This window comes from Stenella coeruleoalba (assembly GCF_951394435.1).
Source record: "Stenella coeruleoalba genome assembly, chromosome: 13".
NCBI classification, from domain to species: Eukaryota; Metazoa; Chordata; class Mammalia; order Artiodactyla; family Delphinidae; genus Stenella; species Stenella coeruleoalba.
The window spans coordinates 50,623,052-50,767,230 of NC_137159.1; the positions used below are offsets into that span (position 1 = coordinate 50,623,052).

A 144,179-nucleotide genomic window follows, 5' to 3' on the forward strand; every position below is an offset into this window, starting at 1 on the left:
TCAGGTGTACAGCATAGTGATTCAGTATTTTTACAGATTATACCCCATTAAAAGTTATTACAAGGGCTTCCGTGGTGGCGCAGTGGTTGAGAGTCGGCCTGCCAATGCAGGGGACACGGGTTCGTGCCCGGTCTGGGAAGATCCCACGTGCCGCGGAGCGGCTGGACCCGTGAGCCATGGCCGCTGAGCCTGCACATCCGGAGCCTGTGCTCCGCAACGGGAGAGGCCACAACAGTGAGAGGCCCGCGTGCCGGGAAAAAAAAAAAAAGTTATTACAAGATAATGGCTATAAGTCCCTGTGCCATACAGTATAACCTTGTTGCTTATCTATTTTTTACATAGTAGTTTGTATCTCTTAATCCCACACCTTTAATTTTCCCCTCCCCTCTGGTAACCGCTAGTTTGTTTTCATGAATCTGTTTCTGTTTTGCTACATACATTCATTTGCATTATTTTTTAGATTCCACATATAAGTGATATCATACAGTATTTGTCTTTCTCTCTGCCTTATTTCACTAAACATAATATTCTGTAGGTCCATCCACGTTGCTGCAAATGGCAGAATTTCATTCTATTTTATGGATGAGTAATATTCCATTGTGTGTATATAGACACACACACACCCCATATCTCCTTTATCCATTCGTCTGTTGACGGACACTTGGGTTGCTTCTATATCTTGGCTAAGAATTATTTTTGAAGCCTCTGTTGAGTGCCTCCTCTTTTCCTCTAAGGTGAGACCAGCCCTGGTCACAGGGTAAGACGAAAGGTAAAGATGGAACCCCACCTTCCAGGGCCCATCAGTACGCAAGAGGAGGAGGACAGGGATAGCCTAGTGAAGGGCCAGGCTGTGTGGATGGGGCAGGAGGCCGCCTGCAGAATGTAGAAGAGAAGGGGAGCTGTCATCTGAGGAGAGGTTAGAGGGTGACATCTAGTCCCTAATCCATCACTTGCTAGCAGGTAACTCTGGGCAAGTCGCTTGACATCTGAGCCTCTTCCGCAAGCACGGCTGCCTCACTGGGAGTCAGAATGAAAGGAGAAGATTCACTGGAGGGATATCCAACCCCAGGATGGGAGGCTTGAGTAGAGTCTGAACAGACTCAGAGGAGAGAAAAGAGGGTATTCCAGGCCCTGGCACACAGAGCTTTGGAGGCTGGCAAGGCTGGAAGGCTTAGGAAAGGTGGGAAATGTTTGGATGAGAAGGTGGAACTAGACATAAAGCAGGAAATGGGAAATCCATGAAAGTTTTTAAGCAAAATAATATTTTGATGCAAGTGGTATCCTATTCACTTTTGTATTCCCAGAGCCTGGCATACAGTTGGCTCTCAGTAAATCTCTGTGGACAGCCTGGCCTCAATAGCTATGCCACCACATCTGTTCATGGCCAGCTGTGACCTCATTTTACTCCAGTTCCTGTCCTTTTCCTTGCTCTACAGTAAGGAGACGCTCAGACTATATCATTCTCCTTTTCATTAACAAGTTTCCCTTTTCGGACAGCCTTTTCACAGACACCATTTAGAATTTCCACACTGTTTAACAAGGGGTCCCCAAGTTGTCTGTAAATATGATCTAGTAGATTAACCTGGAACCTCAAAGTCAGCTGAAGCTGTCAGGATCAATTAATATAAATTCAAACCGGCTTTCAAAAACGCCCAATTTGAAAGGGGACTTGGTTGGAAAGTGAGGATTTCAGATCTAGGATAAGCTTAGCCCTAAACGCTTGATAAGAACATTCCTCTCTAAAAACTTTACAACAGTAAGTCTCTATTTATATTGCAACATTCATTCAAAATAAAGACTTGTGGAAAACCATATTCAAAACAACATTAATCAGTGATAGCTTCAACTACAGTGAAAATGAAACAGGAAAAAAAAAAAATCACCATTTTAAGTACATGATGCATTCTGGCCTGATTTTTTTTTTCTCCTTTTTCGGCCTTACCACACGGCATGTGGGATCTTAGTTCCAGGGATCGAACCCGCATTCCCTGAATTGGAAAGGCGGAATCTTAACCACTGGACCGCAAGGGAAGTCCTTGGCCTGATGTTTTTAAACAACTTTATCCATGAGGAAACCTGAATATTCTTTCAAAGGAAATTTCCAGAGATAAATAAAACACCTACGTCTTCACTGAGAATGCCAGCTGAAATCAATGATACTTAGGAGGATGACCACTTATTTCAGAATGGCCCGAGATTCCAAAAAGCACATAAAAAGATGCTCAACATCACTAATTATTAGAGAAATGAAAATCAAAACTACAATGAGGTATCACCTCACACCAGTTAGAATGGCCATCATCAAAAAATCTACAAACAATAAATGCTGGAGAAGGTGTGGAGAAAAGGAACCCTCCTACACTGTTGGTGGGAATGTAAACTGGTACAGCGACTATGGAGAACAGTATGGAGGTTCCTTAAAAAACTAAAAATAGAATTACCATATGACCCAGCAATCCCACTCCTAGGCATATACCCGAAGAAAACCATAATTCAAAAAGATAAATGCACCCCAGTGTTCATTGCAGCACTATTTACAATAGCCAGGACATGGAAGCAAACTAAATGTCCATCAACAGAGGAATGGATAAAGATGTTGTACATATGCACAATGGAATATTACAGACATAAAAAGAACAAAATAATGCCATTTGCAGCAACATGGTTGGACCTAGAGATTGTCATACTGAGTGAAGAAAGACACAGAAAGACAAATATGATATTGCTTATATGTGGAATCTTAAAAAAAAGGGGTGGTACATAATGAACTTATTTACAAAACATAAGTAGAGTCATGGATGTAGAAAACAAACTTCTGGTCACCAGGTGATAAGCAGGGGGAGAGATAAATTGGGAGATTGGGACTGACATATACACACTACTATATAGATATAAAATAGATAACTAATAAGAACCTGCTGTATAGCACAGGGCACTTTACTCAGTACTCTATGATGGCCTATATGGGAAAAGAATCTTAAAAAAAAAAAGAGTGGGGCTTCTCTGGTGGAGCAGTGGTTGAGAGTCCGCCTGCCGATGCAGGGGACACGGGTTCGTGCCCCGGTCTGGGAAGATCCCACGTGCCGCGGAGTGGTTAGGCCCATGAGCCACGGCCGCTGAGCCTGCGCGTCCGGAGCCTGTGCTCCGCAACGGGAGAGGCCACAACAGTGAGAGGCCCGCATACGGAAAAAAAAAAAAAAAAAAACAAACCAGTGGATATATGTATAACTGATTTACTTTGCTGTACACCTGAAACTAACACAACATTGTAAATCAACTATACTCCAATTAAAAAGGAAAAAAAAAGCAATGGCCGGAGATTGGCTATCCTTTGTCCTAGAGATGGGACACTCTTAGGTGTGGCTTAAGCTACAGTTGTAGTCCCTTGGCCTGCTTCCTAGAGTGTATCCAATTAGCAGTAAGTGAACACCTACTATGTACAAGACATTCTGCTAGGCACTGTGGGGGAGTAAATACAAGGCCATGGTTCCTGCCACACAGCACCTGGAAGTTGTTCAGGGAGACGGCATATGTGAAAATGACTGTGAGGTGTGTTGACAATTTAACGTAACAGAAGAGATGCCCTAAGGAAATACGGGAAAGCTGGAGAAAGGGAGAATATTCTTCAGCATCTAAGCGAGATAGTAAGTGACATTTTTTTTTCTTAGTTAACTGAACTGTGTTGTTTCTATTCTTGGACCTATGGGGTGTCACCATTGAGCTATCCCACTGGTGTTTAGGGAGCAGTGGGGCTATTTAGGGAGCAGAGATCATTAAAAATAACACAAAGGTTCTAAGTGGGTAGGTGCCTTTTGAGGCTCCTACACCCACAAGCCAGACAATAGCCTCTAGCATAGCATGTTTCCACCCAGGAGTCAATTCTTCTGATCCTCCCTTTCCCAAACCAGTTATTCTAATCCTGCTCTATAACCTTTTCTTTCAAAGAGGTAGAACTGTAATGGGTTTTCCTGCTCTAATTCTCTGATTGCCAGTTAATTTCCCAATTTGGAGCTAATTTACCAAACAGCTTAAAAATGTAAGGCACAGGCAAAGCTTACTGACAAGCTTTCCATTTATCATCATGGTATCTGAGGACTGGCCCTTAGCCAAGAACAGAGCTTCCTCTTCTTTCCAAGAACAGACCACTCCTTGTCAGTGTGGCTCTGCCAGATGGTTTCTTAGCCATCATCAACCAAGGTGCTATCTTCATATGTGAGAGTTATAGAGGAGTTTGAAGCCTTTTAAGAGCTGGGAACAACTGCCAAGGTCAATGCTGCATAGAACAAAACTGCACATTTTTCTGTCTGAGGATTTTTATTACGAAGAAAGCTTTAATTCATGGTCATTTGGAGAGAGCTTTTTGCTCCAAATTTTTGGTGGCTTTCTTAGCTAATTGGTTCCTTACTTTACTTATTTTTTTCTCACATTTTTGTTTGGAAATAGCGCAGCCAAGTTTTTGTTTTGTTTTTAGTGGACAATGAACTTGGAAAGTTGTCATGTTGTTAAAAAGTATCTGTTAGTATAACTGATACAGTTTCTTACCAAAAGCAGTGGAGAATCCAGTTTTATCAATTTGGAAGTGAGCAGTTCTGCTTATAACAGCATAATGGGGGGTGGTGTTTAAAAATGACATAACAAGACACGTGCTATTTATCATAGTTTCTCAAGCTGTGCCTGGAGCATCTTATCCCTTGACCCAGGCCTGCTGCAGAACAGAACATGAACAGTGCCCCCTGGAGTTGTCCAGCCAGCAAACCTACCTCCCCACCCCATCGCATCTCATTAAAGAGCCCTTTTTCTTTATTTGGAATTTCTTATAACATAATCCTAATTTTGATTAAAAACATATATATGCATGAAAAAGAACAGGAATAAACAAAAATATTAATAGCTGAATCTCTACAAAAAGAGATGTGTGCTCTTCACTCTTTTCCTCATTTTCCAATTTTCAACAAGAAGCATGCAGTATGTAATGAAGAAAAAGTTGGAAATGTCGTTTCAGTAAGTTCTGAGAATGCTGTCTTCTCCAGGAAGCAATGAATGACTAATTAAAAGCCCTTTTCTTTTTTTTTTTTTCTTTTGCTTCTACGTGGACTTCAGCCAATTGAGTTCCCACTCTGTGCCTAGACTGAGAATTATCTCTCATTTTTCACTTTCCATGCTTTAAGAGGCCTAGACAGAATAGATGATTCTTTGAGAGGGCACTGCAATGGCACGTAGAGGCAAAGGACACCCACTGGAAAGGCTCGTGGAATGAGACAGAGTTATTTTAAGAGCAGGACACACTTGATGCCTGGGATGGTGAGGCAGGGAGATCCCAAGACAGCAGCAGTGCTGCTGGCCTAGAGACCAAGCAGGATAGCCTGGAGCAGATAGAAGGACTCTAGGAGAGACTTCTTTTTTTTTTTTCTTTGGCCATACCACACGGCTTGTGGGATCTTAGTTCCCCGACCAGGGATTGAACCCAGGGCCCCGGCATTGAGAGCACTGAGTCCTAACCACTGGACCACCAGGGAATTCCCTAGGAGAGACTTCTTGAAGAAGATAAATTTAGCTAAACACCCAATTGAATCTGACCACACTGAGACAAGAGTTATACACCTGGGAGAGAATTTAGGAATAAATTAGTGATAAGCACCATGGAAGACATAGATAGATAGATGATAGATAGAGAGACAGACAGACAGGCAATTATTTACTCCAGGGAAAACAAAGAGTTGTACAAGAAAGGAAAAATCATCATAGTACATTACATGACCCAGCTAACCAACAGCATTTAAATAATTATACTAAAGTATACATGCAATATCGGCCTAATCAAAATGTTGATGTTAACTAGTTTGAAGAGAAGACAGGAAAACAGAAAGCATGTACATGTATGTGAGTAGCAGGGAGAGGGAGGAAGATGAAACAGAGACAAATCCTCATCTTCCAACTGCGAAGTCAATTCATAATGCCTAACTGGAAAAGCAAAAGTAGCATGCAATTTGGAAATATGGAGACAGATACCAAAACAGTGAGTGAAAGTGCTTTTCTCTGGGGAGCGTGAAATGAGGGGGAGGAGCAGCAGACTTTGTTTTTCCTCATTTTTTCTTTGTAATAAGTTTTTTTTTTGTTTTTTGTGGTACACGGGCCTCTCACTGTTGTGGCCTCTCCCGTTGCGGAGCACAGGTTCTGGACGCGCAGGCTCAGTGGCCATGGCTCACAGGTGCAGCCGCTCTGCGGCATGTGGGATCTTCCCGGACGGGGGCACGAACCCGTGTCCCCCGCATCGGCAGGCGGACTCCCAACCACTGCGCCACCAGGGAACCCCTGTAATAGGTATTTTTAGAACAGCCTGACTCAAACTGAGTTTGTAACTTTGGTAAAAATACAGACATTTAATAAAAGATGTTACAGCCTCTATGTATTATTTCTCACTTGCTGCCTTGTCTGAGATAAGCCCAGGGCAGGATGGATGACACATGTCAGTTTGTAATTATGCATTTTCACGATCACTTTGTTGCCTCACTAGCAGACTATAAGCTCCCAAGGGCAGCCAGCATGTCTGTTTTGCCTATTGCAGTCTCATCAGCACTGAGCACTCAGCGGGCGCTCAACACATACTTGTTGAGTGAATGATGAAATGGGTAAGGCAGATTTAGAAGTCAGCGCTCACCATCTTTACAAATGTATACATAACTGAAGTGTTTACAGGGGAAACGATCCAATGTCTGGGACCTGCTTTAAAATACTCCAGGAAAAGAAGAACTGTGGGGAAAAAAAGTGAAACAAGATTAACAAAATGTTCATAAGAAGTGATGGGGACATACGGGTTCATACTAGTCTCTAGTTTTGTGTAGGCTATAGAAAATTCCCTTAAGAAAAGAGAAATAACAATGAAGGTTGTACAGAAAGAGGATTATAAGGAAGGGGCAGCATCATGGCATAAATTTATTAAATTCAGAATTTGGTAGTTGGGAAGGTTTGTGTAACAGGGAACACATAAATAAAAATAAGGGTCAGACAGAGAAAACCATAATTCAAAAAGACGCATGCACCCCAATGTTCATTGCAGCACTATTTACAATAGCCAGGTCATGGAAGCAACCTAAATGCCCATCGTCAGAAGAATGGATAAAGAAGATGTGGTACATATATACAATGGAATATTACTCAGCCATAAAAAGGAATGAAATTGGGTCATTTGTCAAGACATGGATGGATCTAGAGACTGTCATACAGAGTAAGTCAGAAAAACAAATATTGTATATTAATGCATATATGTGGAACCTAGAAAAATGGTACAGATGAACCGGTTTGCAGGGCAGAAATAGAGACACAGATGTAGAGAACAAATGTATGGACACCAAGGGGGGAAAAGTTGCGGGGGGCGGGTGGTGGTGGGATGAACTGGGAGATTGGGATTGACACGTATATACTGATGTGTATAAAATGGATGACTAATAAGAACCTGCTGTATAAAAAAATAACTAAAATAAAATTCAAGAAAATAAAAAGTAAGTGTCAGAGAAGAAAAAAATCATGTCAAAAGCAAACCTTGTACCCGGGCCATTAGCCCAAGAAGCTAAATAAATGCTGAAAGAAGGGGTAGGGATACTTAATGAAGACATGGGAAGGGAAAGTTGAATGAAGTATAGGAGTTACTGAGAACTTTAATATTTTATCCTCCAAATATATACCAACAGTGCCTCTAGGAATAGAACTGAATGCCCCTGATGTAAAAGGCTCACACCACAGCAGTGAATAACCCATGCTCTGGAATCAGACTAGCCTGGATCTGAGTCCCGGCCCTACACGTACCAGCTGTGTGACTGTGGACACACTGCTGAGCCTCTCTAAGCCGTAGTTTTCTGTCTATACAATGGGGACAGTAATAGCACCAATGAGATACAATTATTGGAGGTTCCAATGAAGTAAGTTCTGTCAAGTCTTACCCATGCCTGACTTAAGTAAATGGCTAACAAATGGTGGTCACTATATGCCTTGGCAACAGATTCTGCCAAGAGAGTGAAGATCTTAGCAGTTAAGTTAAAAGGGGACAATTTTGTCAGGAAACGAACTGCACCCTCTACAGTCCTGCCCTGTCCCTCAGGGAACCCTAGGAAATCTCCCAGAGGCACTGACCCTTACAGAGTGGCCGAGCAGTCCACAAGTACAGCCTGCAGGTCTGTGGGACCAGCCACCAAGCAGGGTGATAAGGGTGCCTGGTCTGGGAGCTCTGGCAGCTCACGGCTGGTAGGAGATACAAGTCCCAGCCACCAAAGGCAAGAGGGACGCAACCCAAGATTCACATTTTCTCTGTAAATGTGAAAACAGGACAGGTCCACGTCTCAGGAGAAGTGAACTTAGAGAAACAGGCCCATGTCTCAGGAGAAGTGAAACTCTTCCTGACCCAGAGGTCTGAGGAGTTTCAGAAAGGCAGAGGGAGAGTACACTGGGTGCTTGGAGGAGAACGAGGAGAAAGCGAGCGATGGTCAGCGTACATGTCTCATTTGTACACGCTACAGCCAAATCGCGCCCAGTGGGCAATGACGGGCCACTGTGAAGGCCTTCTTTCCAACAGGGAAACAGCTCTGCAGAGATATGTTTCAGAAAGAGTCTGGTAAAAGGGGCGGGAGGTCTGGAGAACAGGTCCAGACAGTAGGGAGCCAGGACTTGATTTAAGGTATCCAATAAGGAGAGGTTAGAATGGAGAGATATGCAAAGGCAGGAAGATTCAGTAGGACAAGATAAGCAAATGAGACGTGCCAGGCGAGGAGCAATCCAAGGTGATTCCCAGGTGTTCAGCTAAGTCACAACCAGGTGGAAGCTAGCTCGACCCTCCCTCTCAGTCAGGTTTGTTCAGGTCAAAATCCTTGGCTTCACCTTTGACTCCTCTTTCTCTCACTCCACATTCCGCCCAGTCAACGTTCATTCAACAAATAAATGCTCACTGAATGCCAGGCAGTGTTCCAGGTACAGAGGAAGACGGCAGTGAACAAACTAGACCAAAACCCTGCCTTCGTGGAGCTGTATCTTCTAGAAGAAACAGGCAATAAATTGCCTGGAAACAGGCAATAAACAAGATAAATAAGAAAAGCATATGGTATGTTAGATTCTGATAAGTATTGGGTTGGCCAAAAAGTTCGTTCGGGCCTTTCCATAAAATGTTATGGAAAGACCCAAATGAACTTTTTGGCCAAACCAATATTAGGAGTAAAACAAGGCAGAGAAGGGTAATAGAAGTGTACAGGGGAAAGAGTTGCAATTTCAGCAATTCCTATCCACTCTCTTCAAAATAAATCCAGAAATAGACTTCACACAACTTCCACTACCACCAGCACGGTCCAGGTTACCATCATCTCTCAACAGCCTCCTGCTACTGCAGTAGCTTCCCAACTTGTCTGTCTGCTTCCGCCGTTGCTCCCCTACAATCTATTCTCAGCATAGCAGCTCACAATTCCACTAAAACATAAGCCAGATGAGGACACTCCTTCATCCCAAACTCTCCAAAGAAGGAAGAGAAATGGACCAGAAATTCCAAATGCAGCATCACAGAACACTGAAGGTCTAGCAGGCGCGGGAAACTCTAGGTTTACGGTGGAGCTAATCAGCACGGTGCTTGGGGGCTTAGGTGCAGCTGCAGTGAAAACAGCTGGTTCAGTTGATGGAGAATTAAAATGAGCAGGTCACAGAAAACGGAAAGGGCAAAGGGGCTAGGGACTCAAAGGGCCGGGAGGATGGGACTGAGCTGACTGACCCAGAGATCCCCGAGACAGGATTCAAACACTTTCATACTATGGGGACTGGGCACAACCACCAGAGTCTGCCTCTACAGTGGCCCAGAGGCCAAGGAGTTGGCCTTTATGTTGAGCACGGAGGGAAGCTGGTGATGAGCTCTCAGGTGAAACAGAATAAAGCATTTTTGGAGGGTGACTAGCAACTGCCTAGAGAAGAGGCTCAAAGGAGATGAAGCTACAGGCAGGGAGGTGAGGAAGAAGGGGTTTCAGGTCTGCGGACCTAGTCTGGGGACTTGGACCTGGAGTGAAATGGGCATGTGCAGGAAACTCAGAAGAAAGGAGCAATATATTTAGAGACTTGGGGATGGAGGTGCTGGGAAAAATTTCACCCATGAAATACACACTGAAATGACACAATGTTTATGAAAGAAACCAAGAGGAGCCTGAAAGGGCTCAGGGTCCTTGCTTGAAGCATGGTTACAAGTACCTTGGGAGGTACTCAAAGCCTTATTAAAGGATTAACTGTACAATTATTCCAATTTGGGGGATTAGAAAGATTATATCAAAATCAATTGGGATTTGGTAATTTTGTGAAGCTTACTTTAATAAGTTTTAGTTTCCTTCATCAGATTTTCATAGAGAGACTGAAAGTTTGATATAAGTACGAATTTATTGACATCAATTTCCTTAAGCTATTATTCCAACACAGAGAGGGTACTGAAGAGCTGAAGACAATGATAATAAACCCACAAGATCTGAAGTTTTCAAGGCCCACTCCCTCCAGAACAGACAGAGAGAGCAGGAGAGAGGGAGGGAGAGAGAGAGAGAATGAACAAGTCATCAAAAAGAATTGGAAACTGCTTTCAATTACAGTAAGAATTAATGACAGTTTGACAATTTAAGCATTTTATCCAGAAACACATACCTATTCCACAGATACCAAATTGATTACCATATCACTGAGTTTGAAAATATACAAAATATTTGTTGTTCTTACATACTGAAATTAAAGCCTAATTTTAAAAAGTGCACAGTAAAAACAGCATAAGGAAACCTACAATATCCATGGTATGTGTACTGTTTTCCGTTTCACTGTCAACATCAAATTCTGGATTTACCTTACTGGTTACAAATATATTTTAAATACTTCAAGGCCATTTACAACACTGACTACTTTACTAGGTCCAACAACACTCCAGCTTCCTGAAGGCGGCCAGCCCTGGACGTGGAGTCTCGGCCCCGCAGCTCCGCGCAGCAGTAGCAGCTCTGCAAAGAAGTCACCAACCAGCTCTCTGTAAACTATCGACTCTTGTTCTTTTTAGAATTCCCCTGTGCAAAGAAAAATGTCAACAATAAGAACGCCAACCTCTAGAAAAATCATTCACACAGTTTAGACACCAAGCTGTCTGGAAGCCATATTTCACTGTGGAAAACTTTAGTTTCCAAGAGGGAGAACAGCTGATAACCTTGCATCGCTAACTTTTGAACAGGAATCACAGAGCAGTTTGTTACTTTTAACTCTCCCCACTTTCTCCGTCCGTGAACCTTATTCCCCTGGGGTCTGAGGACAGGCAATAAAGAAAGAAAAGAAAGCTATCTTGGATTTATCAAACCTCAAATACTCATTTTGTTCCAAAGACAATGTAGTTTATGATTTCATAAAGCTGATAAAAACTTTTAGCCTGAACATGTTCCTTTACTGTTGAAATAAACACCTTTTAAAGGGTCTTAATAGGTACTAATTTTGAACATGTGCCAACTAGCACCCCAATGGGAATGATTACTGTCAAGGGGAAGATCAGATACCAGTTGAGAACAAGTTAGAGAGAAGATGTCTTAACTTATTCCCAATTCCCTCACATATGGAGATTTGGACTTTCCAGTTTTATGTAACTTTTCTTCTTTCTGGAGAGGTTCAAATTCCTACATTTAACTATTACATATAAATACTTTTTTTTCATTAAGTAGGAAATGATTGCAGAACACAAACATTAAGAGCAAGATCATAGCAAACAAATGGTTTCAGGACGTTTACTTGGCATCCAATGGAGGCCATGTCAACTCAGCCATAAGATGATGCCATAGCAATTTAAATGACTAATAGCTGGGGGAGGTGTGCAAAATACAGGAACCACAGAATGATCAAAGAAAGGTTAACAACAGAAACTACAAAGTGAAGAAGGATCTCTAACTCAGTGTTTTATTAATGACAGATATTCTAAGGACTAGATTAAAAAGTTCTAAGAGGGCTTAAAACTTCCCTCACTTCTAAAGTGGCTGCAATACAATTACCTTTGGGACAATGAGCTTTGTTTGCTATACCCCACAATAACCCTTCTCAATTCAGAACCGAATGCCTTCTGCAGCTCTGAGGCCTGAAAACTTTCCCTATAATCACTGCTACTTTTTTTCAAATGTTAGGTGCTAAAGCAGGCTTTCTCCTACTACTCCCACTAACACATGTGCTTTCCACATGAGTCGGCTATTGCCCTGATGGAATATCAAGAGGCCAAAAGGGTTAAAGGAGGCCCAACACTCCACCCTCTACCTCCAAGCTAAAGTTCCTGAAGCACAAGTAACTGGAGAACCCGAATCAGAACCACACTGGTGGTTACAATCATCACAAGATGTCCCAGAAAAGCATGACAGACATTCTCTGAAGAAGCCAGAGGCCAAACAATAACACAAAACTCCACTGAGAAGCAAAATTACGTAACGCAGATTCTAGTGCATTAACATGATACATTTTCCAAGGAGATACCAACTGAGTGGGATGCTGCTCTGTACCACCACTGGCAGATGCTAAAATGAAGCTATAGTTTGTTCATCTCTATGTCTTCCCCAGAGCCAGCACACGGCAGGAACTCAATACATGCCTGCTAGATCGGTAAGGGGCAGCAGTGGATTTCAAAGAGCACAGGCTGGAGACAGTAAATCCAAGCTGCTGGTGGCAGAGTATTGTCTGAGTTATCAAAATATGCCAAGCATCTGAGATGATGCATGAAACCAACTCTCTGGCCTCTTGAAGCTTACCTTTCATGATAAGAGTATATACATTATGATACAACAAAGAGACATGATACGTGGATATGCCCTTCAACACAAAAACATTACCAATATCTACTGACCCGAGCCTGGACAAGCAGAGGCCTTATGGGAAATGAAATCTATGAAGTTTTTGGAATTTAAAGGACAAGACAGTCCTAGGTTATATGAATATGTATGAGAATAAATTTGCTAAAGAAGGTTACTCTTCAACAGCACCATTTTAGATTCACATAGATAGAGTAATCCCCATCATAAACCCCCCAAGAATCCTCCTAACTAACAGAACAGTAGCAGAAATGCCCAAAATGCCAAAAATGCCAAAAAGCAACCGTCACAGTGTTAGGGCCTCAGAGGTTAGACCTCCTCTCAACTTACAACTCAATCAAACAATCTTCATTCTACTTTCAGATAAGAAGACAAGTGAAATGATTTATAAACACTTCAGATCTCTTAACCTTTTGTTTCTGAAACACACAGCAATGAAATACCTTGTATTAAATACATTAAATATTAAATATTACACTGCAGAGAGACCCCTTCCTCCCCTACCTTACTAGACATCTTTAGTGTGTCAATCTCTTCTCTCTGTTTAGATAGTGTCTCGTTCATGCTGCACAGGTGGTCGCTCATCATACTTAACTGATCCTCATAACTCCTCTTGGTAGTCGTCAGCTCATCCTAAATGGCCAGGGAAAAAAGAAAAGAGAAAGCAAAACCCCACTAGTCATACCACTCTAAAGCTTTTTTAATTTAGGAAAAAAATGTTTGAAAAGTAACCTATCAAGATGACCTATCTGATCAATTAATATGAAGGTTAAGCCACAGGCCTAACAAGAGAGCAAAGTTAAAAGAAACAGGGCAGAGGTTTTTCTCAGCCTTCAAAATATGTTCGGAATTTCTTTGCAAAAATAAAAAAGTTTCCTTCTGTGCCAGGTATAAAGATGTCACAAAAAAAACAAGAGTGCTATATGATCTTTCTCAATTCTCTTAGGTTTTCCTGAACCTTCGGTGAGGTGGGGAAGGTGATCTCTGGCATGTTCCCACTACCCCACACCTTGACGGCCCACCATCCTCTAGGCAGGGCCCTCCCTGGAAGAAGCACCTTCCTCTCTCTTTCCAGCTCTCGGGCTCTCTTTGACCTTTTAAAATCTAATCCTGTGCTCCTAGCTAATCTGATAAACGAATTTGAAACCAGGAGGAAGTGCATGAATTATTTCTTTGCCTGTATCACTTCTATATTTAATAGGGGCTTTCTGGAAGCTAGGCTTTAAAACAAAGCAGTGAGTAAGGAGGAAAATTTTGCAGCCCTACCTTTCAGTTTACATCAGTTTTATGAAACAGTAAAGGGAAGAAACAGAGTCACATGAACAGAACAAGCCTCCCGCCCACCATGACAAGGACTAACTGGAAGGAGGAGAAAAAAGAAGGGCTTTGGGTAAATAAGTACTATTCAAAGAAATGCTGACTACAAAACTACTTACAATTAAAATAAAGTCAGAGCAATAAATAATACAACTACTTCTTGCCTGACATAAATGAGATGTTACTTTAAAATGAGTTAGAAATAAAATGGTTAGAAAAATGTTATGTCTAGAGGTTAAATGCCACCATTTGAGAAAGGAAATGCTGATTCTTTTGGCCCAAGAACTTTCAATGAAAAAAACATACCAACACTGCTTAGGTAGCATGAACTCACCTGAAGTCTGCTGTTGTTCTGACTGGCTGCTTTCATCTCTTCTGCCAGTGCCTCTTTAGACTTTTCAGCCAAGGCCAGTCTTTTAGAGAGTGCTCGGCACTGTTAAATCAGAAAACATTCAATTATCCCAGGGACCATTTCCCCAAACCAAATTTACCTCAGGGAAGGTTACTAGAAAACAATCCCCCAAACCGAAAGTACTTCCTCCCTTCCTTCCACAAATATCTACTGAATATCTACAGGCCTTGTACCACACACTGGAGCACACAAAAGAAAGATGTGGTCCTCACTCTCATCATTTTAATAAGGGAAAAAAAGTCTACTAACCCAAGCTCATCGCTGTTTTTTCCTAGCTCTAGCCTGATGACCAGTGGCTACAAAACCACCAGAAGTTTCTACATTTACCCAGGATTCATTCACACCCACACTGGATGAGAAGGGAAGTGGCATCATGCAATATGAATCCTAAGATACTTTTCTTGTGTTTTAAGTCCTTTATTGGAGACCGTATCACAGAAACAATAAAAGCTTTGCAGCCCCACTCAACAGATGGGAAAAAAAAGTGAGTGCAGGACTTCAAAGATCCCGCTTGCTTTCTTTGGGGATTCTAACCAAGGCTATCCAGAGACAGAGTACATCAAGAAGCAAAAAGAAAAATTCTATTTCATACTACTGTTCAAAGAGGGCGTGCCATTAAAAGGATCACTAAATTTTCTGATAAACCATGAGATTGACAAGGAGGATCTGTTCAGACATGTTCGAATGTTATGTCAACATCAGACGCTCAGACCGACCATTCCAGTAAAGTAGTACAGAGGGTTGCCGCTTCCTGTTTACAGACAAGGAAAAACTAGAACAATTTAAAAATTCTTGTGTCACAATTGTGCTGAAAGAATTTACTAAGATAAGCAAATCTCTTGGAAATAAGGCAGCCTCAGAAATTCCCCGGTTACTCATTTCACTCCTCACAAGAGAATTTCAGGAAAGTTCAGCCAACCGAATCAACCACCCTCCTTTAACCGCACATCTATCGGTGTGCTTAGCACTGAACCTGAAAAAGAGGGAAAGAGTTTTGCAAAGCACGGGTCCTCATGAGGATGACAATCAAGTCTAAGAGAGTAATTCAGAAGGCAGTTAGGGATCCAAACCAGGCCACCATGATGTGCTGCGTGCACTGAGTGGCTGGGATGGTAAGCACTGCAGCAGTTCTATGGTGAGTCGTCCAGCTTGCCGTCCTCCCCGTTTTCTACAGCTCAACAGCCATCACTACTGATCATCTTATCAAACAGGTATGCATCACTAAGCTAGGCACATCATTTATTTCAGCAGGAGGAAAGAAGCAAAGCCCCCCTCCACTCCTAGCAACTGGATTCCTATCAACTCTTCTCTGTCTCTGTAAAACAGGAGAAAATCACAAAGTCGCATCCCAATGAAGGGTGTTGTCTTTCCTTTGTCAATTTCCTTAACAGTTTAAAGCATTATAATTCTCCGTCTAACATCTATAACTAACCTTTTAATAAAAAGTTTCCCATCAAAGACCTTACAGGTATTCTTATATATTGAGCGACATCCATTCTATCTTATCATTTGTTTCTCACTCTTTGATATTTGTAATTTCTTCCTTCATTTTCTCCCCTTCTTATCAATGAATTTGTATAATTTTATTATCTTGCATAGTGTTTTTCTAATCCTCTTAAGGAAATGAATTATTTGGTGAGGGAAGAAGAAAATGTAACAAAAAGAAAGATTCTGTATTTTTTAAAGGTTGAAAGAGGTTACATTTTGCATTTTATCATTTACAAAAACTGATTTCCACAAGTTGTCATTAGAAACTAGAGAGTATTTAAAAAAAAAAAAAAAAAGAACCAGGCATACTTTGCTTTGAATTTCCCTAAACGAAAATTCCTTGACCTATGAATGTTACCTGCCTATAACTCTCTAAAACAAGATTATAATTATAATCTATAATTATAATGCTCCAAAACATGCTACATAACCATAAGAAAGGCTACCTGTTATATTCACTGCAATAAAGATTTTTGGTTGGTATGTGGACCAATCTCAACGAACTCTAACCAAATCCATATTGCAGACACACAGACTCTGACCTCTCTCTTCTAGTGAACAGCAGGAGGCCAGGACAGTGACCTAATTCCTGAAGGGGTTAGAAAAATCCACCTGATCCAATTAACTCTCCACTCACCTCAGCATAAAAATGCACTGACTTGCTATCAGCCAGCTGCAGCTGAGACGTCAGTTCCACTATCCTTGCCATGTAGTGATTTCTAATTAATTCTTCCCGAGATTCCACATCTGGAGCCTAAACAGAGCACACATAACTCAATAAATAAATGCCAGTGGAATGAAGCAGTTCTGAGAGAGAGAGGGAAAAAAAAAAATTAATATCACTTTAGCAAAAAAAAAAAAAAAAAAAAAGACATTTCCTACATTTTCCTTTGAAATTTGATGGGAAATCCTAGTTTTCCCACCCCTCGGAGAAACTTCAGACAGCGCAGGTAAATATATATGGCAAATTTCTTTTATTCAGCACCCTGCCTACCTCACAATGAAGCTGAGGCTTCAAGAGAACAAAGCAGCAGTGAAGTCTTGGGAGGCCCACCACCCATGGGGCCATGTCTCTCCACTCAGTTTTTACTTGCCACACACCTAACTTTCAAAATCTCAATCTGTCTGACTCCTATGTCCTCCTCTAACTGGAAGAGAACAGGTGAAAGGGGACCATTTATTGGAACTCCTAAAAATCTGAACATTCTTCTTTCCCCCAAATTATCTTAAAAAAGCTCTTATACTCTTAAACATACTAACAAATTAAACTATTTCTATAATGAACAATTTATGGCCCTTGTCCCAGACTAGATTTCTACTAGTTACTCTAGCAATGACACACCACTCAGTTTAGTTTAAAAATATATGCAGAAGTTCAAGGTTACCTAAAGTATAAGGCTAATAAGGAAATCAAAGAATTTACTTGAACTATATTTACCAGTTTACCATACTGACTGGAAAGCTGAGTGACTTCAGTGTTCTTTTAATGGTTATTTGTGAGCTTGTAATATCTGTAATATTTCAAAATCTTGTAGTATTTCAAAACTAAAATGTGCAAACCTATCTGACAAGCCAAATCTGACCTGGGTTCAGTCACTTGAGGGCTGAAAAGAACTACCAAGCCCACTGATGGTCAAGGCCCTGAAAAGCCCCGCTTTGCCAGCTGGCCCACTGGGAGGGTAATGGCTCGCAGCCTCCTGCCACATGCCAGCGAGCTTGTCAAACTGCCAAGTCAAGTCATTCAAGGAGGCAATTACAGACAGGCTGTAATTTATTGGTGACAGTTAAAACTGACCCAGAGAGAAAAGCAACATGGATCCACATTTGCTAGAATTGTCAGAAACGCAATTAGATGAAGCTGACTTTTGCCGGATTTTGTCAACAAACATGTGGCAAGATGTTTACTAACAAACAACATGATGTTAAGCACACATTACCTCACTGTCAGACGTCCTGGTTAAAATCCCAATCTAGAACATAAGGGAAAAAAGCTTTAGAACAGACTGCTTACACTTCAAACGCAATAGCTTAAACACTTGTAATGTTTTTCTCTTCTCAGTTCACACTGTTTCAAAGCACACTTGTGGGAATTCCCTGGCAGTCCAGTGGTTAGGACTCAGCTTTCACTGCTGTGTGCCTGGGGTTCGATCCCTGGTTGGGGAACTAAGATCCCACAGGCTACATGGCATGGCCAAAAAAGTAAAATAAAAAAATAAAAATAAAATAAGCAACATTTAAAAAAAATAAAACAAAATGAACAAACAAAACAACAACAGCAACAAAAAACCAAGCACACTAGCAGTGGAGTTCTAGACGATTACCCTCAAATCAATCATCTTTCAACACAGAGAAGCTGGACCTACAGATAAGTAACCACAGTCATGATTTCTGTCATGAGGCAGTAGTGGATAGTGACCATCACTATTTCCTCTGTCAGAATGCTGTTAGCCGTTTTCACTGAAACCCAACAAACTGTCTGGGAAGAGAGAGAGGAAGAACAGTTTTTAACTCCTCTTGTCATTGCTACGCTTATTTCCAAAGCAGTGGCCAAGGAGACCTAAAGACAGTTTCATGGCGACCATAATAACGAAACATTCCAAACGCAAAACACAAATAGCAAACTCTCCGGTGGAAAGGTCAAAAGGATAAAGAAGAAATATCATTATGACATTAATAAGTATTAACTTCAGATTTAAACTAATGAAAAAGTATATGTATTATAGACATACTGAAGTGCTGCCAGGTTTTTTAAAGCTTGCTTTTGTGGATTCAGAGTTCAAAACCAGATAGTAGTCATGGTTCTTGAATTCATTTTATTGTTCAAAGTGGAAGGGCATGTGCTTGGGCTCAGTAAGTTAAGGAAACTATTGGAAACTCAGTTTTGATGGATTCTGTTAATCAGAGATGATACCCAACAAACAGTTTTCATGGATTCTAAATAATATTCTCAAGAGTACTACTCTGAACTGTGAGCAGTATATGAATGTTATGCCCACCTAGCTGTAAAAGGATCTTTTTTATAAGATCTTTTTTTATAGAGGAGCCATAATTTTCTACACACTAAAGCAGGAATAGCAATTAGTCTTTCTGTGAAAAACCGTTTACAGTAACACACTCATCATTTTAATTTTATACATTCAAATATGAGTACATTTGGCAAAATAAATCACAAGCATGGGATCTACCCCTTATCCCCTTTACTCCTGGGTTATGGTTTGAGAATGTGGTACAGCAAACAGTCCTGAAAAGGAATGGAATCATATAACTTCAAGAAAAAGTTGCGAAATTCATAATTTCAACATTTTCTCATATGCCACTGATGAGAGTTTAAACTAATACAGTCCTTTGAGAAAATAATTTGGCAGTAGAGATCAAGGAACTTAAAAACATTCATGCCTTTTGACCCAATAACTCTAACCCTGAGAATATACCCCAAAGAAATCATCTGGATGCAGACAGAATCTTATGCATAAAAATGAGATGTTATTTAAAATAATAAAAATTATAACCAATGTCATAGGTAAACTAAGGTATATTCTATATAGAATACTATGGAATCAATAAGTTTACATAGAGTTTCTAATAACAGGATAAATGTTTGTTTATTAATGTTATGCTAAAAGATTTTAAATTTTATATAGTATAATGTCAACCAAGTATGAAATTATGTAAAAAAAATGTTAACAGTGGTTGTTGGGTATTCAGGAAAATGTCAACATTTTTTTCTTCTTTTACTCTTCTGTATTTTAAAATTATCTACAATGTACATGTATTGTTTTTATACTTGAAATACATATATTTTAAAATTCTGTGAATTTAAGCAGTGCTTTTTTTTTTTTTTTTTTTTTTTTTTGCGGTACGCGGGCCTCTCACTGTTGTGGCCTCTCCCGTTGCGGAGCACAGGCTCCAGACGCGCAGGCTCAGCGGCCATGGCTCACGGGCCCAGCCGCTCTGCGGCATGTGGGATCTTCCCGGACCGGGGCACGAACCCGTGTCGCCTGCATCGGCAGGTGGACTCTCAACCACTGTGCCACCAGGGAAGCCCTAAGCAGTGCATTTTAATTTCAGCAAAAAAAAATGAAAACTTGTAGTTTTCTGTGCTTTTTCTTTCTTGAGGTTACTGTTATCTTTTTTTTTTTGGCTGCGTTGTGTCGTCTTTGCTGTGCATGGGCTTTCTCCAGTTGCGGCAAGCGGGGCTACTCTTCATTGTGGTGGCTTCTCTTGTTGCGGAGCACGGGCTCTAGGTATGTGGGCCTCAGTAGTTGTGGCTCGCGGGCTCTAGAGCACAGGCTCAGTAGTTGTGGTGCATGGGCTTAGCTGCTCCATGGCATGTGGGATCTTCCCGGACCAGGGATCGAACCTGTGACCCCTGCATTGTCAGGCAGATTCTTTGTGTGTGTGTGTGTGTGTCTGTGTGTGTGTGTGTGTGTGTGTTTGTGGTACGCGGGCCTCTCACTGTTGTGGCCTCTCCCGCTGCGGAGCACAGGCTCTGGACGCGCAGGCTCAGCGGCCACGGCTCACGGGCCCAGCCGCTCCGCGGCATGTGGGATCTTCCCGGACCGGGGCACGAACCCGTGTCCCCTGCATTGGCAGGCGGGCTCTCAACCACTGCGCCACCAGGGAAGCCCGGCAGGCAGATTCTTAACCACTGCACCACCAGAGAAGTCCCTATCTTTTATTACAATAATTAACAGGGGGCTGAATGTTCAAATTACAGTCCTAGATATGTTAATTAAACAGAATAAACCATTTAACTTTTGCAATGCTATAGGGTTAGAAATAAGAAGTTTCTATCTGATGTAACTTTTTCAGCCCCAAAGTGCTTGAACCAAAGGAATCTTCTGGGGACTTTTGAGTTTCCTTTGTTAGTCAATTAACTTTAAAATGGGCATAGACTTTGTACCAACACCCAAGAGGAAGACAACAGAAGGAGACACACACACTCAGTTCACTTAACTTCACTTAAGGCAGGATGGGAGGTTGCGGGGGGTGGGGTGATAAAAAGAAAGGCTGAAAAGGAAACATCAGGGAAGGCAAAAAAAAAAAAGCCTCCCTTTTTCTCTCTATTGTCTCCAGGTTATTTTCGGCAGGAATCTGCCACGTGCAGGAGAGAAAGTGAATTATGTGGGGAGACCCTTCTCTCATCCTGAAATAGTCTTCTCCTGCCTTGGCCTCCTGCTCATTTATGAAACACACCCATGTTACCTCCTTTGGGATGCCCTCCCCAAGCCCTCCAGGCGACTTCTCTGTCATCTCCCAGCACTCTGGACAGATGTCTATCCAGGCTCTCATTCCATTAGACTGAAAGCAACCAACGGATGGGAATAGATTCACCATATAGACTAGACTGTGAAAAATGCAAGGAGGCCAACCAGGTCTTGGTTCTCTGATCCTGACTGTCAAAGACAATGCCCAAAACTGGGGTTCATGGAAAATGTGGCAACTCAACTGTACCTTAATGATGGGAAGAGTTTTGAATTCAAGAGAGTCGAGGAGTTGGAAGGCAAAGTATTTGAGTATGTAGGTGACAGGAGTTCTGAATAAATAGGCATCCAGGCAAAAGAAACAGCTTGAACAATACAGGGAAGCAAAAACACAAAAAACATTATCAGGAAAGAAAGCTCGGTTTGAGTTTGTACAGGGAAATGCTGAAGAAAGGTAGTTTGGAATAGGTGTTCACAGACCTTGAATGCCAAACTAATGAGTGGACTATACCCTATAGATAATGGGGAGCCACTAAAAGTCTAGAAGCAATAGAGTGCATAATCAGTAACACATTCTACGAAAATTACTCTGCTAGCACCTTATGAAGTGGGTGGGAGGAAAGAGATCCTTAACAGATGCAGACAGAAATAGCACACACGTGCTAACCAGACAGACAACTTTAAGTTATAGCAACTTCCAAACTCATCAAACCCAAATAAAGTCATCATCACTCACAGACCAATAGTGTTTGGTACTAAAGGTTTCCCATGTCCCTGGAAATCTTTCTCACTTACATATGTAAGAATAGTGTGCCCTCCTTTGAAAATGTTCAAATAAAAAGACAGTCCTCAACTTTCAGCAACTGATATTAATGACTCAAATACACCAGTGTTGCCAACTTCCAGTACTTCAGAAAGGCAAGCCATAAACAAATACGTTTGTCCGCTGATCTATTTTCTGACACCCATCAGAGCACAAGGCCAGATTACCAAGTGTGTGACTTCAGATGAGTTACTCTACCTCTCTGTCCACCAGTTTCCTCATCTATAAAATGAAGATATGATAGTACCTGCAATCTCATAGGATCTGTGTGAGGACTGACTGAGTTAACACACTGAAAAGTCCTTAGAACCGTGGCTGGCATATGATTACTGCAATTACTATCACTGTCATCAGTGCCCTCCCTGGTCTGGTCCCATAGTTACTCCCTGACAGCACCAATTACTGTTAGTGCAAATGGGAGAAAACGGAAGGAGCAGATGCAGGGAAGCAGGGAGAGAAGACAGGAGAAAGAAGAAATCAGACCCAATGGAGAAGAGTCTGACCTGATCAATAAACAGACTCTGAAGGGAAGTCCAAAGATGAGTGCTGGAAGTGCTGCACTTCCCCAGATGGTACCTGAACTGATGTCAGGATTCTGCTCTGTTTGCTAAATGTTCTTCTAGGCAGTCACCTGCCCCTGTCAGAGGCAACGTGCAACACCTGTGGCTGAGACTCAGCCTTGCCATCAGGGGTCACACAGGACCATCCAGTGAGCATAGCAGCCATTCAAACCACTGCTCTGAGAAGTCTGCTTTACGTTTTTTACTTTTCTAAAACATTTTCATTCTTTTTTCCTCCCCTACATTTTATTATGAAAATTTTCAAACATATAGAAAAGTTGGAGAAAAAAGTATAATAATCATATGTAGCCACCATCTACATTCAGTAATTAACAATTTGCTCATTTGCTTAATTTATCTGTGTGTGTATATATTTCCTGAACAATCTGAGAGTAAGTTGCAGATATGATGATACCTTACCCTGAGTACTTTAGCATTTATCTCCAAAAAATAAAGGTATTCTCCTAAATAATCCAAGTATCATTATCACACCTAAGAAAACTAATAATAATCCATGTTTCTCACACTGTTGAGGTGCAGTGAGGTCTGTATACATCTTGAAAACAGAAGTTAATTTGTATATATTACTATCAGGTATGCTCTGAATCAGATGCAAGGGAGATGTGAGAAGGACCATGACTTGCTGTTCAAAAGCATCAGTGAGCTACAGGGGTAGCCTTAGGACAGGGCTGTCAAAAAGTGCCATGGCTCTCCTTAAATTTCTCAAAAAATGCTAACGAAAATATATTTAATGAGATCATTCTAATTTTGAGGGGTTTTTTCCCTTCCCTTCCTGATTTCTCATTTTCTAGATTTTCTAATTTTTTTTTAACAGTGGGCAGGAAAATATAATCAGAAAACTTTTCTCAATGTAACTGAATTTTATAATTCCAACAGAGATGTTTCTTCACCTTCTAAATCACTGCAATTAAATATAAGCAAGAAATATAAAGTTGCAAAATAACTTGGCAGTATATTGTCTTATGAAGTTTAGCTAACCTGATGGGTTTCTATATTATACGTATGTCATAAAGCTTTATACTACCTAGGAATACACCATGTAATTGGTTAAAAATGTTATTTGTCGTCATTTCTATAAAAAGTTAGGCAGTTAGTCCTTTGTCAGAAACATAACCCCCATATCACCAATGTTGCAGTGGAGAAACAGAATCATCTTAAATTTGACTTACTATATCTTCTCCAGGAACACAGCCCTTACCGTGGGGAAGTCTCACATGTAAAATCAAAGAGAATTTAATAAGGTTGCTTTTTTGAAGGAGGCATCCTGCTTACCAATCTGCTTTTTCTAGAGCACATGGATTATTCCTGTTATCAAGTGACATGTACTTTAGATGGTTAACACTGAACACTAAGATGGATCCCCACCAATTACCATTTAAAAAAAGAAGACACTTACCAAACTAGTGCTGTGAACGGGCACTGGCACAGCCTTGGCAGACGCATCTTCCTGGCCCGCAGCGGTCACCACGGCGGCCCCTTCCTGGGCTACTCCAACCACCTGCCCACTACTTGTGCTCTTCAGTTTATCTGCAGTTCGCTGGTTTTCTTTCTCCAGCTTGATTTTAGCTAACTGTGCTTCCAACATCCAATGTTCTTTTTCCTGCTCCAGTTTAGAAATCTTCTCCAAACTCTGCTGAACCTTGAAAGCAACAGAGAGTTCTGCACCTTAGAGGATGATGCAGACAAAACTTACCAGCCAAAAAAAATACTTTATGGAATGTAGACCAAAACTACTTCACAGGGGTGAAAACAAAAAAGCTTCATCCTGGAATAGGGAACATTTTATTAAACAGGATACGAAAAGCACAACCATAAATTGAGAAATTGAACTAGAATGAAATTTTTAAAATCTCTATTTATCACAAGGTATAATAAAGAGAGTAAACAGGAAAGCCACAAAGTGGTAGATGCATGTATCCAACAGTGGACTAATACCCATAACATATAAAGAACTTCTATAAATCAATGATAAAAAGACAGTCAACCCAATAGAGAAACAGGAGAAAAGAAGACTTGAATAGGCACCTGAATGTTACTATAAACATAAAAAAGAAGGTATCCAATGTCACTATTAACCAAGAAAAAGCAATTTAAAACCACCCAAATGAATAAAAACAAAACACACAAAAAAAACACCCAAATGACTAAAATGAAAGACAGAAAATACAAAGATGGACATGTTTATAGAGCAACTGGAACTATCATATAGTGCTTGGGGGAGTGGAATTTGGGACAAACACTTTGAAAACTGTTTGGCAGGATCTTTGAAAATTGAACTTGTATCCTATGACTTAGCAATTCTACTTCTAAGTATATGCCCAAGAGAAAAACATGTATGTTTATCAAAAGACAAGTATAAGAATGCCCATAGCAGCCCTACGATAGTCAAACACTTGAAAACTATCCAAATAGTCATAAGCTGTAAGAATGGATAAATAAATTATGTATTTTCACACGACAGAATACTTAACAGGAATGAAAATGGACCAATTACAACTACACATAACATGGATGAATATTATAAATATAATGTTGAACAAAAGAAGCCAGATCTGAAAGAGATGCTACATAATTCTCATTTAATATGAAGTTCAGTATCAGGCAACAGAACAAAGAATGCAGGATAATGGTTACCTCTGGGGAAAGAGGAGAGTAGTAACTGGAAAGGGGCATGAGGAAAGTTTCTGAGGTCCTGGCAATCTTTTTTTTACAGGTATATACCTTACATAAAGAAATATTTTTTAAAAAATTTTATCTAGCTACCAGTTACATTAATGTGTTTACTTATGAAAATTCACTGAGATATATTAATAATTTATATACTTTTCTTTAAGTATGTTATGCTTCAATAAGAAGCTTAAAAAAAGCTAATTTTCAAGGCAAATGAAAGCTTGAGAATTAAATAAAAACAATCTTAGAGTGAATTCCAAATGCTTTACCAACTATCATCGTTGAACAATTACCACGTACCACTGTTCATGATATTTCCTGCCAGTATCCTACTGAAGCCTCCTAACAGTCCTACAATTCTCACGTCTCAAAGAGGAGAACTTGAAGTCCCAGCAGCTCGACCACCTGCAAAGCTAACAAACAGAGCCAGGATGTGGGACCTCATGTGTCTGGCTCACAAGTCTGATTCTTTTCACCCTATCACACTGCCTCTCATTGGCTCAATTAATCCTTACGGGACCCTGAAAGGTAGGTATTATCCTCGCTTTAGAGAGGCAGGATGTGAGACCCGGAGTGCTTATCAGACTAGCCTGCAGCTGGTCAATGGCAGAGTGGGAAAAGCAATAGCTCTGAAGTCAGACCATTCTGCTACTTACTAGCTACTATGGATAAAAGCTGTTTAATTTCTTTGAGCCTTACTTTCCTCACATAAAATAAGAAGGAAATCTAAAATAAATTTTTAAGATACTCCACATTTCACTGTTTGTCTCAGGAATTTTGTTTTTTAGGAATTATTATGTGGATTAAATTTTTAGCTTCAACATCCTATTGAATTAATGTTGAAAAGATAAGTGATATGTGTCCAATGAAAATAAGGTCGGCATAGGCAAAATACTGTTTCAGATAAATTTGTGCTCTCTTTAAAATAAATTTTTCCAAAACTAAAGCAAGCCAGGTGTTAAAGTAAATAAATCTCTGGCGAATGCTAAACTGGGGTCAGTTTGTACCAACTTCTGAAAAAAATAATACCACCTACCTCCACCTGCCACCCAAATTCAACTGATCAATTGAGCATTGGAAATTTTTCATTCCTGTCCATTTAGGAAATAAAAATAACTCACTGAGTCTCTAGCCACACCCCCCCTTTTTTGCCTTATTATTTCAGACATTTAAATCTAGTACCTAAATAATTAATCAGCATGGCCAGAGTGTGCTGATATTACTTTACTGGCAATCATAACACCAATTGAATCAGGATGACTTATTTAGAGTATCAACAAATGGTTTTCAATGAATTATGCTTATGGTGCTTTTTAAGCATGTGTTAATTAACTTCACATGTTTACTTACATAGCCTTTTAAATTGCTCTATGTGTATGAAAACCTTTTATAGGGGATTTTATATTCATGCTCTTTAACAAGTACCATGATTTTCCCGATGCCATACCTGTTGTGCAAGGCCTTCTCGACTTTCAGTAGAGCTGAGAAGGACCCGGCGGTTTGCCAGTGCTTCCTCATAAGGCACAGATTCCAAGAGGGGCTATGGAAAAAGCATCATAAGAAATAAAGAAAAAGGTCGCATCATTTCCCTGATCTTACAAATAAGAATGCTAAATGAGGTTTGATAATAAAATTCAGATGTATGTCCACATAGACTAGTTCCTTTAATACACATAAAAAAAGAACTTTAAAAAGAAAAGAAAAGAAAAAGAATGAAGGGGAACATGTCATACCAGTTATAAGCGACACTATCTAAAACCATAAGACTTGCACCAAAATAGACAGATGAAGGAATGGCATAGAAAATCTAGAAACAGACAAAAGCACATACAAAAATGTATTATGTGACAAATGTTGCACTTTTAAGTCAATGCAGAAAGGATAAGTCATGCAAGGACAATCAGTTAATAATTTAGAAAAATAACTATTTAGACCCCAATTTCATACCTATAGCAGAATAAATAAATTCAAGATGGGCTGAAGATTTCAATCTAAAAAGTTTAGACCACAAAAATACTGGAAGAAAATATAGGTGAACTGACTTTCCAAGAGTCACCTGAGAATCACCACCGTAAAGAAAAAGCCTGGTTTGATGATATAAAAATTAAAACTTCTAAATTTTGAAAAATTATTACAGCAAACTGAGGAAAAATATTTCCGACATAAACAAAGGACTAAAATCCTTAACATAGAGCTCCTTCAACCCCAATTAGGAACATTTATTTAAAAACAGGTAAACAACTTGAACAGGAAATTGAAATAATATAAACAGTAAATTTATAAAGGATGTTCTATTTCAATAACAAGCAAAGAAATGAAAATTAGAACAATAACACGGAACTTCTTGTTTCTAAGATTGACAAATTAAATTTACGGGTTAAATTTATAATTCTATTGCTGGTAAACTATAAAAAGGTAACCTTTGAAACATTCACAGACTTTGAATGAGCAATTCCATTTTTAGGAATTAATCATAAAGATATAATTAAAACAATTAGGTAGTCTTATACGTTTCTAGGAGTGTACAACCACTCTTACGGGTAATCTCTGGCAGTAAATATTAAAACTTAAAACCACATTATCCAGAACATTCCACCTCTCAGTAATCCACACATATGCCCAAGGAGGCATTTACAAAGCTATCCATTGCAGTATAATTCTAACAGTGAAAAACTGGAATCAACCTAAATGCCCACCAGAAAGAGACTACCTAAATGAACCACGGAATACCTATATCATAGATTTCAATGCTGTGTTTAAAATGAATAAAGTAGCCATTATATCTATTGATACAGACAGGTCTCTAAAACATATTTTAAATGAAAAAAGGAAGCTACACAATGAAATATGCATTTTAGTTAAAAAAAATTAGAAAAGTCTTTATATTCTTCATATTTTGCATATCGTTCAAAGTTTACACAGATGAGTACAAATGCTCCAAGAGTCTGGAAGGTTACACACCAAACTGATAACTATAGTTACCTCTGGAGAGGAACTGGAATTAGGGATTGTAATTTACCTATAATGCGCTCATGTAATATAAGAATGTATTTATGCATTGTGTAACTAAAAGTTAGAAAGAAATAAAGAGAGAAAGGTAAATACACAAAGTTGCATGTGCAAGAATATCCCCTGTAGTATTACATATAACAGTGAAAAATAGGAAGCAACCTAAAAATCCACTAGCAATGGATGGCTTAATTAACTTATCACACATTTATAGAATGAAATACTAGAGATGAAATACTAGATGCATTAAAATGATAGCAATTTATACTTATAGATATATATTTTTGTTATATAAAGATATCCACAATGCATTAAAGAGGAAAAAAACAGATTCTAAAACAGTCTATGTATCCAGATACATTGCTTTTTATAATGTGTGTGTGCGTGCATGCATGTATACACATTAAAATTTTATGGTTAAGAGGAGCTACCTTTGGCTTGTGGGATTTTCTTCTTCATGTACTGCTGTTTCTTCTGATTTCTTTTTGCAATGATCATGTATTCTTATTATATTGAGAAAAAAATTATAAATGTATTTCAATTTTTTTTATTTCTACAAGTTTAAGATTTTCTCAAGTTTGACACTTAATGGCTGCCTGGCTGTCTCACCCTAAACACTCTACCAGACACTGGAAACGTTAAGTCTAATACGGCCTAGGAAATGAGATTCAGGTCTCTGTCCCATCCTCCTCTCCAAAGACCCCCGCCCACCTCACAACACCCACCAACCACCTGTCCCTCAAAATTGTATAAAACCTAAACAATATGAACTGTGGGAAAACTTCTGCCATTCTCTGGAATTTTTCCAGATTTTCCCTCTGATTTAAATGTTAACAGCAGCTCACAAACCTTTCTCAAAGCCTTCATATAGGCAGCAGCTTTTTTCTTGTATTGCAGCATGCATTCAGCTGAGAGAGGACTGATGAATCCACTCGCTGTCTTAGGCCCGTAGCTCAGGGAAGCAATGAAGTAGTCCACGTTGTTGCTGAAGAAAGATGCAATCTAAACCAAGTGTGACAAGAAGATAAATTTTATTTTCCAATAATATATCTAAAATATATATCTAAGAGTTTTCAGATCAAAGTTAAGGATACTCAGAATGGAAATGAAATTTCAACACATGCTCAAAAGCCCACATTTATTTGAAAAGAATACATAGGGAATGATTTATAATAAACACAATACAGTATAAATTTTGAGACCAGACTTGTGACATGTCTTAATCTAGACAAATTCTACTGTTTCTGAAAACCAAGGCTGATTCTGATTTATTCTGTAGACAATGTTTATGAGCTGTTTACCTTACTAAGTCTGCCCCTGCTCTCAAAATATATACGTTTGGGTTTATACATTCCGTTTGCATTTTAACTTTGAATGTTTCATATTCCAACACAAGACATGACACAAGCATATTGAATATATGATCTCTACTTAAATTTCATTCTGTAAATCTCAATCTGTGCATTACAAATATAACAGGAAAGAAAAAGACTGAAAATTCAGCAGACCCTTGTCTTTTACAGATTTAACATTTGCTTAATCTATGTAAGCAACAACAAAGATCCATGACTGTAATTGTGCTGAGCCATGATTCTGAATCTACAGTGCTATATGAAATGGTGATATAAATAAAAATGTCTAAGAAAGTTATTAGCCAGAAAAATTAAAGTCTTCGATACATTAAAGAGTATTCTATTTCAATAAATAAGAAAAAGTAACTTGTGAAACAAGAGTACTTTACCTTGGCAAAAACTGTTCAAAAAGTAAGCAATCACTCACTAATGGTCTAAAAGATTATCTTTCTCATTAATATTTTACTGTGTCAAACGAAATTCTATGTTAGGTAGTATTCAAGAAAATGAAAACTCTAAAAATCTTGAGCTGTATATTCCTCGTGTATGACATAGATAGTACAGTGTTTGCATTTTAGTCATGGTAGTATACGGTGAGGTTTAACTTTCTTTCCTCTCTCTAATATTTCTACACTTCCCAAATGTTCTTTAACATGCATATGTTATACTTTCCTAGTGGGTTTTTTAAAAATTACAAACGATAAAATTTAGTTTAATCAAATCACATTAGCTAAGTATTAAGCTGCCACCAACTAATACTTAGTTCAGATACTTACTTTAGCTAAAAACCATTTATAAAAATTTCAGAGTGAAGATCAAGTACCTTTCCTTGAGACAACTCTTAAGGTTTCAGGCAAAGCAAATGTAAAATAAGCTATGAAGTATATAGGTATTTAATATTCCAGAGTTCTCCTAAAAAAGTGACAAATGCAGAGACTCTTGTAAAATGTCAACATTCTCTTTTTCCAGAAATTGCTCACAATTGAATCAAAGTCAGAATCATCCTCAGAAAGTTTCCAGAATGCCTGTGGGTGAAAGCACTAAAGAGGAGGCAGTGGGGATGGTCTTCTGGCTAAGGAATCCTGTAGGCACTCACCTGCGAGCTGACAGATCCGAAAGGCAGCACCTTTTAATTACAGCCCCAAACTTAGCAGACTGTCAGGAAGACTGGCCTGACTTTGGGAAAGGTGACACTGAATACCTACCATAACCTATGATCATTTCTGATTAACTTAAAACACTTGAAAAAAGTGTGCTCCTACTAAGGTCAACCTGTCAGAAAAATAAAGGTATATAACACAGATAGAGATTAGCACTTTCTTGAGAAATTATGTTGAGTCTGCTGAAATAAATGGGCTAAGATAGTCCTGAATACAGTACTTTTGGTTTTATATGTATGGGTAGTTCTCAGAGAAATCTTAGTCACTAAAGGCTTTGATGACAGCCACATGAACATGTGCTCTTAGAATGTGACCTGCTGAAACCAGTTATCCAAGACAGAACAATTTTTAAAGAAACTGCGCTCTGGTCAGTTTATAATAACAATTAAGTACTTACTAATCCAAATGATCATTACTAATATTAAGAATTCAATGAGAAGACACATGTTGAAGTCATCTTAAAAGTACTTATTAGGGTACAAAAACCACAGAAGTAGCATTATCACAAGTGTTGCCAAAAAACAAACAAAAAACTTGGAGGGGAAAAAACAAAATATTAACAAAGGTCTTATAATTCTTTTTCTTTTTCTATATCCCAATTTCTGTATAGCAGACCTTTAATACACACAAGGATCTATAGTGAGACCACCTGGAATCTTTCAATCATCAAATATCTCATTAAAATGTCAGAAGTGCCTGACCCACTTCCTCATCACAAATGCTTAACAGTAACTACCATATTGTTTCAAATATTAGGTAGGAAGGAGGAAAAGGGAGACAACTTTATTTTACAAAAAAGCCTGGTAATCAAAAATCCTTACACAGATCAATTTTCCTACTAGGTCACTCAAAAAAAAAAAAGGAGCACATTTAAGAGTTGAATTTAATGTCAGTATAAACCAGAGAAAAATTACCTTTCCTGCTCCATTTGTCAATGCCACTACTGATGACAGGATGCAATCATTAGTTGTTATGAGCTTCTGTGTTGCTGTTGGAAGTTCATGCTCTATTGTAGCCTTTTGACTATAATGTTTGGAAATATCTATAAACCCAATCAAATGAAAACTCATTACTATCTATATACAAGTTGTATACAGATAACCAGCCCGTTAACTTCTTATATCTACTCTTACAAATTTACAAGACAAATCTGACAAAAAAATGGTCCCAAATATGAGGATTGTGCTGAATATCAATTAGGTCTCAAGTTCACATGGAAAGAATAGAGTAGTGACGGTCTCTTAACACCATCCTGGTGTCTCAATTACGGCCCCCAGCAGGTGGGTCTCATTCTCCTTCATTTGAGTGTTAAGCCCTTATTCTAGCACCAGGTAAAGGACCCTGAGCAATATTTACCAGTCAAAAACCTTGTTTTGATAGTCCAGCAGGCATAAATGAGAGTTTACATTGTGCTTATACAAACAAACCATGAGGCTGGAAAAGAACAGCCAACACAGGCACAATGTCGCACAATCCTTATTGGATCTTAGCTGGTTTGCCAGTACATACTTCAACAATAAGAAAGGTCTGCATGGCCAAATAAGGATTGGATACTCTAGCACCTGGCTTCACATTCTATTGCCTCTAGTACAAGAAAGCTATAACAAAGGCCTGTGGTTATGGAAGCATAGAAGAGAGGCTTGGATATAAATGTGTTGACAGAAACAGCAGTAGGTGAAACTGGCCAAACAGCTAAGCTTGGGGTTTTCTGGGTCTCTGAGACATAAAGTAATTTCATCCTGGAAATAAGGGAAAATGGGAGAATTACCAAGACAACATTGATTTACAAGGAAGGGCAATTATATTTTTAAATAAAAAGGTGTTTATGATACAGCCTCCTTTGAATATTTTACAGTACTTCAGTTACAACAGCATTAATTATCATTACCAACAAAGCAAAAAATAAATCACAAAACATGGAAACTAACTTTTATAGCAGGTGTGTATACAAAGAATTTCATTTATTCAGAATCAAGAAATTTAGTTGATTTTAGACTATAGATAATTAAAAGGGAATAAGACTATTCAAAAAGAAAGGGTATCTGAGATTTAACCTAGTATGATAATGATTTTTAACAAAATTACTGTTTTATGAATAAGATTACTTTTACTGAAATTTAAAACTAGGAAATTACATTACTTATATATATTGTGTTATATACACATATAGATAAACTTTTACATAAACTTTTAATTTAAGATAGTCTTAGATTTATAGAAAAATTACAGAGTTTCTGGATACCCTTAGCCAGTTTTCACTATTGTTAACACCCTACACTACTATGGTAGTTGTCACAGTGAAGGAACCAACTAATTGGTAATTACTATTATGTTTAATATTTCTTAAAAATAAATGATTATCCTCTATATATTCATAAGATATCCAAGTGAATGAAAATTCAATTGGAACACTGAACATTTTTTTGTATACTGAACTTGCTAGCCCCTAGAGTAGACATTTTCTTTCTATACACCACAGAAAGTTTTATTCAATATTTTACTGTCTGTATACAATGCTATAATACAACTGGGTTGGTAGGCAATCTTGGTTGATTGGTGTAGGTGATTGAAATACTTATAAAAGATGTACAATACTAAGAATCCTCCCATGGCATCTAGTGGATCAGAGCTACTGTAGTTTGACTATAATAATTCTCCCAATCCAACTGTTTACTCTTTATCGAGTCCAAATATTTTCATTATTTAGGGTGTTCCTCGACATTAAAGTTTAACTCCAAAAGGTACAAGGAAATCATGTGACCTAGACAACAGATTTATTTTCTTTTATGTTTCCTATGAGTCTACCTGCTTTAGACTTGAGACCAAAGATCAAACAATTCTCACTTAGAATGCCACTTGTTAAAAGATTAATTCACTTCCATTTTAATTCCTTGTAGGATACACATTTTTATAAATCTTTCTTTTTATACTAAGACCAGCCTGCCTTCTTTTTTTTTTTATAGCTTTATTTATTTGTTTATTTAATTTATTTTTGGCTGCGTTGGGTCTTCGTTGCTGCACGCGGGCTTTTTCTAGTTGCGGCGAGCGGGGGCTACTCTTCATTGCAGTGCGCGGGCTTCTCCTTGCGGTGGCTTCTCTTCTTGCAGAGCACAGGCACTAGGGCGCACGGGCTTCAGTAGTTGTGGCTCGCGGGCTCTAGAGCACAAGCTCAGTAGTTGTGGCGCACAGGCTTAGTTGCTCCACGGCATGTGGGATCTTCCCAGACCAGGGCTCGAACCTGTGTCTCCTGCATTGGCAGGCAGATTCTTAACCACTGTGCCACCAGGGAAACCCCAGCCTGCCTTCTTGATTGCCTTCCTTCCTTCCTTCTTTCCAACTTGGACCAAGCAATTAAGGGCAAAACATCAAGGGAAAAGATTTGAAATAAAAGTTCTCTTAAAAACAAAGTATATTCTGGTAATGCAAGTTAATGCTCACTCTGAGTGTTCATGAGAGATACACAACAGTCTTCCAACTGCATAAGAAGACAGATTTGAACTGTAAAACTAGCAACAAGAGGCCATAATCTGCTTGCCAACCATCCTTCATGTTTCCCAGTCTTCTCTCTTTATATTATGTTCACTTTCAAGGACAGAAACAAGCAGAGGCACAAAGGGGGCTAAGGGAGCCTCTGATCCTCCTCTGATAATCTCCCACCAGCTCATAGCAAATAATAATAGTAACATTCTTTGATTTGGACCACTTGGCATCTTATGTCATATATGAACAAAAGCATTTTTAGAAAACTCAGAAGTACATTATTATTTATAGAAATATAAATAAAATCAAGATTTTTTGAAATGTAAATGAAGCTTTAAGATTCTCAATGGACAGCTACCCTCCATTGCTCTAGCCTCTCTTTTATCAAAATTCTAGAGAAGACACTAGCAGGAACAAATAGTAACATTAGCATAGGAAAACTTAGGAAACAAAACCAAAAAACATGTAGCCACAGAGCTACTTGTGGTTTCAGTGGCCTAGTTCTATGTTACGTAAAGTTCTGGAATAGAGGACTATGGTGAAGTCTGAGCTCCCCAAACCAAAAGCTGCACAGGAAAAAGGTACCAGTCCCTTGGGTTTTCTATGGACCAGACTAGGTTCTGCAGGGTTGGGGCTGCCTCTTGTCACCTGCCCCCAAGACTGTCTATGCAAGCTGTGATTCCTGCAACCAGTGTTAGCTCCAGAAGTACAGTGACTTTTAAAGTTCCTTATAATTGAAGACAAGCCACAGGAAGGACCATTTTCCAGACTGAATGGTAAGGTAATACTGGGTAATTCCACTGAAACTAAGAATGATTCCCAGTAACATAGGTTATTATGTGGTTATGTGCCAACCTATAGAAAGGCCCCAAATATAGCCATCTTATACATGCCATCCAAAAAAGTTTTAAGTTTTTAAAAAGTATTTTCTGTGAAACCAGCAATTGGTCACTAACTGCACACTAAACACCTCAGTGAAAAATCTAGGCACCTGGGCTATTTCCAGTAGTCCTTAGTAATTGCTCCTGCCCTCCTCTCCTCCCCCTACTCCAACAATCTTCAAACGGAAAAGAACAGAGGAAAAAAACCTAGAAGCCATGCAGAAATATAGATTAAAAAATCAGGACTCAGAATCACATGCTAGGAAGCAAATGAAATGACCGTCGACAAGCATATTCTTAGAAGCACATAGCAACTTAAAACTGACCAAAGCTTGAAGACAGACCTTCATTCCTTAAGGCTCTCCTGAACAAAACAGGACTTATAATGGGTACTCTAAACACAGAAACACACAGGAGGCTACGTAGAAAACCAGTGCATTCTTTCTGGGATCTTTAAACCTTCATTTCCTCAGTTCCTTCATGTTTGGGCTCTAACAAGTGCAGTATTTTGCTAAATGCCTCTGAAAAGCATGTCTGGCTTGATAAAATTCATACACCTGCCTTAAGTCAGTGTAATGTATTTTTGGCTAAAGTTCCGGGCACAAGGGTTTCTCTTCAGCACTTTGTTTACCTTCAGGAAAGAAGCAGATGGGAAAAGCAGAAGGCAGTAGGCTGTGCACTTCAACGTTAAGCCAAATGCTACTAAACCTTTATGTGGGGTCTATTAGCCTTGGCAGTATTTGCTTAAATCTCATTCAGGCAGATCTGAGAAAATGGGACAAAGCTTATTTATGTTCTTTTCCAAGCCTCACCTTTCATGACATCATGAAATCCATGCAGAGCAGCACCAACATTTGTTAAGACAGAACTGTAGTTTGTCCGAAGGAGTCCATCTGGCTCCGTACCTAGGAAACCAAGATCACAAACCTAAGCATTTTCCCAGAAGAATTCACCTGAAAAACTGACAGCCCACCATCTCCCCTCTACTTTTGGGAAGAGAGAGAGTGAATACTGATTGTGATATGTTGAAAATAATGGCTCTTAAAATCATTGTAGACACATTCAGATAGAACGGTGATAATTACAGGGATCTAAACTGATTTGCATCCCCCATGTCCACAGATATTAATGGTTACAAGAATCAAAATTAAATTGCTAAGCAGGATTATGTCTTTCATGATTCTTTTTGAAATGAAAGCCTTTGTGAATTTCACCTTGTTACTACAGAACACATTTCTCATTTTGTGCTTTCCCTACATATTATTGTTTGCTGAACATCACTAAAAACACTATTATTCAAACATCACAGTTCCAATTCTGGCATGACAGCATAAGCAAGCTCCACATACCCACTCACCAGCACAACTGGTGAAAATGATTTAAAAATAACCACTTTAAACTCTGGAAATTATCCTAAGGGCATACAGCAAGTAAAGAAACATTTAATCAAGAAAATCTGTATTAACTCAGTAACAAAAGCAAGAATCTGTGGTATGTGAACCAAAACCCACTCGGTCCCCTCAACAGTCAGTGAGCTAGAAATCCCAGTCCCGAGGGTGCAGCCAAGAACACAAGGCTCCCTCTCCCCTAGCTCAGCTGGAGGGCTGCATTTCTTATCTCGCTCTCAGCTACCTGTTGCTGAGGCTAAGTTCTAGGTAAATATGACTCAGAGGTGGGGGGTTCTCTTCTTTTACCCAGCCCTGACTTGTGGGATGGAGGCTGTACGTGGGCATGGTGCTGCTGAGAATCTGTGGCCCTGATCATCCTGGCCCCAGCTCATTAACAGGAGTTCCATGCTGAAAGAGGCAAGCTGAGGAGACCAGCGGCTGCTGCCCTACCTCTCCATGGAGTAATGCAGGGGTGTCACTCTGAGAGAAGTGCATCACTGTCATCATCCCCTGCACAGAACCATGGCTCAGAGATTTAACCCAAGGGAGAAACAGTTCTTAAAACAGAAAGCTCTGAATCTCTTCCCAAAGGAATTGACTTAATTCACAACAGACTGTGGAGAAGAAGTTCAAGCCTAGGGATGCTCTCAAAAATAATGGCACTTGTGCTGAAGGTAATTCAGAGGATTCATTGGAGATATAAGGTAGACTGACACCTAGACACACAATAGAACAGTTAGACTTAATTGATATCTACAGGACACTACATAAAAAAAAAAATAGAATACACATTCTTTTTCCAAGGGCACATGGGACGTTCTCTAGAATAGACCACAAACTAAGACCCAAAACAAGCCTCAACAAACTTAAAAGGACAAAAATTATTTCAAGCACCTTTTCTGACCACAAGGGCATGAAACAAGAAATCAACCACAGAAAGATAAACGAGAAAAAAATGGTTATATGGTGACTAAACAACATGCTACTAAAAAAAAAAATAGGTCAACAATGAAGTCAAAGAGGAAATTAAAAAATACCTTGAGACAAATGACAATGAAAACACAACCATACAAAACCTATGGGATGCAGCAAAAGCAATCCTAAGAGGGAAGTTCATAGTGATACAGGCCTATCTCAAATAAACCTAAACTACCACCTGAAACAATCAGAAAAAGAACAAACAAAATCTAAAGTCAGCAGAAGGAAGGAAATAATAAAGATCAGAGAGTAAATAAATAAAATAGAGGTTTTAAAAACAACAGAAAAAAATCAATAAAACCAAGAGCTGTTTTTTTGAAAGGATAAACAAAATCAACAAACCACTGACCAGGCTCACCAAGAAGAAAATAGAGAGGGCCCAAATAAACAAAATAAGAAATGAAAGAGGAGAAATAACAACCAATACTGCAGAAATATAAAAAAATATTAAGAAATTATTATGAACAGTTATATGCCAAAAAAAAATTAACAACCTAGAAGAAATGGACAAGTTTCTAGAAACATACAGACTGCCAAAAAGGAATCAAGAAGGAACAGATAATCTGAACAGACTGATCACTAGAAGTAAAATAGAATCTGTAATTAAAAAAAAAACCTCCCTGTAAACAAACGTCCTGGACCCGATAGCTTCATTGGGGAATTCTACCAAATGTACAAAGAAAAACTTACACCTATCCTTCTCAAACTCTTCCAAAAGACTGAAGAGGAAAGAACACTCTCAAAGTAATTCTATGAAGCCACTATCACACTGATACCAAAACCAGAAAAAGACACTACCAAAAAAGAAAATTACAGGCCAATATCTTTGATGAATATAGAAGCAAAGATTGTCAAAAAAGTTTAGCAATCCAAGAACACATAAATAGGATCATACACCATAATCAAGCTGGATTCATTCCAGGGTCACAAGGATGGTTCAACATATGCACATCAATCAATGCGATACACCACATGAACAAAAGAAAAGACAAGAAACACATGATCATATCAACAGATGCAGAAAACGCATTTGACAAAATTCAACATCCATTCATGATAAAAACTCCCACCAAAGTGTGTATAGAGGTAACAAATTTCAGCATAATAAAAGTCATTTATGACAAACCCATAGCCAACATAATATTAAGTGATGAAAAGCTGAATTCTGGAACAAGGCAAGGATGCCCACTTTCATCACTTCTATTCAACATAGTATTGCAAGTCCTAACCACAGCAATCAGACAAAAAAAAGAAACAAAAATATCCAAATTGGAAGGGAAGAGGTAAAATTGTCATTATGTGCAGATGACATAATACTCTATATAGAAAACCCTAAAGACTCCACACACAACTATTAGAACTCATAAATGAATTCAGTAAGGTAGCAGGATATAAGATTAATATAGAGAAATCTGTTACATTTCTTTACACTAACAATGAAACAAAGAGAAAGTAAAAAACAATTTTGTTTAAAATCATATCAAAAAAAAAAACCTAGGAATAAGCCTAACCAAGGTGATGAAAGACTTATACGCTGAGAACTGTTAAACATTGATAAAGGAAATCAAAGATGATTCAAGAAAACGGAAAGTTACCTCATGCTCTTGGACTGGAAGAAATAATATTGTTAAAATGCCCATACTAGCCAAAGGAATCTACAGATTTAATGCAATCCCTATCAAATTACCCATGACACTTTTCACAAAACTAGAATAATTCTAAAGTTTATATGGAACCACAAAATATCCAGAATTGCCAAAGCAATCCCGAGGAAAAAGAACAAAGCTAGAGGCATAACCCTTCCAGACTTCAGATAATAATACAAAGCTACCATAATCAAAACAGCATGGTACTGCACAAAAACAGACATATGAATCAATGGAACAGAATAGAGAGCCCAGAAATAAACCCACACACCTACAGCGCATTAATCCTCAACAAAGGAGGCAATAATATACAAAGGGGAAAAGACAGTCTTTTCAGCAAGTGGTATGGGAAAGCTGGACAGCCACATATAAATCAATGAAGTTAGAACACTGCCTTACACCACACACAAAAATAAACTCAAAATGGCTTAAAGACTTAAATACAAGACATGACACCATAAAACTCCTAAAGGAGAACACAGGCAAAACACTCTTTGACATACATTGTAGCAATATTTTCTTAGATCAGTCTCCCAAGGCAAAAGAAATAAAAGCAAAAATAAACAAATGGGACCTCATCAAATGTATAAGCTTTTGAACAGGAAAGGAAACCATAAACAAAATGAAGACAACCTACAAACTGGGAGAAAATATTTGCAAACGATGCAACCAACAAGGGCTTAATTTCCAAAATATACAAACTGCTCCTACAGCTCAATATCAAAAACACAAACAACCCAATCAGAAAAATGGGTAAAGGGAATTCCCTGGCAGCCCAGTGGTTAGGACTCTGTGCTTTCACTGCCTAGGGTGAGGATTCAACCCACTGATGGGGGAACTAAGATCCCGCAAACTGCATGGCACGGCCAAAAAAAAATGGGTAGAAGACCAAAACAGACATTTCTCCAAAGAAGACACACAGATGGCCAACATGCACATGAAAAGATGCTAGAGAAATGAAAATCAAACCTACAATGAGCTATCACCTCACACTGGTCATAATGGTCATCATCAAAAAGTCTACAAATAGGGCTTCCCTGGTGGTGCAGTGGTTGAGAGTCCGCCTGCCGATGCAGGGGACACGGGTTCGTGCCCCGGTCCGGGAAGACCCCACATGCCATGGAGCGGCTGGGCCCGTGAGCCATGGCCGCTGAGCCTGCGTGTCCGGAGCCTGTGCTCCGCAACAGGAGAGGCCACAACAGTGAGAGGCCCGCATACCGCAAAAAAAAAAAAAAAAAAAAAAAAAAAACTTGTTCACAAATGTCTATAGCATCATTATTCATAATAGCCAAAAGGTGGAAACAATCCAGATGTCCATCAACTGATAGGTAGATAAATAAAATGTGATATATCCATCCAATGGAATATTATTCTGCAATAAAAAGGAATGAAATACCTACACATGCTACAACTTGGATGAATCTTGAAAATATTATGCCAAGTGAAAGAAAGCAGTCACAAAGGACCACAGATTATATGATTCCATTTATATGAAATGTTCAGAACAGGCAATTCTACAGACAGAAAGTAGAGTAATGGTTGCTTGGTACTGGGCGGGGACAGAACAGGGGAATAAGAGGGTGATAGCTAAAGTATACAGGGTTTCTTCTTAAGGTGATGAAAATATTCTAAAACTGACTGTAGTGTTGATGCACATGTCTGTGACTATAGTAAAAACTACTGAACAGTACACTTTAAATGGGTAAATTGTATGGTATGTAAATTATATCACATTTAAGCTGTTACAAAAAACAAATAATCAAATCACTACTATAAAAATCATGGTTTTCTTACAAACATCATTTAAACTGAGGTCCATTCAATGGCCTGAAAATACTTTTTTCAAATTAAAACAGCATTTTTTTCCCCAAGACTTTCAACCTTTACATTTTGGGGCTTTGTTATGATACAGTTCCTCTAAAAATAGCATTTTTACTATTAACCTTCCCCTATGCTACCTGTTGGAAGGTTGCTACGAATTCTTACACTTTGGCCCTCTCCATTTAAAAAAGAGGAAGGAGAGAAAGAGATTTAATTTTTTTTTTTTTTCCGGTACACGGGCCTCTCACTGTTGTGGCCTCTCCCGTTGCGGAGCACAGGCTCTGGACGCGCAGGCTCAGCGGCCATGGCTCACGGGCTCAGCCGCTCCGTGGCATGTGGGATCTTTCCGGACCGGGGCACGAACCCGTGTCCCCTGCATCGGCAGGCGGACTCTCAACCACTGCGCCACCAGGGAAGCCCAAGAGATTTAATATTTAATGTATGTCTTTGATGCCTGATATTGTACATTCTTAATTTAACTTAATCACATTTACCTCCGTTTTATAAGTGGGAAAACAGAAGCAGAGAAGTGATTTGCCCAAGACCCTAAATGTATAAGGAGCTGGAGGATTTGAATTCAAGTTTTTCTGACCCTCTTCTCACTTCAACACGCCAAACCACCTCCCTTCTCAAGCTTCTTGTACTCTAATTTCTTCAAGTTGAACCATGAGTAACAAACATGCTTACTTGGCAAGGCGAGAAGACCAATGTAAGTCTGCAGCTTCTCAAACACAGCTGTCATCTTTTTCATGTCCTGGGACAGCTCTAGATTCCTGGCTCGTAATGCAGACGTGCAAAGGGAAGCTTCACATTCTTCTTCTAAACTAAGAATGGGCAGATTTCATAAAAGTGAGCATCCTGAACGATTTTCAACTAGCTATAAGAAACCATCTAAATTCTCAAACATCTATATCCAAAGAGAATTTACCAAAAAAGGAATTTGATCTCATTTACAAGGTTCCATTTTTTATACCATAATACATACACCTGCTTGCTGCAAACGCCAATGCAGCAAAAGACGACTAAATGGAAGAAAAAATAAAGGGAGGTGCCCATTAGCTTTCCATCCGGAGAGCAGCAAAAACATGTTTCCCTTCAAAATATTTTCAGGAGAAAAATATTTCATAGACTGAATTCCTAAAGAGAATTAATTACACAGGAACTAGGAGAGAAAATCATTGAGAAACCTTTTTCAGTGTATGTAGGTTCAAAAGTCAAACAGATTGGAAAAAACAATCTATAGGCTCAATACAAAAATAAATGCTTAACATTCATAAAATACATTTTACCATTTTCAATTTTAAATGGTGCTTTGGAAAACTTAATTATAAGGTTAAAAAAACTACATTGACTCTTAAGAGTGTTTATTTAAAATGTGCAGTAATCAAGTAAAATGCTTTTTACACAAAGCTACGAAAGTAATTAGCACAGAATGATAATCATATCCATTCCCTTGACCTTGCCTCTTCTATTTATTTATAGCAAACAGCTTCATTCGGTACTAAGCCCATTTACTACTAATGAACATGTCATCTTGTCAACTAAAGTGGTATTTAAACCAATGACCAAAAAATTGCCTAAAAACATAAATACCTGATAACATAGGGCTGAAGGCATATGGAACAGAACATTCCAAGAATAGGAATCTTAAATCAAGAAAGGACTTATCCAGTGTTTCTAAAAATGTAATAGTGAAAAAATAAATTAAGATAAAATAACAATGCTTAACTGTTTCAAGTAGTAAATACCACTTTTGCAATGGTTCTTTTTTTTTTTTTTAATAGGAGAAAAAAAAATTTAATTACATATGTAGGGGAGTCCACAAAGACATTGAGACTCAAGGGCAAGTGGGGCAACTGAGGCTTATATATGCCATCCTGAGGTAAGGAATGGGATAGGAGCCTGGAGAAGGGGAAGTCACAGGATGATAAGAAGAGCAGATGTTTGGCAATTAGAAGTTTTGCAATGGTTCTTAGAGTCTTTTCAACGTAAGCCAAATCAATAAAGTGTATTCAATTTAGTGTTAAACTTCCAGAGTCAATTTTCAAAAAAACTTTAATTATACTGAACTAAAACATTTAAGGATCTGAATGAAACTGTTTGTTTGTTTCAATAGTTTACTTGTTTCAAAATGTTCATTTGTTTCATTAGTTTGTCATAATTCCCTGATTCCTAAAATTCTGTCATGTGCACAAATCATAGAATTCAGTTACTGAAATGCCTTTGTTAGGTTAGAATTAGGAAATAAGATGGAAATAAGATGGCTCTTAACACATTAATTTTTAATAATAAAATTTCATATTATTGAAGAGCTAAAACCTACTACTTTAGTTTTACAAGGACTTAAAAACTATAATTACTTGTATATTTTCAACATCTGTAAGTTATTCATCTACGTATTTCCTAAACCTTATTTTGCAATATACTATACTACATATATGCTCTTATTTCTCCTATGTATTATTATTATTATTGTGTTATTCTTTGATTACTTTTTTTAAAGACTAAATCGTAGGATGAAAAGATTTAGATGAATTAGGACTCTTGGTAGTTTTAGACCAAAAGTATCAAAATGTACAAGGAGTATTCTCAAATTTCCAATTACATAAATTACTTTCTCTTGCCTTTCTAGAAATGTTTAAGATGGAGCATTTAAGGCTACTTAATGACATATCCTATGAGGGCTGAAGTATGTACACAAAGTTTTTACTTTATAACTTAAATAAATCACCAATAATAAAAACAATATACTATTTCAAAGAAACCTAAGGATTATAAATTGCAATGTAGAGGTTAACTATTATAACCCCCACCTAGATGTTTATAGTAAAAGGATAAAAAATACCCCAAAATGAAATATTTCCTTCAATAAATGTGTCATTCACAATCATTAAAAATACTGGTTCATATTGCATTATGTGGTTATAGTAGTAATCTCAGTACAGAATACTGAAAAAACCTTAGCTGACAAACTACAATTCAATTTTCTTAAATATAAGTTTGTGTTGCTCAAACCATGACTTTCCTTTTTCACAAAAGTCCAAATTGGTTGTGGTGCAGAAAGGTCAGGCAGATCACAAGAAGCACATGTTATTACTTTAGTAACTCCAGCACAGCTCAGATGATACCTCGCAATTCCCCAAGTTCCCTGGCCCAGAGGGTAAGTACCTTTTTAACTGATAAGGAAGAATCTTCCTAAGAAAACATATGTAAGAGGTTAAATGCTCTGAAAAAGTTTTCAATTTCACAGTTGTCTCCTGGAAAAGAAAAAATTTCAAGGTTAACAGAGTCATTTGAAAAAGAAGAGCTCCCATTTCCAGAAGTAAAACATAGAAGAAAATTACCAGGACAGTCACAGTATCCTCAGTAATACTTTCAAATAAATGAAGCATTCCTTCCTCAAGAGGGCGGACATAGGATGCATTTTCATGAAGATACTGTGAGAACTAAATAGAAGGGAAAGAATTGTGAGTTAAATCACTGGAAAATAAAGAATAGCAAAACATTTGTAAATGGACTCGCTGAGTTTTAAACCTAAATTCTTTTGCAAACTTTTTTTGGGAAATCAGGCTTTTACACCGAGCTCCCCTCTAAAATCCTAGATATTATTCCCAAGTCCCCATTCCATTGCAAAATGAGGAACTAGAAGAGGGATGACATAATTAATGACCAGGCATGAAGCAAATGGGGAGGGGATACTATTTACAACACAGTACCAACAGGCCTTCTTCTCTAAACAACTGCTTCTTCATAGGGGTCCCAGTTAAAAAAAAAAAAAGGTTTGATAATCAAAACTGTATGACAGATTTTTGTGTTATATAACTCATTTAATTTAACTCATTTTTTAGAAGCAAAAGACTTTTAAGTACAGTTTCTTATTTTCACTGTATACAATGTTCAAGGTTAACAAATTCCATGAATGTAATTATCATCAAAATGAGAATATAAAAACTTTTATAACTGTCATGGATACTGTAATATTTACAAAGGACTAATTCAGTATGAAGAATAGATTCAGAAAAAGATTCCCCAGGCATTTAGACAATTGAGAAGCAAGAAGTTAATTTTTCACTTGTGAAATATCTCAGTTTTCTAAATACTGTATAATGGCTCAAATTTCTTTTTCTCAGTATAGAAATGTAAGGTCTCATTTTGCAGATAGGTGATTCAATTGGCCCTACTGCAAACTACACAGATATATGGCCCTGGGAAATTCAGTCTCTCTGGGCTTCGATCTTTAGAGCTGTAAATAAGTTGAACTCTAAGCTCAGGTATAAACGTTTACTTTATGATTCTATGAACAAGTCTAAACGCTTTGGTCATCTTTTAACAAATGGTTTCTGAATCTTCAGTAATACAGACTTAATAGAAAATCACATAGGGCCTTTCAGAGGCCAAAGCACCAAGGGTAAAATATTGAGAAAAATAGGAATTCTGCAAAGTAATGAAATGTTTCTATTAAGATTAACATATTTGATTCTCGCTGTGTGGGCATAATATGGCAACAAGCTAAAATAAAGCAATGGCAGGAATTCCCTAGTGGTCCAGTAGTTAAGACTCAGCGCTTTCACTGCTGGGGTCCGGGTTCAATCCCTAGTTGAGGAACTAAGATCCCGCAAGCCAGACGGTGTGGCCAAAAAACCCCCAAAACCAACCAACCAAATAAATAAATAAATAAAATAAAAAGTAAATAAAATAAAATAATGGACGAAGAATCAGTGGAAAAAAATGTTTTTATATTATAGGAAGTATAAAAGAAAATATAACTACATTAAAATGCTGCAGTTCCATTTTCCTTACTGAGGTCATCTGAAAGCTTTTTCCCACGGTGATATTAAAGAGCATTTCAAAGGCCCAAAGTTTAATTTTTATGAACTTCAAAAGATTTGTGGAGTCAGATGAAAATTGATGAAAAGCAAGCATCTGCTGAGGGCTTCCTATGAGTACGGCAGCATGACGACAATGGTAAGAGCTAGCCTTTACTGAGTATTTACTATGTGCCAAGCACTGTTCTTAGCACTGTACATGTATTATCTCATTAAATCCTCAAACATACATACCTGTGGGGTAGGTACTTTATCCTCCATTTTCAAGATGCACAGAGAGGTTAAATAAACTGACCAAGGGGACATAGAAAGTGGCAGAACTGGGCTACCACCCCAGAAGCATGACTCCAGAATCTAAGCCTTTGCTATACTAACAGGATCTGTGGACATAAATACTATTCAAACCCTGGAAATACTGCGTGATGCACACACAGACACCAAAAAAAAGCTGATGAGAAGAATCAGGTAAGTAGAGAGTGGCATGACTCACTTCAGACACCACAGTATGGGGCACTTAGAGTTCATCTATCACAAGCCCCCTAATTTCCTCCCTTCAAGATGGCCCCAATAATCCCCACCTCCTGCTATTCTTGGCTCTGAGTAACACCCATCCTCACACACTGTGTCAGGGCCAGTCTGTGTTACCAGTACAATATGGCAAAAGTGGTGGTATGTGACTACGTGCATATTCCCTATGGTTTCCTACTCCATGGTTTTGCTCATGTCTTTCCCTCTCCTGCGGTGAAAAAATACCCACCCCGCTTCACTCCTCCCATGCAAATCATGCTCATTTTTCAAAGTCCAGTTAAATCACCAAAGACCCTTTCCAGACACTACCACCGACAGCAATCTCCCCTCCTTGATGACCTCATATCACTTATTGCCCATACCACTCACTCACACTAAGGTCTTTAACAACTCCCTTACTATTTCATTTCTTAAGAATCCCCACGTTTGCCATATTTTACCTTAAGGGTAAAGACTACGATTTGTAGCTTTTCCCATGTCCTCCACAGTACTTGGCAGAGGCACACAAGTGGTCTGATAATTAGTAACAAGTCTCCACGTTTGTTCAGGGCAAACAAAAGGTATCCTGAGTTAAATGTACCTTCTGATTCAATGGAGATATAGTGTCAATGGCAGAATCAACAGGAAAAATCTGAATCCTCTGTTCTGTATAGGTGTGAAAGTTCAGAAGACCCTTGACGAGATCTTGAACGAAAGCCAGGGCCTGCCCAGCGATATCCCGCATCTTCAGCTTTAAAATGAAAAGGATACAGTTAAAGTCAACTATCAAGTTATTACTCCCAAACAACTTTAATAAGTCTGCTTTTGGAGAAACATTTGAATTCTAGTATAATAATTCCTTAATTTAAATTCATTTGCTCCCACTTAGATTTTAATACTACCATCTAAGTAAATTACAACAGAAAGCCGCCAGCTTTGGTAAATATACCTCTCCACTTAACCTAGACTGTTTAAGTGCAAAACCTAAAAGAAAGGTATGACTTAAAAATCAGTGCATCCCACAATTCAGTTCTAATGTTATCGGACAAGAGACAGCAAAAATCTATATTATTTACAAATTCAAAAAACAGCGAGTTTCACAATTTTTAAGAATGTATGAGGAAAGAAAGTAAAAGTGAAACGCAATGGTTTGGTGCACTAAACAGAGGCCCAAACAACTAATTGGTGTTTCTGAAAAGTTTGACACACACATCACTGAAAATAAAAACTTCATCTTTACCTGATGTCTCCTATTGTGGACTGGAACGTTCAGAGCATTGTACTGACTATATTCTACAAAACAAAAATGGCTGTTCATTAAGTCATTTTACATTTACGAAAAAAGAGCTTAACTGAGAAATAATAAATGCTCACCCCATTTCCCAGCTTCTCTCCCGCTCAGCCCCTTCCCTTCCTGATCACTGTAGTGCACTCTGCATAGGCCTCTTTGTACTATGCACCCCTCATTCCCACCACTCCCAACAGGGGGGCTCATCCATCCCAGTTGGGTCAATCAGTTGGTGCATCAGTTTCTCTCCCCAGATCTAGGCTTTTATTCACAAATGTACACATCAGTAGGTAAAGAGATGCACACCAATCTGTTAGAATATTAAGCCACAACAAAGTTACCGTCAACATCTTTCCCATAAACCTGCTCCCCGTCTGCCTCTTTGATTTCTGTCAGCTGCACCACATCATTCCACCACACTGCCTCCTGTTGCTCCCTTGCCTCCCTGCATCTCCCTGACAACTCAGGCTCCAGCCCCCATCACAGCACACCAGGACTATCATCACAACAGCATCAGCCCCCTTCTCCCATTCCAGGGTAGTCTGCACTCTGTTGCCAGATGAACTTTGTGAGTGCACAAATTTCACCAAGACATTTCCAAAAGCTTCTCCAACAACCTACTGACTTGCAAATTAAGTCCCCCCAAGCCCTTTGCCCAGAACTTGAGGGTCCAGCCCCACCCTCCCTTTCAGAACTTACCCATCATTGGCCTCCACATCCCACCCACTCTGGCCTCCAGTCATACTTAACTAATTACTGCTGTCAGGCCCTGACAGCACCTTTATCCTACATAACCACACTCCATGCAATTCCCTGGCTCATTCTCCCTCACCTCTCTTACCAATAAAACCTACTTTTGCATCCTGGCCCAACTCAAAGCACACTTCTTCCAAAAGGCTTCCCCAAACAACCCCACCAGTAGTAATCATCCTTACTCTGAAACCCCAAGAGGTTCTTCATGGAATAGCTTAGCTTATATTTTAGATATTTCTCTACCTTATTTCTTCCCTACTGGACTATAAATTCCTTGAGGGTAGGTAGAGATTTTTGTCTTATACGTTTTTGCATATCCTGTGCTCCCCACCCATTTAGACTTTCAGTAAATAATCTCTAAATATTTCGGAACTAAAAGTAGTAACCTACTTGTGACATGGTAAGAACCTAAAATAGGGTGACAACTAGTACTGGAAAAGAAAGGATAAACCCAAAGAGACTCAGAAGGAAATGATTAGAACCTGATGACTAAGGAATAAGGGGAAAATGAAATGCCAAGGTTTTAAGCCTAGTGGATCAAAGTATGCTGGTGCTATTTCCATTAATGTAGAAAGCAGTAACAGGTGTTGTTTTCAGATGAATTTAGGTTTTTGATATAATAATGACATATGCTGATTTCAGTGTTAGAGCAAACTACTATTTTTCTTTGATGTCTTTTCTTCCCTCTTTTTTTAGGTCTTCCCTAAGAAAAATTGAGAAGAAGTCAAAAATTAATTTCGATGATATAATTGTAAAAAAGGAAATGTGTACTAATTTAAATTTAAGTTTCCAGATCAAAACAATTGTTTTCTTTGTCTTCAAGGTTTAGATTTAATACCTGTCTAAAGGTTACAAATTTGGCATCTGTTATATATGTAAGTTGATTTTTCTTTTTTTAACTTCTTTTTGTTGCTCTTGGCTGTGTAAATTACCAGACCATTCCCAGGATGAGCAGGAAGCAGGGCTTACCCAAGTCAACTCCCTAACTATCTCTGGGGATTGTCCAAAGGGCAGGAGATACCAGGCTAAGAAGATTCACCTCCCACCCACCCCGCTACTCCTCTCCCACCTTGCCGCCCACCATGATCAAATTTTCTTGTACAAATATTCAGGTACTTTATGTGAAGGTTGGTTTTCACCTTGGGATATGTTAAATACATGCAATTAAAAAATGTGGCTTTGGGCTTTTTCCAAGAAGCCTAGCTTCAGAATAGTTATGTGACAAATTAAAATCTCCCTATGAAACATGAAGGCCAAAGCTGATCAAAAGGACAAAAAGAAAGCAACCCTCTGTTAGGCCAAAGAGATTTTCTGCCAAATAGATTACAAATTATTTTAATTAGTTGGCTATCATAAAGAGGTTCAGAGTTGCAAATAATGGAAAACTGTACATAATACCTACTTGTATCATTAAAAGGTACTTTTTCATTGATGATTGATAAGGATTCCTCTAATCTACTTGACAAATCTTCATGAAGATTCTTTAACTGTAACTGACTGAAAGAAAAAATACAAAACCACATTATCAATAGACAGTAGGTCATGATTTGCTTGTTACCTCAACAGCTGGTACCAGGCTGTCAGAGGATGGTACCTGACATCTGGGATACCCTTGGTAGTAGAGAGTTGTTAAAAAAAAAAAAATGAAGATAAGAAAAATACTAAGCCTTGACTCTAAAGCTCCTGAGACTCCTGCTGAATGACTGGAAGTTTCAAAGAATTTATCACAGTCCCAATATCTTATACAATTTTAAGTTTATCTCCCCAAGCTCAAAATAATCTTAGAGCCATTTCAAACTCATAAATTTTCTCTTTACAACACATAAATATTTGTCCAAGTATTATGGTAAACGTTTTTAAAGTATTAAAGCGTTATTTTCTCTTGAGCTGAAAATCTGATCATTTTGGGTTTTGATTCAATTAAGACCATAGATACACCATGCATGTTCAATGCAACTAAACTGAAAAAATGCACTTGATTGATCTTATTAAAACCTAAAATATGTCATTTATCAAATAAATGTTGGTGCATGCTCTTACTACCTAGAGATAAGTAATATTTTAAAATGTAAATATCTCCAAATTATCAATAGATTGCATAACCTCATTTTATTTAAAATTATTTAAAATTAAAAGGTTGACACCATGATCATTAGTCAGTTTTCCTGACTAATGAGAAGGCCTTCTCTTTAGAGTAATCTAAAACAGAAAGGACCCAGTCCTCAGTACTGGAGCCCCAGAATGCCATCTGCCACAGTCCAAAACATCTGCAGGCTGAGGACTAACGCACAGGCCACTCTACGAAGAATTCATAAGGTCCCACAGATAACAAAACTGAAAAGGACCGTGGAGACGATCTACTCCTGTCTCATTGCAAATGTGAGAAAATGAAGACAGAGGAGCTACTACACCAAAACTCGGGTCTTCTGATTCTCACTTCAGGGCCCCTTGGAATTCACGTTTCCACATACCATTCTTCTGTCCGAAGTCGACATTCCTTGGCCTCCTTTTCTAGAGTCTGAGATTTTACCTGAATTTTAGAAGGAAAAAAAAGCACAGGGAACTCTACTCAATATTCTGTAATAAACCTATATGGGAAAAAAATCTGAAAAAGAATGAATATATGTGTATGTGTAACTGAATCAGTTTTCTGTATACCTGAAACTAACACAACACTGTAAATCAACTACACTCCAATAAAATTTAAAAAAATAAAAAAATTTTAAAAATAAACTATGCCAAACTATATTGTTTGGCTTTCCATTTTGAAATGCTACAGGTAGAGAAAAAATTTTTCTACCCTTTTTTTAATTTTCTGGTTTTCCCCTATAAATTTTATACAGCTATTTACTTGAAATTGTGTTCAATTTGCTAGAAATGTGGTGTGACAAATATAACTAACCAAAATTATATGCATATTGGTCTGTCAAAAAAATAAAAAGAAGAGCAGAGGGCTCAGGCCACAGATGTGAGCTCGCTGCGGAGACGCTGCAGGCAGCAGTCCTGCCTTGAATGGCTAACTTTTGTTCTATAAAGCAGGTGGATGATTTCCAAAAGCCTGGACTATTTTTTCACATGCTCTCACCAACGGCGGGTCTTACCTCTAGTTTAGCCTTGTCGTTCTGCAGCTTCTCGATGGTTTCCATGTACTTCCGGGTCAGGCCATCGACCACAGCTTGGTGCTGGGCCGCTTCCATCTCCAGAGTGGCCAGCCGACTCCTTAGCTCTGCTTCCACGTGCTTGTGTTGCTCATCGGCTTCAAAAAACTGAAAAGAAAAGATCATGGCGTCTTCTCACAACATCCCAATATATACAAATGAAGAGAAAACAACTGCAGCGACTAATCATTGAGCAACTTCCATAAGGTTCCATATGCTCACTGTGCAAAACCACACAGGCATGAGCTCGGTGGAGCCTCACGGCAGGTCAGAGGTGGTGTACTTGTAATCCCTCCTTTACAGATGGGGAAACAGAAGCTTCAAGGGATGACCTAACTTGTCAAATGTCTCACAGTCACAGACTGACTCCAAAGCCTGTACCTCCTTCCTCCCAGGCTCATGGATTTCTATTTTAAACCATTTCTGGCACACAGAAAACTCAACTGACCAGGGTATGACTTTTCTGTTAGGCTGACTTCTGCAATTAAATAATCAAAAATCAAACAGGTGTTACTCCTGAAGCAGGTAAGGCTCCTTTCCTTAATGAGAAGCCAGTAGTAATTAAGAATTATGAATACTTAACAGAAAATTCATGAAGTCAAAAGTTCATTTTGTAAACATTTTCAAAGACTGAGAATGCATATTTATTTTCCACTGTTTGACTATGCTCACCATTTCACACAAAAAATCAGGAGGCATAGTTGAATACACTACCCTATGACTCTTAAAATATGCTGAATGGTTTGGAGCAGACACTGATTACTCAACATTCCACAAATATTTGAGGGCCTGCCATGAGTGAGGCCCTGTCCTGAGGCTGGGCAGACAAAACCGACATGGTCTATACACTAATGAGACCTTACAGACTAACAGGGAAACAGATAAAAACCAACTAAGCTATCATAAATTAAAAAGCAAACACTACTTATTGATAAGCCCCCATCCAACCACCTCCTATATAAAATGAAGAGTGCCCAGTATACTTCTTTATTGTTAACTTATGAAGTTATTCTGCTGTACTCTGAACAAGTGTATATTCAAAGCACACATCCGTATTAAAACATGAATGAGATCTAAGAAATGAATGAATGACAGTGACGTATGTACCTAAGGACCACAGGAAACATTAAAACACCCACCCATACACAAAGCACTCTATCTTGCACTGGTTTTTCCACATTGCAGATCATACAACCCATTTTTAAATTCATATGGAAAAACAGAAAGATTTTCTCACTTGTATGTGCAACCGTTCATTCTCTTCTATCTTCTTTTGCAGGTCTTCATCAAAGACACTCTTCTGCTCTTGACTCAACTGAGAAGAAGATTCTCCACTTTTCTGATGGAAAGAATAAGTTATGTCCACATAACTTTCATCCTTTAGAGAAACATCCTAAGGTACACAGATTCTCTATCACCTTAGTAGCTTGTCTCTTCTATGTGTTCACCATTCTCAAACAATCCTGCAAAAGGTATACAGTCCATCATTTAACTTTTCCTATGTGACACAAGTTGGAACTGCAAATATTGCAATGAGCAGGAAAGCTTAAAAAAAAGAGAGAAAATAACAGATAAGGCTCACTATTCTTTGCAGATGAATTCAGGAGTAGTTCTTTTGGAAGACAGAGCAGACCCAGAAAGCTAGCAATACAAATATGCTAATAAATATCATTTCAATTGATCTTTTGGTTTGGGAAATGACAGTTTTACCAATTCCATGAGTCTGAGTTGTTAAAACTCCTTTAAGAAATTAACAGCATTCACAAAAACACATTTATACAGAAGTTCACATAAATTTCTAATTTAAAAAACATAAGATAAAGCTATTATAAATAAACAGAAGGAAAAAGCTCAAACATTATGAAAAATACTTGCCTTTTGCCTTTTTACCAATATTAACTTTTTCTACATAGAACAGCACTATTTAAGAGCCAATAATGAACATCTGTTTTCATGGAATACACACAGAAGTGAGACTATTCAAGGGGCAGCCTAACAATGAACTGTTCAGACATCAGTCACCACCCTCCTCTGCCTTTCTTGTGCTTCACTCCTCACTTAAAATGAAGTCATTTACTGATCCAATGTGAACCAGTGATTAGAAAGCCCTTTGAAAATGGAGCAGCTATGTAACAAACAGACAAACAAATAAACATTAAATGCAAACACAAGAGGTATGTGCACACAAGGAACACTGTTGAATGACATATTCTGGGTCCTTAGTGCTTCCAAATGTGGAAAGCTCTTATTAAAATTAATTCAGGGCTTCCCTGGTGGCGCAGTGGTTGAGAGTCCGCCTGCCGATGCAGGGGACACGGGTTCGTGCCCCGGTCCGGGAAGATCCCACATGCAGCGGAGCGGCTGGGCCCGTGAGCCATGGCCGCTGAGCCTGCGTGTCCGGAGCCTGTGCTCCGCAACTGGAGACACCACAACAGTGAGAGGCTCGCGTACCGCAAAAATAAATAAATAAATTTAAAAAATTAAAAAAAAAAAAATTAATTCAGAAGTAATTATACCCAAATCTCTGCTAAAACAGCCCTGGGAGAGGATCTCACTAACCTGGGGAGCATGTTTGAAATACAGATGGCTATTCCCTCCCCAAGGGTCTTTCAGAATTTCCAGAGCATGTGTATTTTGACAGTTTCCCAAGTGATTCTAATACATAGCTCTTTTGCCCTCTCTCTTCCCCATTTATTTGAAAATTACCACTCTAGAGAATTCTTCCATGTAGGGGAAATGCATATGGAAATGTACTAACACATAATTATGTCAACTGCCCATCATATGGCAAATACAGTCCTGGGTACTTTTACATGATCCCATTTAATCCTGACAACAAACCTGAGAGTATCTTCCCCACAACTGAGGCTGCAAGGCTAAAAAATTTGCCTAAAGTCATAGAACTATAAATGGCAGACAAAGAATTCAAGCCTGGGCTCAACTCCAAAGCCAGCACTCTTCCCTCCACACCATGCTGCTTCAGAGTTACTGCGGGCCTTCTTCCCTCCAACCATTCTATTATTATTGCCTCAATCCACACAGTTGTGGGGTGCTGTTCTACAAACATGCAAGACTTTTAAAGACTCAATCACTAGCTCCTGCCCTTAAAAAAGAAGCAACTTCTAAATCACAGAATGATCAAAAGTACTGGATCATCCATCTTAGAGTAATCAGAATCTCACCTCACGACATAAAACCAGAAGGGAAAAAATCATATTTACATCTCAGGACAATAATACCAAATTGAACTCCTAAGAATAAACACCCGAAGAAAATACATCTGCAACAAACTTACAAGCCTAATGTATGAGCACTTCAACTGCTACTTTCACAGACAGCAGCTACACTTTGACAATGTTTCTCATTCTATCTGCCCTACCTTGGGTTAATGGCAACTCAGTATAACTAAAAAATATCCATAATTTTGACCAGTATGAGATACTCCCTTCACTTTTCTCAGTCACTAAATCAACTATGTGCATGTTGGCTCCTAATAAATTCTTGAAAACTCACTTCCATGTGAAAATGCCTCTAATACTGGTATATATTAATAATAAATGTCTGCTTTCTTAACCCAATATCCAGGTGTAATAATGGAACTTTAGAGTATTTGGAGGTGAAGTCTTCTGTTAAAACCAGGATGGCCTGGAGATGTCTGTACCTAATGACAAGGTCACACTAACTTGCTTTTACTTGACCTACCTTGTTTTTCTTGCCTCGGGGTTCACTTAGAGCCAGCTCATCTTGAAGTAGCTCTACTCTCTTGGCAAGCTGCAGATTTCGGAATGTCAAACTATCCATTTCCTGCTGTAGTTTTCTCAGTGATTGATCCTTCATTTTCAGTTGTTCCTACATCAAAGTGAAAAGAGACCATTCCTTGTAATTTAGCCTTAACATTTAAAAATAATGGAAAAAAAATATTTTTTCTTTCACCAAAATATAATCAAAACCTCTTGCTTTAAGGAATTCAAGTTGTATGTTTATCATTACAGTTCCTATGTTTTTAGGTCTGTTTTGTAGCAAAATCATTTTCTGGCCAAACCAAGCGTACTTAAAAATAAAACTAAAGGAGTATATATACTGAAGTAACAGTCATCGACTTAGAGTAAAATATCCACAACTATGTGTTGTTATGTAATGTTCTTACACTTGTGTCTGGCAGTGAGGAGACGCAAAGTCTGAGGCTACAATTTTATAAACTTGAAAGTTTAAAGAGAACCTCAGACTCCTGATGATGCCCTTTAGTAAGCAAGAATGGAAGAAATATATTTGTATTCACTATTTCCTATAAATCCTCCTTGAATTTAAGTCAGTCGAAATGAAGTCTTTTTAATACACTTTAAATTATTCTGATTTGTCAAAGATAAAAATCAATATTATCCTACCACAAGAATAGTTTCAGATGTCTTAAAATGAAAATAGCAACAAAATCTAAACAACACATCTTCTACTGACCATTCTGTACTGTTTATACCATGGTAAGGGTAAGAAAATGGGAAACAAGAGAAATATTTAGTTTCACTCTATTTTTTTTTTTTTTTTTTTTTTTTTGAGGTATGCGGGCCTCTCACTGCTGTGGCCTCTCCCATTGTGGAGCACAGGCTCCGGACGCGCAGGCTCAGCGGCCATGGCTCACGGGCCCAGCCGCTCCGCGGCACGTGGGATCTTCCCGGACCGGGGCACGAACCCGTGTCCCCTGCATCGGCAGGTGGACTCTCAACCACTGCGCCACCAGGGAAGCCCCTCGCTCTATTTTTTTAAAAAAATATTATTCTGGGGCTTCCCTGGCGGTCCAGTGGTTAAGACTCTGTGCTTCCAATGCAGGGGGCATGGGTTCGATCCCTGGTTGGGGAATTAAGATCCCATATGCCACGTGGCGTGGCAAAAAAAAAAAAATTATTCTAACTATATTTTCCTTACAACGTTCTGACAACTTTGTGTTCACTGGTAATCAAACACAGATGGCCATATGCTACCATATATTGAAAGATCTGTGCTTTTATTACTTTCATTGAAAAACCACTATAAAGCTAAGAGGTCAAGTTTTAATGAATAGGGGATTTAAGGATATTGAAACAGCAACCTAAAAACCAGAGGCTGGTATCTGCAATCTATTGACATTATTTGCATGTGGAGGGCACAGCTAGAGGGATAGAATATGTGTTCATTAAAGAGAAAAACATTTTCCTTTTCTGTTGTTTGTTTAGTAAGTCCTTAATTTTTACTTGAAGTTCAATGGTAAACTTAGGCTCAGCCCATGTCCAAATTACTATATATTTCAAATCATAGAAATTCTAATCAATGAATGCTTACTGTATCTAACAACTCATTGAAGAGACAAACCCAATATAATCAAATGCCTACTCTAACAGAGACATCCTAACATTCCCATTGAGCAAACTGGCAAACTGTCATTCTCACTATAATTTTAATGACCACTGTGATGAATAGTAAAACATAAAGTAATTTCTTTACATCCTTATAATTAGTTAATCACTAGTTGACTAATGTTCCAATTCCATTAACCAATCAGTAATTTCAGAAGACATCCATCCCAATCTCTCTGTAAACCCTAGTTTCTGCAATGAGGACGATAATAGTGGCGTCTGCCCTCACAGAGCTGTTGTGAAAACTGAGATAATGGATGTAATGTGTTAGCGTAATGCCTGACACACAGTGGGTGCTCAATAAATAGAGCCTGCTATTGCCACCACGGCCACTATCACAGGGTTAATTGAACATAACCAGCAACAAGAGGGTATCAAACACCAGAGTGGGCTACTAAGACGAGCTAGGAAATACCTTCCCCAGTAATAGGTTTTAAACATCATGAGGAGAGATAATAATCATTTCTTCAATGATTTAGGCAAAATAATAACTTGGCTAACATATCCTGACTTTAAAGCTTATTTTTAATCGTCTCAGCTTGGGCGCAGAGAGCTTTGGGAGTATGGGTAAGTTGCTCTGAACTATCTCAGCCCTGAGTCTGTGGAACAGCACCTGAGGAGGGAGCGCCCTCAAGACACAGATTTCTCTAGTGGAGGATCCAACACCAGCCACGTGAAAGGACGTATCTCTGGGTCTTGGAGACCTGAGTGGAAATTCTCAGGATATGTCACTGGTTGGGGCCTACTCCAGAAAGAGAGAAGAGTAAAGGGAATCTTAAGCCCTTTTCTCTAAAGAGGAAGCAAGGGAGAGAGCGAAAGAATGAAGTAGGCAGTATTAACTGAAGCTTGGCCAAGAAGGACTCCATATCCTCAAATTAATTTTTCCAATTAAAAGTATCACTAAGCAGTACTTATTATATGCCTACTAAAATGAGGTAGAAACATATTCCTGCAACTCCCACCATATTTCTCCTCTCAGTTAAAGGTGCTGATGGTAAGATGTATCACTCAAACAGTCCTCATTAACACAGGTTATTACTATTAAACAGCTTGACCTCAAAGCAAGATTGATGGACTAAATGATTCACACTTTCAAATCCATTTAGTAGGGGACAACCATCGGCTGAATGCTTGGGATATAAACATGAATATGACACAGACCCACAGAGTGCTATCAGATGAAGCCAGATAAGAAGCCCCATTAATCCTGATGAATTTAGCTATGAGAGAAGCAAGGTATGAGAGAAATGCATTACACACAGTCCAATAATACATTTTTGTAATTTCTAGCTAAGGAAGTCAAAGCACATCACATTCATACCTAAGCAAGTAGGAAAGTTAAACACAAAAAAACTCTATTACCCTCCCCTATTCCTAGTGAGTCACTGTCAGAGTTGGGAATTTAACCCAGAAAACTGAGCTGAATTCCCTGCTGTGAGCTTCACCAAACACTAACCTAACCCTCACAACAAAAAATACCCTGTAGCCTACCTTTAAAGCAGCAGAATTTGCTTGTTCATCCACGACACCTTTTTTCAAGACCTGATTCTGAGCCCGAAGCTGAAAACAGAGGAGGTAATAATTAATTTTTAATATAAAGCAATCACTTATAGCAAGGAAATCACTTACCATAACTTTACAGGAATCAGTACGCTGAGTAACTATCTGCTCACATATATATGAGAACAAGAATATTAGCCCGGAAGAGAATAGTAGAGATCATCAGTCTGTCATTTTACAAATAAGGACACAGAGGCTGAGCTGCCCAATGACATAAAACTAATCAATGCAAAACTGAGACTAAAATCCAGGTCTCTCGACTTCCCGTACATGGTTCTTTCTAGGAAACCAATCACCTCCCTAAATAAAAACCAATACAATAGATAATAGGGTACTGAGTATGTCATTTTCCTTGAAACTCTGACACACCATTCATCTGTAAAATACATACAACTGGACTGATTATGGAATAAGAATTCAACAGAAAATCAAAATATAGGGCGTCAACATACCCAGCAGTACACTGTGCCTAATATTAGTCATGCAAATATCATCGCCTGCAATAGCCTCAGGAATGGAGGATGCCTTTTAATCAGGCATCAGTGGAAGCAGTGTACAAAAGGAACTAAGAAGCAAGCTCAATTTAGAAATTGATAATAATAGCAGCTAGCATTTGAATGCTCCGTTACATACCAGGCACTGTCCTAAATACTTTACATACACTACCTCATTAATCCTCACAACCCTATGAAATAGGTGCTATAATTATCGCCATTTTACAGATGAAACCAAGGTACAGAGAAGTTCAGTGGCAATGCTGAGATTCAGACAGCAGCAGTTTTGACTCCAGGCATAATGTCATTAGACAATATTGGCTACTATTTTATAAAGCTACATATAAATGAGAAAAGTAGTGGGCTGGAGAGGTGACAGAAGCCTTTGAAGGGGTAGGACTTGGGCTTCTTTCACAGTTTTTTTTTTTTTTTAATTGAAGTCTAACTTTATTTTAAATAAAATATACAAAACAGAAATTATACAGCTTGATGAATTTCTACTTAGGTATACATCTGTATCACCACCACCAGCAGGGTTTTGAAAGATAAACCTTCTGTAGTTATCAGCAAGCACAACACAGAGCATGTGAGTATAAATATACCAGCCCAGTGTAGCTGAAGCAAAAGGGTTACAGACTAATTTTCTGAGGACTCAGTACAGAGACCATGATAGACCAGGTTCTTCTCTGAGAAACTAAATGAATGGGAGAATCTTATCTATGAGCTTAAAAAAAAATCTACTCCTAGTTCTGCACAGCTCACATCTGTCTCCTGAGAACAGAAATGACTTTTTTCTATGCCAGAAGAGTAGGAATATTTGAATATTTATGAATTATCTATGATTGTTTTTGTGTGACAATGACATTAGAGATGAGTAGATGCAACAGAAACCATATGGCCCCAAGCCTAAAATATTTGCTATTAGGCTCTTTACACTCTGCTCTAGAAGTTCAGAAGAGAGAAATAAATCCCACTTTAATGTTGACTTCCATTGTGTAGTATTTTACCTTTTAAGCAATATCAACATATTCTTGGATAATGTGCTACCTAGGTAAGAGAATTCAAGAAATACTTTCAAATCCATATAGCCAAAGGACAGCGATACTACTTCAGTCTTTAGGCTTCATTTCATACCCCTGTTCTAACTTTGCTCTCTGATCTTCTTTGTGTGGTATTTAGAAGGTCCTAATGACTGCCTCAAGGACTAGGGATGAAGCTTGAAATCTGCTGAACTGACAATTTTCTGTAGGACCAGAACTACATCAGTTTTCAAACAAATAAAAAAAACCTCACCTTTAATTTTTAAGGCACACTTACAAGCTACATAAAGCAAACTGAACAGCCCACTGTGTCATAAAAGCAAAATTAAAGTTTTCAAATTACTGCTGTTTGGAACTTAATCTGATTATAATGAAAAATGATTTCGATTTTCCTTTGGAAAATATTGTTTGCTAAACTGGTAACAATTCAAACACAGTTTCAATGGAAACATTCAACAGAAAAGGCAGCTTTTAGAAGTATTTATCGAAAATCCCTTTCTATTGTTTGGTAGGTAGAAAAGGATAAGCTTGGCCTACTCCACTGCCTTGTTACCTGCACTTGGCGTCTTCCTGCATTTCAGCATCACTACTGCCACATCTCTGCATTACTGACCAACATCTTGTCAAATGCGGATACTGCTGTGACCAGTCTGGTCTTTTAGAATCTTATCTTTCTCCTCACCAGCATTCACCACAGTGGGAGGCAAATGCAGTGTTTGTTTCAGAAAGTTACCAATGGTCACTAATGCCTCTAGGAGACTAGTGTGGAGACTCCAGTGGATGTGGATGTAACTGAGAAACAATTGCCTGAAGTCTCCACTAGGACAGAAAAATTCTCCAGAAGGACAGAAAAATTCTCCAGAAGGTGACATAGCCTATTTCTAGTAGCTGTGCCATGTACTTTTGTTCCATTCAGTAGAGAAATGGTCCTCTGAATCCCAACTCAGAAACCCTTAGTCCTTTACAAACCTCATTTTTCATTGTGTTGTAATCTTTTGATTAGCTTTACCTTTACTCTGAAAACACAGCCTTTTCTCATTTTTACCAACCAAACTCCAACTGTTCTTCTAGAGCCTACTTCCTACTCTGGTCCTACTTCTTCCATAAATTTTCCCTAACCATTCTCTATAGTGCCCCTATGGTCCACAGTGACCTTGCCCTCAGTTCCCTGGGCACTTGCTAGTAACAAGACATCTCTTATTTAAACTGTTCAGTTTTAATTTTACTTTTTAAAGCAGTACATTTTATGTTTACTAATTTATGTATGATTTCTATACTCAAGTCCCATCTGCCAATTAAACTGTCCTTCACAATAGAGACTACAGTATACTTCCTTGTATCTCCTGCGTACAATGAAAGATCAATGCTATGGATAGAGAAGGCACTCAATAAATTTTTAGTTAATTAATCAAATTAAGTGCTGTAAATAAAAGGTGTTTAAATGCAACACATTAAACAACTATAAGAGATAGCTAGAATCTTCTGTGTTAGAATCACTCTTACATAACTGTTTCCATACAGTGGACATTCTGACATTTATACACATTTTATGACCCTATAAAACGAATCTTTAGATGTATAGCTTTTCTCCATTACAAAGTAATGTATGCAACAGATAACCTGAAGCCCATCCCTAAGCCTCACCAAAACCCTGATTTCAGCACACCTGAGTCATCTGCAAACCACAGCTTCAGCATCCCTGGCCTGGACGATCCTTAAAAACACTCCCAGTTCTAACATTTTAGGTATTCTACAGTGCTGGAATACCACTTAGTCTTTCTCTCTGCCTACTAACTTGCTCCTCACTGTGGAAAAGGATAAAGTAACTGAAGGCTACATACTATGTACTAATGGCTGGGGTCATTTTGTCACTGAGTTGGGAAGAAAACCTTTTTTCAGAGCTGCCCTCAAACGAGACCCTTTCTCTAGCTCCTGCTCTTATGCGAGGAAATTCATTAGGATGAAACCCCCACTCCCAATCCTGTAATCTAGCTGCCTCACCAGGGACTGGTTGGAAATTCAGCTGAATTGAAGACGGAGAGTAGGACACCCCTTGTCTTTCTAAAGCCTTGCTATTCAAAGTATGGTCTGCAGACAGCTGCAGCAGCCTCACCTAGGAGCAGAATCTCAGGCCCCACCCCAGACCTACTGAGAAAGGATCTGCAGTTTAACAGGTCTTCAGGCGAGTCACATAGACACTTACGTTTGTGATGATCTAGGGGCTAAGCTAGCACAGCTCAACAGGGTAGCCATATCCACATGTGCCTACTTAAACTTAAATTACGTAAATAAAATCCAAAATTCATTTCCTCAGCTCAGCTAGCCACATCTCAAGTACTCAATAGCCCCACATGCTAGTGGTCACCCTACTGGACAGCAAATATGCAGAATGTTCTCATTCTCCTGAAAGTTCCATTGGATAGCACTGAACACAGACCGTTTTCCAATCCACCTTTAGTAGTGAACCCTACACATCAGGGAAGAAAAAAGCTGATACTCCATTTTAATCCAATCCAGCCCCAGAGTCTTTCTCTTACAAGAGAGGGCGATCAATCAGGTTCAGCCAAGCCCTGCTATCTGGAACGCAAACACACCAAATCGAGACTGATCCTTTCCCAAAATGAGCATCTCTAAGAGTATAAGTCTAAAAAGTTTCAAAAGGCAATCTCCTTTGTAATTAAAGAAGCATCAATTGCAAAGTCAACTGTTAGAGAAATAATGGATGTTTACCTTTCCCATTGGCTTTTTTTTTTTTTGCCAGTATCACGTTGTTTTGATTACTGTAGGGTTTTTTTTTTTTTACTATTTATTTATTTACTTGGCTGTGCCAGGTCTTAGTTGTGGCACATGAGATCTTCGTTGCCGCGTGCAGGATCTTCCTTGCGGCACTCGGAATCTTTAGTCGCAGCATGTGGGATCTAGTTCCCTGGCCAGGGATCGAACCCGGGCCACCTGCATTGGGAGCGGGGAGTCTTACTCACTGGACCATCAGGGAAGTCCCCCCATTGGCTTTTATTGCCTTGAAAAGAGCTTTAAAAAGATCATCTGAGCAAAAGCTACTATACTGATACCATTTCCTGAGCAATGATTCTGGTATGCATCCAAACGACTGGAGAGGTTTGTTACAACACAGACTGCTGGGCCTGACCACCAGTTTCAGATTCAGTAAGTCCTGGGTAGACCTAAGAATTTGTATTTCTAACCCATTCCCAGCCACTGATGACGTTGATCCAGGGTCTACACTTTGAGAACCCAAAGTAACACAAACACTGGAAAGATCAGAACTTCAAACTTGCCTACACGTTAACATGGTGCCAGGCAAGAGTGCAGAAGCCCATTCAGAGCAAGCAGGCTGAAATCAAATGAGCCAGGACTGCATGCTCTCAGCCTCATCTCCAGAATGAGATATACCAGAGCATCAGAAGCAGAGCAGGCCGTGGAAGAAACACCAAGTAAGAAATAGTCTTTGAAAAATGAGGGCTTGATTAACTTTCCCTCACGTCTCAAAGGGGCAGCCTCTGTCTATTACCTATTAACTTCATAAATCTCTGAAAACCAGCTTCTACATACCATTCGCCTCCCCCAAACTCTGTTAAACCAGAAATGTTTAAAGCCTCCAGTGATCGCCTAATTGCCCAAACCAGAGGGTCTTAATCTCCACTTTTACTGACCTTTCCATAGCACTGTTTCAGCAACCTGTCCACCTCAGAAATTCTCACCTGCTTCGGCCTCCATGGTTCATCTTTTATCTAACGAAACTCTCAGTCTCTTTAATGGGAGCTCCTCATACTGCTTTTTTCCTTCTCAGGGGGAAAAAAGATGATGATAGAAGTTACAAAGGAAGAAATGGGCCCCTTCCCGGAACACAGGCCAAGATCTGCATTAAATAAGAATGAGAAGATTCTGCAAATGTCCTTGGTTTAGGGATCATGCTTGCTGCTCTCTTGATTTGCAGGCCTCCTTCTACATACTAAAAGGAAATCTTTTTTCTTTGTATCCTAAATAAGGAAAAAGAAAGATGTAACTGGATTTCAACATCAGCCCACAATTTCTGCACCGGGGAGGCTATCAAAAAGGTAGAATACCCCCTTCCATAGGCACAGGGCTGAAGGTATCGATAGCATAGATCTTATCTAGAAATTGCTTGGCACTAGAACTGACAGGCAATAAAAAGCACATGAAATCTTTTGACCAATCCGTGTTCTCACATTCTGAAATTTCCATCACACTGCAATTAAAAGGATGAAAAATGTTCTGGCCCAATACGGGAGATAACCTGAAGTCTGGCAGACCTCCTATAGTCTCCTCTGCATTTCCTCCTACTGTCACATCCTTCCCACAGGTGTTCCCCAAAGAATCTACCTAAAGTGATTAACTCTCAAAGTTCAACTATTGTCTTTATAGGAACTATTGTCTTTATGGGAATTATTACAAAAGCTTTGGCCTTTGTCCTGACTTTCAGCCAGTCCCTCTCCACTAGAAATTTTCAGCAATTACCCCAACATCATCTCAAGCTACTATGTGAATAAGATAGCTTCAATGTACCTTCCAACCATAAATACTATGATTGCACCTAAACTTCGCTCCAAACTGGCTCACCTTTCTGCCCACCTTCCTCTGCCAGTGGCAGTGGTGTTCCCTCAGAGCAGTCCATGGGTCACCTTCAGGGTCAGCTCTCAGTCTTCCCTCACTCATCACGTCCCACAGAATGAATGAGACACAAGGATGACTACCTCGACACCTTTATATCCTTCATAAGGTTGCTGCTATGCGTAAAGCAGGCACACAGAAAAGAGGTAAACTAAACCATATTTTTTAACCATAATTCCTAAATCTAAGCCCCCCTCTCCATCTCAACAGCCACAAAACTTTATTTAATCCTACGTTACACTCCGCAAATTCTTCAAAGAGCCTATAGTCTGGTCTTCTTTTCACCAATCTTTCCCCATTTCAGTCCATCCTCCACACAGCTACCAGTTTTCTTTCCAAAAGCAATGTCACTCTCCTGTTCGAAAACCTTTAACGTCTCTCCATTACTCAAAGTTCAAACTTTTTGACAACCACAACCCTTCATGATCGGGTCCAAATTATCCCTCCAACCATATTTCACCACTCTCTGTCGTGTATCTGAACATGCCTTCATGTCAGCAAACAGAGACTGTCTCCTTTGCCTGGAGTACTACCATCCATCCCTTCCTCCCTATTCCCTACTCCCCAATCTAAGTAACTTCTACCCTTACCCGCCATTTCTTCTGTGCGCCCACTGAGCTAACACTTGTCATCCTGTATCATAATTATGTACAACAGTTGAACATTCTATTAAAGGGTTCTCCTTAAGGTGGAACTCTGCCTCACTCAACAGGGCCCGGCAGATTGTTCACAGGTGGCACTAATTGTCTGCTGAACAAAAGAGCTTACAAATCCAAAATAATAAAATCTTTCAAAGTTTTTATTACTTCTGGGAGGCTATACAATTATTTCAGCAATGCAACCACTGTGCAAAATATTTCTGGAAACTCTTCTGCCATTTGGAATTGCCTTGTGAGCTTGTTTACTCTCCAGAAGAGAAAATCAGTCCCCTTACTTTATACTCATGAAACATTTTCACCCAAAAATAGTAGAGCCAAGTTTGAGTACTGTCATCCTCCACCCACCACACTTCATCACATGGATTTGTTCCAAATAAGTTCTGGCCCTTTCAAACAAAAAATATTCCTTCAAAGGATAAAAACTTGCCATCACTAACATCATGCCACAGGCCCTTAAGGCAAATTCAAATGGAAACACAAGAAGTTTTGCCAATGGTAGCACCCATGGAATAAGTGTAGCATCCCAAAAGGCTCCCATTTGACGGTCAAAAGACTTACGTGTGTATGTTTAGGCACAGGTTTTATTTTTCAAAGAATATTTCATTTTGCCCTGCTGCATATTTATTACATGAAATTTTAAAATGTGTCTCAGTTTCTCCAAACTGTAAAAAAGGGACTAAGTCTTCCAGTTGCTCCCATGAATACCAAGATCATTGAAAACGAAGTTTAATGACTAATGAATCAATTTCCAAAACTGTAAGATTCTGCTTTCAGTACTTCATTAGAATATTCTTGAGGCAGAACCACCCTACCCATTAAAGCAGCACCACCCTTCTCCGAGAAAAGGGTTCCATCGTTTAAAATACTGATGCCATAAATACAACAAAGGGACAGGTCCCTACTTTGCTTAATTCAACATGTATTGAGCACCTGCTGGGTGCTCTTCCCCAGTCCAGGTGATCCAAGAAACAGAGAGATAAAAGGACACAGCCCTAGCACTCAAGCTTTCAAACTCATTTTCAGACAACATCTTGCCAAAGCACTGAACCCATTCATAACCACCCATCTCTGGTGAAGCAGTTTACACGCATGACTCTATTTACACTCCTGACTTGACTGGGGGCAGATAAATCTCTTTATCCTCATATCATCCCTGTGGGAAAGGAGAAAACTTGATCCTTCCCATTGCTGGGCTGGGAAAATTGAGGAAGCAGCCGTAGAGGGATGGTCCTCACCTTTCCCCGTCCCCTCCCGACCAGCACCAGAGGCGGAAACCAGGATTTCTGACATCCCAGTCCAAGCCCGCTAGTTCAGTGAGAAGGAAGAATCAAATTCCTGCTCCTTCCCGCAGAAACGCACACGGACCCAGACACCGCCCGGCCCCATCTCCTGAGAGCTGCAGGTGAAGGCACGGTAATGGTGGACAGAAGAGGCGGAGGAGAGAGAAGGGGCGCGCTCACGTTCCCCCCTCCGCCGTCCCCCTGTGTCCCGACAAGTCGCTGCCAAGGCAACCCGAGGCCGCAGGGCCGGGGACCCCCTACTCCCCGCATACGACGGGTACCTTCGAATACTCCTGAGCCAGCTTCTGGTATTTCCCCTGCAACTCTGCCGAGGCCATGGCCTCCCCCGCCCCGTCCAGGCCAGGATGCCCAGGCCGCTCAGCCCCGCCCCCTCGCCCCCAACCCCAGACACGCTGCCTGGTACGGTTCCGCCAGAGCCTGCCCGCTCTGCCACCACCGCCGCACCTCCTCCTCCACTTCCGGGTTCGCCCGGTGAGAGGAAGGCGGAGTGGGGCCGGGGGCGGAGCGACCACCGGGGGCGGGGCAACGTCTTGACATCATGGCCCCCACCCTTCCGCGCCCGAGCACATGCGCGCGCAGGCTCCCCGGCGCTCCTGGGCTCTGCCTCTGGGACTGGGGGGCGCCATCTTGACGCATGGTCCAAGATGGCGGCCTAGAACAGGGAAGGAGAGAATGAAAAGGGGAAGAGAATGAGAGCCCACAGAATGGGCGGGGGACGGTGGAGAGGGGCGGTGGTTGTGAAGAACCGAGGACCGGAAGAAGAAACATTCTAAACGCATCAAGAATTCTGGCCGGACACACCGCCCTCCCCCACTGGTTCCCATGGCAACCGTCTGGCGTTTGATGGTTACGTCTTTCAGAAGGTGCACTGAGAGAAAGACCTCTATATTCCGCTACCTCGTTTTCCGGATATGGTAGCCCCGGACATGCCCTGCATTGTAAACTCTCAGACCTCCCCCAAATTTATAACGCTCGCTGCTGCCACCCTCCCCTGCTCCAGACCAGACAAACCTCCATTGTCTTATATTTTGACACTGAGATGTCTTTGTGTCCATTCTCTACCCACTCCATTCGCCCACCCCTGCCACCATACGGGGACTACATCAGAGCCTTTTCTCAGTGGACTGGGAAACAAACCTTTAGGAAATTTCAGGGAATGACCCCTGCCGCTCAGGCAGAGAGAGTGGACGTTAAGGACAAATAACTGGACGATTGAAGCAAAAAATAGTCTGCCTGAAACATTTTATGCCGCTTCATTCATTAAATATGTTTTGAGGACGTATTATATGTTAGCTATTCTAAGCATTGCATTTATTGCAACATTGAAATGTTCATAGAGGAATGAATAAATAAATTCAGAATATATGTTTGCCATAAATTACAACACAGCAGTTTAAAACTCATAACCTAGATCTGTATATATCTGCATATATCTGTATATATCAACATGACAAAACACTGTTAAATGTAAGAAGCAAATTGCAGTATATACTACAGCATGAAAAGATACATTTAAAAAATATGAAGCAACATTTATACTGCTCATGGACACATGAACAGGTACTAAAAATAGAGAAACAAGAACTGGAAGGATACACATCAAATTCTGGGTTGTGATTGCCTCTAGTGAGAAAAAAGAAAGGGAAATGAAAAGGAACAAAGGAGCATAAACTTCATTTTCATTTAATTTTTTTCAAGTAAATGTGACAGGATGTTAACATTGATTATCCAGGTAATAGGGACAGGGATGTTAGTTATTTTGGCATTTTAGAATGCTTGAAAATTTCCATGATTAAAAAAACTATCCTGGTTTCTTGTTTCACTATGAGTAAGCCTGGAATTTTATAGTGAAAGCCTGAGCCCATATGCACTTTTCAGCCATTATAAAGTGTAAAAGGATTACAGACTTTTAAAAATGTTAATTATATTTTTCAATTTGCTAATAGCCAAGTCCTGCTGTCCAGCAAACTTGCAGAATTTTTTTAATTATTATTATTAGTTATCCATGGCACCACCAAGCGGCAGAATTAAATATTGTAAGTGTATTTCTGTGGTTTGTAAGGTAATGGAATTTTCAATTATTTAAAAATAAAATGCCATTTCAGAACTAACATTCCAAAGAAAGAATGTGCAACTTTGGCTATAGAGCCTGTGTAAGTTTATTTTACTGAACTGAGAAATTTATGTTTCCACTGCTTAATCTGGTTGTTCTGTCAGATGCATTGTTTCCAGATCTCAACTAATAAATCTGAATATATTAAAGTTAGGAATCTATAGACTGAGAACTGTGTGGAACTTCCTATGGTTGTACAGCTAATGACCAGTTATGACATTGCGTTACTTAGATGTTATCGTCAGTCTCTGAGTGAACATCATTTCCTGGTGCGGTAGAGTCATATGTTCTCTATCTTTACATACAACTGAAAGTCAAGCACTTGTTTCAAGCTTCGAAGCTCTGTCCTTTGAAATCATACGTTCTACTTCATAATAGCCTGCTATGTGCAGCAGCTATTACAGTGACATTGGGAGACCAGCTAGCCCCACCAATACCTCCCCATACAGTCATTAAGATAACTAAGTAAAGATTTTCTCTGGCCTGGTTTCACATCCCCATGGCTGGTCACCACACTTGATTATTGAGATAATGGACAACGAAGAGTGCTTATATCGGTGGATATAAGGAAAGGATTAAAGAAGGCAACTTATAGGCCCTTTATTATGACATATTGTCTTTGTTATTTATTTTTTTAATCCAGTGGGAAAATATATGTCACTCTACAATGAAATTAAAAGAAGGTAGGGAAGGAATAAAAGAAAGAAAAGAACTTCCCTCCGCATGAGTTTTTCCTGAGCAGTTAGCTCCAAAGTTTACATTTTTGTAACGAGTACTCAGTGAGACAAAATCTGAAGACTTGCAACTTTAAGGAGCTCTACAAAAAATGGGAATTCTGGGCTTGAAATTTTGTAACTTTTTCCTTTGGCCATGCCTTAATGCTTTGCCTATCTCAGTCACAGCAAGACAGATGAATGACAGAATAAGCCCAGAGCCCTGATATACCTTATCCAAAATCACATGAAAGACACTGGCAGAAGCAAAACTAGAACCAGCTCCTTCGCCTCCACTGAAGGCTGTATTTTCTCTGTTAGGTTTAGTGCCCACATGTGGTAAACCCTTTACTATTTAGTTTAAACAATAAGGTGACTGAGTCCTAGATTAGGGGTAAGGATGCCAAAGGGTATGTTATGTTCCTTGGTATTTATTTGGACTTGTACCTTCATGAAATAGATACCTTTAGAGCTATTTAAAGGGAAGGGGGTGGGGCTACTCTAAGTATACAGGGGTCTCTCTCATAACCCAAGGGAAAGGTCCAGGAGATGGGTGGGGTGCAGGTGAGAAGCAGAAACATTTTACTGCTCACACCTCATTTCCGACCCCTGCTCTCCTCTGTGTTTTCACTTCATAGTTGTTTTTTCCCTTCTGGTTTTCTCTGCTGCCCAATCTTACAGGAGGAAATGGTCACATCCAACATACAGATTTATATAATTAATCTATTAGATTTTTTTTAAGTTTATAACTGTATTCTACATGTATTTATGTAGCCTTGCATTTTTAGAAAGAAGACTGTTATTCACTATTTTCTTCCCAAGCCAATCCATTAGCAGGACCCGAATCTGTCCACTATTTTCCACCTCCATTGCTACCATCTCTTGTCTGGATGCCTCAAAAAGCCTCCCACTGGCCTTGCAGCTTCCATCCTTGCCCAACTGCAATCTTTCCTCCACAGAGCACCCAGTGTGATCTTCTGAAGCATAACACTTATTAATTAAAACCTTCTAGAACCCACAGAGCACTTAGAACAAAGTCCATATTCCTTACCATGTTAATAAGCCTTTACATAGTCTGGTCCCTGTGACCTCCCCGCTTCATGTTCCAAAAGGGCGATAGCAAAGCCTCAAGTCTTCTTGAGGTCTAGGCTCTAGAATTTGTACATCACTGCTGCCATATTGTACTGATCAAAGCAAATCACACAGCCAGACCAGATTGATGGGAGTGGAGAAATACACACTGCCTCTTGATAGAAGAGGCACAAAGATCAATTGTAAAGGGTATGAACACAGAGAAGGCTGGCTCACTGGGGTACATTACTAGAACGATCTACCACCCTTCACCTCCTACACTACTCTTCCTTCTGTTCCTCAGTCTTCAGAAACTTTGTACCTGTTTTCCTCCAGTGGCGCTCCAGAATTTCTCTGCAGGAGGAATTTAGGAGGATAGATCTAGTTGGAAGAGGGAACTAGGTAGGAGACATTTAGAGCTGAGTTTGGATAGTGAACTCACTGAACTTATTTAAGATGGTTCGAGGTCGCTAAAACCAGGAACCACCAGCCTTTCCTTGGTGCTACTGCTCATTATACTTGGCCTGGCCTTTCCTGGATCTGGGTATGATTGCATCCTCATCATTCAGGTCTTAGCCCACCCATTGCCACTCGAGAGAGACATTCCCCGAGCATCTGCTTAAATACTTCCCTTTCCCATCTCTCTGTGCTCTATTGTTTTATTTTCACCATAAAACTTATTGCCACTTGAAATCACCCGAGGCAAATCAGCAGCTTTTGTGAAACCCTCCGTGTATCTCATCTTCTAGGACTCTAAGCAACTTCTCCAGAAGGGCTCTGGGGGCCCTGTCTGTGCAGAGCTACCTGCAGACCTAACATTCTAGGTTAGACAGAAAAATGGCCTCTCAAAGATATCCAAGTTCTAGTCTCTGGCACCTATGTTCAGGTACATACAATTAAGGTTGCACATGGAATTAAGGTTGCTAATCAGCTTTCCAAAGAGAGAACCAAAGAGATGGCAGCATGAAAAGGAATCAGCCCAACGTTGCTGGCTTTGAGGATAGAGGAAGGAGGCCACAAGCCAAGGAATGCAGGTGGCCTCTAGAAGCTGGTGAAAGAAAGAAAAAGAATCCTCCCCTAGAACCTCCAAAAGGAACACAGCCCTGCCAAAGACTGATTTTAGCTCAGTGAGACCTCTTTCTGACTTCTAACCTCCAAAACTGTGAGATGACAAATTTGCGTTATTTTAAACCACTAAGTTTGGAGTAATTTGCTACACAGTAACAGGAAAGTAAATAACCCCTATAGTTGAGGTAACTCGTAGTGCTACACCCAGCTCCTTTCTTCTACTGTGACCTGAGGTCATTGATCATCCATGGCTCAGAGTAATCCCAGCCATATTATTCCCAGTCCCCTGCCACATACTGTATATTACCATGGCTACACTGCAATATTGTGACAGGTAAAACAGTGGTGCATGGGAGCAGGTTCATACTGGCTTGAGAGAGCCAGCTGTTAAATTTTCAGGAGTTGTGCAAGTTAGTTATTAAACGCAGCCATCATTAAAGATTAAATTATATGAACGTTAAATAAGTTATATTACAAAGATAAACATTCAAAACTCATCACTTCCTTATTTTACTATATTTACTATATTTAACTCTGATCTAAGCTCTTGAAATTACTTTTATTGTATCTATACAATACTATACAGCAGTGTGCTATGCATATCTTTGCAACTCTGCATTCAGTGACATCATGTTGGTAGATTGAAACTGGCCATCATGGGAGGATTTACACCATGGAAATAGGCAAATGCTACAAATTTGGGCTCCCTCCACCCCAGAGCCAGTTACACATTTGCCACCTGTGTATAGGACATTTGATACCTGACTTTGGAGTGTTACCTACAACTTCAGGGTGCTCTTTGTATTTTCCATAACGAAGGCCATGAACATCTGTGCGAGGCAAAACCCAGGAACTACTGAGGCAAAATTCATCTGCTAGGCCCCTGAGGTCTCACAGAGTCTGGGTCTAATTCATCTTTATTTTCCTAATGCAGTGAGTGCTCAAGAAATGACAACGGAATAAAGAGAAGAATCCATAGTTTCTTCAAGGTGAAAAGTGACACCTAACTTGAGCAAGGCCCTTTCGATCACAGAATTACCAGCACTCTTATTTTCTCTATAATTAATGAGTTATCGTTATTAGTTAATTAATTTAAATCAATAGGAAATGTTTCATAAATGTTAGTAGCTGCTATCATTACAATTATTACTTTTAGCCCACAATTTATCCAAGTCCATTAACATATCAATGTTCTTCTATATTAGGTATCTTTCTTCTTAAAGCCAGGTGAGTGAGCAAATTCTTAAATTTACCTTTTGAATAGTACTTGATTATGAGAGCTTTTCTTGTCTTAGCCTTTTAAAAAGTTTCTAACAATCAGAGCTGGGAAAACTGGACAGCTACATGTAAAATAAAATTAGAACATTCCCTCATTTACTAAATACAAAAGTAAACTCAAAACGGTTTAAAGACCTAAATGTAAGACATGACACCATAAAACTCCCAGAAGTAAACATAAGCAAAACACTCTGACATAAATCATAGCAATATTTTCTTAGGTCAGTATATATATGTGTATATATACATGATAGACTGTTATTCAGCCATAAAAACAGACTGAAATACTGCCATTTGCAGCAATGTGGATGGACCTAGAGAATATTATGCCTAGGGCTAAGTCAGACAGAGAAAGACAAATACTATATGATATCACTCATATGTGCAATCTAAAAAATAATACAAATAAATGCATATACAAAGTAGAAACAGAGTCACAGACGTAGAAAACAAATTTATGGTTACGAAAAGGGAGAGGGAAAGAGGGAGGGACAAATTAGGGGTATAGGATTAACAGATACAAACTACTACACATAAAATAGATAAGCAACACGGATTTACTATATAGCACAGGGAATTATACCCAATATCTTATAATAACCTATAATAAAATATAATCGGCAAAAAACTGAATTACTATGCTGTACACCTGAAACTAACACAATATTGTAAATCAACTCTATGTCGATGAAAAAGGTTTCTAACAATCAATAAGCCCAATTAAAATTTTTCACTAGCAAATTAAAGACAAATAATTATTTTTCTTGCCTTTCCTATATGACAATGAGAGAAAGTTGGTAAAAGAAGTTTCTTCTTTATAGAACAATTTCACATAATAAATATGGAGGGATAATAGAATTTTTAAAAATAAATTTATTTCTTTATTTTTATTTATTTTTGGCTGTATTGGGTCTTCATTGCTGCGCATGGGCTTTCTCTAGTTGCGGCGAGCGGGGGCTACTCTTCGTTGCAGTGCGCGGGCTTCTCATTGCGGTGGCTTCTGTTGTTGCGGAGCACGGGCTCTAGGCGCACGGGCTTCAGTAGTTGTGGCACACGGGCTCCAGCAGTTGTGGCTTGCGGGCTCTAGAGCACAGGCTCAGTAGTTGTGGTGCACTGGCTTAGTTGCTCCGAGGCATGTGGGATCTTCCCCGACCAGGGATCGAACCTGTGTCCCCTGCGTTGGCAGGTGGATTCCCAACCACTGTGCCACCAGAGAAGTCCCTAGAATTTTAAAAAATCACCATTTTGCAATTCCTAACAAAACTCAAGGCAAAGATCATTTGAAACCACTGGATGAAGAGTTGATGGGGAAGTTTACACTGAGGGGATCAGGTCACAACCACCTGGAGCTACTGCATAGTGTCTTAAATAAGAGTGGGGCAACCATGCCACTTATGGACTTTCCGATGCAGTATAGGATGACCTATACAGCACCACTTGCCAAAGTATTTAAACTGAATCTCATCTGGATTTTAGACCAAACTTCTAGTTTATAAGAAACCCAGGAGTTAGAGGCAGAAATTAAGCAACACTACAGAGGAGCTGATGGACATATGCAGAGTGTAGGACTATTGGAACATAAGAAAAGGAAGAGCAGGGGTGCTTCTGAGAAGAGACTTGGGGTTTTCTTACAAAGTTAAACATACACATTCGCTGTGACTAGTTATTTCACAGGGTATTTACCCAAGAGAAATGAAAACATACATCCACAAAAAGAGTTATACAAAAGTATTCACAGCAGCTTTTTTCTTAGTAGCCCAAATTGGAAACAATTTAGATGTCTAGCAACAGGAGTGTGCCTAAGCAAATTGTGGTACGCGCATGTTGTGGACTGCAACTTACGATAAAGGGAACATGCAACAACGTGGATGAACTTCAAAAACATTATGCTGAGTGCAAGAAGCTGTACACAAAAAAAGTACATACTGTACATTTCCATCTTATATGAAATTCTGGAACAGGCAGGGCTTATTCACAATGAAAGAAATCAGAGCAGTGGTTGGGGCTGAGGGAAGAGTTTACTGTGAAGGCACAGGAGGAAACTTTCTGAGGTGATAGAACTGTTCTCTTTCCTACAAGGTCCTACTGTATAGCACAGGGAACTATGTTCAATGTCTTATAATAACCTATAATGGAAAAGAATCCAAAAAAGAATAGATATGTGTACATGTGTATAACTGAATCACTTTGCTGTACACTTGAAACAACATTGTAAATCAACTATACTTCAATTTAAAAAACTATCGATAAGGATATGGGTTACCAGGTGTATACATTTATCAAAACTCACCGAACTGTATGCTTAATACCTGTGCGTTTCACTATATATAAGGATAAGTCAATTAAGAGGGAAGGAGGCAGGAGGAGAGAGAGAGAGAAAGCAAACAACTGCAAAACAAGTTTTATATTCAAGGAAACTTGAATGTAGACTGCTTGTATGGGCATTTAGATGACTCCAAGGGATTTTTAGGCGTAATTATTGTGTGTGGTTAGGTAAGAAAATGCCCAGTTTTTAGAAACGCATACTTCAGTATTCAGGATAAAGTGACATGATGTCTGGATTATAATATTTAAGGGGAAAAAAAGGCAACTGAAAAATGAATGGGATACATAAAGCAAGAGTGACAAAATCTTGATAATTCCAGAACCTGTGTGGTGAGTATACGGAAATATTGTTCTCCTCTCCCTATTTTTGTGTATATTTGAAAACTTTCATAATAAAAAAATTGAACTGTCCTAGGTGAACAAAGACAGAATATAATACCCACAGTGTAAAAGCAGAAAATATATGGAAACTCTCAAAGTTATGTTTTCTTTCATTATCAGACCAAGGATCAATTTTCCCCTTTTTTCTGCCTTGGCGGGATTTTTCACTGTTGATTAAAATTCACACATTGCAAGATCATAGTTACGAATGGATTATAATAATCACTTTTATTTCATATTTCCATCAACAGTTATTGAGAAATAACCATTAATACGCCCCGCTGAGAATGTTCCAAAAGTATCCCCTAACGCCCGATTACTCTCCCCAAAGAAGGCGTCACTGGCTCCGCAGAGTGGTTCTTTCTGCCTGGTATAATCTCTTGTTGCCAGCAGGGGGCGCGCACTCACCGAATTTGTTTAGGAAAGATAAAAATCAGACGACAGTCCGACTGGCTGATTATGAGTCTTTGTGGTGCGCCTATGACCAGCGTTTGTAATTGTTTAGGCACGTCCCTAGTGACCTCATCCCACTACACCTGAGTCTTTTTGGGGAAACAATTAGCCTGTTTGAACAGAACTGGCAAGGCAAATTAGTAACTGGAAAATTAGTCATTTTACAGGATGCGATGGGACGTCCTGTATTCCCTTGCGGCTTAGAGTTAGGGTGTGGACCCTTCTTCTTCACCTGGTGGCTGGGAAAGGAGACAAGTCACGCCTCTCCGCAGGGCGCAGCCCTTCCTTTGTCCTGGGTAGGCTGGGCGGGCAGAGCAGGAAGGAAGCGGGCCTTGGTGGACAGGGCTTCCCTGGGACAGATGAGGGGTCCCTCTGGCTCGCAGCCTCCTGAGCCATGAGAGGCGGCCTTCGGAAGACGCCGAAGAGGTCGTGCCATCGGCTCTGCCAACCCTGGGAGGGGATTCCCCAGCACATCCTGGGCCCTCTTCCGGGCCAAATTCCTGCTCCGTGAGCAAGGCCGCAGAAGACACGGGGCTTGAGGCAGAGGATGAGAAAAGGAGGGCTCGCTGTCTCTCAGCTGCAGGCCTTCCCAGCAGAGCCATCACCAGAGGGGGCCCCGGGTGAGAATAGGACTCCACCAGAGAACTACATTCTGACCACCATTCATTTACACCTTCATGCGTTCATTGAACAGGTACCAGTTGTTGTTGGGGGGGTGGGTGCCAGGCCCTGGGATAGGTGGTGGAAGCACCTTCAAGAGCCCACAAACAGCCATCTGTCGGAGGAGGCAGATCATAACATCATACTGATACAGCAAAAGCACTTCAGCAGCTACAGGTACAAAGAGGCACTGCGCTAACACAGAGGAAAAGAATCTGGACCTTTTGTGAATGGAAAGGAGGAAAGTACCGAGGTTAGGGAAGATTTACAGAGGAGGTGGGCATTTGGAGATTCAGTCAGCCTGTCAGCCAATAAACGCTTCCTGAGTGCCCTGTGTGTTGGGCACAGTTCCAGGCACCGGGACGCATTAGGAAAGAAACAGTCCCAAATCCCTACCCTCTGTGGAGGTGGTGCTGTGGTGGGGGACACAGAGCATGAATAATAAATACAGCCAATACCTACAGGCTAGAACGCTTTCAGGACAGCTGGGGAGGGGATAGAGTTTATGGTGAGGTGGTCAGGTGAGCCTCACTGAGAAGGTGAGACTTGAGCAAGGACTTCCAGGAAGAGCAGGAATAAGCAGACCCCCTGGGTGCAGGTATCTAGAGGGAGTGTTCCAGGCACAGGGAGCAGGCAGGGCTGGTCCCCGAAGTGAGAATGTGCTGGTGCATTCGAGGAAAGGCAGGAGGCCCATGTGGCTGGAGCAAAGGGGAGGGAATTGGAGAAGCAGTCATTTACAGGTGGTCTTGCAGGCAGTTGTCACAACTCTGGGTTTTACTCTGAGAGAAGTGGGTCACCTTCGGAGAAGTGGTGTGCTGGTAAATAGTCTCAAAAAAAACAAGCCCTGTTTTTTTAGCGTCTGCCTATTTCTGTGGTGTAAATACTCCCACCACAGCTTATTCTAAGCTACCAACGTGACACCACTGACACAGTAGGGGAGACGTGTGGGCGTGGTGTCTCACCAGCTGGGACGAGCTCCTCCAGCCCACCATTGCTTTGGAGGGTTTTGAGCAGAGGTGCGACGTGATCTGACTGGTGTCTTAAGAAGGCCACTCTGGCTGCTGTGTTGAGAGCACCCATGGGTGGGGGGGAGGGCAAGGGCCAAAGCAGGGGCCACTTTGGAAGCTAGTGCCGAGATCAAGGTGAGAGAGGATTGTCTCGGAGGTCAGCAGCAGCGGAGACAGTGAGTCCTAGACAGATTCTTCTGGGTGTATTCTGAAGGAGGTATATTGAAATCCACCTGGTTTCTTGGCAAACGGGATGTGGGGTGTGAGAGAAAGACAGCGATACAGGATGGCCCTGCGGTTTAATGGAAGGCTTGGAGGGGAATGAGCAGAAAGGCATTCCAGGCACAGGGAACAGCATGTGAGAGCCATGTTGTAAGCACACATTGTATTTGGGAAAAAGAAACAAGGAGGGGGTGTGGCTAGTGAGCCCGTTACATGGGCAGAGGCTGCAGACGGGGCTAGAGAAGAGAGTGCACCCCAGAGAGAGCCAGGACTCTGGCTGTAGCCAGGGGACAGCCACTAACAGGGTTTTAGCAGAGAAATATGTGCTTAAGTTCATAAGAAGAAGAAATAACTGGAGAAGCTGGAGGCAGTGAGACCAGTTAGGAAACTGCAGCATCGATCGTTCCAGGAGAGGGAGTGGGAATCTCACCCAGACAGTGGTGATGAGGCTGGAGAGAAGAGAAAGAGAAGGAAGAGTCTGATGGCCTGGCACTGGTTCCAAGGCCAACCTTGCACATGGACCACGGAGCACAGTGGGCACTCCGTACCTGTTTGTTCAATAAATTAACTAATCAGCTGATTGATGTGAGTCTTGTCTTTATAAACTTCCTCCCATCCCTGCACTTACCTCCCAAATGAAAATGTCTTTTCCAGTGGACAAATAAATTTATTATATTAGAAATATAGTTTAAATGCACATGCCCCTGTGAGGGAGCTGGAAAGTTCTCACTGTCAATATAGTGGGTGGCTGCATGGGGGTTCCTCAGGCTGTACAAAGCAGGCGTGCACACTCACTGGATGTGTGTACATGCATATTGGCTGGCCATGATTCACTCTACCACGTAAATGACAGAACACAGAGCCCTTCCTTAGACTGAGCCCTCGTTTCCAGGAAGGAAAAGAAGCCAGGAGTATTGGGTGAGGACAGAAGGTAGAGAGGGGAGAAGGAAGGTGTAGACAGAGCATAAGAGACTATAACATTTGCCCGTTTGTTTGCTGTTGAAAATTCACGTGGCCAGGTTTATCTGTAAATCCACATCTTTCACCTGATGTCACACTTTAGTTAAGGTGGTATGATGGGAGGAGAAAGGACAGGTCAGTACTTGGTGGCTGACACAACACCACAAGACACACAGGGCCCAAATTTGCCCCTTAGCAAGGCTGTGTGGGACCATCCCAAGACATCATTTTTTATAGCACTGTAAATCTCCATCATCAGGCCCCTGGTCCATCTATCAGGGAGGAAGCTGACTTTTTCCGTCCTTCAAATCTCTTCCCACCCCACAAATAGCTTCTCTTCTCCTCCATGCCCAGGACGCACATGTGTCTCTCCCACAAGGCCCTTCTGCCCAGCACGTGCAGCCACAGACCCATAGACTGTTCCAGACAGATTATGAAGCCCAAACCCCACCTACTCCACAGAACCACTTATTACTTCCTCAAGTGCAGTCGTGGATTGTTTTTCATTCTCATAGGGTTTGTTTTCTCAGTTAGCCTGCAAGTGTGAGTTCAGAGGCTGACCTAGCCGGGGCTGGACTCCCACAGGCTCTCAAGGATATTTACTCTTCTCAGATAATGACCCACACCCCAAAAAGGAAACGATAGATGGCCACCTTTCGTGCTCAGACTGTGAGGGGTGTATCCATTCAACTCCACCAGATTTGGATTCTCTCTAAAAGCACAAGAAGAGCTTGTGTGTGTGTGTGTGTGTGTGTGTGTGCACGCACGCGTGCATGCGCACATGTGCCTGATTGTAGGTGTGTGTCCATTTTTGAGAGTATAAGCGTATTAATAACTATCATTTATTAGATGCCCACGGGCACCAAGAACTTAATATTCTCATTGAATCCTCGCAACAGCCCAGTGAGGAAAATGTTATTATGGAATCTGTAATTAATAAATCCATTACAAGCTAGTCGTGGGAATGACATGAGACTTTCTGATTTATTTTCTCTTTGGAGATGTTTGATGATTTTTACAGCTAGGTCAATTTTTTTCCACTTTATCACTTTTATGGGATTACACTGTCTATAATTCAGACTGTTATGCATGATAACCAAGTTTAATAAGAAAAATAAAAATGCATTTCTGCATTTAAACCTTTTTAACAAATGGTAGTATTACTCGTGAACACTTCTAAGTCAGATGATTTTACTAAGAGAAAATACTTAACTGTTAGATCATGAAAAATAAATCTTGAGCAAAAAGCAAAATAATAATAATGTCTGTTACAAACGGGTATTCGGTGTGCTTTGGTAACTTGTTCTAATTGTTTCCTTAAGAACACAAGTTACTAAGTGCCTCAGTTGCTACACTGATACTCAGAGGAGTAAAGAGACTTGCTCAGGGTCACACAAGCTCAGTCTCTGGACGCCCTTCATCTACCTCTTGCTGGACAGAGAAAGTCATGCAAGAAATACAGGCGCCCCTGCTCTCCATGTGGGCACGAGCTGAGGCCTGGGATCCTTGCAGTTCAGGTTGGAAATCCCCAGGAAACAGTCATCGTAAACCAACCCTAGGCCAAGAGCAAAAGAGGGTGCTACTCCAGAGCTCACACTGGGGACATTACTGACTGATCCTCACTTACTTTCTGGACCTGAACACATTTCAAAACAAAGGGTTTTCTAAGAATGAAGATTCTAAAACGTAGTGGGAAAAGAGCCCCGGACAGTCACAGGGTGGTCATCAGGCAAACACATCACTCACCACGTCCTCAAAAACGATGACACCTTCTCCAGTGTTTGGTTTCTGTTGTCCTGGCAACATGCCATCTCTGAACAGTCCTTCTCCCAGGCACCTCTGAAAGAAGACGGCCAAAGGGCTGGAGCAGGAGATTTGATCAAGATATAGCCCAACCTGAAGTGCAAGTTAGTCGAGATTTATCTGTGGTAAGGGTAAAGATTTTTCACTGCCCTGCAAATATTGTTTATATGTGTTTGTTTTACACCCCTCTCACTCCTATGGGCATTCAGGGAAGCAGGCACAGCCCCTGGCATAGTTCTACCCACAGAGGAGGCAATCAAGCCACATCTGTGATTGGATGGAATGAAGTGACATGATTTTTAAGGAGGTCATAACATTTTCTTTCCCCTCAATTGTTTTACAGACGAGGAAACAGACACAGAAAGGTTAAATTACTTGCCCAAAGTCACAAAGCAGCTTAATTACTGAGCCCAGTCCCAGAGTTCCTGACCATCATCTGGTCCAGGGAGATCCCACTGGCCTGCAGTTTGCACAGGTTCTCTGTCCCCTTGCTTTGCCTGGGCCAGGCTCCACAGGAGACACTGCTGCTTTGTATCTCCCTCCTTGGCATAAGATGAAATCAGGTGGTCCCCATTCTTCCTGTTCCACTCGGCCAAGTTTATCCGAACACATTTCCTGTGCACAAAGCCAGCTCACCAATTATCTGCTCCAATTAAGGCGTGTGAGATGTGGTTAATTCAGTCACTCCAGCGGGGTGACCAGGGCGAACCGTGGGCTGGCCGTGCAGGCTGCAAGTCCCCTCTGGCCATGCTGCTTCCCCTGGCACTCTCCCTACCCCCAGATGACCTCTGTGGTTTCTTCAACTCCCCAGCCCTTCCTTTCTGAGTCCCTGGAGTTCCAGAACTGTGCCTTGCCCTGGCTCCCCCTCTATCAATAGATAGTTCTGTCCTAATTCTGTGTCCTCTGATAAACTAATGTGTATAGAGTTGTCATGGTAGGTCACAGATTAATATTGATACTTAACTCTCAGAAACAATTAACTCTCAAATGACATTGCACATGAGGCATCTTCTGTATTTATGCCCAAAGCCAGGCTTGCTACTGATGAATGTAAAAATCATGCCTGTTTTGCTCTGACATATAAACCCCACTCAGCTCTCTATTGCCAGTCCTTTCTGCCTCTTAGCATGAAAGCGAAGAAGGCCGACAAAGGCTGAATGTGTAATAGTCTGATCAATTGGGACAACAGGCACAATGTCAAAACCAATGCATTTCTCCTTCTTTTATGAAACAAATGTTATGACCCTGAGATGCAATGTATAGATAATATAACCTACCCATATATACCTTCTCAAAAATAAGATCAGCATACTGCCTTGACTGGAAAGATTCAGAGGAGAAATAAAAGGGAGGTCATTTGTAATAAAGTAATATGTATTTCAATATGGAAAAGCTTGGGCCCAACTACCTTAGAAGATAATATGGAGACAAATGTAATTATTCATACATTCACCATGAACGGGACAGCTATAAATGTAGATCAATACAGTTGTGTCATGCTGCATATAATTAGTGCTGTGAACAAATCCTAGTAAAGGTCCAAAAAACAAAGTACAAGATTTCTTTGTTTCACATGGCAGTTGCATTCCTGGAAAATTAAGTGTGTCTGAAACCATGCAAATTACACATTTTATTTATACGTAAAATATAGTTATGTTTGAGGCACAGGTAATTATAAACATTATTGTTGTCATTTTAATTCTGCATGAACATCTATGACAGCACATCCCAGGCTCTTATCTACTAAATACAAGTAGTGTCATTTATTGTGACAGCAAAAAAGTACAACCACCCCCCCAAAAAAATTTCCAAATGCCTACTGTGCCCTTCATCCCATAGAAAGTCATCCCCATAGCAATTACAGTTAGCCTCTACTAACAGAGTCAAGTGACAGTAGTTAAACAAGATAGGGGTTTGTTTTTCTCTCAGGTAAAATAAATCTGGAAGCAGGCAGGCTTGGGCTGGTTTTTCCAAATCTCCTATCCTTTCTGCTCTAACATGCCTAGTACTGATTTCCATCCTTAAGTTCATGGTCACAAGATGGCTGCTGGAGCTCCAGCTACTGTATCTGTGACCTAGGTAACAAGAAGAGAGAAGGGAGGAAGTCATGAAGAACAAAACCACATAGTAGATGAAGAAGGCTCCTTTAGGAGTGTTCCTGGAAGTCTCACCCAACAACTCCCTTTATATCTCATTGGCTACCCCTGTCCTCAAAGCAGGCCTAGAAATGTAATTTTTTTAATTAGGTACTTTGCTATCTCTAATAATAATGGGTTCCATAGTGAAGAAGCAGGAGTGAATGGACACTGGGTAGGCATCCAGTCATCTCCACCATATAGCTTCACCCACTGACAACGTCCAGAGAACGTGCCGAAGCCCCGAATGCAGATTCAACACACAAGTGCCAAGGGAGGTATGCAATCTTTTGGGTTGCTTGGCTCAGGGTCTCAAGCTTATGTGGGCTTCAATATTTGTCTGCTATTCCACATAAGGGAGCAGAGTGAAACTTCATCACAGTCATCTAGTCTAACTAGATCCTGTTACTGAACAAATCTGGGTCAGAAGACTGATCTGAGAAGGGGCTCAAAACTCAGTATCTGCCTGAGCTTCTAGTGTGAGAACTCAAGATGACAGCGGTTGAGCTTCTCACATTTGGCGTTAGCCATTCATATGTGTGTGCACGTGTATGTTTTCCAGACTTTGTGCCAGCCCCTCTAGAATTTTCCTAGGGGGAATTCTGTTCAGTTTTACAAACATGCATTGCATCTACTGCATTTTTCCTGTTGTGTGCCAGGGATGTAAGATGAAATAAACAAAGGCCATTCCCTGGAAAGCTTACATTCTGGGCATGGGGGCTGGAAGGCAGGGAAAGAAGGGAAGGGAGGGGGTAGCAGAGAGAGGCCACCACATGCTGAAGTGGTCAATGCTGTGGAATAGCACGTACTGGGCATCGTGTGTCCGCAACAGCCAGAACAGTGCCATTCCTCGTGGGTGCTCAGTAAACAGTTAGTTGTATTCTTGACTTATAATTCGTCTCTGTGATGCCTGGAGAGGAATCTATTCTCTTCCAAGCTGAGGCTTCCTGGGCTGTGGAGTTACTCACCGCCGCTGAATTGCTTTGTTTTCCCTTCCATTTCATTCAGTCAACTATGTCCTAGAAAAAGTTCCCGAAATGTGTTTTAATTTTCAACCTTGCAGAAAGCCGTTTTGGTTGAAGCCATGCCAAAACTCTTGGAACTGGGAAATATCAGAGCTATACAAAGATAATAAAAATAATCTCTGTACTTGGAAATTCCTAATTCTTCCATAGTCTCCCTATTCCAGAGGGCAATTTGGCAATTTTCAAAGTTTTAATAAAACTTTCATATCCTTTAACAGCAATTCCTCTTCTAAGAACTTATACCAAGAAAATAATGAAGGAGGTACACGAAGATCCAAAAATATGGACCTTTGTTAGAGTTTGGTTTATCATCATGAAAGATTGGAAACCACCTAGATGCGGTTGTTTCCAATGTTTTCTAACCAATAACAGGAGATCAATGAATAAATATAGTACATTCCATACAACAACACATTAGAGACACTTGAAATGATTCATTTAGCAATTGATTACCTGCTATGTGCTAGGCACCGTTGTAAATAGGATACGTTAGTGAATAAAACAGACATCGTGGATCTCATTCTGGTTATGTGCCATAATTGTACTTATTAACATGAAAATATATTTAGGATATATTGTTAAATTAAAAAGGCAGGTTAGAATGTTAGTATTCTTATTAAGAAAAATAATAGCTAACACTTATATGGTATTTATTATGTGCCAAGCATTATGCTATTATATGCCAAACATCAAACATTTAATTTACATAAGAACCCAGTATGATCCAATACTTGTTTAAAAATATTTCTTATACTTGTTACTATTTTGTTGATTAAGATGGGCACAAGTGTGATAACAAAGCAACTGTTTTCCTTCTCCCACATTTACTTCAAACCTACTTTCTGGATTTGTCCTTTTCCTGTGCCTGGATGAAGTCTCAGGCAGGTCTCAAAGCTTTTATGATCCCTTTCAGTCAGTTGGGCGGTCTTAATTCGATAATTCAGTCCAATCTGAACTTTTCCACTTAAAGGGAATCTTTTCCTCCAGGCCAACCTGTTGCGAACTTGGACTCCTGGAAAGCTTAGTAGTGCTGTCTTCCCTCTCATAGCGCCTCATCTTCCCTTTAGCTCCAACCCCATCCAAGGCAGGGCCCTTGGGATGGCAGCGGGGGAAGGGCAGTCTTCCCTGGCAGGCTCAGCCAGATCCTTCATTGGCTCCTGCGTGTGTGGTAGATGCACCTTGCAGCCTCTTTCTCTGGTACATGCCTTTGCAGGTTGCTCCCAAAATTCACTGTTTAAGGACGCTGTCTCTCTTCCAGGTGGAAGCTTCCAGTTCTCCCCTCCACCCATGAGGTTTCCAGCCATCTCCCTTACACTAACCCTATCCTTTGGGCCCTTTGCCCTCCCACTCAGGTATCCTCTTAAGTGGTCCCCTTTTATTATTTTTTTCAATTTTGGCCGCGACCCACAGCATGCAGGATATTATTTCCCCCACCAGGGATCGAACCCACGTCCCCAGCAGTGGAAGCTTGGAGTCTTAACCACTGGACCGCCAGGGAAGTCCCTGTGGTCCCTTTTTTAAATAACTCAGGCTAGATCCCTCCTCGGATCCACATGGCCCTGGCGAAGCTCACACATCTTGGCCTGCCACCATGGCAGTGCAGCCCTTCTCTCTCCTTGCTGTCGGGTAGGCTTAGGTCTAGCCACAGTCTCTCATCTGTGGGCTTTTCTTGATAAAAGGCAGACACCAGTTCCCAAGCTCCAGAAGGACGTGTCTAGCTCTCTGAGTGGGTCTTGGAAGCCCCTCTCGCTTGGCTTCGGATGAGGGGATGTACTTCTCTCCCCCCGGGAGGTGGGGTGGGACCCAGCCCACCAACAAGGCCCTCCATGACATTTTCTCTCGCTACTCTTCAACCCCTACTTTTTAGGCTGGTGGGGTGATGGCTCAATTCTGGCAGAACCTGTTTCATAATCTCTCAGTCTACCCTTGCCTAGGCATCACAGCAACTTAATTTGAATATTTAGGATGTGGGATTCTTGGGTACCTATTGTATTGTTATCCACCTGTAGGGCTTCAGCCAAAAGTGAGCAGAAAGAGTCCCTTTTTAACATCTTGTACATATATAGCACATATTTGAATGTTTACTTCAAAATGCTATCAATTCTCTTCGGATCATGGAGTTATTTTCCTCTTTTTTGTTTATCTGTACTTTTATCTATACCTACTTTGAACATTGGAAGAAAAATGATTTTTTTCAAAAATTTTATTGGAGGGCTTCCCTGGTGGCGCAGTGGTTGAGAGTCCGCCTGCCAATGCAGGGGACGCGGGTTCGTGCCCCGGTCCGGGAAGATCCCACATGCCGCGGAGCGGCTGCGCCTGTGAGCCATGGCCGCTGAGCCTGTGCGTCCGGAGCCTGTGCTCCGCGACGGGAGAGGCCACAGCGGTGAGAGGCCCGCGTACCGCAAAAAAAAAAAAAAAAAAAAAAAAAAAAATTTTATTGGAGTATAGTTGATTTACAACGTTGTATTAATTTCTTCTGTATGGCAAAGTGACTCAGTTTTACATATACATATTCTTTTTCATTTTTTAAAAAAAATTATTAATTTAATTTATTTTTGGCTGTGTTGGGTCTTTGTTGCTGTGCTCAGGCTTTCTCTAGTTGTGGCGAGCGGGGGCTACTCTTCATTGCGGTGTGCAGACTTCTCATTGTGGTGACTTCTCTTTGTTGCAGAGCACGGGCTTCAGTAGTTGTGGCGCACGGGCTCAGTAGTTGTGGCTCGCAGGCTCTAGAGTGCAGGCTCAGTAGTTGTGGCGCATGGGCTTAGTTGCTCTGCAGCATGTGGGATCTTCCCGGACCAGGGCTCAAACCCGTGTCCCCTGCATTGGCAGGCAGATTCTTAACCACTGTGCCACCAGGGAAGCCCTTCATATTTTTTTCCATTGTGGCTTGTCACAGGATATTTAATATAGTTCCCTGTGTTGTACAGTAGGACCTTGTTGTTTATCCATCCCATATGTAACAGTTTGCCTCTGCTAACCCCAAACTCCCACTCCTTCCTTTCTCTACCCCCTCTCTCCCTTGGTAACCACAAGTCTGGTCTCTATGTCTGTGAGTCTCTTTATATTTTGTAGATATGTTGATTTGTATTGTATTTTAGATTCCACATATAAGTGATATCATATGGTATTTGTCTTTCTCTGACTTCACTTACTATGATAATCTCTGGGTCCATCCATGTTGCTGCAAATGGCATTATTTCATTCTTTTTGATGCTGAGTAATATTCCATTGTATATATATACCACATCTAGAAGAAAAATGATTCTTAAAAGGAAAATATTTTTCCACATGTAAAAAAAACAGAATCTGGACACAGACCTTACACCCTTCACAAAAAGGGTCACAGACCTAAATGTAAAGCACAAAACTGTTAACTCCTAGAAAATAACAGGAGAAAATCTAGATGACCTTGGGTGTGGTGATGACTTTTTAGATACAATACCAAAGGCATGATCCATGAAATAATTGATAAACTGGACTTTCTTAAAATTAAATCTTTCTGCCCTGCAAAAGACAAGGGTGAGAGAATGAGAAGACAAGCCATAGACTGGGAGAAAATATTTGCAAAAGACACATCTGATAAAAGACAGTTATCCAAACTATGCAAAGAACTCTTAAAACTCAACAATAAGAAAACAAACAACCCAATTTAAAAATGGGCCAAAGACTTTAACAGATACTGCACCAAAGAAGATATACAGACGATAAAAAGAATATGAAAAGATGCTCCACATCATATATCATCAGGAAAATGTAAGTTAAAACAAAGATGTACCACTACACTCCTATTAGCGTGGACAAAATCCAGAACACTGACAATATCAAATGCTAGTGAGGATATTGAGCTACAGAAACACTCAGTCATTGCTACTGGAAATGTAAAGTGGTACAGCAACTTCAGAAGACAGTTGGCAGCTTCTTACAAAACTAAATGTACTCTTGCCATACAATCCAGCAGTTGAGCTCCTTGATATTTACCCAAAGGAGCTGAAAACTTATGTCCACAAAAAACTTCACGCAGATGTTTATAGCAGCTTTATTCATAATTGCCAAAATTTAGAAGCGACCAAGATGTCCTTCAATAGGTAAATGGGTAAATAAACTGTGATACATCTAGACAGTGGAATATTATTTAGCGCTAAAAAGAAAGGAGTTCTCAACCTATGAAAAGACATGGAGGAAGTTTAAATGCATACTGCGAAGTGAAAGAAGCCAATCTGAAAAGGCTATGTAACCTATGATTCCAACATAATACATTCTGGAAAAGGCAAAACTATGGAGACAGTAAAAAGATTGGTGGTTGGCAGGGTTTGGTGTTGGAGAAAGGCATTGATAGGCAGAGTGCAGAGGATTTTAAGGGCAGTGAAGAAACTCTCTATGATTCTATAATTATGGAGATATGCCATTATAAATTTGTCCAAACCCATAGAACGTACAACACCAGAAGTAAACCCCAAGGTAAACCATGGACTTTGGGTGATTATGATGTGTCAATGTAAGTTCATCAACTGTAACAAATGTACCACTCTGGAGGATGTTGATAAGGGGGGAGGCTATGCATATGCCAGGGCAGGAGGTATGGGAAATCACTGTCACTTCCTCTCAATTTTGCAGTGAACCTAAAACTGCTCTAAAAACATAGTTTTTAAAAAAGGGAAAATATTCTTCCTGAAAAAAATATGTATACACATTTATTTTCTATTTTCTTCTTGAATCAGTTTTGGTTTTGGGTCTTCCTAGGAATGCATCCATTTCATCTAAGTTATCTAATTTACAGACATGCTGTTGGTCAAGTGTTTCTTTATAATTCCTTTAATTTCTGTAAGATTGGTAGCAATGTCCTATTTTATTCCTGATATGAGTAATTTGTGTCTTCTCTCTCTGTATATATTTTTTTCTTGGTCAGTCGAGCTAAAATTTGTCTGTTTTCTTGATCTTTTCAAAGAACCAACTTTTTATTTCATTACTTTTCTTTATTGGTTTTCTATTTTATTTATTTCCATTTTAATCTTTATTATTTCTTTTCTTCTGCTTCATTTGGATTTAGTTTTCTCTTCTTTTTCTAGTTTCTTAAGGGAGAAGATTAGGTTATTGATTTGACATCATTCTTCATTTCTAAAATAGGCATTTAGCTATAAATTTTTCTCTTAGTACTGCTGTAGCTGCATCCCATAAGTTTTGGTACATTGAATTTTTGTTTTATGTATTTATTTTCCTACTTTTCTTATAAATTTAACTTTTAAGAGTGTTCAGTTGATCAGACTCAAATTAATGAAACTGGAGGCTATTCTATATTCAATCCACCCTGTAATGCCCTTTAGACAGTGTTCTACCCGGTCATGATATTTTGGCTGTCCAGTCTCCCCTTGGGATTGATTTGAACAGTGAATGCTGTTTTACATATCCATTTGCTGCTTTAAATTGCTCTCAGGGCTTCAAAGGCCCTTCTGTTCACTGGTTCACATGGCTATAGCCAGCTACTTCTTCAAAACTTAAAATACAGGCAAATCTCCCCTATAACAAGAACTTTAAAAACTTATTTTTTTATTTTACCCTTTTATTCTTTCAACAAAAATTTATAGAGCACCTGTCATAAGCCAAATATTGAACCAATCCCTAGAGACACAAAAGTCTTAAGACAGTTTTGGGGGCTTCCCTGGTGGTGCAGTGGTTAAGAATCTGCCTGCCAATGCAAGGGACATGGGTTCGAGCCCTGGTCCAGGAAGAGTTCACATGTCGCGGAGCAACTAAGCCCGTGTGCCACAACTACTGAGCCTGAGCTCTAGAGCCCGCAAGCCACAAGTATGAGCCCATGTGCCATAACTACTGAAGCCTGTGCCTAGAGCCCGTGCTCTGCAACAAGAGAAGCCAGGACAATGAGAAGCCTGCGCACTGCAACAAAGAGTGGCCCCCGCTCACCGCAACTAGAGAAAGCCCGCGCACAGCAATGAAGACCCAACACAGCCAAAAATAAATAAATAAATAAATTTATATATATATAAAGACAGTTTTGGGTTTGTGGCCCTGATGAACCTGTTTACTTCCGAACAAGATCTGACTTTATTTTTTAAACCTCAGTATAGTCCTCAAATATATGAGCACCAACATGTTGAAGACATATATTTCTTTTTTGAGGACAGATTTAACAATACTACGTAAGGCATATAACAAGTCAGTGGAAATGATCTTTGCCCCCTACATGTTTGCGAGCTAAATTAACTTCACATTGACTTAATTATAGGCAAATCTGGTCACACTTTTAACTAGATTATGAATTGGTTAGTTATTTGAGTCTCAGTTTCCTCAACTGCAAAATGAGTCTTGTACTAGTTAACTTGCAAGCGTCTTACAATTCTAATGGATTACATATAATTCCCCTATTGGAGTCCCCCAAGTGAATACCATTAATTAATTATGCAAAGATATATGTGCATTTACTATGTGCCAGGCACTGAGAGAGAAAACATGGTACCGACTGTCCTCATGAAACTCACTTAATAAGTATCTGCTAATTGATTTATTATCTAACTAAAATAATAATAATAATAAAGATTTCTGTTCTTTAGACCCACTCACCTGCGGTCAATTAATCTTCAACAAAGGAGGCAAGAATATACAATGGGGAAAAGACAGTCTCTTCAGCAAGTGGTGTTGGGAAAGTTAGCTGCATGTGAATCAAAGAAGTTAGAACACACACTCACTGCATACACAAAAATAAATTCCAAATGGCTTAAAAACTTAAATATAAGACATGACACCATAAAATTCCTAGAAGAGAATATAGGCAAAACATTCTCTTACATAAATTATACCAATGTTTTCTTAGATCAGTCTCCCAAGGCAATAGACATAAAAGCAAAAATAAACAAGTGGGACCTAATCAAACTTACAATCTCTTGCACAGCAAAGGAAATCATAAACAAAACGAAGACAACATGCGGCCTGGGAGAAAATCCTTGCAAATGATGCGACCAACAAGGGTTTAATTTCCAAAATATACAAACAGCTCATACAACTCAATAACAATAAACACAAACAACCCAATCCAAAAATGGGCAGAAGACCTAAATAGACATTTCTCCAAAGAAGACATACAGATGGCCAATAGGCACATGAAAAGATGCTCAACATCACTAATTATTAGAGAAATGCAAACCAAAACTACAGTGAGGTACCACCTCATACCAGTCAGAATGGCCACCATTAAAAAGTCTACAAAAGGGCTTCCCTGGTGGCGCAGTGGTTGAGAGTCCGCCTGCTGATTCAGGGAACATGGGTTCGTGCCCCAGTCCGGGAGGATCCCACGTGCCGCGGAGCGGCTGGGCCCGAGAGCCGTGGCCACTGGGCCTGCACGTGCGGAGCTTGTGCTCCGCAACGGGAGAGGCCACAACAGTGAGAGGCCCGTGTACCGCAAAAAAAAAAAAAAAAAAAAAAGTCTACAAAAAACAAATGCTGGAGAGGGTTTGGAGAAAAGGGAACCCTCCTACACTGTTGGTGGGAATGAAAATTGGTGCAGCCACTATGGACAACAGTATGGAGGTTTCTCAAAAAAATAAAAAGAGAGTTGCCATATGATCCAGCAATCCCACTCCTGGGCATATATCTGGACAAAACTATAATTCGAAAAGATGTATGCACCCCTATGTTCATAGCAGCAATATTTACAATAACTAAGACATGGAAACAACCTAAATGTCCATCGACAGATCAAGAGGATTAAGTATATATATATACAATGGAATATTACTCAGCCATAAAAAAGAATGGAATAATGCCATTTGAAGCTACATGGATGGACCTAGAGATTATCATACTAAGTGAAGTAAGACAAAAAGAGAAAGACAAATACCATATGATATCACTTATATGTGGAATCTAAAATACAACACAAATGAACTTATCTATGAAACAAAAACTGACTCACAGACATAGAGAACAGACTTGTGGTTGCCAAGGGTGTGTTGTGGGGAAGAGTTGGAGTGGGAGTTTGGGGTTAGCAGATGCAAACTATTACATATAGGATGGATAAACAAGGTCCTATTGCACAGCACAGGGAACTATATTCAATATCCTGTGATAAACCATAATGGAAAAGAATATATTGATATATATGTATAAACGAATCACTTTGCTATATAGCAGAAACTATAACATTGTAAATCACACAACATTGTAAATCAACTATACTTCAATTAAAAAAACTTTCTCTTCTTAAGGAAATCGTTATACTGTATAACTGGGGGCAGAAAAAAAAGGTAAACAATTAGGGCTCTCAAATTAACAAAAAACCAGTTTCATGAGAGAAATTCTAAAAGAATATGCTTTTTGGGAAACAAACCAAACAGTCTGAGCAACATGATTCTGGAAATCCAGTTTGGAAACAATACCGCCAGTCCACACCTGGGTCTGTCCAGCCCTGTGCTAAATTCTCTAGCAGAGTCAAGTGCAAAAGAGGAGGGACAATCTTGCAGAACTTTCTGACTGCTTGGAAAACGAAGATATACTTGCAAGGCCCCCTACCTGAGAACTCATACAACAACTTTGTGCAAATTAGGAAAAAGCACTACTCCAGGCAGACAAATTACAAAATGGCATCAGGGAGACAAATCAGTTAAAGACACATTTCTTGAGAATACCTGAACGAGGGTGTGTGCGGACACATGGAGCATAGGCTGATTTCAGCTCCACTCACCCCCTAACTCTGTGTTGGGCACAGACCATACAGCTGTGTGACAGCCCAGCTTATGGGGAGCAAGAAAATAATGGGTCTAAAGACACCAAGGAGATAATCATGTGAGTTAAATCATGACCCTTGTGAAAAAGAGGTTTTAAAAATTTCCAAATTTACCGGTCTTTTCAAACCAAGTAAGGTCCTTAGTCTAAATAGAAAGTTTCCTCTCATGGCCTTTAGAATAATAGCTTAAAAAAAAAAAAAAGCTGCATTATTCATACCATTTGTCTAGAGATTATTGCCATATCAGCAACAAGAAACCCTGACAGTGTGAGGGTTAAATGTTTGAAAATTCTCTTCCACTGAAGGCTGATCTTGTTGCCTAGTGACTGCTGCGTTGCTTGCTGCTGTCACTCACCTTTTCTCCAGAGAGTTATCCCACACTCTCATAAGGAAGGTTATGATTGGACAAAGGTGACATCATAGCACAGAGAGGAATGGCATCTCTTTGTCAAGATAGCACCAATAAGATGACTCAAGAGTTGGTGGCCAAGTGTTTTGGTTCCTTTGTTTTTGTTTCTTTAATATAGAGCTAACAAATTGGCTGAAACATTTTCTTCTTTTCTTGCCGAGCCAATTTCGCAGGTGTTAGTAGTAGTGAATTTTTGCTCATAAAAATATTCCTTGACAGCATATGGATTATCTTCCCACCCATTTAATCAACACTATCCTTGCCAAAGCATTTTCCACCCCCCGCAAGCACTTGGTCAACACTTGAGAAGCTGAATAGATTACAGGCAGAAAATGACTACCCCAGAGCTCATTATCACACTACTGGTTGCAGAGTGGAATTTCATACAAGGCAGGTTCTTCTGGGTGCTTATCTGAGAAGTACCTAAAGTGGTTCCAAAGCATCAGTTTCAAGGACAGCACTGTAATAAGCCTTCAGCGCACATACATAAGGCATCAAAAAAGTTTTTAAAAAACTAAAGTTGAAAGCACACCTACTTTTAAAATCAAGCAGTTGGAAAAATCTCACGCATTTTAGATAATAAACAAACATAAGCTCTTGGATTACTTTTAAAATTTACATCACACGTTTGCCCTGCTTTGAAAATCAAGCCTGATAGTCTTTATTTTTTGTTTTGTTTGTTTACTTTTTGCCCTGACTTCAGCTACACATGTACTCTTGAATATTTCAGGCATTGAAGACATTAGCTATGTGATTGGAGTGTCCGTTGCAGGTTCATTATGCCAGGCTGCTCTATTAAATCATCTGTTGAATGTGCTCTTTTCTTGGTAAAAATTGGGTATACAGCATAGTCACAGCTGGTATAATTGGATAATTGCTTCCAATTAACGCTCTATTTCGAAAGCTGCAACTCCATATAAAGCTTAGAGTTAAGCTGTAACAAAGGAAACCCCCAAGGGGAAACAGAAGAGAGTGAGAATTCCTTTCTGCAGTTCTACTGGAAAGCAATTAGAGAGAGAGAGTACTAATAAATTATATATGGTCCTGCTTTTACCTGCACTGGTAAAGAACCTGTAGTGTGTCAGCTGAAATGTGTAAATACACCACTGCCTCTTCAAAGAGCTGGCTGCAAGTGTTTGAATGTTGCAATTTCTCATTTGAATAATCAACATTTTTCTTAAAGTGAATTCAAGCTGACCATACATTTCCTGGGGAGAATACATCTAAAAGAAGGGAGAGATGGTATTTACACAGAATCAAGTTACAAGGAAATATTTAGTCTCAGAATTATCATCAAACACTGATTTTCAGGAAAAACCAATTTCATTTGTAATACAATTTCCTTTAAGAATTCAGATTGGTGTGTAAGTGAAAGCAGAAAGTGGGTGGGAGTTCTTTTAAATGAAATCTTAATAGATGTGAGGGGCAAATTCTGCTGCAACATGGTTCTTGCTCATTTGACTAGAAAGATACCAAACATCTCGGTTCTTAAAGTGTTTACTTGGTAACAGTGAATTAGGCTGTTGTAGAACTGACAGTGCTATAATTTGATCAAGATTCAGTTTTATATTTACTTTTACTCTACTTATTAAGAGATTTAATACTGTAAACAAGATCTTAAGGGAATGCTTGAATTACTTAATGAAACCTCTCAGATAGGCTAATTATAAAATTATTCCTCTCTATTCCCTTAATGCCATAAAAAACTTGGGTGGCTTAGATCCAATTATATTTAAAAGTAATAATGATGTATTTTAATAGACTTTGCAGTAATGTAGCCTTATAATAATGAGAAGAGGTAAGATTTTTACCCTATGAAACAACTTGTTAATAAGATACAGTAATATATGTGCCAGTTTAGAGAAACACCACTACTATCTTTTTTTTTTTTTCCACCACTACTATCTTAACTTCCTGGATTTACATACATTTCTTGGTTTTGGAGTTATTTTGGCTTGAAGGGTAACTGTAACAGGTGATCATGTAGAGGATGCCCTGTTTTGTCAGAAGGTATTTAATTAAGATTTTGGATGTAAGCTTTGCTATGGACAATCTCTAAATCTCAAGGTGTGGTAGTGATCCTTAGAAAAATATCAGTAATTTGATTACATTAGGCGCAGATCTTGGATTCTAAGTTCTTACTGTGGTGGCCACAGAACTCTGCAAGACATGGCCCCTGGTGCCCGAATACTTCACAGGCCTCAGCTCCCACCAGTCTTTCCTTTGCTCTGGATGCTCCAGGCTAATAGCCATTCCTCTTGCTAATGCTGTAAAAGCATTAAATAGCTGCAGCCTCTACTTTAGCCTTCACTGTTCCCTTCCTCTGGGTATTTGTGTATGTTGCTCCCGCACATCATTCTAATCCCTGCTCAGAGCCACATAGGTAAGAGGTCCTCCCCATCTAAAACAGCAACTGTTGGGCTGCACCCCGCAGGCCTGCAAGCCCTGTACTTGCCTAGTTTCAAGATCGGAGAAAGAGCCTGGAGTCAGCAACAGAGACATCTATGGTTTCATGGATTGGGGAGCTTACACGTCTGAAACAAGGTCCTGGAGCAACGCCCCACCGTGTGCAGCAGACAGTTGGCAGGACATGGCGGCAGTCTCCGCTCTTGGTGGGAGGGGGAGGTTACCAGTTATAGGGGAAATGACATCATGTTGGCTCATTGGTTACTAGGGAAACTGGCAGAGGGGGATGCCCCTCATCACCCCTTTGATAAGTTATCCCTGTGGAGACGGTCTGATCTAAAGTTAGAACAATCACTAGCTGGGCCGGGGGCAAGTATGTAGGAAGACCAGTCATGTGACTAGGATATAGGTGAAGAACACACTGCTTGAGCAGGGGATGTGCAGAGAGCAAGAGGACAGCCATCTTGGGTGGCCTGACCACACAGCAGCTGTCACCTCTCCTCTTCCTCCCCTGTTTTTCTTCATAGCACTATCACTTCCGGTATTTTGTTTCAAATTTTTATTTTGCCAGTCTCCTCCCACTAGAATGTAAGCTCCATGAGGGCAGAGACTTTCATCTGTTTTGCTCACTGCAGAACCACGAGGGCCTTGGCAAAGATTTGTTGAATAAATGAATAAAACGCCAATCATTCTTCTTGTGCTTAGCTGGTCCTATAAACTAGAGGCAGAAAAGCCGGGTAGTTAAAGCACAAATTTAGGAACCAGGCTTGGTTTTTTTTAACCATTTACTAGATGGTGTAACTATTGGCAATTTAAGCTCCTTGAGTGTGGATTTCTTTGTCTATAAATAACATTACCTCATTAACCTCAAAGAGTTGATATGAGGATTAAATGAAATAACAAACAATATCTAAATGCTTGGCTTAGTACTTGCCAAGCCTGTCAAGTAGAAAACACTCATTAAGTAGTAGTTATAGCATTCCAGATAATACACTTCATAGATGACTAGATCAGATTCAGGTAGTTCTTAATTTAATTAAAATTAAAAAACCATTGAACTCCCAGCAACTGATTTTCCACACCCACCCAACCCTCCTCAGAGAATATTTCTTTCTCTCCGATCCATCTCATACTTTGTATGGGAGCCATCCGTCTGACTTGAGGTGTCTTTATTCAACTCTCAGCTCTGAAAGTAATAGAATCTGTTGAATGTATTTCAGCTTCTCATCTGTTCCTTACTAACAAATTTTTATTAACTCCTTTACTCTGCAGTTCAAATAGGACAACTTATTTTTGGTTTGCTAAAACGAGTTAGAAGGTCAAGGAGCTTTTCTCCCCAATGTCTGTGTATGTGTTTTAGCTCTCACTCCACCCACCCTGCCCACACCTCTATCTTGGACTTCTTACCTCCAGAACTGTGAGAAAATAAATGTATGTTTCTTAAGCCATCCAGTCAGTGGCAGTTTATTGTAGCAAACAGCCCTAATAGACTAGTACACTGGGCTATATAATAAGTGTATGTTTAACTTTATAAGACACTGCCAAACTGTTTTTCAAAGTGTCTGTGTTACTTTATATTCCCACCAGCAACCATGAGATTTATAATTGCTTCACATTTTTAAATTCACTTGTATTGTCAATCCTTCTAATTTTAGACAGTCTATTGCATGTGTAGTAGTATCTCATTGGGGTTTTAGTATGCATTTCTCTGATGACTAATGATGTTGAGCATCTTTCTGTGGTCTGCTATTCATATATATTTTGCTATTTTTCTGCTATTCATATATATTTTGGGTTAACAGTCTGTTCAAATCTTTACCTGTTTTTTACTCGGTTTATGTCTCTTTAATATTGACTTGTAGGAGTTTTTTTTTAATATTCTGAATACAATCCTTTGTCAGATATACATGTTGTGAATATTTTCTCCCAGTATGTTGTTTGCTCTTTCATTTTTTTTTTTTTTTCGGTATGTGGGCCTCTCACTGTTGTGGCCTCTCCCGTTGTGGAGCACAGGCTCCGGACGCACAGGCTCAGCGGCCATGGCTCACGTGCCCAGCCGCTCCGCGGTATGTGGGATCTTCCCGGACCGGGGCACAAACCCACTCTTTCATTTTCTTAATGGTGTCTTTCAGAGAGCAAGAGTTTTTAATTTTGATGAGGATCAGTTTAAAAATTTTTTTCTCTTATGGTTTGTGTTTCGTGTGTTTTATCTAAGAAATCTTTGCTTGCTCTGAAGTCAAAAAGGTTTTCCTCTGTGTTTTCTTCTAAAAGTTTTACACTGTTAGCTTTAACATTTAGGTCAATTATATTGATTTTAAATAAATTTTCATGTATGGTGAGAGATAAGTCAAGATTCATCATTTTCCACATGTATATACGATTGTCCAGCACCATTAAAAAAAAAAATTATCCCTAGTTCTTTGAATTAACTTGGCACCTTTGTCAAAAATCAACTGCTCATATATGTGTGGATTTTCTTTCTGGACTATTCTGTTTCATTGAAATATATGTATTAAACCATACTGTGTTTATTATAACTTTATAGTGAAATTTGAAATCAGGTAGTATAAGCCAGTCAACTCTTGTTTAAAAATGCTATTGGTTATTCTAAGTCATTTGCATTTCCATATAAATTTTAGAATCAGCATGCCAATTTCCTCAAAAGAACCTGCTAGATTTTGATTGGGACTGAATTGCATGTGTAGATAAATTTGGAGAGAATTGACATCTTAACAATATTTAAGTCTTTGGATCCATGAACACAGTGTATCTGTCCATTTATTTAGATGTTCTTAAGTTCTCTCAGCTAGGGTTTATACTTTTCTTTGCACAGGTCTTGCACATGTTTTGTTAAATTTTCTCCTTTGTATTTCATTTCTTGCATACTAATGTAAATTGTATTTTAAAATATTTCATCTTCCAGAAGTTTGCTGCTACTATATTGGAGTACAATAGATTTTTATAAATCATTTGACCTAGTATCCTGTGGCCTTGTTAAATTTATTAGTTCTAGTAGCCTTTTGTAGATTTCTTAGGATTTTTTATATACACAATCATGTTGTCTGTAAATAAAGGTGACTTTATTTCTACCTTTCCAAGCTCTATGCCCTTTAGTTATCCCACCCCGCCCCTCCTCTATTTTATTTTTTGGCCTTACCAAAGTGGTGAGGAGGCCCAGTAAAATATAGAAGTAATGAGAGGGGACACCCTTGGCTTATTCATAATTAAAGGGGAAGTGGTCAGGCTCTCACCATTCGATACGATGTTTGCTGTAGATTTTTCAGAGATGCCTTTTATCAGGCAGAAGAATGTCAAGAACTGTGAAGGATGTGAGCTTTCACAGTACTTTCAAGCTAACAAGCTTACCTGCTACAGTTTCATGGATGCTGGCAGAAAACATGAGACTCCTGGGTCAGAGACAAAGAAATTTATTACTTACAGTACAGCAAGCAACATGAGCTTCACAGTCACTTTGGGTTTCAGTTTTCCCATGGGGCTGTGCAGAGCAGCCCAGGTGAATGCTGCTTAGGAAACCCTAATATTTTATAAAGGCTGCAAGCAAATGTGTCTGACCTTTGCCCCAAAGTGAGCCATTCTCTTTATTATGCTGGACCGCTAAGAAACCTGTCCTCTACTCTGAAGGTAGACACTATATCCACCTTCCACAGTCATCCACTATAAAAATATCCTTGAAAATATAGTTCTGAAGAAAAGATTGCCAGTGCCTCTGTTTGCAAGACATAGGAAAGTGTGAGACACCCTACTTCACCTCCATTAGGATGATTTAGGATTACTATTATGAGAGAGAGAGGGAGAAAGGAAGAAAAGAACAAGTGTTGGAGGGGATATGGAAAAATTGGACCATTTGAGCATTGCTGTGGGAATGTAAAAGGGTACAGCTGCTGTAGAAAACAGTATCATGGTTCCACAAAAAAACTGAACACAGAATTGTCATATCATCTGGTAATTCTACTTCTAGGTATATACCCACCAAAATTGAAAGTAGGTATTTAAACAGATACTTGTGCACCAATGTTCACAGCAGCATTATGCATAAGACCCAACAGGTAGAAACAACTCAAATGTTCATCAACAGATGAATAGGTAAACAAAATATGGTATGCATTATGGTATGTATATACATTGTATGTATATTATATTATATATTATTTATGGTAAGTTTATAGTGATACAAGCCTACCTCAACAAACAAACAAAAAATCTAATATAACCTAAACTTACACCTAAAGGAACTAGAAAAAGAACAAACAAAACCCAAAGTTAGAAGAAAAGAAGTAATAAAGATCATAGCACAAATAAGTGAAATAGAGACTAAAAGACAATAGAAAAGATGAAGAAAACTAAGATCTGGTTCTTTGAAAAGATAAACAAAATAGATAAACTTTTAGCCAGACTTATCAAGGAAAAAAGAGAACAGTCTCAAATAAACAAAATCAGAAATGAAAGGGAACTTACAACTGACACCACAGAAATATAAAGGATCATAAGAGATTACTATGAACAATTATACACAAATAAAATGGACAACCTAGAAGAAATGAACAGATTCCTAGAAATGCATAACCTCCCAAGACTGAATCTGGAAGAAATAGAAAATATGAACAGACTGATTATCACTAATGAAAGTGAATCAATAATTTAAACACTCCCAACAAGCATACGTCCAGGACGTTTCAGATGGCTTCACAGGTGAATTCTACCAAATATTTAAAGGAGTTAACACCTATCCTTGTCAAACTATTCCAAAAAATTGAAGAGAAAGGAATGCTTCCAAACTCATTCTTTGAGGCCAACATCACTTTGATACCAAAACCAGACAAAGGTACTACAAAAAAAGAAAATTACAGGCCAACACAGGAACATAAATTCAAAAATCCTCAACAAAGTATTAACAAACTGAACTCAACAATACATTAAAAGGATCCTACACCATGATTAAGTGGGATTTATCCCAGGAATGAAAGGATGGTTCAATATCTCAAATCAATGTGATACACCATATTAACAAATTGAAGAATAAAAATTATATGATCATCTCAATAGATGCAGAAAACTTTTGACAAAATTCAATATCATTTATGATAAAAACTCTCAGTGAAGTGGGTACAGAAGGAACATAACTGAACATATGACTTTTATTAAGTCATATATGACAAACCTACAGCCAACACTTACAACTACATCAAAAAGAATAAAGTACCTAGGAATAAATCTAACTAAGGAGGTAAAAGACCTGTACTGGGAGAACTATGAGACATTGATGAAAGAAATTGAACATAACACAAACAAATATTCCATGCTCATGGACTGGAAGAATTAATATTGCTAAAATGACTGGATTCCCCAGGCAATTTTTCAGATTCTATGCAATTCTATCAAAATACCAATGCATTTTTCTCAGAACTAAAACAAGTACTTTGAACTGAAACACAAAAGACCCTGTATTACTAAAATAATCTTGAGAAAGAAGAACAAAGCTGGAAGTATTATGCTATTTGATTTCAAGGTATACTACAAAGTTACAGTAAATAAAACAGTATAGTACTGGCACAAAAACAGACATATACATCAGTGGAAGAGAACAGAGAGCCCAGAAATAAACCCATGCTTATAATATCAATTAATCTATGACAAAGAATCGAGAGCACACAATGGGGAAAAGACAGCCTCTTCAATAAATGGTGCTGGGAAAACTGGGCAGCTACATGCAAAAGAATCAAACTGGACTACTTTCTCACACGATATACAAAGATAAACTCAAAATGGATTAAAGACTTAAATGTAAGACCTGAAGCCATAAAATTCTTAGAAGAAAGCTTAGTAATATGCTCTTTGACATTTGTCTTAGCAATATTCTTCCCCTCAGGCAAGGGAAATAAGCACAAAAATAAACAAAAGGGACTACATCAAACTAAAAAGCTTTTGCACAGTGAAGAAACTATTAACAAATGAGAAAACAGCCTTCTGAATAGAAGAAAATATTTGCAGATGATATAACTGATAAGGGATTACTATCCAAAATGTAGAGGACTCATACAAGTCAACATCAAAAAAACAAACAACCTGATTGAAAAATGGGTAGAGAACCTGAATAGACATTTTCCCAAAGAAGACATACAGATGGCAACAGACACATGAAAAGGTGCTCAACATCAATATCATAATGGAAATGCAAATCAAAACCACAGAGAGATACCACCTTACACCTGTCAGAAAAGCTACTATCAAAAAGACAATAAATGACAGGTGTTGGGAAGGATGTAGATGAAAGGAACCCTTGTGCTATTTGTGGGCATGTAAATTGGTACAGCCAATATGGAAAACAGTATGGAGATTCCTCAAAATATTAGAACTACCATGATCCAGCATTTCCACTTCTGGGTATCTGAAGAAAACAAAAACACGAATTCAAAAACATATATTAATCTCTATTTTCATTGCAGCATTATTTAAAATAGCCAAGATATGGAAGCAACCTAAGTGTCCACTGATAGATGAATAAAGATGTGGAATATATACATACATACACACACACACACACATAAATATCTACCTATCTATCTATATATATATGCCATAAAAAATGAAATCTTGCAGCCTGTAACAATATGGGTGGACCTAAAGTGTATTATGCTAAATGAAATAAGACAAAGACAAATACAGTATGATTTCACTTATATGTGGAATCTAAAAATCAAAACAAATGTAACAAAACAGAAACAGATTCATAGATACGTATATAGAACAAACTGGCTGTTGCCAGAGGGGAGGTGCGATAGAATAAATGAGTGAAATAGGTGAGGGAGATTAAGAGGTATAAACTTTAGCTGTAAAATAAGTCCCAGGGATGTAATGTACAGCATAGCAAATATAGTAATATCGTAATAACTTTGTATGGTGACAGATGGTAACTAGACTTATCGTGGTAATCATTTTGTAATGTATAAAAATATTGAATCACCATGCTATGCTGTACACTTGAAACTAATATAATATTGTAGGTCAATTATACTTCAGAAAAATTTGTTCATTTCATCTAAGTTGAATGAATTGGCTTAATGGTCTTAATAGTACTCTTTTATTATCCTTTTAATACCTGTAGGATCTGTCCTTATGTCTCATTTCATTTCTGATTTTGCTAATTTGTGTCCTTTTTATGTTTCCCCATTAATTAATCTGGCTAGAATTGTATCACTCTTATTGATCGCGTCAAAAATATTTCATATATTTTGCCCAGTTTTCTGGTTGTTTACAGAGGAGCTTAAATCTGACCCTGTTACTTCATTATGGCTGCAAGTCAAAGTGTCAGGGTGAAACAACGAGGACCTATTGTATAGCACAGGGAACTGTATTCAAAATATTGTAATAACCTATAATGGAAAAGAATCTGTAAAGTGTGTGTATATATATATATATATATATATTCAGTTATATACATATAATTGAATCTCTTTACTATACACCTGAAACATTGTAAATCAACTATATTCCAATACAAAAAAAAAAGGGGGGAGAAAACCAAGTCATGGAATAAAATTGGGGGAAAAAACCCATAAACAAAGTGTTAGGGTGATTTCTTAAACCACATACACCTTCATCGGCTTCCCTACGTACTTAAAATAAAAGCCCAAATCTTTAATTTGACTCACATGGCTTTGCAAAGTTTGGCCCCAGCTCTTTTGCTTTGTAAGACTAGCCTGTTACTTCACTGAAAATCTCATGTTTCCTCCAATCACAGGGCTCTTAGTGAATGCTATTATCCTTGCCCAGAAGAATTTGCCATGCTTTCATTCCAAAATTACCTGCTTCTTTCAGATTTCAGCTTAAATTACATTCCTCAGGGTAACCTCCCCTGAAACCCCAGATTAAATGTTATATATTTTGAGAGCTCCTTATTTTCTTCTTTCATGGCAATCACCACAATTCACAATTGTGTTTACATTTTTGAGAGGGACTGTCTATTTTTCTTCTTAGTGTGTATTGTATGTCCAACACTTAAAACCCAGTGCTTGGGATTAAGCACTGAAATACTTCAGTGAAAAGATGTTCAGTTCACAAAGGGTGTGCAACTTCTTGTCAATTCGTCTCAATATACAGGATTATCGTATGAATTTAGTTCCATGGCAGAGCACTTTATTTAGCCTCGCTTAAAACACCAAGTCCTAACCATTGGACCACCAGGGAATTCCCGACTGCAGAGTACTTTAATCTGGCTGCAGTCTCTATTTCAAATTCTCAACCAGCAGATAGCAATTTTGCTTCAGGTTCTTAAATCTCCCCTAAATTAATAATTTTTACAATCTTTCTTTCCTGCACAACTCCTAGTTTCCTCTATTATTAAAATTTCCCAACAAAGTGGATTTGTTAAGTATTTACTTGAACCAAAACCTCACGGTTAAGGAAAATCTATAATGGAAGAAAATCCACCTAAACAAAATTTCTGTGTAAGGATCACTTTCAGTTAAGAGGGGATTGTTGTTTATCCACTATATTATGAGGTACATAACTTGCTCTGGAGTTCACTGAAGAGTGTTTCTAGTTTTCCAACAATCTTTGGAACACAAACTATCCTTAAATATAAGTTATATTCTCTGTGTAGCACATGGCTATTTTAATTTAGAGGATGACAGCGTCTAAACATTCCTCTACTTAAAATTTCATGGAGCATATTAATATGGCTATTTCTAAGATTAGTAATTATTTTCATTCTTAAAGATTCTCAACACTTTTATATCTAAATTTTTGTATTTTGCTAGCTTCATTTCCCCAAAAACAAAAAAACAAAGATCCATGTCCTGAAATTCTTGAGGAAAAGACTAAACATGTTTTAACCTATATTTTAATATTTTTCTAAAAATGGTCTATAAAAATTATACTAGCTCAGAACTTGTATGAGTGAGAAAGTGGTGAATCTAACAGTGAGGATAAGATTCTCTTTAAAGGGACAAATACATGAATCCCAAATGGCTACTTTTAAATGAATCTGGATTTCAAAGGGAGTTTAAAATCAATATGGCTGTCTCACCAACTCATTTTGAATACACAACTCTAGGTAGATACTACCGTTTAAATGACCAGCACAGAACTTCAAAGAAGTGACAGGGGAAATTAAAATCAAAGTAGTGGTTGTAGATTATTCCATTTTACAATGGATGCCCAATTTTTAACAGGTGATTATTGTGGGTATTTTTGAAGTAAAACTACTGTACAGTTGACCCTTGAGTAAGGTGGGTTTGAACTTCGAGAGTCTACTCATACTTGGATATTTTTCAATAGTAAGTACTACAATACTACACAGTCCACAGTTGGTTGAATCTGCCTTTACGGAGGAACTGAAGATACAGAGGGCTGACTATAAGTTATATGTGAATTAACCTCCACGTTGTTCAAGGGTCAACTGTATTTAGAAATAGTCTTTTTTTTCGGCCGTGCCGTGTGGCTTGTGGGATCTTAGTTCCCTGACCAGGCACTGAACCCAGGCCCTCAGCAGTGAGAGTGCACAGTCCTAACCACTGGACCACCAGGGAATTCTCAGAAATAAACCTTAATAATTACATATTCTACTCAATTTTTCTTAGTTATATTTCAAAATATCTCATTATATATACGAACAGGAAAAGTTCAACTTCAGGAAGAGAATAATGTAATTCACACTATTTTAGCTTTCAATGATCAAGATGACATATAAAAACCAGGAAAAAGAATACTTTCAAAAAATAGCCTTTAAAAAATTCTGAAATTAAAACTTTTATTCTTCATCTGCATGACTCCAACTTTGTAACACTGGAATAGAAAGAGTGTGTCAGTGTAGGAGTATGAACCACCTACACATCTACACTACCAACCCCCAAAGGAGAGAGAAAGTACAAGTACGTTATAAAACAAGGTTTATTCTGTAATACTTTATCATAATGAATTGCATCTCTTTGGTAAAAATAAACTTTATAAACAATTTAATAATCAGAGATTAGATACAAAAACTAAACATTTGTTAAGTTGTTTTTAATATGAGCAAAGACTGGCAACTGAGAAGTGGTACACTTGGACTGGTCATCTACTTACTGGCAATTATAACTCAAACTCGGTAATTTTTATGCTACATTAGAAAAGAGGATAAGGACAGTTTAATAACTCAAATTTCTTGAATCAGCATTCTTTCACTTAAAAATAAATAATAGTTACAATGAATTGGCAATTATACATTTTTATACACTATGTAATGGCAACATAATACTTTAAAATTAAGCACTTAGTTTAATAAGAAATGTACAATTTTAAAAACAAGTTTTGACAATGGCACTGGCAGTTAGATGCAAAAAATGTGCTTTTAAAAAAATGGCAGGTATAACATTAAAATACTCTACTTTGTCTTTCAATAAATATTTTGACTACATCATTAACATACTAAAGCAAACTTTGTTTAAATCAAAGCTTATATAACATTTCAAACTAACAAAAAACTATAAAATATATGTAAACTAGAAAGCCTCAAAGTTTCTTAATTAAATGCTATGGTCTTCACAAAAGGTTGTTAAGTTACTGTAGTATTTAAGACAATAGTCTTCACAGCTTTGTGAAGTATTCACACCTGTTGCTTAAATTGCTGGGAAAGGCCTCCTGGTCTACGAAGACACACACATTCCCCCCTTAAAACTTTCTCTAGTTTTGAATTCGTGCTAACATATATTTAACTGACGACCCAGTATGACACTTTACATAATGCCTCAGAAAGTAGCAAAAGAAAAAATATATATATTCTAAACTTTACTATATACAAAGGAATCTGAGTTAAGAGAAGTCACATTGGTTACAAGGAGGACATGAAAGGCTCAAAGGTGGAGAAAAGGAGGTGATCCACCAATAATTAGCTTCTCCATGTAATACTTTCTTTCTCTGAATTTGAAAAGTAAAATAAAACATGAACTAACTTAGTAATATATTGCACAAATCAATTTCAAAAATACATATTCATGAAACACTGATTCTATTTGGGATGTGAAAGATGAAGATTAACTGTTAAAACTTCTACTAGGGATCTATTATAAACTGGAATCGGTTGTAACAATTTATATTGATGCAAGGCAAATTATATGTTAGTTTAAGTCACAGTTTTAAAATATAAAATCTCTCCAGGATTGCCAAGTTGTTTTTATTATAGTAAAATTTGCTAGTAATATATTCTTAGAAATAATTTCCAGTCCATAGGACTTGAAATGACTTTCCTTAACTGGGTGGTTATTAGCTATGTTTTTATCTCAACAAACCTGAGGAATGGGATGTCTATGGAAGTATTAATGGTGGCCCATAATTAAAAAGGTTCTTCACCTTAAAAATAACTGCCTTGGTAAATCAGCACATGGAAAGTGATGCACTGAATTCTATATAAGAATTCAATATAAAATATCCTATAACTTCTTCCTGTTAGGTTTTAGTGTGAAAGTTTATTGACCTTGCTAGTGATGAACAGAACTTTTAACTTTTAAATTTGTGGGAAGAGTACAATGAAGAGGGAGAGAAAATCAAGTTTAAAGAGTTATTGTTATTTATATTAAAACAAAAATAACTTTGAAGATCTCTATTTGAACTGGGAAGGACTTTCCCCCTCCTTATCTTACTTTCCTTTACTTCACAAATACTAATTATCTAATGGACTGGAACCAGACAGAACATTTGCGGTACAGAATTTCAGCTGAACAAGATAAATTAGAACCAGATCATTAAAACACTGTTAATAAGGTCTATACAGAGGGCCACAGTAAATAGCTTAAAAACATTTTGTTATTAAAATGATTTTTATAATCTCGGTACTACTTATACCATGGTAAAAACAATTTCTGGTGTTATAAGCACTGTCTACAGTAAAAGATGTTAACTTGGGTTAGCCATTTTCTGTAGCAGATGTGACATATACGAAGAACAAAAAAATCCAATACCTCATCCTGCACACTTATTCATTATCAACACATTGAAAGATTACTATTTTTCAACAGCACCGATTCTATAAATGTGGCTATCCAGGTTCAATTACAATTAACATGGGAACAGGACAGGTAATATTAATGTTGTTATCCCTGGCTTAAAGTCTTGCCAACTGAAAAAGACGTTTTCATTATGCTTCTCGTTTCAGTTTTGCCCAAATAAACTCTACAAGTTAAAAATATTTGTTTAAAAAAAATCCAAGAAAATGCTTTATTGTCATAGAAGTAGCTGAAAGTAACAAACCAAAATCGTGAGCTTATGTGTGTATGTACGTATATGTGTGTATGTATATGTATATATGAAATTATCAGAAAATGAAAACAAGGTCATTGTCTATGAAACAGGATGTAGCATGAGATAAGACTGAACTTTTGGAAAGTTGCTCCTGCCATTGTAAAAAAATATATAGTGAATAAGTTGAGTTTTATTAGTATCCCTGTTCCTTTTGAATGATATAGTCACATTATATAAATGATATGAAAAAATGTATCATACAAGCAGATTTGTTCAAATACTGAAAAAGGCCTTGGTCAATACACATTTCGAACAGTAACAAAATCTTTTAGCATGGATTTAATGGCACATAATAGGTATTACACTGCCTCCTCAAAAGGATGTATTATATAAGATTTAATTTTATACGAATTTTGAAATCCACGAAGGCATTTTGTCTCTATAGTTTTGTTAAATCCTTTACCTTAACTGGGTGCACATACAAATTTAATTCATACAAAGTTTGGGCAGAATTTTTTTCCTAAATGATCTACCTTTATTTACGATAACATAAGTAATACGTATTCAAAGTGTTTATATTAGATTACACTCCATTCGTACTACAAGATTCTCAGAATGCAGGACATTTAACAAGCAAATGAAAGATCCTCTTATTGCAGAAGTGTGCCAAAATGGGTGTTAACTTCCTAATACACTCTATGGCTATATCCTCTCATTGGATAGTTTCTCCTCAACAAAGACAGTTAGTGGCTAAAATTCAAACAATGGTTGCAAAGCACTTTGGGAAAGAAGAAATGGCTCCAATAAATGCTATGCAATATCTGGGAAGTTAAAAAATTTCAAAGATAATACAGTAGTAGGAATTACAGGGTTCTTAAATGAAATTACATCACAAAATTGCCTTTTCTAAATCTTAGAATTTTTGCTGTACTGCCTATGTATCCAAAAGGAACTTTCTAGACATCTAGGATCTTTTCCAATTTATATTCAACTTTGTTCATGTGTCAACAAAAAATAATTAAAAACAAAAACTAAGACAAAATAAAAAATTGAAATCTCATCCTACTGGATTGCATTGTGTCAAGAGAGGAGTATGTGAGAACGAAAGCAGCAAAATTTTTAGCTGGATCAGCAACTATAATTAATTACAGATTGGAAGAGAAAATGAAAAAAATATGTTACAGAGTTGCCAATTCATATATTTGGACACATTAATAGAATAAAAGATTTTCCCTACAAGTTTAAGACAGAGGCTGGGGATTTTTTTTACATAATATTTCCAAATCTTATCACACTTATCACAGAAATTATGCTTTTAGGACTTCACATCATATTTATGATTGGGCATGATCCTAACAGCAATTATTTAATAAAAATTTAAAAAACAAAAATGTTTAGAAATAAACAGGTAATTAGCACCCCTCCCCCACCCTGAAACAAAAGAAGTCCATTATGGCTTTGATATCCCTTGTAAAGAATTAAGTAGAAGAGTATTGCCACATTTAAAAATAATTTCACACTAATAAGTATTTCTATTTTTTCCGCTGCTTTTGATTTTGTGTCTTTGCAGTACTTATTAGGGAACCTAGACATGTACGAATTCCAGCAAGGTGGAGCAGAGATCCAGCTGCCTCTTTGAGCTCCTCATCAATTTCTTGACACGACTGTTTTCGCATCTTTTTGTCTGGCTGCCCTTTTTCAGAGGTATCTGCACAAGCCTGTGATGCATAGCCACTGTCTCCAAGAGGATCATCTTCATAATCAACGTCTGTATCTTCTTCACTGTGAAATCCTTCACTGCCATCACTTCCTACATGGCTACTCTTTGGGATAAATTCATATACCTCATCCACAGAAGACAGGGAAGACACACTAGACCTGGATGCACAACGCTGTGCTGTCATGCTACTTGCACTGTAATTGTGGTCTTCTTTTGGATCAATGCTGGTGGCTAAAGAATCACTCTCGTGTAATCGCATAGCACTGGAATGATTAAATGCATTGCTATAACTCCTTTTTTTTTGCACTGCTGTTTTAAGAGGAAGAGGCTTCTCACCTGTGGAAAATAAAGCTTCCATCAATAAATCAAATGCATTTGATTGCAGAAACAGGCCATTTAAAACTACTACATCACTCCTGAATAAGTGCTTTAGATTGGTAATGTTTTGTGGGTTTTCAAATTTTATGCAGACCATATCATCCTGTAGGTATTAATGTGAAACATTTTTAAACCACTTAATGGTATGTCTTGACCTTTCCATGGACAATATAATTACTTTGAGCTGCTTGCACAGAATGCCTCAATATCAATGTGCCACTGGTTAGCTAACCATTTACTTATTGATATTTAGGTTGTTGCCAGTTTTCCACTATTACAAATAATACTGCAATGAAAATCCATCCACAAGCCTTTTCTTACACATACACAATATTTTTCTAGGAGAGGTAACAAGAAATATAATTAATAAGTAAAAGAATATACACATTTTAAGTTTTAATTGGTATTTCCAAACTGCCTTCCAAAATGGTTGTACCAATTTATATTCTACAGTGTATGACAATACCCATTTCCTATACTTAACCCCTAATATTATCAATCATTTTAATTTTTCATAATCTCATGGACAAAAAGATAGTATCAATATCGTTTCATTTTGTATCTCCCTGATTTCTAGAGAAGCCGCATCTTTTCAAACGTGTGTTGTCCATCTATATATTTCCTCCTCTGAGGCCCACCTATTCATATATTTTGCTGACTTTTCTGTTGAACTGTTTCCTTATTTCTTACTTATAAAATCTTTTTTATATACACATGTATACTCAATATTATTCCTTTGTCTGTATATAAAGTGAAGAAATATGTTGTCCCAGTGTTATGCTTAAAGATATCTGCTGTTGTCAGAACTCTAAAATTTTGATGTTTAATTAAATTTACACAGCTTTTATGGATTTCGCACTTTGTATCTCATCTCAAAAAAGGCTTTTTCCATTTCAAGGTTATAAACATACTTTTCTATGTTTTCTTATTCATAGCTTTCATTTTTACTTTTAAATCTTCAAGCTTAATTTCTAAGTATGCTATTTATTTCTTCATTTCTTAGTCAATGTAACAAGATCTATCACAGCATTAGCCTCGATCTCTCAACTGCTCACATAAATTAGAAGAAATATAATAAAACAGAAACTAAGTTATTCAGATGAAAACACAATCTAGTTAGGAAGAAGTAATTCTGCCTGCAACACTAATATTTTGCATCCTAAATGACATTTGAGGGACTTCCCCGGTTAAGACTCCGTGCTCCCAATGCAGGGGGCCCAGGTTCTATCTCTGGTCAGGGAACTAGATCCCACATGCCGCAACTGAAAGACGCCGCATGCCACAACTAAAGAGCCCACATGCTGCAACTAAAAGAACCTGCATGAAACAGCGAAGATCCCGTGTGCCGCAACTAAGACCTGGAGCAGCCAAATAAATAAATATTAAAAAAAAAAAATGACATTTGAAAGACACTCACAAAAAATGTATTTTAAAAAGAAAAGTGTGATTGCTTACATTCCAAAATTCCTTGTTCTATAGAAGTATTTAAAAGCATCATTGCAGTGGCAGCGTCAATATCAGATTCTGAAAAAGGAAAAGAGTGATAATATTCATGTTCTTTATAAAAGAGAGTCTATTATAAAGGAGAATTAAGAGGTACTAGAGATAAAGAAAGTTCTCTTCTTTAATTATTCACAATGAAAATAAGAACCTGACCTGCATTTCAATAAGGATTGCCCTTAAACAGATTAAATTAGCCAAGAAAACACAAAAATATTAATACTGTCTTTAGTCATAATTATATACAAGCCTACAAGTACTACAGATTTATATAATACTCAAGAGCTCAAACATAATTATGGATATTCCATAAGAAAAATGGGTTTTAAAAGAAAGGCTGGTAAAATCAGCAGGTTCTATTCCAGAGGTCATTATGCTCTCATACCTACTTCTGTACTAAAAGTTCACCCCTCTCCATCTTAGCCATCTCTGTTAGTCTGAACAATCGTGACTGAATAAATGTAAAATGGTATAATCTAAAATGTGAAGGAAACGTTAGAAAATGTTTATAAATTTTAGGTTATAAAGAATAAGTTTAAAACAAGACTGATATGAAACCCCCCATTTCTATATCTCAAAGCTGGAAAATTTTTATTACCCCAAAGTTTTGCATTTTACTTGTAATATCTAATTATAAAGTTATTTTTGATAATAAATTCATGAGGATAGTGACTTGCTTTCTCCTCATCTTGACCATAAACTGTGTGAAGGCAGGAAATGTTTTTGACCTTAATAAACAGGCTTAACTTATCAGAAGATTGTTGCTATGAAGGAGCACATAATACTATACTCTTTCCCCTTGAATAAAATGTGATCTCATGAATCAGAGTCTCTAGATGAATGTCTTTCCAATTAGACTGTCAGCTTCCTTAAGATAGGAATCATGTCTTATCCTCTTTATGTTCCATAAGCCTGGAACAAATAGTGGTTCCTTGATAAATGTGTAAAGAATATATTACATCTTTGCCCTCCCTCCTTTCCTTAGATTAAGCTGATTATCACCAAATTACAGAGTCTTTGGCATGTTCTAAGTATTATCAACTTAGAAAATGGACAAAGATGGGCCTCTAAGAACAACAGAGGTGGGATTTAAACCTGTGCAGTCTACCTCCAGAACCCAGGCCTTCAATTTGTACTCTATCATCATCCCTTAATACTTACTAAGCATCTATAATTAGAGTAGGAAATTTTGTAGAAAATTACCGAGTATACTGGAAATTCTCTATTCTGTTATTCATTCAATAGAGTGTCCTGTTATAAGGCTGACATCATTCCAGGCTGTGAGAATATAGCAGAAAACAAAACAGGAAAATCCCTAACCTCTCATAACACAAAGAAATACAGTATATCAGAGTGAAAAACACTAGGGAGAAGAATTAAGGGGGAAGGGAGACACAGAATGAGGGGAAAGGTGGTTGCAATTTTAAGTAGAGGTTAGGGAAGGCCTCAAGGAGAGGTAACAGTTGAGCAAAAACCTCAGGGAGGTGAGAGAATGAAACCATGAAGACACCCAAAGGAAAAGCATTTCAGGCAGAAAAAAACAGCAAGTTAAAAAGAATTTGAATCAGTGATTCCCACATGCCACAGCCACAGAGGCTAGCAAAACAAAGACCTCTGCAATTCCTATCTTTCAGAATGAGATCTGACTACAATACGATAGAGTTCAGTATTCTAACATGTCTTTGAAGAAAAAAAGGTACAGCTATAGCCCATATTGTATCTCTGTGTGAACTGGAAAAAAAAAAAAACTTGCCTCCAGGTGAATGTTTCCCTATACCAAGGCACACAGCTTGGGGACTGGAGTGCTGGCTGATTTCAAAGCCCATTCACTGCCTCAGCCAGGTGTCCTTGTGCAGGGCACAACTTGCATGGCATTATACTAACAGAGAGACTCCTGCTCCATGAAATAATTAAATATCTACCTTGTTTCCAACTTTATTAAAAAAAAAAAGGGAGTGGTAGTGAGGGAGAGAATCTAATACTGAAATGCATTATAATGAGGAAACAATTTCAGGAAATTTATTAATCTTATAAATGAAGCACCTATAAAACATTCTTAATTTCTGAAATACCTAAAACTAAAGAAAATTGATTAAGAGACTTATCCTGTACCATTTCCTTTCTTAAAATAATAACAAAATTAGGTACTGTTTCTATAACAGTAGAATGATAGGAAAAGTGTTCCTTAAATACCCTTATTTCTTGTAGGAATTTGTTACAGGCAAATTAATTTGAATTTTCCCACATGAAATTACTTCTTTGCAAAAACTTCTTTGCAAAAGGATTTTATCTACATCTGATTTGTTTGGTTCAGAACATTTGCTAAGTATGCTTCCCACAATGCCTTGCCAATTAACTAAAAAAAAGTTTAACTTCAGTGTTAAAATAAGCACCAATGATCGCAGACACTCGGTAATCAAGAACACCTGGTTATCAATACAATCTTGAACTTCTTGGAACAAAAACTGTCTGTGTAGATTTTACAAACAATTTTTATTTATAGTACCAAATCAGTTTTGGTATTAAAATTAAACTTAAGACTTATTTGTTTATTGTCACAACTGAACACACTTCATAATGCTTTTTTTCATTAGTAAGTACTTCATGCTGTTTTAAAGATGGTGCTGGGTTTTAATAAACATACTATTAGCTATATTATTTAACATATTCAGTTCATGAAGAATAAAAATTTGGTTCATTTATAAAGTCTTTTGTATATATTTTCTCTGACACTATTTAGTTTAATCCTATAATTCACTTCCAGTTTACAGTCATTTGTCATTAGAGCCATGAGAGCCATCAAAACAGTGAGTTAAACAATAACAACAACAACTTAGTTAAGTCATATTATTTCCCTTTTTATCCTTCATAGTTCTGACTGGGGTTCAAAATATGCTACTGATTTAATAACTGGTTCAAATAAATCTCTGTAAAAAGTGTTAATTTATGCCTCCTGGTTTATATTTTCTTAGCCTTGATGCTAAGAAATTATTAATAATTGAGAAAAAAATTTAAAAGACATCAGGCTTAACTATGTGAAAGTGAGGGTTACAATAAGACAAATAAGTTTCTATCATCTGATTCTCAGTCCATTTGCTTAAGGAATGATATGAGAACCAGAGGCAGAATTTAAATGGTTATAAGCTAAGTAATAAATATAATAGGACTTACTGCCTTTATCAAAACCAATATACACATTTACAGAGCATCCAAACAGAGAAGCTGTTTCTCATGATTCTTTAAAGAAGTAGGAGAGCGATTTCAAAAAATTACTAAGACTTTAAGCTGCTTGGACCACCAGTTTACTTTCATTTCAATTAAGATAAAAATTATGCTAATTTGTAACCTGAAAATTGAACTTAGATATGCACTTAGCCCCTAACTTCATCATTAACTGTCTAAATTTCATATTTCCTTGTAGTATGCTAGTGCTTAAGTATAAATACTAAAATTTACTAACTAGAATATAGTTCCGTTTTTGTCTTCTTTGTTCACTGATATATCCTTGGTGCCTAGAACAGTGCCCAGCACACAAGTGCGCTCGATAAATATTTTTAAACAGATGAATTTACTCCAAACCCACACCAAATATTGACAAAAACAGCTTTTGTTTTGCTATCTCAGTATGAGATTCCTGTGCCTCCTGCTGCCCGCTATACAATACTGTAAAATAGCTATTGGCAAGATGAGCAAAAAAGATTAGACTTTAAAAAAGATGATTCTGTGAAGTGACAGATGAATCTTATATTGGATTCTAATACTGGAGCCAACAATGAAACTTCTGTGATCTTTACAAAACACAAAACTGACAATGTCATCTCATTCTTTAAAGACCTTCAGCAGTTCCTCCAACGCCTCATGTCTGGTAGGAGTGCAGGCTTTGAAATCAGAGTTCCTTCTATACCATTTACTAGTTGTGTGACTTTGAGAAAGTTACTTAATCTCTCTGAAGTTCAGCTTCCTTATTTGTAAGAGAGGGTAACAATACCTCAAAGAGTTGCTGCAATGCATGCGAAACACCACAGTCAGGAATTCAATGCGAACTAATGTTATAGTTATAGGAAGAAGTTCAAACTCATTATGCTAAATACGCTCTCCTTGATTTGGCTAATGCCTGCTTAAACTTCTTCATTTGCCTTGCCCACACTAAACGATCACATCTACAGCCACTGGACCGAGGCTACCTGGTCCTCTTCTATGCTCTTAGGTTTCAGCCACACTTACCGACCTGCAGTTCCCAGCAACTGTCCTCCACCAAACCTCTACCCAAAAATATCCTCCCAACTTCTGAGGCCCAGAGCTCAAGCATCACAGTTTCTTCTCTAAGAGGCCTTTCCTGACCCACCTCTAAGCTTAATTTGCCACCCACTTCCTTTTCTCCCAATGTACTCTGCATAATTCTAGTCAACCTTCTTCAATTAAACTCTATGTTTTCTGAGAGTAGGGCCTGGGTCTCTTTCATCTCTGCATATCCCAAAGCACCCAGTTCAATGCTTGGCACAATGGAGGAATTCAGCAAGTACTTGTAGAATAAACAGTTGAATGTTTAATCGACTTATCGTTGTATTTTCAAACTTAACCCTAGAAATAATATCAAGAGTTATGAAAAAGCAAACTTCCTCAGAAGTCTATGAATATGTGCTAGAGCAACCTGATTTAATGATAAATTTTCTTAAGTTTTTGTGTGGTATTACGTTTTCCTGTTAAAACTCATGAGAATTGTGTATTCTATTCCAGGACAGACTTGCACTGGTTGACAGAATGCCAACCACCCTCCCCACCAAGTGAATTACTAGAAGGGGAATAGCCCTAAGACTCACAATGATAGAGATGGAGGGAAGTAAGGTGTTAGCAGTCATGGAGAGATATAAAGTCATTAGATGAAGAAGTACCTAGGCTCTAGTTGTGGAAGCTGCTCCCAAAGGGAGAAGAAGAATTTGGATGGAATAGAACAAGAGCAAAAAGAAATTCTAAATAAACCCCAGAATTCAAAAGAGAAAATGTTCTCAAAATGTGTATATGAACTAAGCTTAAAAGACTAAGGGTCAGAACTCACTGAGGCAATAAAAAGATAAAGGAAGTTTCAGCAATACCTAAATGTAAAGAGAGCACATTTACTCATGCAGGTAACAGGAAAATGGATACTTGCCTTATGTTAAGTTACAGCATATCTGAAGCAGACTCCCAATTCGCTTAACTTCTCTGCAGAGTCCTCTTAAGCTTTTTCACACTCTTTCCCTCCCTTATTTTTACAGACCACCATCATATTGTTTCCTAGGCTTGGCTTAGTGTAGTTCTAAAGAGCCTAAATATCTCTGATACACAGAAAGGCTTTTAGTCTGAGAATTTCTATTTTTAAAGGTCATAGAAACATCTGTAGGCTCCAAAGCAACAATGCTAGGAAAACTTATGTTAATATATCACTAACCTGTAATACTAACTATGAGTAGGGGGGGAAAACTGCAATTTCAGAATTTTGACCTACTTTTTAAAAGTCTACAAAATTCTAAAAGTTAACATTGCTTTCTTCCTAAATTACAGTTCTTTACACTTAACCTATAAAAGAAATATGTAAAACCATCCCTAACTCAAAGGCCGTACAAAAACAGGTGGCAGGCCACATTTGGCCCACGGGACATAGTTTGTCAACCTCTATTCTAGTCTGACAGACTTAAAAAGATAATTCTCTATTGCAGGCATTACTAAGAAATATTTCCCTATTTTCAAGGAAAAGTATACATAAAAGGAAATGAAAACAGGGATATAAAACAGTATACACAGTATAATCCCAGTGGAGAAAAAGTGTGTGTGGGAGGTGGGGGGTGTATGTGCATGTATGTGCATGCACGCAAACATATCTACTCATGTGAAAAGCATAAAAAGGACCAAAGCAATTATATTAAAATGTGAACAGCAGAGGTGCAAGATAGATAGGGGTAGGGGATTAAGAGGTACAAACTACTATGCATAAAAGAAATAAGCTTTAAGGATATATTGTACAACACAGGGAATAGAGTCAATATTTTATAATAACTATCAACGGAGTATACCTTAAAAAATCGTGAATCACTATGTTGTACACCTGAAACGTATAATATCAAGTATACCATCAAGTATTCCTCAATTAAAAAGTTAACAGCAGAATAAAGGGTAAGTTTTAGTTTCTTTTTTATAAATGTTTTTATTTTCCAAAACTTCTACAATGAACATTTAATACTTTTATAATTTAAAAATAATTAAACAAAAGTTCTGAATTTTGATCTGAGTTTTTATGATTTAAAATACTGATCTTTCACATACCTTTGAGAGTTCGCACCTGGTTCTGCTTGAGTACAGAGCTTAAGTAGTGAGGTGATAAAGAACCACTGAAAAATAAAGAGATAAGACAAGCGTACTTATAAAAGATCTTTATTTCACATTTTATAGAACTTAGTTACAAATACAATTAATTTGTACAATAAAAAACACAAACTATTTTTACCTTGTTTTCTTTGCTAATACTATTCAGTTTAGGAAGAGTCTGCCAAAGCAGAAAGAGCATAAGATCCAAGTTTAAATCACAACTATTTGGGTGTTCTTAGGCAAAATAATTAATCTTTTAGTTTCTTCATCTGTAAAACAGGAGTAATTAAACCTCCCACGTAGGGTTGCTGTGATAATTGAATAAGAATAATGAATTTAAAATGCCTGGAACAATAGACAATAGTAATAGTTACTGTCTGATTTTGTATTGTATGCCTAAGTTTGATATTAATACAGGTGTTACAATACAAATAAAGTGTTTATCAAAACAATGTTTAAGGAAGACTGTATGGTGATGACAAAAAACAGATAAGCTCCTGATTTAATCAATAAATATCAGTATCAAATTAAACTTTCTATATTCATGAAAAAAGACCAGTAGTTATTTTCTTGTTTTTGTTTTTTTAGTTCCAAAAATTAAGACATTTTTGGGACAAACTATTCCTCTTCTTTGGAATTTTTGATAGTATTTTTTAAAAATCTGCTTTTTGCTAACCAAATTAAAAGTCTAGGGCTTCCCTGGTGGCGTAGTGGTTGAGAGTCTGCCTACCGATGCAGGGGACATGGGTTTGTGGCCTGGTCCGGGAAGATCCCAGATGCCGCGGAGCGGCTGGGCCTGTGAGCCATGGCCGCTGAGCCTGTGTGTCCGGAGCCTGTGCTCCGCAACGGGAGAGACCACAACACTGAGAGGTTCACATACGGCCAAAAAAAAAAAAAGTCTATTTCTTAGTCACAGTTTTACATACTCTACAGATCATTCTCTTCCTCAGACTTACCAATTATGACATGAAAGGGCTACACAAAGTTGTGTCAGATGGAACTGTCATTTTGCCAAACAATGATAAAGAGAAAATGTTTCTAAAAATATTAAGGTAATGTTTTAAAGTCAAAGATTATAATCTTTATGCTGTTGTTTTATCTACCTGTTTTTAAACCACAAAATCAGCTTTATTTAACATATAAACATATGATAAAGCTAAGAGATATAAACATGAAAATGCATCATATCAAAGGCACAGGAAAGTGTATTTTTGATGGTATACAAAATAGAGTGCCAATTCTCCCATTTAATTTTTAATAAACAATAACATTGCTAAATAAAACATGAAAGGACCATTAGCAGAACTTACCATTAGTTTCTAAACTTTTTTTTTTTTTTTTTTTTTGCAGTACGCGGGCCTCTCACTGTTGGTGGCCTCTCCTGTTGAGGAGCACAGGCTCCAGACGCGCAGGCTCAGTGGCCATGGCTCATGGGCCTAGCCGCTCCGCAGCACGTGGGATCTTCCTGGACTGGGGCACAAACCCGTGTCCCCTGCATCGGCAGGCGGATCTCAACCACTGTGCCACCAGGGAAGCCCTAAACTATTATTTTTTTTAACTAGGACATCTCATAAGCACCAACATTAAAGAAGGTTATCAACTCCCAAACAATGAGAATATAAAACTCTGATAACGTCTTTTCTAGGTTTCATTTCATAAGGATAAACCAGTTCTTATTACAATGATCCCTCTAATCTACTAATATGGTAAATAAGCTTAAATCTCAATGAGTATATATGTATATATATTGCTGACATTTCAACTTCAGTCTCACTAATTTTTTTAACTGTATCTCAGCTATAACCACTCCTCTAAAAGTCATCTAATAACACTTAAAGAAATTAAACACATGAAATGTTGATAACTGTTGCAAATGGGAGTTCACTTTCTCCCTACTTTTGTGTATGTTTCAAAATTGCCATGTATTATTTTATTAAAAAGCTTAAAAAACTTTTTATAGACTACCCTTAAAAGTATCTTGACAAAATCTGTCATTTTTAACTCAAATGAATATATGTAATAGAAATTTAAAAAAAGATTCTGAAGGTTTCTTTAAGAAAAGGAAACAATGAGATTTAAGGACATCGTATCATTTTCAGATTTAACTTAAAATTGGAAAGCTCTAAGATCAATTTGTTGATCACTGAGTTAGAAAACAGAAGCCAAGGAAAATCATAATTATATTTACCAGCAGAAACAAAACAAATAAAAAACTCCAAAGCATTATTTTACTTGACATTTAAAAATTTGAGACTTGAACATAATTTTCTAATATTAAACATATTGTGAAGGAAAAAAACTTAAAATAGAAAAAGAAATATAAATATGTATGTAAAAATGCTGCAATGACAAATTTAATCACCTTATTTAAAAATTTTTAAATATACTTTTACTTTCCCATGTCTTCAGGTCAGCATTAGCACTGCAGACAATTTAAATGATTCAACCTTTACAAAAAGGTTTCAGGTGATACCTGAAATCATATTATCACTGTCTTTAGAGTTTAGTTAGAATATTATTAACTACATTTTCCAGAATTTATGTTCTCACTTATCCAACATTCTGTTTCCTAATAAGTTAGACTATAAGTAAAAATGCCTTACGCTAATGTCTTATTCATAAATCTCTATATAATTAAAAAACAAAAAACACTACAACTCTAAGTTTCTCCATCTCATATAATGAAATCTTATATATCACCACTGACGTTTACATGTTAGATCCTGTACCTTTGTGGTGATGCAGGAGGGGTGTAAAATGTTGATTTTGAGGGAAAAGGTTGCTTCTTCAGTGCTTGCATAAGGTTGGGTTTATATTCTGGATCAACACACCATAAGGAGCCTTTTCCATTAACCTAGAATAAAATATATAAGAATTAGTAACCTGGAACTTTAAGACACACAAAATCAGTGTCTGAATGCTTTTAATAAATGTGTGTGGGGAAAAAAACCCAATAGTACCTTTTGAATACAAGGCAAAAGTTGATGTAAATCTGCTAGGAATGGACTGTGTGACTAAAAGCCCCAGTGGCAGACTGCCTGGGCTCCTATCCCCTGCCCTGCCACTGACCCGCTGTGTAATTTTAGGAAGGTTAACTAACCTCTATTTCTCTGGGCCATTATTCCCTTATTTGTAAGGTATGGATAATAACAGTACCTACCTCATAGGTTTGTTCTATGGATTACATTATGCATAGAGTACTCTGCACATTGCATGGCACTAGGGCCACAGGACTGCACAACTCTAGGACATGGCATTCACATCACATTCTGTGAGAATGATACAACACCAAGCTGTGCAGAGAACAGCATGAAGGGCTGTACAAGGTGGCCCTCCACATGCTAAGATGTCAACAAATGTTAACCCTTATCATTACTGTTAAAGAAAGAAAAGATTAGGTAGTGTCATTCTCCCAAAAGTGCTAAACAATATATTAGGTGATGCATATAAAAATAACTTCATTTTTTATGGCATTAACACTAGTGTTTAGTTTCCCATTTAAACTGTTTAAATTCAAGGCAAACAATTTAATGAAAAGATGGCAAAAGTCTCAAAGAGTAGTTAAGTCAAAAACTGAGGCATGGAAAAGACTCCTGTAAAAGATAAAAAAGAGGGAGAAGTATCAACTCTTCCCTCAAGATGGTTAAGTTACAACATTCGAGGAACTTCTGGATAATATGGTAATGGGCACACAAGCCCAGATTTCATGGAAATAGTCACTAGAATCTAAAAATAATACAATTTGTATGATTTCTGGAAACTAGAGAAAATATAACAGAAGTGCCCGCTAAATTGCAAATGGGAGGTGCCTGAAAGACTGGCTTGCCTGCTCCACAATTCTGCTAATATGAAGGAACAGCTTACCAGGAAGGTAAGTAGACAACTTACCTGAAGAATCTCACGAAAATGATCTAATGTGCAAGGGGAAAGGCCAGGCTTTGAGATAATTCCTTCAAATAGGTTTGAAAAATGCTGAGTATTTTACCTCTTTCCTTATTAGAAGGTTACATTACATACTAGCAGATTAAGGGTCCTAAACAGTCCTGCTTTAATTAAACCTGTTTTAAGAAGTTTCCCAAAGTTATTTGACACAGAACCTCTTTCTCCCAGGAAACATCTGAGGAAGCAGTGTTCTGTGGAACACCTATGAAAATCACTGATGTAATTAATGAATTCTTGGAGAGTATACTTTCCAAATATTAACAGAAAAAACTACAAACATTGATTAGACCATGAAGAAAAATAAATTACCCTTTAAAGATCACTGTAGCGTAAAAAGAAAAAAAAATATCCCAACAACAAAATTCTCTGACCACTTGGAAATTTATAAACACTCTTGTATTAAAAATATATCCAAAAAAAATATATCCAAACTACAATTATAGATTATCTAGTAAATAAAAGGTATAAGAAACAGTTATATAAAAACTAAGTGGGTGTGGTCAAACGCCACACACACTAATTGAGCTAGTCAAACTAAATAACTGAAGGACTTCAGGAGCTGTAAGATCACCTGCAAACTCTTCCTTCAGAATGTATCTTTCCTACTTCTTTAGCTGAACATCCATCCCTACCTACACATCCTGAACAGTCTGACTAGATGCACATCCCTACAAATGTACCACATCTACCTACAGTTTACATACAAAACCCTATAGCCATGCAAAGAGGAGGTCCAACTGCAAATTCATCCCACACTGCCCCAGAGCTAAACACTACTTGTACAGAAGTTAAGAGTACAAGCCTTGGAGGAAGAATACCTATTTTGGAATCCTGGTTCTGTCACTTAACAGCTGTGTAACCTTTAGAAAAATGTCTATGTTCTCTGTGTACTAGTATGCTCAAAATATATATAAAACAGTACCTACCAGACACAAAAGCACTCAAACATTGGCTACTACTATTGTTATATTTTATGTTCATTTTCTTTGTAGTTTTAAAAATTGTTCGTTTCTTCCAGTCTAATAGCATGCAAATTTGTTTTTCTGTTTCTATTCCGCTAGTTACTGATACTAAATTTTAATAAATATTTTTGAATATATTTAATCTTTTGAAGATACAAATGTCAAAAATTAAATATAAGGTATAACCTGACCCCCTCCCACCATGATGTACAAAACTTCCTTAGAACTAACTCACAAGATTAGTGAGATTCAAACTGTTACTATTTTTTTTTTTTTTTTTTTTGCGGTAAGAGGGCCTCTCACTGTTGTGGCCTCTCCCGTTGCGGAGCACAGGCTCCGGACGCGCAGGCTCAGCGGCCATGGCTCACGGGCCCAGCCGCTCTGTGGCATGTGGGATCTTCCCGGACCGGGGCACGAACCCGTGTCCCCTGCATCGGCAGGCGGACTCTCAACCACTGCGCCACCAGGAAAGCCCTGTTACTAATTTTTGTTTTTATGTTACACCTTTTCTATTTCAAAAACCCTTTCTTAAAATTTGAATTACACTTCACAACATTAACAATTATATAGACAACAATAAAACTGACCTGTGTCCTGTTCCCCTGCTCCTTTCTGCTTGTATAAAATCCTATATTATGTACGCTATTATCATTGCTGAAGATTTAATGTGATAAATTCCAGGGTGCTTCCATTTCCTGAACTCTTTTTCAAGGTAACATTAGCCTATTACTGAGGCTTTTTTATCTCTAAATATCATGTCATAACTATTATAGCAGAATGGCATAATGAAAGAATACTGTTTCACACGTTTTCAAACTGAGGTGCTAATCATTGCTTATTGATTGGCTACTTGATAGTGGACAAATCACTTAATCTCTAAGAGTCTGTCCTCTCATATTTTATCTGTAGAATTAAAAAAACAGGCCACTTCATTGAGTTGTGATGAGAGTCAAATAAGGTAATTCATATGTAAGCGACATAGAGCTGCAAACTAAGTGAATACTAAGAGATTATACTGAAATTGGCATATATCAATAGTAAGTGTATATGGCTTAATAACAATATATTCCTACTCCTCTTCTAAGAGATGAGGGAGTTTTTAAAAACATCAACAATAAGAACAAAAATCAATTAATTCCGAAGAGACAAAAGTTAGAAAAAAAAGAGATGAATTAAATTGATAAAGGAAAAACATTCTTGTCTGAGGAAAAGTATGGTAATTGAGTATAAGGCAGTTTTTAACATCCTAGCAACTTAAATATATTGGAAAAGAAAAACCATGGGTGTCAAATCACACTGTAATATAGTAAGAAACATACCATACTATCAGGTGAAACCTTTTCTGGTCTACAGCAGCAAGATATCACATGAAGTACACTAAACAAGTATTTGAAATTTTAATTTTTTTCCAAAGGAAGTCAAATTTTACAAATGTAGTTTTGAATTAAGTGATGGAACATCTTAAATTAGATATATTTTCAGTTGCTTAACCTAAGTGGTAAATGTGTTTTGAAGATTGGGAAATAAAACTTTAAAATGTTAGCACCCACAACATCCTTTGCCCCAAAACCACTTCAGTTTCATACAGAAAAGATATGCATGAATTATTTTTCATATATTGACTAAGACAATTATTTTAATAATTCTAACCATGTTCTATCTTGGTATTCCTGAGATTATACTCCTAGAAGCTGTTTAGTTCAAATCTACTTTTAAAATTCTCTTGTGAGAGAACTGCAAATAATTTTGATCTTTTAAGAACTATTTCTTTGAAACAGCAAATTGGAAGAACTGGTACTGAAAACTTGTAGTTCAGGGCAGTTAAGTGTCTTGAGTAAGTTCTCCAAATAACAGTCTGGTTTATGTTACCATGGCAGCACTTCCGTTCACTGGGTCTGTTCACAAACTATCAGTAACAAGATAAAATTATGTATTTGCTAATCTATGTTTCAGAGTCTAGAGCAAAAAACTTATTTGGAATCTAAGTCTCACTTAAAAACTTTGCTTCTTTATTAAGTTGTGCTTAGATGATGGAACACAAGTAATAAAGAGTTTTAGAAGTATTGTTTTAAAATAAATTTGCCTATTACAAGACACATTTTTTGTGCAATGGAAACAGGAAATGTGCATTCTCTCATGTACTATTTTGCATTTTGGAACTCTAAGGCTTCTGGACTTATTTGGTAAAGAACCACAGAAGCTTTTGAAGAAATGAGGAATATATATTAAGAATTGAACTTTAAAAAGATTTATCTTAATGGAAGTTGTAAAGAAAACTGGGAGAAGAAACAATGTTCCCTATTCCTGCAATGTTTTTATGTACCTGCCCTGTACATTTTAATAGTTTCCCCCCTTGACTACCTTTTTCAGTGGTTTTTAGAACCACTAAGTTTAAAAAGGGCATTATTCATAATTCTTGCTTATAGTGTGAACTTCTATGGTTGCTTGCATGACTTCCTTTCTTGGGATTTAGCTATTGAAGCAAATCACGACTACGAAAACGTAGAGACTAAAATTGTACTAAACCAGGCAAAACTTCTAATTTCATGTTTCCCAGTTAAAATCTCCATTAACTGTTTTAGTTTGGCTTTTACAAAAAGTTTGAAAAGCAGATTTAAGACTTCAGTGTTAACATTTAAAACATAAAAACAAATCAAAACAAAAAAACACCATGCCTAGTTTTTGTAATTTTAAAATTCTGAGACAGATAAATGCCAAGCCAAGATTTTTAGACCCGTCTTTTGAGAGTGGTAACCATGGTATGGATGAGGGTAGGAAACTAATCAACAGCTATACCAGCTGGCTAGGTATCAATATCAATTTGTAGTTTGACCTGGACCTTTGTCAATCTTGTCTTCTTTTTTGAGATTACCATCTCTAGATAACAGTTTTCATCAGAAAAGTGCTTTCAAGGTTGCCAAATTCAGTTCCAGCATCTAATGGAAGTAAGTGTAACTTGCTTGCCTTTTGCCGACTGGAAGAGAAATACTGTCCTTTTGAGGCATTGATTCAAGAAGTATTTTATAAATTTTAAAAAAAGAAATTCACAAGCCTTCCCAATCCCACTTGAATGTATCACTTTCTTTCCAAACTTCAGACATTTAAGTAAAGTGATCCACTGATTTTCGTGAAGACCATCACCTACCAGTTCCTTCCCTCCCACCCCGACTTGTGGCAATAGCTGGCTAATTTTTATGCCAATGTATTACAATTTCTGTATTTATTCTCATATTCTTTATTAGCTCATAAGATAATTTCTTTCTCTTTAGCACACTCTCCCTGAAATCTGGACTGTATGTTTTCCCATTCACTAACTTCCACTTCCTTAATTCCTTTCTTTCTCTAAAGATTCAAAAATGCTCAGGTTAATTATATAAATAATGCATACAATTAAAAATTAGGGACAAGAACAAATCCCTTTTGATCACTAACACAAATTATACCACACTAGACATATTGTTCTAGAACTTTACCACAATGAATATTCTTATATATTGAATGCATCTCTTTGTGTGCAAGTATGAGTTTTACTTAAGGGGAAAAATCAGAATCTGATCCACTAGATCAAAGGATACACACGTTTCTAATTCTAATAACTACTGCCAAGTTGCCCTCATGAATGGTCATACTAATTTACACTCCTATTAATGGTGAGAAACTATTGATATTGATTTATTACCCCATATCCTCAACTAATAAAACATTAAAAAATTTTGCAATCTAATGGGTAAAAACTGTTTTGTTCTTTGAATTTGTATGTCCCTGATTGCTAGAGAGGATGAACATCTCTGCATGTTTATGGCCATGTGTATTTCCTCCTCTGTGAAGCCCCTGTTCATATTCTTCTCAATTTTCCTATCAGGCTTTCTTTTTCGTATTGGATTGTATGTGTTCCTTACATACAGCAGTGTGCTGCTGACTGTAAACATCCCCTATCCACTTTGCATTTAATGACATAATGTTGGTAGCTCGAAAGCGGCCACAATAGAAATAACCACTGTTCATATATTTTTTTAAAACTTTTTTTTTTTTTTCGGTATGCGGGCCTCTCACCGTTGTGGCCTCTCCCATTGCGGAGCACAGGCTCAGCGGCCATGGCTCATAGGCCTAGCGGCTCTGCGGCATGCGGGATCTTCCCGGACCGGGGTACGAACCTGTGTCCCCTGCATGGGCAGGCGGACTATTAACCACTGCGCCACCAGGGAAGCCCCATATATTTTTAATTCTAATCTTTTGGCTGCTACTTGTCTCAATCACTTCTTAGCTCATCATTTTCAAGTTTCTTTCTTATTTTTTTTTTGCAGCATTTGACACTGTTGCTCATTCACACTTAAACTGACTCTCCCTGGCTTCCATTATACCATACTTTTCCTAGACTCTTCTACTGAAAATCAATGCTGAAGGCTTTAAACTTAGAGCTTTAATACCATAACATCACTACCATTCCTGTATCATATTTCTAAATATCTAGTAGACAGTTCCTCTTTTACATCCCATCATAAGCATAAACACAATAGGTCTAAAACTAGAAAAGAATTAAGGATACAGTTCAAAAAATAAAATCTAATAATGCACGGTGGAAAGGATACATCCAAAATTTCCAATGCTTTCAGTCATCTGAAAGGAAAGTTTGACTGGGGCAGGGGGATCTGCTTCTAAAATGGCTCACTCATATGGCTATTGGAAGGAGGCCTCATTTCCATGCCACAGGGGCCTCTCCACAGGGCTATTTAAGTGTCTGTATGATATAGCAGCTGACTTCCCATAGAGCTAATTAGCCAAGAATCCAAGATGGAAACCATAATGTCTTTTATAACCTGGATTCAAAAGGCACACTTCATCAGTTCCACAATATCCTCTTGGTTACACGAGTCAGCCCTATGCAGTATTGGAGGGGACTTCACAAGGGCACAAATACCAGAAGGTGGGGCTCATTTGGGGGCCATCTTGGAGGCTGGCTATAACAGAGACTGATCCTTTGAAATTGCTAAGGCTTTGTTTAATGGCCTAACCACATAGTTGGCCTCCATAAATGTTCCATGTGTAGTAGAGAATGTGTTACACAGCAATTTATTACATAGCAATAGATAACTAATAAGCTCCTTTAAGTTAGTTATAAGACGATGATGTGTCCAAATGTCTTGCTACCCAGGGTGTGTCCATGGATTAGAGGCATCAGGATGACCTGGGAGCCTGTTAGAAATGAAAGAGCCTCAGTACCCATCCTAGATTTGCTGAAGCAGAATCAGTATTTTAACAAGATTCCCAGATGATCAGTAGGTACAGTCAAGTTTGAACAGCACTATCCTATAAAATCCTTCAGTTACCAAAAAATATAAGTACTTATCCTTTTAACTTTTATTCTAAATAAGAATAGGAGATTTCTGCTACCACTTGGGGTATAGAAAGCCATAAAAGAACATCACTCCCAGCCTAACAAGAAAAAAACAGGACTTCCCTGGTGGCACAGTGCTTAAGAATCCGCCTGCCAATGCAGGGGATATGGGTTCGAGCCTGGACCAGGAAGATCCCCATGCCGCGGAGCAACTAAGCCCGTGCGCCACAACTACTGAGCCTGTGTTCTAGAGTCCGCGAGCCACAGCTACTGAGCCGGTGTGCCACAACTACTGAAGTCCGCAGGCCTAAAGCCCATGCTCCACAACAAGAGAAGCCACCACAATGAGAAGCCTGCGCACTGCAATGAAGAGTAGCCCCCGCTTGCTGCAACTAGAGAAAGACCATGTGTAGCAATGAAGACCCAACACAGCCAAAACTAAATTATAAAAAAATTAATTTTTTTAAAAAACAAAATAGCCTACATAACCATAATTTTTTATGAGCCTATCTGAGATCTAAGGCTGCAAGACAACAGAAATAATTGAATTTTGAAGTATGACAGGTCCTGTGAGGAGAGACAAAACATACGAACAGTTTCACATTTGGTAGGCCATGGAAGAAGTGGTAGTCACAATAAAAGGCAAGAAAAAAAAATACTCAAAACTGTAGGCAGGCAGGAGACCGAAGGAAGACACCCTTGGAGACGGAGATAGATGTGCAGAACCTACCACGGTCTGAGGTTGGAGCAAAGATATCAGGCAAAGCCCATTCATGCTCCAGGCCCTGAATGAGCATAAGGTGAGATCAGGCGTCACTGTGGCAGAGGCACAAAACCTGCCTAAACCCTGGACAAAGCTCCATACCAAGCAAAAGCAGTCTGCCATTGAGAAAGAGGCAAAGTATATGCCTCACCCCAGTCCCCGGGAAAGGATGGCTGCTGTTGGGAGAAAAGTACAAAACCCAGCTATCTTCACATTTTACTGACACTAGGCAATGTATTCAATACTACATGCCATTAGAAGGGCAGGAAATCTGTTCATGCCCAAATCCTTCAAAGATACAAAGCAGAGATCTGCTGCTGCTGGGAAATGGTCACTCACTTGAACCTAGAACTTCCCACTTATATTAGGCAACATCTACCCACCATGATGGGAATGAGAAAGAAATTGGCCTGAGTGCTGGAACAGTGCTGTCCAGTAGGAATTTATACAATGACAGAAATATCCTATTTTGTGCTATCCAATATGCCAACCACTAGCCATATGTAGGTAATTGGCTATTGATGAGTGCAGCTCTAGACTCCACTCTGAGTAAATGGGAGAGACTGTCCACTCGTGGAGGAGACAAGGCAAGTCCCACTCTTGAGGCACAGGTGTACAGAGTCTGATTAAGACTAAAACTGGAGCAGAAGAACCAAGAAACCCACCCTGTTCACACTAAGAACTTTGCACCAAGTAACAAGCAAGAGCAATCTATTGCTAAGGAAGGGGCAAGAGTACAGAGAGAAATATTCAACTCCTCTCACCTCTAAATGTGTCACAAACTGAAAGATGGAGTTGGAGCAGAAATGCTGAGAAACATCACCTGACATTGCAGGCCGCACACTAAGTACAAAGTGTCAACAGTCCATCTCTGTAGGAATGTGAAGACTATGGTACACTGAAGGTAACTATGACAACCACAAAACCCAAACCCAGCTCAATTATTTACTAGATTGACCAATACCTGTTCATACTAACAATGTGACAGAAGTAGAGGAATATCTATTTCTGGATCGAAATATTATTTACCTCAGTCTCTACCATTCTTTAACAAGCAATGGCTGCCACTTAATCCAAAATTATGCAACACACAAAAGCAGGAGATAAAACAATCAACAAAACCAGACCCAGAGATGGACCAGATATTGAAGTTACCAGACAAACACTATAACTATGATTAATATGCTTAAAGATCTAGCAGGAAATTTTAACAAAAATATGGCGATTATTTTTTAAAAGGCAAATGAAAATGCTTAAAAAATATGAAGACAACTTTATCAGGCTAATCAGCAGAATGAACACAATAGAGGAAAGAATAAAACTACAGAAAGATCGGGAGATTGGGACTGACATATATACACTAACATGTATAAAATAGATAACTAATAAGAACCTGCTGTATAAAAAATAAAATAAATAAAATTCAAATATTCAAAAAAAACCCCCACAAACTATAGAAGGATCAATAGAAATTATCCAAACTGAAACAAAGAAAGAAAAGAGTAGGAAGAGGGACAGAGCAACCAAGAGGTGAGACAATAGCAAATGGTCTAATATATTTTTACTTGGAGCCCAGAAGTAGATGGTGAACCACAAGAAATATCTGAAGAGATAATGAAGAAAAAAAATTCTAAGTTTAATGAATGACAACAAACCACAGATCCAAGAACCTCTGAGAAACCAATGCAGGATAAAAATAAAGAAAAACACACCTAGGCACATCATAGTCAAACTGCTAAAAAGTAGTGATAAAGAGAAAAATCTTGAAGACAGATAGTAAGAAAAAAAATTACAAACAGAACAACAAAGATAAGAATCGTAACAGACCTCTCTTCAGAAACTATGCAAGCCAGAAGAGAGTAAAGTCTTTAAAGTACTTAAAAAAAACCTGTCAACCTAGAATTCCATACCCATCCTCCACAAAAAGGTTAAAAAAATACTTCATTGCCAGTAGACCCAAACTATAAGAAATGTTAAAATCAACTTCTTGGGAAAAAGGAATTGATCCAGATAGGGCATCAGGATTAGTCAACTTTTTCTGTAAAAGGCCAGATAATAAGTGAATTAAAATTATTTGAAGGTAGACTGTGATAAATTAAAAATATATACTGAAAACTGTATAGCAACAAGTTAAAAAAAAAAGAGTAGCTAGTAAGCCAATAGAAGAGATAAAACTGAATCATAAAAAAATACTCAATTGACAAAAAGGCAGGAAAAGTGGAGAAAAGGAAAAAAGAACAGATACAGCAAATAGAAAAAAAATAATGTAATGACAGATTTAAATCCAACCATATCAGTTACATTAATGTAAATGATCCACACTCCAGTTATAAGGCAGAGATGGTCACGGTGAACAAATAAGAATAATACATAAATACAGTGACAAGAACATTACAGAAACTAAGAATAGAAAGTTAGAACATTAAAAAAACTAATCATAACTGAATCACTTTGCTGTACACCTGAAACTAACACAACACTGTAAATTAACTATACTTCAATTATTAAAAATGTTTAAAAAAGAGAAAATAATAATAAATAAACCCTAATTTATGTACCTATAGTAGACTGAAAATAATTCTAGGTTTATATCAATACTGAAGAAATTTTAAAACTTCTCAAATGAAAGCAAATGGTGAATATAATTAACCTCAAGCTGAAGTAATCTGATTGACTATTTTTTGTCTTCCTTTGATTTCCTCATATGTTACGATCTCCATGTTAATTCTCCCCCACCTCCCTAAATATAGCAATGTTCATAAACACTGACCTTGCCATGGCTTCTTTCCACTTTCTGAAAACATTTATTCAGGGACAGATTATGTCGAACAGAATTCTTCCAGCCTGTTGGTGCGGTTGCAAAATATGGGAAGCGGTTCAGTATCCAGCTATAAATTTCTTTGACAGGCAAACATTTATTTGGAGACTGTTCAATAGCCATATAAATGAGAAGACTAAAGGAGTATGGGGGTTTTGAAGTTGCTGATTTTTTTTCTGGGTTCTGATAGCACGACGGTCCTAAGGATGGCACATCATCTCCCTCTATGTCATACAATGGACTAACAATTGGAAGACCCTCACTTCCAAAGCTGAAGTTTGTTAGGAGATTAGTACTTTCGTGAAGCCAGTTCAAGTTTGTGAGTTCATCATCTGCTGACTCACTGTTCACTAGAGTGGCCTTTGGCCTGGCAGCATCAACAGCTTCAGGCAAGCTTCCCATTTTGTAAATCTGGCTTAATCCTGCAACCTTTTCAGCTCCTGGAGTTTCAGCTCTCTTTTCTGGAGTCATTCCAATTATTGGACCCATTTACTCTTACAGTTCTGCAACAAAAGAAACAATTATCAGTCAATGTAATACTTAAGATTCGTAAACTCATGGAAGAAGGAAACATATTTAAATATCCCCAAATCAGAGAAATTTTGCAATCAATATCCCACATAATATTTAAGCACAATATTTGTATAACAAAGATGCTAAAGGTTACTATACAAGGAACAGAACTTATTTCATGTTACTTGAAATGACTACAAATAAAATGCAGCACTATAGCACAATATGTACAGGTGATATTAACAGAATTAAATAATGTATTTTGAATACTTATTAAAGTCCCTAGGCTTTAGTAACTGCCTAATAATGTTTGCTGTTATTAAAAATGAACAATTATTTCTTTGAATTATAAAACTATAATTTATTCATCTTATGGATCTATGACTTCACTGTAATTAACAGTCATACATATGGCTCAATACAAACAATAACCAAATTTAAAATAAAGCTCAAATAATAATTCCAAATAAACCCTTTCCTCAAATCTGAAATACCATAAATAATTTCGAATATTTTTATAGTATATCATACTAAAAAGATAACATTCCTTAGTAACAAACTAAATTCGTTACTAGCAAAATTATATTTACTATAAATTTATTATTTATTTGTAAATTCCAGTATTTTTTTTTTTGCGGTACCCAGGCCTCTCACTGTTGTGGCCTCTCCCGTCGCGAAGCACAGGCTCCGGACGCGCAGGCTCAGCGGCCATGGCTCACGGGCCCAGCCGCTCCGCGGCATGTGGGATCTTCCCGGACCGGGGCACGAACCCGTGTCCCTTGCATCGGCGGACGGACTCTCAACCACTGCGCCACCAGGGAAGCCCCAGCTTACATATTTTATTATAGAGAAATAGCTAAGTAAAAGCACATCTATTTAATATTTAGTAGTTGTTAAAAATGACTGTCTTGAAGATGGTGAAGTAAACAAAAAAGCTTATTAAAAAATGGTGAAAAAGTAGGAAATATACAAAAAGCTAACAGTGCCTTATATTAGTAACTTGGTAATTTTTTTCTGTTATATTTTCCGGTTTTTCTTTAAGGTGTTTATTATTTTTATAGTTTAAAGTTAAAACAATATACTCAAGGGGGAAAAGACTGTGTTAGACTATTTTTTAGTTGTAGTATTTCCATTTCACAAGAAACAAAATCACAAAAAGGTCACAGACTGATCAAAGACCTCTAGTCAAAAACAGAAGCCACCTCTCATTCTTAGTACAGTTTATTTTGTTATTAAGCTTTTCTGTAACACAAATTAGTTCACTGGTAAGTAGGGGAAAGATTTTAGTACAATGTGAAAGTCACACTGGTTTGTACATGATTTTTCCCAGCCTATGTCTTTGCACTACTAAATAATAAGAGCTGAACCCCAAACAAGCTAACACAGTGGAAAGCAGCAAGCTGCTGAAAATACAGTACTGTACGCAATTCTCATTCAACCCATGTTCTTCCTCTTGGCACAGCCTGGTCACACGCATTGTCTTGAAAATACTTAATGAAGTCTTCTCTGCAAATCTTTATGCATTTCACTCTGGCCTCCATAACCCTGTAGCTTCAACCCTTCCTTGCACACCCTTCCACCAGGCTACCTTCATCTCTTGTTTTTTAACCTTAAGTCAACTGTAGTATTTCTTTATATGTAACAGAGTTAATATATCTTTTTAAATATTCTAGTATTCTTATTAAGACTTATTTTTATTAGTGTTCTGATTACAAAGCTTTGCATATTTTGGGTGCGACCCATCAGCTCTGCACAATTTCAGTGTTCTCAGAAATACATAATATGTAACATTACAACAGAAAGGTCTGTATATTTTACACCAAAATCACGAAAACTTTTAGTTTTAAATTTTTATGAAACTACTTCTTAAAATGAACTGAAAGCATTCGATAGCAGATAATTAATAATGTGCATGGAAGTTTGCTTCACAAAGCAAAGTAAGTAAAGAAATAAAAGGAAATCTGGGCTACTGATGTATTGATAACACTTCCTTTTAGTAATCTTTTAAGAACAATACTTCAACAAACCAAATTTAACTGTTACACATAATAAATGTCACTCAAAATAGGCACTTAAGGCCTAGAAAATAAAATGTGGGATATGAAAATGTATCCTAATTTCTTAGGTGTATAAATAACATAACCCAAATAATGAATACATCCACTACAAATAGATTTCCAAAACCAAGACATTGGTACAAAAAAAAGGCATGTAAATGTACAAGACGATTTAGCAAAGTACACATTTGTGTTAAGACTCCAAATCTACATTTCAGGGAAGGACAGAATTACCTCTCACAAGGAGAATTTTCAAAGTGGAGAGTTCAAATAAACCCAGTACAATCACTCTGGAGCCCCTGTCTAGAGCTTCACTGTATGACGGCCATGGCAGCATCTTGAGAAGACAGCTCAGGATTAAAATGCACCATTTTTTCCCACAGCTATGCAGCTCATGCATCTCCACAGCTGTCCAACAGAGAACTGCATGTCTGCATATTATGTTCAATGCTACAATGACACTCAACTCCAGGGCAAGAAAAACATAATAACATTCCATATTGGAATTCTCACATCACTTCTCAAAAGGTTAGAGGAGAGCACTTTTGCTTAGGTTTGTATTAACACTGGTCTGAGAGGAAATGCTTGACAGAGAGTAAGTAAGAGAAGGGAAACTAAGGCAGAGAATTTTCAGTGTCATCTAAGGTACAAGGTGCCAAATTACAAGGTATTAGAGGTGTCACAGTGATACCTTTTTTTAACCCGAAATAACTAAGGAACCTCCTAAACACAAAATGTTGGTTAAAACCACATAGATTTTATGACTTAATTTATCCACATTTTTAATTGATTGTATCAGATTAAGCAAATTTTTCCTTTATAGTTAGAATCCTTAAATATTATATTATTTAGCCCTCTAAGTTTTTCACACATCATGTAAAATTGAGTTGTACTGAAACTTGTTTTCCCCCCCACCAAATTCATTAACATTATTGCAGCAGTAATTCATTCTTTTTACAGATGACTTATATTCTACTTTATGAACATACCACAATTTATTATACTCTTAAAAACATTTATTTATGTTTGGGGCTATTACAAGTAGTATTGTTATGGACATCCTTGTTCATATCCCTTGGAACACAACTGTAAATAAATTTTCTGAAATTCTAAAAGCAGAATATATGTGAAGGAGTGGACTTATTCGGTCACAGAGTATTCTTTTCTTCAATTTTAACTGATAATGACAAATTGCTACCAGGATTGTATGTGTATTTTGTTTGCTCCATGTACTCATCAAAAAAATTTTTTTTGCCAACCTGATGACTATGAAATTGTAACTCCTTGTGGTTTAATTTGCATCTCCCATATAAGTAATGGGGTTGAATATCTCTTCATATACAAAAGAAACATAAAAGTCAAGTAAATATATATGGCAAACATATATATATATATATATATATTTGCCATTTAGATTCCCTCTTCTATTAAGTGTCTGTTGAAGTCATTTGTATTGTTTGGATACCAATCCTTATATGTGATGCAAATATCTTTCCCTATTTAGGTGGCTTGTCTTTTTATTAGTTGCCTATTAATGAAAAAGTTCTTAACTTTAATAGGGTGGATTAACCCTTTTCTTTATGGTTACCATAGTTTGTTTCTCATTTAAGAATTCCTTCTGGGGACTTCCTTGGTGGCGCAGTGGTTAAGAATCCGCCTGCCAGTGCAGGGGACACGGGTTCAAGCACTGGTCCGGGAAGATCCCACATGCCACGGAACAACTAAGCCCCTGCACCACAACTACTGAGCCTGAGCTCTAGAGCCCACGAGCCATAACTACTCAGCCCACGTGCCACAACTACTGAAGCCTGCATGCCTAGAGCCCATGCTCCGCAACAAGAGAAGCCACCGCGATGAGAAGCCCGCGCACTGCAACGAATAGTAGCCCCCGCTCACCGCAACTAGAGAAAGCCCACACGCAGCAACGAAGACCCAACACAGCCAAAAATAAATAAATAAAATTTATTAAAAAAAAAATAATTCCTTCTGTACACCAAATTCATAGAGCCTTTATCCCATACTGTCTTCTAAATGTATTATAGTTTTTACCTTTCACATTAGGTCTTCAATTCATAAAAAAAGTTATGTATGTATTTTTTACTCAATTTCATTTTTTTACATATGGATACACATCTGTTCCAGTATTATTTGTTAAAAATTTTCTCTTTCCTGCTGGAAGAACCAATTCATCATTGGCCCTTAGCATCTCTAACATTCTCACCAGGTATGCCAAGACTGAAAGGTCTTTATGTGGGCCATTTCTCAGGGTTGTGTTTGCCACAAACAAAATTGAGGGATGACCTAACATCTCCCAGACAAAGGGCAGTCCAAGCTCCATTAACATTTCTTCTTTCATACGTGAGTTATTTAGAAGAATATATCTTAATTTCCATGTGATTTTTCTTCTTACTGATTTCTAACTTAAATGAATTGATCTATAGGATATGAATCCTTTGAAATCTGTTGAAACTTACTAGATGGTCCAGTATGTGGTTGATTTTCATGATGATTCAGCTGATGTTTCCACAGTGACTGGGTGCAATATATGTCCGTTAGATCATGCTTGTTAATTACATTAAGTTTTCTATATTCCTGATTTTTTTTTTTTTTGGTCTGCTCTCTTTACCAATTAATGAGGAAGATATATTACAATCTCCCACTATACTGGTGAAATTTATCAATTTTTCCTGGTAGTTCTATTAATTTTTGCTTTATTTGTGGTTTTGGTTATTAGTTGCATACAATTAAAACTTCTAAACATTCATGGCGAAATGAAACATTTACCATTACTTATCAAGTCTTCCTCTCCCGTTGCGGAGCACAGGCTCCGGACACGCAGGCTCAACGGCCATGGCTCACGGGCCCAGTCGCTCTGCGGCATGTGGGATCTTCCCGGACCGGGGCACGAATCCGTGTCCCCTGCATCGGCAGGCGGACTCTCAACCAATGCGCCACCAGGGAAGCCCATTACCATAACATTTTTATCACACATACTCATCAAAATCCAAAGTTACTTTTAATCTTCTCCTGAGTAACAAAAAGATCTTTTGGATACTAGCTCCAATCACCTCTCCCCAGTTTATAAAATAAACTGACAATTAGTAAATAACTAAAACAACTGCTATTTCAGTTTTTTTAATCCCATAAAACACTATTATTATTGTTTATACAGTTTTTAAAAAATTAACTTACACTTTATTAACATACACTTACCACTGTCTTTGATCATCATTCCTTTTTGAATCTCAGACTTTCAATGACCACTTTCCTTCTACTTAAAATGGTCTGCTAGGGGGATGGGGGAGCGATGGAGTGGGAGTTTGGGGTTAGCAGAGGCAAAGTATTATATACAGAATGGATAAACAACAAGGTCCTACTATATAGCACAGGGAACTATATTCAATATCCTGTGATAAACCATAATGGAAAAGAATATGAAAAAGAATACATGTAACTGAATCACTTTGCTAAAAAGGAGAAATTAACACAACACTGTAAATCAACTATACTTCAGTTAAAAAAAAAGTGGTCTGCTAGTGAACTTTCGGATTTCTCTGAGCATGTCTTTATTTTGCCCTTGTTCTTGAAAGTTATTTTTTGCTAGCTATAGAATTCTGGGTTGAACTAGAGCAGGTCACAGCTTCTAGATTTATTTTCACTGAGTACATCATTTCATGATCTCTATTTCCATTATTGTTATTGAAACCTGATAACCCTTTGAAAGTGTTCTGTGTTTTCTCTTAAAAATTTCCCCTTTATTAACCTCTTTTATATTTTCCCCTTTATTGTCTCTCTGTACTGCATTCTGAATCTCTTCAGGTTTATCTTTTTTTTAAAATGATGTAATCGGAATGTTTATTTATTTATTTAAATTTATTTATTTAAATTCATTTAAATTTATTTACTTATTTATTTTATTTTTGGCTGCGTTGGGTCCTCGTTGCTGTGCAGGCTTTCTCTTGTTGCAGCGAGCAGGGGCTACTCTTAGTTGCGGTGCACAGGCTTCTCATTGCAGTGGCTTCTCTTATTGTGGAACACGGGCTCTAGGCACGCAGGCTTCAGTAGTTGTGGCTCGTGGGCTCTAGAGTGCAGGCTAAGCAGTTGTGGCGCATGAGCTTAGTTGCTCCACAGCATGTGGGATCTTCCCAGACCAGGGTTCAAAACCATGTCCCCTGCACTGGCAGGTGGATTCTTAACCACTGCGTCACCAGGGAAGTCCCACGTTTATCTTTTATTGTATCATTTTTTCTTCAATGGGGTCTGTTTGCTTTTACCTATTCCTTGAAATCTAATTTCAGTTACTGTATATTTTCATTTCTAGAACTTCTGATTCTTCTACAAAATGTTTGTTTGCTCTTTTCCTCATTTTTAAGCTTTCATTGAACATATTAAATATAATTATTTTATATTTTACACCTGATAATTCCAAGATGTGAACCATTTGTAGGTCTGATTCTACTGATTCTCTTACATTGTGCCCTGTTTCCTTAGATGGCTTGTAAATTTTTATTTTAAGCAACTCATTTTCATTATAACTTTACCAACAGGAATTCTTTGACAATGATGATTTGTGCTGCTTCTGTCAGGCCCCTGGGAGTAGTAACAATCCAGGATCATTTAAAATTCTTATAACAGAATTCAAATGCGAAGTATAGAAAGTGAGGAAGTGGAAAAAGGTAAGAAAAGCAAAGAGAGAAAATAGGGCAGAGGGGACTTCCCTGGTGGTCCAGTGGTTAAGAATCCGCCTTCCAATGCAGGGGATGCGGGTTCAATCCCTGGTCAGGGAACTAAGATCCCATATACCACGGGGCAACTAAGCCTGTGTGCCACAACTGGAGAGCCTGTGTGCTGCAACTACAGAGTCCATGTGCTCTGGAACCCACGTGCCACAATTAGAGAGAAGCCTGCTCGCCGCGACGAAGGATCCCCCATGCTGCAACGAAGACCCAAAGTAGCCAAAAATAAATAAATATTAAAACAAAACAAAACAAACAAAAAATAAAATAAAATTCTTAGCTTGAGGTCTAGTGTGAATTCAGGCTGCAAACCAGTGCGAGGGCTGGTTTGTGGTAACAAATTTTCAGTAGAGATTTTTTATTTTTCCTGTTAGCAGCAATATTATAGAAAGATAATTTTCTTTGTTGGGAAAGAATTTCTAGATCACTCTTACACCTAGAAGGTATATACCCCTATGGAAAAAGGGTTATTACTGGAGAAGACTGCTAAATGTTTTACTCTGGTGGCTCTGGGCTTTGCTTCCTGATCCCTGAGCCCCCAAAAGGCCAGGAAAACAGAAGCTCACTTGATTTGGTAAATACCCTCAAGGCAATAGCCAGCTTCAGTACTCAGCTTACCTCACTGGGTTTCCAATTAGTGTTCAGTCTAAATATTCTTTACTTTTGTGCCAGAGCACTGATGCATTTTGTCCAGCATTTTAGGTTGTTTTCAGCAGAAAGACTAGTCCAGGTACTTAGTTCCCCATGCCTCTGGAAACGGATGTTTACATTAGTTTCTGATGGCAATATCTCTAAAGAACATTATCCCATATTTTAGAGCACTGGTTCTTCTCTAACTTACATTACACCGTATTTTAGAGCACTGGTTCTTAAGTTTCTTCTGCCTCCACACACTTGAGGAATTTCACTTACTCCTATCACTAAGAGTTGCTTGTTATGACAGTGATTCCCAACTGGCAGTAGGTAGAAGACATTTCCTTGGAGGTGAAAGGTGGTAATCAAAAATTGTGAGTACATTTTTTTTTTCAAGAGGTTACTTCTTCTCATCCCTTTAAAAAATCATACTTTAAATATAGGAAAGGTATTTTAACCCCTTAACTATGATTCAGGCTATTATAAACAAAGATTTGGTAAAGGATAATACTTATAGGGATTGCTCAAGTATATAGGACTATTTGCCACTTTCTCAGTGTTTCTCAATAAGTGTGTGCCATGGATAAACTCTGGGGGCCACAAGTTTTGCAAATTTTCATTTTGTGTTTTCATTTCAATAACAATATAAAGAAAAAAACGAAAGACTTAAAAATAAACTTACTTCAGAAACTAAAGTCAGTGATTCTAAAAATGGGATATATAATTATTTTCTTTAAAAGGGATCCATATATTATTCCAGTTACAAATACTGCTTCACACTCAAAGGTCTCACATTTGCTATGCTTGAGTTACTGGATTAATCTTCCTAGTTCTATGGCACTAGGAACTTCCTAGTTCTATGGTTCTATGTTCTGCCAGAACAAACGTAGAGAGTAAGTACACAATAAATACTAGCTATAGAGATGGTAATTATTATTACTGTTATTAATTTTAAAATTATTATTAGCTTTCTTCCTAAAGTAGTAGATTTATATATGTTATATCTCTCGAATACAAAAAAATGAGGGTATAAAATCAGTAACTATACTTTGTGTTTTGAAGAAATTAAAAAAAAATTCTAGTATTAAGGATGGGCCTCCTTTATGACCAGTGACACCCTCTGGTGAGGCAGAAATTAGGACTTCTCAGAAGAGTGCTGCAATAACAGTTTCATCATTTTCTTTATGATGCGACTTTCACTTCCTTATTCTGTTTCCATGAACTTTATGTATGTCAGTCTTTTACCAATCATACCACATGACAGAACCTTTCTTCAAATCTTTCTAGTTTAATAATCTAAAAGCATTTAAACCATATAAACTTTCAGAACTTTTTTTAGTTTTTTGTTATTAATGGCCCCAAAAGATTTTAAGTTCATTTATTAACAGCTGCCTAATGCTAACATTCTAACAAAAGAATTTATATAAAAAAAATAACTACATTACCTCTGAAATAAAATATGTTGAGTTTTCACTAGTAATGACATTCTCAATAACAAAAAGATACAGTGGCAAATATAATGCTATAATCAAAACAGGACAGGAATATAAATATCTACATATATAGTTATATTTATTTGTATCTGACTAGTTCAGAATCTATCATGAATCTACCGAATTCTTACCAAGTTAAAATATTCAAAATAATTTCTTTAAGATATTACTTATATTACTTATACTGTAAATTTCAGGATAACATCTATAGTACCTCAAAAATAGACTCATGTATATAAAATTTAACAACCCAAAAAAATCAGGCTCTCAGTCCAGCAATTCTCATGAACATAAAAGTTTTTTAATGTATACCTTAGTAATATAAATCCATAGCAAATAAGAAATAATTGCAATTAATTCAGTTCTACTGTGTTTAATACTTTTAAAAAGTGCTTTTCAAATTATATTATTGAATTTCATGTTATACTTTTCAACTTTAATTACGTTTTTATCTTACCTATATCATAGTTCTTAAGAACCCTAAATCCATAAGTTATTGTTTGCAAGATACTTTTTTAATTGTTACAAATTTAGATTTAATCCATAATATTATTTAAGAATTCATTTTAGGAAATGAAAAATAGCACTGAAAAAAGACATCAAAATAAAATAATAGTTAATTTTTGATATCCCAAAGGAAATTTATTCCAATTTATTTCTTCCCTGCACCCTTGAGCCAATCATTGAATATTTCTGTCCTCATTACACAGAAAGGATAAATGAGGAAAATCAATTTTGCTGTTTCTAAAAAAATTTTACTACACTGGACTAAAAAGGAAGCATGCCATCTGTTATGTTCTACTAGAACTGGAAAGAAGTTGAAACCAGCTCTTGAGCAATCGTACTGAGAAGCCCCGAAGAAGACTTAAAGCACGGGATGATTAATCTGGAACTATGTGGCAGCATCTGACCTACAGATACAGTTGTTTCTCACCGTCTTCACCCTACTAGTCTAGCTTCCTATTTAAAATCAGTCTCATTATAAATACTTTAAACATCTAAATTCCTGAAGCATGTGACAAATGAGTATGATATTTGGTTGTATTTAATTATACATATTTACAATTTCTAATTATGCTTTTTTACATGGTCTTAAGACATCTGGAAACTTTATTTCTATTGACTTGCTATTTTACCTCTCACCAAGAACTTAATGTCATCAGTAAATTAAACAATCTTAGAAGTGTGAAAAGAGTAACCCGAGAGTAGGCCCCTTCTCAGATTTGTGGCTTTCCCATCCAATCACTTTAAAGTAACCAATATAAAAAACCATTTGACAGGCTAAGACAACCCTAGCAAGGGGAAATAGGCTGTCATTCACTTAGCTCACATGACTAAACAATGTTTTCCATAGGAAAAAAAAATCTACTACAGAGTTAAGGCATACACAGAAATCGAAAATGTTTGTGAATTTTATCAGAACTGCCTGGCAATTACTTCAATTCTTTACTGTAATTTAAGCTTTGTCTCTGATTAAGATTTACGATATAATAAAAGGAATTTCCATCTAATTTCCCGCTCCTTTCCTCACCTGCACCTCCTTAGGAATAAACCATTTTTATTAATTAATTATAAAACATACCATAACTCAAGACTGGAAGCCACAGTACTATATTTCCTAGATTTATTCAGCAGTATAATAATCTTATAATAAGCTCAACATAAAATATTTTAGCGGGCTTCCCTGGTGGCGCAGTGGCTGAGAGTCCGCCTGCCGATGCAGGGGACGCGGGTTCGTGCCCCGGTCCGGGAAGATCCCACATGCCGCGGAGCGGCTGGGCCCGTGAGCCTTGGCCGCTGAGCCTGCGCGTCCGGAGCCTGTGCTCCGCAATGGGAGAGGCCACAACAGTGAGAGGCCCGCGTACCGCAAAAAAAAAAAAAAAAAAAAAAATATTTTAGCAGTTTACAGATACTAATTATTTTCAAAATCTTAAGAGTTCCTCATTTTTAAATAAGGAAAACAATTTTCTTGTTAATTTATCACATTGGTAGTGATAATAGTGTAACACTTATTGAGCACATACTATTTGCAAGGCTTTGTGTAACAAATTTAATGCTAGAACTTTAAAGATATTCTATTAACTCAAATTATCTGATAACTTTGGTAACCCTGAGGTAAGAAAATTAAGCCATATAAAAGGAACTCACAACCTTTCCTACAATACATTCTTTGTTTTAAGGTTCTCTATTATAAATACTGTCCATCGCATAAAATCCAATATTGAGATTACAGGGTAGATTCAAATCCCAAAAGTACTACTGCAAAAAGACGTATGTTTGATTATAATGCTACATGATGTCATGTATCCAGGACAACTGAAGCATTATGATCTCTTAGGGATAAAACTGCCTCTTGGTCATAGATTTAGGTGACACAGCATGTGACCCATTGTCTCTAAACAAAAAATGTGTGCAGCTGCATTTTCCTGTCAAGAAAGGGAAAGGGAGGGAAGGACGCAGAATACAAAAGGGTCAAAGATTTGTCTCATAGAGAAACAGTTTTTCAAATGGGGTAAAAAAAGAAATAAAATTGGGGGGGGGGGGTCTTCCCTGGTGGCGCAGTGGTTGAGAGTCCACCTGCCGATGCAGGGGACACGGGTTCATGCCCCGGTCCGGGAAGATCCCGTGGAGCGGCTAGGCCCATGAGCCACGGCCGCTGAGCCTGCGTGTCCGGAGCCTGTGCTCCGCAATGGGAGAGGCCACAACAGTGAGAGGCCCGCGTACTACAAAAAAAAAAAAAAAAAATTGAGTGGGGGAAAACACCTTTCCCCAACTCGTGCTAAAAGCAGAGAACACTAAAATTGGGGAGGGGAGTGGGATCTGTTGTGGTAATCTTCCACTGAATCCACTTTTCTCCTAAGTTAACTTGCCCAAATACATTGTATAACCATGGTTCAAATGCCATGTCTACCTAAACAATTTTGTGCTACTTGTATACAGTATATAGAGGTTCCCTACACATTGTTACAGCACTTGTCTCCCCCCACCCGCCAAAAAAGTCTCATTGTTCATTTGTTTCTTGGAGAAATTAATATGAAGCAATAGCTTTATAAGTTAAAAAAAAAAGACTGCTTCTAACCAGTAAACAAACATGATATTTTCCATATAAAGACCAAATATATATATATATTTTTAAACAATGAATCCCTAGCGCATAACCCTGCCTTTCACACAGAGAAATACTGGTTTCAAAAAATAGTACCATAAGAGATCTAAGTTGAGTGAAAATTGTTTTCTCTGTCGAGAAAAATAGCTATTTCTAATAAATGTTTTTTAAAAGTTCATGACAAAATAATTTGTAAACTTCTATTAGTATCTAAAACATAGCACTAGTTTACCTTA

The 144,179-nt window shown here is 38.2% G+C and overlaps 2 protein-coding genes across 9 annotated transcripts in view; both read right to left on the bottom strand.

The window, feature by feature from the left end:
* Positions 1-10,437: 10,437 nt before the first annotated feature.
* Positions 10,438-67,084, bottom strand: PPP1R21 (protein phosphatase 1 regulatory subunit 21). 4 transcript variants are annotated; one of them, XM_079941641.1, is made up of 22 exons: positions 66,909-66,992; positions 58,436-58,504; positions 55,260-55,406; positions 52,795-52,896; positions 51,501-51,665; positions 50,871-50,929; positions 49,802-49,896; positions 47,599-47,651; positions 46,960-47,109; positions 44,370-44,471; positions 44,194-44,282; positions 41,713-41,849; positions 36,005-36,097; positions 31,746-31,873; positions 29,169-29,321; positions 26,758-26,850; positions 24,037-24,279; positions 17,970-18,002; positions 16,670-16,786; positions 14,467-14,565; positions 13,320-13,448; positions 10,438-11,051 (listed from the first exon to the last, which is right to left on the bottom strand). In XM_079941641.1, exons 1-22 carry the CDS (start codon positions 66,963-66,965, stop codon positions 11,022-11,024), a joined length of 2,343 nt encoding a protein of 780 aa, XP_079797767.1. In that variant the 5' UTR covers positions 66,966-66,992; the 3' UTR covers positions 10,438-11,021. The 4 variants fall into 4 exon arrangements, with proteins under 4 accessions (XP_079797767.1, XP_079797769.1, XP_079797768.1 ...); XM_079941643.1 differs by lacking the exon at positions 17,970-18,002 and having other exon boundaries at positions 66,909-67,084; XM_079941642.1 differs by lacking the exon at positions 66,909-66,992 and having other exon boundaries at positions 58,436-59,507.
* Positions 67,085-105,302: 38,218 nt separating this feature from the next.
* Positions 105,303-144,179, bottom strand: part of FOXN2 (forkhead box N2) — a 54,811-nt gene continuing 15,934 nt past the window's right edge. For 4 of the 5 annotated variants that reach the window (XM_079940634.1, XM_079940635.1, XM_079940637.1 and 1 more), the window contains exons 2-6: positions 131,358-131,908; positions 120,315-120,439; positions 117,544-117,608; positions 111,199-111,267; positions 105,303-109,701 (exon numbers count right to left, since the gene is read on the bottom strand). In XM_079940634.1, coding sequence (XP_079796760.1) covers positions 109,178-109,701; positions 111,199-111,267; positions 117,544-117,608; positions 120,315-120,439; positions 131,358-131,894 — 1,320 coding nt within the window. In that variant the 5' untranslated portion in view covers positions 131,895-131,908 and the 3' untranslated portion in view covers positions 105,303-109,177. Of the gene's footprint in view, positions 109,702-111,198; positions 111,268-117,543; positions 117,609-120,314; positions 120,440-131,357; positions 131,909-139,329; positions 139,404-144,179 lie in introns of those variants that run through there. The other variant, XM_079940638.1, reaches the window with a different exon arrangement.

Bases quoted from the DNA above. Each gene is read 5' to 3' on its own strand.
- PPP1R21 (XM_079941642.1), bottom strand. From the start codon at position 58,576: ATGGTAAGTGATTTCCTTGCTATAAGTGATTGCTTTATATTAAAAATT. The intron at 55,407-58,435 runs GTAGGCTACAGG...ACTTTGATGTAG, and splicing joins CAAATTCTGCTGCTTTAAAG to GAACAACTGAAAATGAAGGA. The intron at 41,850-44,193 runs GTACTTACCCTC...GCCCATTCTTAG, and splicing joins CTTCCTTATCAGTTAAAAAG to TTTAGAAGAAGAATGTGAAG.